Raw genomic sequence first — 143,301 nt, 5'->3', positions numbered from 1 at the left:
CAGAGACTCTGTCATCTACGTTACATCCATGTGAGATGATTCAGCGTTCCTCAACGAAAGGATGTTTAGGCCTCCTTTAGCAATGAAAAGAAATTTCAGATGTAAAAACTGGCATTCCTAAGCACAAAGCATATCCTTCTGCTCTGGATCCTTATAGCATATGAACGGTGAGCAGAGTTGAACTTGGGGTGTAAGCAGAAACGTTGGCTTGTTCATCTCACACGCTGTTCAGCCACAGTGAGTGGTTGAGAGGAGAGAACGCAGAGAAAGCGCGGGTCTCATTTTCCTGTTTCCAACAGACATTTTCCACGCAGCTGATGATTTCTTGCTGTGGCGGAATTCTACGGCCCGCTAACACCAATCCTGCAAACAGGAAGGCAAGCATCTGCTCGGCATTTATTCTCAGCCAACCGTGCCTCTGTGCAAAGACAGCACCATCGAATTAAAAATAGAGTAGTCTTAAGGTGCTGTGTGAGCACCAGACTCTGGAGGAAATGATGTTTATTTCGAGGCCTGGAGAAACTGGCCGGAGTCCCCTTCCAGGAAGCTGGTGGATTTCCAAATAGAAGGAAATGCAATGCCCTTGGGCCGGAGCCAGGAAAGCACAATGCAGCAGGTCCTCCTTCAGTGTGAACGGCGTGCTTAGGGATGTGACGTGCGTGCCCAGGGATTGCTGGCATGTTCGAGGCAGGAACTGCAGATCCGGGCTCCTGTGGGTTTGCAGGCCACAGGAGGCCGCAGGGACTCGCTGACGGTCTCCCCTGCGGGTGCGCTGTTGACACCAGGGTGTCTTCCAGAGCAAACGTGGGTGCATGTGCCCATCGGCAGATTCGGAGCCCTTGGGCTATAAGAACACTTCCTCTCCGGTAAAGCAGAGCAGAATAGGCACACTGCAAGCGATGGGCATCCTCAGCCCAGTTCTCTGCCAGCGCCAGCGACCAAGCATGTTGACAACTTCAGTGAGTTGGTGTTGACACCGATGAAGGTCTAGCTTTGCTGTGTTTTCTACCATCAAACCTCAGGCATCTGGCACGGCCCTCCTGCAACTCCTCAGCGGGGTGAGTTGTAACACAAAAATGTGTAGGCAGTGTTCCCGCAGACCTCCCGCATCGATGCCGATGTTGTTGCACATTTCGGGCCACGTCCCTTGAAACGTGCGACTCCGCTGATGTTGGGGGCTCCCGTGTCCCCATGGGAGCGCCACATACAGCAGAGATTAATCATTTCCAGGAGGCTTTTGCACCAAGCGATTTCCGGTGGGAAAAAGGAGCATTGGCAATATGGACACGGACGGGGCCATGGACGATTTGCAGGAAAGATTCACTGGGGTACCAGCCGCTGTGCACGAGAGCCTTTCACGCTGCAGGCAGCTGAGGAATGACACGCAGCTAGGAAGTGTGCCTGGTGCCTCATCGCCTGGGGGAGGACGTAGCACTGTCTTCCCCTGGACGGGCCCAGGGGAGCGGGACTGCGCTGGGTGAGCACACGCACACGCAGCTGAGATGCAGGGGGTCAGAGAGCGCGGTTTCTGCAGCTGGTGCGGGGCTGTGGGAGCGCCCTGTGCCGTCCACGTGGCCCCACAGCAAGGCAAGGCACAGAAGTCAAGCAGATGAAACGCTGTTGTATCCAGTTCATCTGCTTTAGTTGGGTTTCAGGTTTTGGGGGTTTTTTTTTAAAGACAATTCTGTAATCTTTACAAGTTCAAAAATAATTTAGTCTGTGGGTTTGCCAAGGTTAAGCACGCTGCTGTGTCCACTGGAAAAAGAGGGAGAATATTCTCTTGGATACTGCAAAGTCCACGGCTTCTCGTGAGAGTGGCCTCGTGTCGGAGGGAGGGTTCGACATCCCAACTTTTAAAACCATTTTCAGGGTCAAATGGAACAAAGATGAGCGTCCCTTTCATTTTCTTTTTTTAAATGACCGCGAAGCAGAAACAAAACCTTCGTGTTCTAAATGAATGAGAAGCGAAACTACAGCTCAGGTCATAGACGCTGGTTTCCGGACTTCCAGGTCCTGCTTTGCAGGATGAGGCCCCGAGCACGCGCGAGAACGACGCGTTCCACGCACGTACCGGGGCGGGAAGCGTGCCTGGGCGGGGCCCGAACGGCTTTGGGGGCGATGTAACTCTGTGCGACACCGGTGGGGGGGGGGCACGTGTTCGAACCGCAGACAGAACGTGCAGCGCCCCATGAGCCCTCACGACAGCTGTGGACTCGGGGTGACAGTGACTAGAGTTATGTTACTCTATGTTAATTAGCTCATGTGACACCTACTAGGTTACCTGACTTTAATTAGGTTGCATTATGTTTCGTCGATCAGGTTACCTTACTTTATGTTCTGTTACATTGCGTTAATTAGATTACGTGTTACTTTACGTTATCTTACCTAGATTACATCGGTAAGGTGCCCTTACCTTACGTTAATTAGATTACGTTACATCACCTTACGTTAAGGTTAGTTGCGTTACGTTACGTTACGTTCCTTTACGTCTACAGATTACGTTCCAGTTAGGTTGCATTACATTCCATTGTCTCACGTATGTGACGTCACGGTCCAGGAAGGAGATTGGGATGGCACAGTCCGGATGAGTAGATGCCGGAGTGCATGGATGCGCGAAGGCGTAGATGCGGGAATGAATGGACGCGAGGACGGGTAGATGCAGCAATGCACCTGACTGTATTTTTTCTAAGAGCGAATCGGGATGCGTCCCTTTGCAGGAACCTACGAGTGCGCCACGTGAACATCGCTGAGCACGTAGAAGAGCTGGGTAAGGACGAAGTCAGCGACGGGAGAGGCTCCCAGCGCTCTTGCACGAAACAGACGCCGGGAGAGGAGAGCCTCCCTTTAGTACCACTCAGAGCCGCAGGGCTCGCTGCGTTCCTAACCTTGCAGGCGACGCGTCCCAGCGCAGCAGAAAGGGGGCGCATTCCCTTCCACCAAAGCGCTCCCACCGCCCGGTGAGACCGCCACGCACTAAAACCGAAGACAGCGCTGAGGCTGAAGAACGGGAAGCGTCCGCGGGACTGGGGGCAGCGACTGTCGCGCAGACGGCGGGCTGCTGGGGGAAGGGCCCTGCGCTCCGGAGGAATTCAGAATCAGTGCAAACAGCCGCAGCCACCTTCCCTGTGCTGACTTCTTCAGTTCAACCGGAGGGAAGGAACCGCGGAAAATACCGAAGGCGAGGTAATCCACACCGTCAGAAATAGGGAGGCATGTGATGTTGTTACACACTCTTCGTGGGCGCGCAGCTTAAAATAGCGTCGGTGCAGGGCCACGGGGGACCATATAAATTTTAAATTTGCATATCGGGGACTAAGCCATGTAATTACTATTTTTCGTAGCTCTCACCGCAATTGCACAAGATCCATGTAGAAGACATTCTTTTCAGCCTTGTTTTGTAAAAGTTTAGTAGTAAATGCCCAAGAGACCGAGATCAGAAACTGGTTAAAGAAATCATATATCAGCATGAACAGACGCTAAGTCAAACTTCCAAGAAGGTGATATATCTTCACTGCTTATAGAAAGTGGTATGTTTTCACAGTTAAAAAAGCAGATACTACAGAAAATATGTGTATTTAATGCGGTCACATATATTTTAAACTGCTCCTAAGCACAGCCAAAATAACGCGCGTGATTTATTTTGAGGGAGACAGAGAACCGGGGAGGGGAAAGTGCAGGCCAACCTTTTCTGCGCTGTGTGTAATTCCTAGTCAGTCATTGGACTTGCGGAGTAATGAAAAATATCAATAATATGTCGTCTTCGGTGCTTTTCTGCGGAGCACAGAACTGTACTCTCCGTAGTTCTCTGGTTCACCTTGTCTCCTCTGTGAAAGTATGAAAAAGACAGCCCATGCCACGGAACGTTCGAGAGCAGCCCACCACGCGATCCAGCAGTGGCTTTTCATCTTCCACCCTGCCGCGCAAACACCACTCCGTGTGACTGTAAGTGTCACTCCTCACGACTGTTCACCCACCCCGCACAGGCTTCCACTGAATCACAGAAACCTCCTGACCCCTCAAAACATTGGGAAGACACATTGTAAGCCCCCCGTTTTGGAGACGAGAACCAAAGTCCTCACCAAGGTACCCAGTTTCACACACGACTGAGCCTCTTAGGTAGGCATCGCTTGTCAGCAACATCAAATTAACCTTGATCTATTTCCTGGTGGTGGTTTTTGGTTTTTATTTGTTTTTATTTTGTTTTGCCACAGGAAAGAGTGCACGCCCACGTGTCCCCCTGTGGTCTGATAGGCAGACGGCATTAGGTCGTCCTCGTTTCTCTGGGATGGCTCACGTGGACAGACTGTGGTTTGGGGATCCATCACTCAGGTGGTAGCAACAAGCTCAGCCGCAATTCCATTACCAGGGCCCGCGGGCGTCGTTCATACGCATCGCCTGCCTGGCCCACTCGCCACAGGCGGACCCTTTCCTACAGTTATGTGATGGACCCACCGCCGAGGGAGGCGAACTTAGTCCCCCTGGCTTATGGCTGGTTTTGGGGGAACTTGCCAAAACCTGTTCAGTCACTGTTACCTTCATACTTGTGGTGGCATTTACGTCCTTGTGCAGGCTTGTCAAGCTCAATGCAAACGTCTCCTTTAGACAGTAAGTGATCACAGTGCATTTCACACGGAGCTAGAGGATGACGCTCAAGGGCGGTCCGTCTGAGCTCTGAGAGCGGAGGTCAGGAGAAGTTCCTGCGCACCCCGAACATCTAAACGGATGCTGCAGAGTCGGACATGGCCTGGTCTTGTGTGTTATTCAATGCAATGCATGGAGGGACGCTGTGTTGTAAAATTAATACCTATTACTTTCAAGCAATTTCAACAATGTATAGTTGGCTAGTTGTCAACAATCATGATCTTGTACTTGGCCTTTCCAAATTTGCTAATTTTATTGCTTTGTCTTTCGGGGGGGGGGGGGGGTGTCAAAGTCTGTTAACCCACTTTTCATTTTATGTGATCATAGGCATGCCAAACCTTGAAATAATTGCATAATGTTGTGTCTTTTCTTTTTTCAGACATGTTTTCTCCTGCCAGATGATTTTTCTACGTTTGGTTAACTTTTAGTATTTTGACCGAGACTCTGAGAGCTGTTTGATATCTGTGGACCTTAATGTTTGGCATTAGGACAGGTTTCTATGTTGCATATCCTTAAGATACATTTCCAGACGTGAAATTGCCAAATGGAGAGCAAGCCCTGACTTGGGGTCCTGGACACATGTTGCCAGGAAGCTCACCAAATGGCACCCTACCTCCAGGGCGCACACTCAGACACCACACTGTGAGCCTCTGAAAAGTTTTCCCCATTGAGCCAGTGAAAGGGCTGGTGCTTATTCTTTTTATGCAGCGTGAGCGTCTCTCCGTAGCAAGGCCAACTACTTTCTCATGCACCGTTCAGCCCCTTGGTGGAGCTGTGATTGGCATGTAAAGGACAGAGCCCGTTTGGCGCGGACACCTCGAGGACTTCGCTGAGAAGCAGGAAACCGTCCAGGCCACAGATGTTCATCGCCTCGCGAGGTTTCCTCCCGCCAGCATTATCATCGTTGTTATTGTTGCTGTTGTTGTATGTGGTGAGAACACTTAGCAGCAGATGTATCCTCTTAGCAATGCTGCTCCCCAGGTGTTCTGTGCTGTAACACTGGACCCCAGGACTCCCGCAGCTTGCGTAACTGAAACTTTACACCCAGGAGCGGCGACGCCCCACCCCTTCCTCGCCCCGGTCCCGCCCACCCCTCCTAGCCCCACCCCCCCTGCTCACCCCAGTCCCTGGCCCCATCCCTGCCACTTTCTGGGTCTGCAACTCTGACGATTTTAGGTTCCCCATCTAAACGAGAACATAATGTATTCTAAACCGTGTCTATTTCTCAGTTTGGGCGACGCCTGTTTCGGCAAGCAGAGCCAGCTGTCTTGCTTGTAGCTGTCTCTTCAAAGAGACGCTGAATGCATTTGCTGCCCTGTGCTAGACATTTTGCAAAAACCATTACTGAAGAAGCAGAAAATTGATCACGATGAGATATTATTATCCTCCACTGTAATAGACAGCAAGCTAATGAAACAGAGTGCGTCGTACATGCAAGAAAGTGACAATTCGCTGGACCCCGGCAGGAGCGAGCAGGGTGTTCAGTGTGTTGTGTAATTACTTCACAGCTGCTCGGATGATCCAACATGTCCTGGGAATCTTGTCTTAGAATTTTCTTCACGAATTAAAACACATTCTTTTCAGTAAGCATTTGCAAACAAATCTTATACAGATGCGTTTGGAATTCTGAAAAACGTCATATGTTCTCTGGAAACAATTCCGTTAGGGGAAAAGGGTGGGAAATAGGACCCAAAAATAATGAGTCTTTCACATGAAGAAATAGAGCTGTGTTTGCCGTCACGTGGGCCATCGGTGGTCGGGCCATCGTATTTGCACGGTCATCGCTGCCATGCCCCGTCAGCACAGCCGGCCCACGGGGACAATGCCTGCATGTTCGGAGCCCCTCTGGAACCGGGGTACCCTAGACAGTCAGAACCGGGAGGAGCCACAGAGGTGGTGGTGTCCAGGCCCCTTGTTTTAGACGAGGAGACGGAAGCCTGGGGAAGCCACATGGCCTTGCAGGGCACGCATGAATCGGGCTGCACTTCTGAGGAGGAGCTGCAATCTCCCATCCCCCTACTCGGTGCTGCAGGAAACTGCAGGAGCCAAAGGCCGCGCTGCTCCCGATATCTGCTATGTGGGACCATCCGCTCACCGCCCAGTCGTAGCTAAGAAACGGGCGCAGACTGGCGCTTGGGGTGTTTCCATAGGTTAGCTCTCGTCAGTAACGGCGCAGGGAACGCAGGGCCGCGGATAGCCTTTCAGTTGCTGTTCCGTGTGTGTTTGGGTGTATTCCAGAAGTGGGATCGCTGGGTCATAAGGCATTCCCGTTTTTAATGTTTTTGAGGAAACCCCATTTGGTTCTCCACGGTGGCTGTGCCCGTCTGCATTCCCACCCACCCACAGGGCCTGAGAATTCCCCTTTCCCCCTTTCCCCGGGTCCTGGCCAGCACTTGCTGCTTGCGGATTCACTGGCAGCTGCGTAATGGTTTCACAAAGCACCTGTAAATGATTGGGATGAGTAGCTTCATAGTTATTCTGCACCAAAAGTAGCAAATGCGGTCAGCGCGGGCACCGCGTGGGGCAGCAGAGGCTGCGTGCGCGCCGGAAAGGGTACTTGAAGTTCCGGTTCCAATTTCCCATCCCAGCCAAGTCCTGTGCACCAGCATGAGCTGCTCCGTAGGGGCCACTTCCATTCAACACTGTTTGACTTCCAACTGGGAAAGATCACCTTGGAGCCAAGTCAGTGAGGAGAGACCCTTCCCGATTCCCAGGTGAGCCTGATGCACTTGGAATCCTCTTGGCTCCGGTCACATGCATGAAGGACGGTCCCCCTGCAATGAGAACTCGGTCGGCATGGAAGCTCGTGGTCCGAAGCTCGGGATGCCTGGACGCGTGTGGCATGGGCCCCGGTATCGACGGGCGCAGCCCACAGACCCCTTGCCCACGTCTCATGTCACCCGGGGCTCCTTGGGGCTGCTGCAATGGTCTGCATTCCAAAACCAGCGAGTCCAACGCTGTTTCCCGGCCACAGCTGCCCCGTGATTGCACTCACAGAAAACAGGTGCAGCTGCGCCCCTCAGTTGCGGAGAGGACCATGCCTTTGCTTTCTGCCTCTCTCACGAAAGTCTGCCAAGGTTTGTTAAGCATCCAAGACCTCGCTCTTGAGGCATAACCTCTGCACCCCATGAAATCCACAGCAGGAGAGCCAAACACCACCCCCTCCCAAAAAAACCCCAGTGCACCTGCTTAAACGTTCTGCAGAGCCCAAACAGAATAAATTTCCCTTGCACTTTATTTATGCAACAGAATTCCCTTGGGTGAAGCTGGATTCTTCAATCAACACATCCGTGGGACGTGGCCAGCTCTTCCCCAGCGAACCTGCAGTGTTGGTGCCCACGCACACTGACACCCGTGAGAACCTGGCACCGATGAGCTCATCTCGGGAACGGGGAATCCAGAGCATCCGGCCGCAGGGTAACTGGCAGGCAGAACTGTGAGACGTGAGCCCAGTACTCGCATAAAGTTGCTGCTCTCCTCAATTTTCATCTGTGACGTAGGTCCATTTGGAGAGGGACACCCTGGCGATACGCTACCTGGGCGATTTGTTTAAGGATCTAAAAACAACATTCATGCCTACGGTCGAGAATGCGAGCGTGCACTCGCGCCCTGCGTAACTGCTTTTAGGGATGAACCAACCTTCCCGAGCCGTCCATTTGCAAAGTCAGAGGGTCCTGAAGTGCAGACGTGGACAACTCAGCTCCGGGGAGCACGCTGTCCCACCTGGGATGTCTTTCTGTGCTTATCTGGATTCTGAAGGAGAGAAGGGGGCCTTTCCTCACATCCTCAGCCTTGAGCTCACTCTCCCTTATTTCCTCACCGCTGACCTCTCGTCTCACTTCACTGACACCAGTCCTGCACGTCTTCCTGCCCCTCCGCGAGCGTCCGCTTGAAGAAGTGGGTTTCGTATGGCCCAGGGTAAGAATGCTTTTCACGTGTTTAAAAGAAAAAAAGAGGCAAGCAAGAGAGAAGGAAAAGAAGAAAGACAGAAAAACAGGAAAAGGAATGAAAACAAGGCTGCTGCAGATTTCAGGCAGCCCACGAAACCTAGACCGAACGCTGGCCCTGTATGGAGGAGCGGCCTGTGCTCCCCACTTTCCGCCCTCCCCCCAACAAAAGCAAAGTGTCAGAACCACCGTTAGCAATGAACGTCAAATGGAAATGTGCAGCAAGGGAAGGATTTCAAATGTGTTAAAAACTTATCCTCTTTAATACAAGAATAAACAACCAAAAAAGCCTGTTACTTACATTAGCTTTGGTATTACCGGTAGGCAGTCTTTGAGAATATGTCCATTCTAAGTGCCCATCAGCAAACGAGTGGATCAAAAAACTATCGTACACTTACACAATGGAATTCTATGCAGCAGAGGAAAGAAGGAGCTTATACCCTTTGCAACAGCATGGATGGAGCTGGAGAGCATTATGCTAAAGTGAAATAAGCCAGACGGTGAGGGACATTTTTAATATAACTCTTAATAATAATGCATATTCTGAATGTGATTGTAGCAAGAGTTACATGTGATTGACCATATTTTCTCTTATTAAAAAAAAAGGGTTTTCTACACACACTCAATAGCCACAAATCGATCACTTAAAAAATCCATTTGCAAAAAAAAAAAAAAAAATCCGTTTGCCAGAAGTGAAATAAAAGGTCTCAACAATCTGGGTCGTGCAGATCAAAAACAGGTGACTACTTAGATCGCTAACTCCGATTGGCCGGTGGTTTTGGTGACCTGAGGCGGCAAGGTGCGGGCCCACGGAAGCCGGCAGCAGGCTCGGGAGAAAGCCGAGGACTCCAACTCTGCCCTCCTGTCCCGCTGAGGGGCTTAGGTTAGAAGAGGACACAGGTGGGCACTCAGGGGAAACGTGTGGCTGGGAGATGCTGGTGGGGGGCACGCTGAGGGCCACCCAAAGGGGGGTGCCTACCCGGGTGTTGAAAATCATCACCAGTGAATTCCTGGTATTATTGAAAATGTCTCTTCACACCTCTGTTTCTACTCTGCAGCTACCAGGGGACCGGACATCTGGCATCTGTGGGCAAACGTGTGCCAGCCTGGGCTACCGCCTGCTTCTCACGCAGCAGCACATTTGCCCCTGTCTGCCACAGCTCGCCACAGCCCATCCTGCACTGTCCCCGCCCCCTCTGCGTGGTGACCCAGGGCCTCCAGTTTGCCCCGGTGTCCGGCCATGTGGGCGTCCTCACATTTCTTTGACGGGGGAAATAGATCGATTGAGTTTAAAAACATTAAGAACACCCTGGCCCAGTTGCTGAGTTGCTTGGAGCATCGGCCCATGCAGCAAAAGGTTGCAGGTTCAATCCCCAGTCAGGGTGCGTATGGGAAGCAACCAGTCATGTTTCTCTCTCTCTCTCCCCCCCCTTCCTCTCTCTCTCTCAAATCTATACAGACGTATCCTGGGATGAGGGTTTAAGAAAATAATTGGTAACCTTTTTTTTTTACTGGGTTTCACTTCCCTCACTTCCCGTTCTGTGTGGGTTTCGCGCCCTGTACTTGCGAAACACCTAAATTATGTTCCATCACCTTTGTACATCGGAGGCCTGTATTACACAGCAGTTTAGTGTCTACGTGTGCATGTGGCTGATGCATATTAATTAAGGAAAGTACATGCGCACCCAATCAACACACGCACGGCTGCGAAAGAGTCCTCCAGGTGATACAAATCCAATCCTCCTTCCGGGGACAGAACGCTTAATTTTGTTTGCTAATTGGTAGTGTGTCTTCTTTTTGCTGTTCTCCTCCTCCTTTCCTTTTTAAAATCAGCTTCTGAGGGGAAAGGCCGTGGCCTTGAACCTGAGGGAGCAGCGCCCATTCAGTTGGACGTCTGCCATGCGACCAGGCGTGCACGACGCAGGTGGACCCCGCCCGTGGAGTACGGGCTCATGAACTGGACACTGATTTCCACAGCACAGAGAGCCTGTCTCAGCCTTTTGTTTTGAAAATAAAGAGGCCGGCGCTCTGGTTTATTTATTTATCTGACCCAGGTCAAGGCAGCGCCCTGCGGCCATGGGGCATGGAGGTCAAGCCCTGTTGCCTGAAGTTCACCTGAGCTCATTCGGCATTGCCGCTGGTTTGCTGCCTCCTTCCACCGACTCTCAGCCTTGGCCGCTTCCCTGAGATCCAACCTACCCACGGCACGGTGATTTCTCCGTTCTATGGCAAACGTGAAAGTTTCCTCCTTTACCCTGACATCTCATTCTCTTACGACTTGCAGGTTTGGGGCCCTGGCTCAGTTGCTTGGAGTTTCGTTCCCACAGGCCGAGGCTGTGGGTTTGATCCTCGGTCAGGGCACATACAAGAATCAGCCAATGAATGCGTAAGTGAGTGGAACAAATTGATGTTTCTCCCTCCCTCTCCCTCTGTCTCTCTCTCTCTCCCTTCCTCTGTCTCTCAAATCAATCATCAAACAATAAAAAAAAGACTCCCAAGTTGCTATGTATGCACACACATATTAATGCTTAATCTGGACATTTTGACGTGTTCTCACCGATGAGAATATAAAGTCTTAGAACAACAAGACATGCTGTTCGTAATGGGTCAAAAAGACAACGTAAGTGGACATACTTTGTACACTAACAGACACATGCAAATATGTTACTAGAATTGAAACATAAAATAATAGTAAGGAATAGGGCCTTGATGACTGCAAGGGATGCGTCCTGAGGTCTTTGCAAATGAGTGAGCCGCTCTAGAGAAACCCATAGAGAAGGTGAAGATACTGCCCCTGTCTTTTACCAGAATCTGGGTAGTCGAGTTAATTAAAGATGCTCCCTGCAGTGAGGAGTGGAGAATGAAAAAAAAAAAAAAAAAGCCACAGCACCCTGAGGAGGGAGGCCCGGGTTTCAGCCAGCATCAGATTCATGCAGAATCGAATCAAATCGATGCCTCAGCCAAGTTCACAGTCAGGGCCGGTGGTGGAGTTCTCAGGTCTCTTGTGAACGGTCCCCAGGGCTGTGAGCTCACTGTGCCCCATGCGCTGGGAAGTGGGAGAGAGCCCAGCTCCCTGACACCCCACCAGGGCCAGTGTAAGAACCACAAACAGGGAGCTGGTAGAGAGTGGAATTCACGGACGCAGCAAGTCTGTGGGGAATTAAGATAGCATTTCTCCCTGCTTTTACACGGCTTCATCCCGGGAACGTGCATAAACACAGCATGTTCCGTGGGGAAACGGTCATCGGCCCCGGTCAGTTTCCCGTTGATGCGGCAGACAGGTCGCTGCGCAGAACTTCCAAGAATGCGTCCCCTGTGGGTGGATTAGCGGTGGGTGTCCGAATGCCCTTCTAGGCTTTACCGTCAAGGGCCTTGGAGATGAACGGCAAACATTCAACCGTTTCTCGACTGGGTGCGCGCTGGGGAGCATCAGTGTATTGCTGCGGAGCTTCTGACCGACACCATCGCGCCGGCGAGCCCTCCCTCCACGGACAGCCCTGTCCGCCTGCACCTTCGCGGAAAGCCTGCGAGACGCGGACCCCACAGTGCCGGGGAAAGGCTTTCAGGTGGCCAAGGGAAAGGGGTCCTCACTTCCTATCATACCGAGGCTACATGCATTGTTTAAATATTGCATTCTACTGCCATTTAAATGCAGAACATTGTTCCGAAAGATGACTCGGGCATGTCGAGCACTAGTAATGGACTGACAGTAATAAAATACATATTATCTCGGATAGAAATGCATCTGCGGAAATTCAGCATTAGGGTTTGCTCAGCTACCTCAAAACTCCCTGTGTCTGTAAATTTTAATTAAACAAGACATCATTGCCTAATGGTTTATATTCAGCTTACATCCAGTATGTTTGCTATCTTCATATCACGCTTGATTCATTGCATTTAAAATATTAAAATTAAATATAATGTTTTAAATATACGGAAATTAATTGTATTTTAGTAGTGTGTTACCTATCGTTTCTATTGAAAAAATTAAAATCTTTGTTTTTATTTTTTAAGACCTTCGGTTACATTGCCAAATAATTGATAAAATTTAGGGATTTTATTTACTTATTTTAATTTTTTAAAAACATTATTTATTTATTTACTTACTTACTTTTAGAGAGGTGGATAGGGAGGGAGATGTAGAGGGAGAGAAACATCAATCTGTGGCTGCCTCTCATGCGCCCCCTACTGGGGACCTGGCCCACAACCCAGGCATGTGCCCCGACTGGGAATGGAACCCGAGACCCTTTGGTTCGTAGGTCAGCACTCGGTCCACTGAGCCACCATCCAGAGCCCAGTGTTAGTTTCTTAATGGTGACTATGGAGTACAGGGAGCACCTGAGGGAGGGGAAAGCATGGAGGGTGGAGCAGGGAGCGGCTGGGGGGAAGGGAGAAGCAGGCACTGGACTACAGGGAGCAGCTGGAGAAGGGAAAAGCATGGAGTGTGTAGTACAGGGAGCACCTGAGGGAGGGGAAAGCATGGAGGGTGGAGCAGGGAGCGGCTGGGGGAGGGGAGTAGCAGGCACTGGAGTACAGGGAGCAGCTGGAGAAGGGAAAAGCATGGAGTGTGGAGTACCAGGAGCGGCTCCGGGAGTGGAAAGGATGGACTGTGGAGTACAGGGAGCAGCTGGAGGAGGGGAGTAGCAGGCACTGGAGTACAGGGAGCAGCTGCAGAAGGGAAAAGCATGGAGTGTGGAGTACAGGGAGCAGTTGGGGAAGGCGAAAGCACAACTATGGAGTACAGGGAGCACCTAAGGGAGGGGAAAGCATGGAGGGTGGAGTAGGGAGTGGCTGGGGGAGGGGAGAAGCACCGACTGGAGTACAGGGAGCAGCTGGAGAAGGGAAAAGCATGGAGTGTGGAGTACCAGGAGCGGCTCCGGGAGTGGAAAGGATGGACTGTGGAGTACAGGGAGCAGCTGGGGGATGGGAAAACATGGAGTGTGGAATACAGGGAGCAGCTGGCGAAGCACAGACTGGAGTACAGGGAGCAGCTGGGGGAGGGGAAAACACGGAGTGTGGAATACACCGACAGCCTGTGGCAACATCGGATTCACCACACACACACTTTTTAAAGGCGGGAAGACTAACACCTGTATCTTTACTTGTTGTCATGCTAGGAAAACAGGGCTAAGAATGCCGCTTCCGTGCCCCTGGGGCTTCCGTGCAGCCCGGCGTGGACGTGGCCAGCCCCCTGACTGGCCCTCAGCATGCACTGAAATGGGGGTTCCTCACCCGTGGAGGACCCTGTGATGCACCGGGCACGGCGGCATTGTCGGTGGGAACTGCAATGAGCAGGAAACGTGGGTGTGGGGGCTGGGCTCCTCCCCGCAGAGGGATCCTGAGGGGGCACCGTGCCCGGCGTGGCTCACCTCAGCTCGGCTCGGCCCTGCACCGTGGGTGCCGCTGGCGGGCATCTCGACGGCAGCGTGGCGTGGGTGATGCCCTAGTGTTCTTGTGGAGCCCGGGGTCCCCCAGAAACCGAGCACAATGTCCCAGGGTAAACAGCGGCCAGGCTTCAGATTTGCAAAGCAGTGCCCGTTTGGAAAGTCGTGTTGCGTGCCAGAGCTCCCGGCCCGCCGCCCCGGGTTTCTCCATGGCGATGTGAGACAGAGCCTGGCAGCTACAATAGACGACCTTTGCAAACGAGGAAAGAGAAGAAGGCGAGGCTTTCCTTTAGTGTTTCCCCAGGGTGCTGCGTTCAGGGAGGGCGTTGCATTTTATGGGGAGGACAGGCTGTTTCCAAACCCATGGGGATCTGGGAGTCTGCCGTGGGCCACATCTCCTCGGAAACACGCGGCGAGCACAGCAGCCCTGCAGCCTGAGAGGTGTCCTCGTCTCTCATGCCGTCACGCTCGGCGTCGTGGTCTGGAAGCAGCGACACCGCAGCCAGATCCTGGTGACCTGGACCGTGCTCTCCGGGCAGCGAAACCTCATGCCACTGTGCACATTTCTCTCTAACGATCAATGAACCATATTGGCGGCACAAAAGAGTTAAAATGTGTGTGTGCGTTCCTCCTTGGCTTCATTAGCTTATATTAATTAGTAATAAAAGCTGGACAAGGAAGACCTTGTCGGAAGGGAACTGACAGGAAGACATGTTGCGAAACGTATAGAGTCCGTGTACAATGTTACAGTGTACAGTGTACAGTGTACAATGTTACGCCTGGAGAAAGAAGAACACTATTAATAACAACAACACTCATATAATATTAATAATGGCTTTGCAGTCAGGCCGGGCTATGTTGCTTGGTGCCACTTGGCATGGATTGGTCCCCATCTTCCCGCTGCCGTCACCCAATTATCTCTGTAAATGTGGTTTCCCGGGATGGATGAGGATGTTACCTGTTTTGCTGTGTTGTAGGGGAGCGCTGGGCGTTTACCACCAGGGGAAGATTCCCCTGTGGCTCAGTCGGTTGGGCGTCGTCCTGAAAAGCGGAAGGTCGCCGGTTCGATTCCGGTCGGGGCCCTTCCCCGGGTTGCTGGCTCCGTCCCCAGGGCGCATGTGTACGAGAGGCAAGCAATCACCGTTTCTCTCTGACATCGATGTCTCTCTCCCTCTCGTCCTCCTTCCCTCCCCCTCTCTCTAAAAATAAATAAATAAACTCTTTGAAAAAAATCTGCCACGTAAAAAAAATAACCTGCCTGACACGTTTATTTCTCTAGCAAACATAATTATAGTCATAACATTAACTCCAACGTAGTCAACACTTGCTACAGCTCATCTGCTTTGTAGTTACAGAACTCCTAGCAACGACGGTAAAATTTGCGTATCTTTTTATCCCTCTGTTGCCGTGAGAAAAATAACTTTTGAGAGCGGAAGTCCTCTGTCCCTTCTGTCAGCTACAGGTGCTTCAGGTGCAATAGCGATGCAAGCACACCCAAACCGTTCCTTCTCCCTCTGGGTGTGGCGGCGGCTGAGCCCCCCAGGCCTCCATGGTGCAGATCCAAAGGCCCGAACTTCCTGCAGGTGGACGGGCCGATGCCTTTGCACGCTGGTCCGATCCTGTCTCTCGGGAGACACTTGCATGAGGTGACCCCGTTCACAGTAGCCGACTGATGAGGGCTGTGTGGGTGGGCCCTGGGGTCCCCACACCTCCCTGGGGCCCCCAGAGCATTGGAAGATGTCTCCACGCTTCCACCCGCAGCCCCATCTCTACTCTTCACAAACATTTCCTATACACACGTGTTTCCTTTTGGAGGAAGTGATTGCTTCCAGCAAGAACTCCAGATGAGGAAAGGTGCCTGACTCTATCCCGCAGCTTCTCGTGCTTTCGGATAACGACCTCCACCTGCCCACCCACGGGTGAGGTGCGGCAACATCCCTCCATCCCGCCTCTTGCTATTACGAGGCTCGTCCCCCTTCAAGGGGGAGGCATTGGCCTCACTGGGCCATCTCTCCCTCCAGGGTTAAGGAAATAAATAACCTGAATGTTTGTCTTCGCGGCAGAGATTTGCCTCTTCACATTTAAAGGCAAAATTTAGAAATAAAAAAAAATACATTCTCAAGGGCCGATATCTTGAAAAAAAAATGTTTTACTTTCAACACCAGTATTTCTGCTATGAACTGAGTTCTACTTGGCTACCCAGAGCCCCAAATTTGCCCTTGATCCTCTGATATTTTTCGGTGCTCATCCCCTCTGGTTGGGGGCGAGGGCGGGTGGCAACTGGCTTCAGACCCAGGCTGCAGAAAATGAGGAAGCGCCAGGAAGAAAATGTGCACCAGAAAGCATTTCAAAAAGCTGACAACTGGGGGCATTCAGATGGCTAGAACCAAGAAACAGACTCGAACAAGATGCTTTTGGGTGTGATTATCCAGAAAACCAGCAGCTGACACATATTTTTCTGTACATTTCTTGCTGAGAGGTTGAATCAAGAAGCTGTGCTTTTTGGAAATAGTTTGATTTCTGTAACTTTTTCTGAATTCAAAAAGAGAAGGGATTATCTGACAGCAAATATCACCAAAGTTGTATGGAACTCCTTCCTTCATTTCATGAGTCTGTTCAAACATTTTGGAAGTGTGGAGATGACAAATCAAAGTTTGGTTTGGTTTGGTTTGGATTGCCATTCTGTGTTAGTAAGATTTTCTTCGTTGGATATAATTAGGGATGAATCCCTTTATTTCCTGTCCTTTTGAATTGTTGCTACAGGAAAGTTTCATTTTTTAAAAAGTGTTTCTAGTCATTCTTATAATCCCAAGCTACGTAAATTGATATAACTTATATCAATAACATACACGTCGACCGTTCATTTGTCTCCAAAAAGGCACTTTTAACCAAAGGTGTCAGGGACAGGAAACAGGGATGGCTTTCCGCCACGGGAAGGAAAATCACGCGCATCCTTGAATTCGCGCTGGCGGGTTCGCAGGGCGTTTGTTTAACGCGAGGCTGTTGCGCCGCGCCGCCCGGCAGGCAGCGGGTCTGCTGTGACTTGTAACAGCCAGCGAGAGCCCTGGCACAGAGCTGTGTGACGGAGCAAACACACCCAGAAACACCGGGCTCTCGTGACACGTCCACACACGGCTTTTCAACTTGCCCGAGACTGGCGGCTGCGGGGTGCAAAAACAGGAACGCCAGTGTCATCGCCGCAGTGACTTGGGTGAGAAAACGCCGAGTGAGCTGGCGTGCAGGCCGGCGCCAGGGTGCTGGCTTGCACGTTAATGAGCTCACCTTCACCTCCGGCAGGTGTGCAAACCACTCAGGGCAGCCCATCCCCCCGCCGTCTTCCCGGGAGACCTGCAGCTGATGTCACCACTGCAGCAAGCAGCCCACAGACAAAACCTGCCCACGTAGGAGGACGCGCTCTCCTCTAGGAATTCTCGGGGTCTTTACGCACCAGGAAAGCGTGTCCTCGCCATTTTCAGTGTGAGGCAACAATGGCTGTGTCCTCGTGCGTGTGACCTCAAGAATACAACATTCTCAGTGCTTCTGTTTTAGTAAAATACATGCAATTAGCCCTGGCTGGTGTGGCTCAGTGGATTGAGCGCAGGCCTGCGAATCAAAGGGCCGCTGGTTCTATTCCCAGTCAGGCCACATGCCTGGGTTGTGGGCCAGGTCCCCAGTAGGGGGCGCACAAGAGGCAACCACACACTGATGTTTCTCTCCCTCTCTTCCTCCCTCCCTTCCCCTCTCTCTAAAAATAAATAAATCTTAAAAAAAAAGAAAGAAAATACATGCCATGAAGTGAAGAACAAATCATGTAGTTCTCCGTTTCTCCATTGAAGCATTATTCCTGTTTTAGTTGAAAAAGTTTCTGGTAGCAGAAAGAGGCAGGATGCAAAGAACATGGTGGGCAGCGTGTCTGGTTTTCAGTGAACACAGCACCAATAGGTTAGTGGTCTCGTTCTGATCGCTGTGGGAGACGTGAAGACTGTTACATCCATATCCCACGGGAACTTCCACCTGTGTGCAAGGTCCTTCTCGTGTCCAACCGTCTGAGTGTGAATTTAGGTGGCAAGAACGCTGCTTGAATGCAGTTAAGACTGCCTTGGGTAAATGAGGTTCTGAACTGAAACAATGTATCCCATGCCCTGTTACTTTCCCACATTCGGCCCTGCTTCCCCGAGCAGGGCAGGGGGTGGGGACGGAGATGAGGGACTGGGGCCAGGTGGCGCAGTGAAAACGGAAGGCATCAGTGCCGATCGATTGCTGTGACTTCCCGGACCCCTGTGGTTCCAGTTCTTTCCAAGAGAGTGCTGCCGTTGATTATTACTGTCTGCCAGGACCGCGGGGGGAGGGTGCTTGTCGCCTGCCCCCAATCCTGGGCAGGGAAACAGTGCTCAGGGTATGGTTAGGTGAGGTCTGACCAGGCCAGCGTGCTTGACATTAGATGGGAAATGCAATGATTCTCCTAGTGATACCCGCGTGGTGCACAGACCGAGGGAGGGGTCTCTGGAAATGCCAGAGCCAACAGGCGTGAGGCCACACGGCTAGCGCGGTGCGTGATGACAGATTTCCCCACACCCGTAGGGAAAACAGAGGTGGCGGAGGAAGCCTTGCAGGGAGCCTGCACGAGGCTATAGAGAGTGATGGACAAGTGAGAAAAGCCCTTCTACCCTCTTCCAGCCCCTGACTGACAGGGGAACCAGAGGGAGTGGGCAACTGTACCTTAAATATGAACATGGTGGCCGGGGCAGGGGCTGCGCTGGAGTGAGGCCCGCCAGGCTAGCCTGCAAGAAGGACGGCATTGGCTGGGAGAGCTGGACCGTTCCAGAGTGCACAGAAATTTGCACCCAGAGAGTTCCCCAGAGGAAAGACCGAGGCTCGCCCCTCTTTCTGTCTGGGATCGGCAGCACAGGGGTGCGGCCCAGAGCACTCCTGGGCCTGCAGGCCCTGGGAGCCACGTGACTGGGAAGCGGGCCCTGGGCCCCGGAATGGAGTAGCAACGGCAGCACCAGGGCCACACGCAGCCTGCAGGGAACACGAGGCCTGAGAGCTGTCCACCCAGCAGCCTCCTGCTCTGAAGCACAGATAAGGATGCAGTGGGCTTTCTGGGCATGGTTTGGGCTTTCAGTCTGTTTGGGGGGAACAGATGGGTTTTTCTCTGTGTTTTGTGGAAGAGATTGGCCTGGAGTCAGGGAGTCTCCCGCTCCCCCAAGTTGTGCAACATTTAAACGAAGACCCCTTTTCTTTTCCACCAACCCTCGTCTTCACAGTATGCCTGCGTTCGGATGGGCCTCCTATAGGAACTGCAGCTGTGAACTGCGTTCACACTGTGCCTCCGTGCGTTGCACGCCCACCCAAGCCCACACCTGTTCTTGATGTATAACTGGCTCAGACACGTGGTCGGGGGACGAGCTACAGTTCACTGGGCGCAATGAAATGGGGCGGCTTCTGTACTTTCAACCCCTTCAGGCCTGCAAGCAGGAGTCGCCACGTATCACGCCGCATCCTTCCCCAGTCTGGAGGACTGGCTCGCACACTGGGCACATGTCCGAGTTCTCTGGGGAGTCTTTACAGCTCCGTCCCCATCTGCAGGAGGCTGAAGTCACCGCTGCTCCTGAGAGCTCCCCCGGGCACCACCCCCATCTGCAGGAGGCTGAAGTCACCGCTGCTCCTGAGAGGCAGCCAGTGTTGACAGCGTCTGACCCAGGGTCAGGCCAATAATCAGAGGCGACGGTACGGGAGTCACTCTGAATGTGTCGCATCCACCTGAGAGTCCAAATCACTCTCCGGCTTTGGGCAGTGCGTGGCTTTCCTAGCACCGACGGATTTTCTGTTCTCGCTTTCTTCCTCGAGTCCGCCTCCCAGCATAAAATTGCACTGGCATTTCTCTCCGCTGGGGAAGTGACTTTTCAATTCTACCAATTTTCGTTAGCACATAAAGTCCATTTTGTTGGACAAGTGGGATTTTTCTAGGCAGACTCGTGAGGCACACAGCGGTCCTACGAAAAGTTACCCCCCGAGTGCATGAGACAGTATCGACTGCATATTGAGTTGATCACTTCTGTAACATGAAAGTTAAAACCAGCATAAAACAGCCCTGGCCGGTGTGGCTCAGTGGATTGAGTGCTGGCCTGCGAACAAAAGAGTCACTGGTTCGATTCCCAGTCAGAGCACTTGCCTGGGTTGTGGGTCGGGTCCCAGGTGCGGCCTGTGCAAGAGGCAACCACACATGGATGTTTCTCTCCCTCTCTTTCTCCCTCCCCTTCCCCTCTCTCTAAAAATGAATAAAATCTTTAAAAAAAAAAACAGTATAAAACAAATGCATTCAGGTGTAGGAAATGTGCAAAACTATGCAACACTTCCTTGAAGCGCATTTCAGTAATTGTGTGTCTTTGCAATGGTCTGCTTGCACACAGAGGCGCACACATGTGATAAAACTGCATACAAATAAACACAGAGGGACATGCAAAGTGCATATGTGTCAACCCAGCAAGAGGGGAATGAGCTCCAGCCGGGCACTGAGGCCAGTTTCCCCCTGGTTTTGCGTATTGGAGACGGAAGCCTTCCGCAGACTGCGCAGTGTTGGGAAAACAGAGACACCGACGACCGCTTGTGAGCAGTGCTAACATGTAGCATTCTATGGATACATCCCCGGGGACGGGAACTCAAGGTTGCAGACTATTGATACCAAATCCGCCACCGATCCATCAGCACCAAGAGTCGCAGACGTGGTGCAGGCAGCCTGACCTCTGTCAGGTCCGACTTCGGCACCCTTTCCGCAGCGCCGTGCGCCGTCCAACGTAGCCCAGGCCCTCCGTGCCGCTCCCCCTGGCCCGCACGGTTAGGCTGTCGGAATCCCCCGGGGGGCCCAGGAAACGGTTCCTTTTTCTTCTTCAGTGAATCATACATGGTTTTTTTTTTTCAGGCACTAAATGAGCAAAGCGCAGGCTTAAGGAGACTTTATTACTGAGTCCGTATGTACAAACTCTAACAGGAGAATCACGAGTCACAGAATCTCAGCTATGTACAACAATCTTTTTTTTACAAGATTACATCTCTAAATAACATGTCAGATACACACACAGAAATCAAACTTTTATTACATACATAAATAAATATGGACTTTAAATGGCCTCTAGGATGGACGTGACGTCTACAGGCCACGGGGATGCGAACGTAGCCGTTTGTTGTGCTAGCTCTATACTAGAATTACGTAACTAAAAATAGTTACCTTACATGGAGACCTCTGTTAATCACGTGTGTAAGTTGCCAAAATCTCCCGGAGAGGCGCCACACTCAGTCTGCCGTGCAACGGGGGAGGCGCCCCATCTCTGCGTACCTCCCTGTGCTCCGACGAATTGTAAAGCACACGCGGTAGGTACGTAGCGTGTGCGTCCTGGTGTCCACGTGAGAGTCTGCGAGAGGACGCCTGGGGTCGAGGCAGGGGGCCTGGGCACAGGTGTGCGGAAGGGCGGGGACCCGCCAGTCATTCTTGCAGAGGACAACGGCAGATGCCCGGGGCATTCCTCCTGCCCTCACCCGGTGCCCGCCCACACAGGGAAAAAATTCAGCCTCGTGGGCGGGTGTGTCCGCGCACAGAAAAGACACAGTTTGGGGCTTTGAAGTCACAGGTGATAAGCTCCCGGCTGTTCCCGCTGCCCGGGAGTCCTCCTGCAGGGCAAATTCTCGTCTCACCGCTGCGAGGCTGTGGTTGCAAACCAGGGGTGACTGTACCCCTGCCCCGGTGGGGCGAGGGAGAGGGGGTTGGCAAGGCCTGCAGGTGTTTTGGCCGTCACACCTTGGGGGGCGTGCTTCCTGCCTCTGATGGGTGGAGACCAGGGATGGTGCTTACGCCTTGCCACGCACAACACCATCCCCGCAACGCCCAGGACCATCCCTGCAATGCCCAGGACTGTCCCTGCAAAGCCCAGTCCTCTCCCTGCGGTGCAACCAGCCCCATCAATCAGCCCCACCCCCGTGTCAGTAGAGCCGTGGACAGAACCCTCGCCTGGGGACTTGGTCGCAGGTTCTGTTAGGTGTCTAGGATGGAGACGTCCTGGGACACTTTGAATTCTGCTGGGTAAACATTTGAGTAAGGGACCTGTCCTCGCTGTATTTGCTCTAACAGACCACAGGAAAACCCTCAAGGAGTAGAAAGTGTGTGCGTAGGATTGGGGAAATCGCTCCACGCGGGGGCACTTGGGAAGAGAGGGACTCGATTTCTTTAAGGAGCAAAGCCACTCGTGAAGATACGGGGCGGGCAAAAGGAGGTTTACAGGTGTGAGGACAGAAAACCCAGTTCCTCCGCGTATCATTTCCCACACGAGCTGTAAACCTGTTGTTGCCTCACGCTGTGCTTTCTCATGTGAGAAATGTGTCCAATGTCAATAAAATGTATTGCAGATTTAGCCACAAAAGCTATGTTTTTATAAAAACAGATTTTTATCCCTTCACGGGGGCACCCAAATTTTTATCATTCAAAACACTGCAATTATATTTTTTTCTCATTTGAATGCTATTGATGATTATGGAAATTCATGAAAGAAGCTTATGTTTCTTTTGTTGCATAATTAATAGCATTTTTCTTCCAGTAATAGTAATACCATTTAAATTATTGACTACTAGAGCAACATTAGATGCTTGAGATTGCCTCAGGAAGATAAAAGCTTCGAACCTTCATTAGAACTAAACATATGTTTGCTCAGTGTCTATTACCCAGACAAAAGACACATAATTAAATTTTATACAATTAAACTTATATAATAACGATATTTTGTATATCTGTATACATGCCTGCATTTTTGACTATATAACTATACAAGAGTTTGCTGGCACCCATTCTGGGATTTGTTCCTGACAAGTTCATCAGGGAGAGATGAACTTGGAGCTGATGGTGACAAGTCTTCATTTCTGAAATCCTAGCGACTAGAAATTGGGATGCTGGTCGTGACGGTAGAATAAACTGTCGCTGTAGAGGCGCTCTGTGCTGTGCACGCGAGCTGGGGTGGGGAGGGGGCAGCATTTAAACGAAGGCCTGCCCTGTGCTCTCCAGCGAAAATGGGTCACTCTCGGACCGGCTGATGTCGCGCCCCTTGTGATAAGCACATCCCAGACCACGCCGTGCTCAGAACCAGAACCGGCGCCCACTAACGTTCTGAGGTCTCCCTTTGTGTCGCCCCTGCAGGGCGGCGGCTCTGTGCGAATTTGAACACGCAGGGGGTGGTTCTCTGCCTGCTCTCAGGCCACCAGCCCCTGGGCTGCTTTCTGAAGACAACAAGGATGGACCGGTGGACACGCCTCTCTCTGCTGCGCTTTGCACCTGCTAGGAGACATGGGCTGCAGGCGCTCTGCACAGGCGTTGAGAGGCGGGGGCCGCGCCCCACACACACCCAGGGACACCACCACCAATGAGGGCCACTCCTTACTGCAGAACCTAACGAGAACGTTCCTGAAAGTGTCCTCGCTTCTGGTGGCTGGACCAGGAAATGAGGAAGCCCTGCCTTCAAAACGTGTCCTTGTGATAAACGGCTCTTTTCCCCTAGAATTGACTCGGATGGGGAAAATATGCTATGTGCTGGGCCTGCAGGAGACCTGTGTCTTTCTGCACCGCTGGGGAGCTGCGGAAACAGCCTCCTCAAGGTGCACGTGGCGTATCTACACGTGTGTGTGTGTGCACACAGAGACACACATGTGTAACTCTATGGGCACACACGTGTGCTTATGTCAAAGCACATATGTGAGCATCACCGTAAGAAACAAGGATGCAACCGAACCTTTCTGAGGTGCAGGCGGCCCCGCACACAGACAGCATCCCTGTACACTGATAACATGCTACAACACGACTTCCTACGGTCACGGGGTAGGCGGCAGCCTGGGACACTTCCAAACGGTGACATGTAGCGGGTTTGAAGAGGCGAGGGCCGGTGAAAGGGAAAGAGCTGTGCGCTCACGATGGAAGCCACTGCCCGAGTTCATGCCACCGAGACCCCAAAGAGCTGCCTGGCACCCACCCAAGGCAGGGCTCGCTAAAGACCGGAACACGGCCCGTCGCAGGGACACTTCCAGTTTCAGCAGGAGGCTGAGTACCTGTTTACAGCCGTGATGTCGTGAGCAAGGCATAGCAGAGCTGTTTCCATGAAGGGAAAGGGAAATATAAATAAGAGGGCACACCCAGAAAATCCCTCGGGCAACAGGAGGAAATATTAGAAAGCGACCCAGAAAAGCATTCTCACTTCTGCAAGGTAACACTGGGGCGCCGGGTTCGCTCACTGGGCCACGCCTGCAGCAGACAGGGCTCATCGATCATCATCGACAGATCGACGTCTCACTTGTCTTTGAATGAAAGAACGCGCACAGGCTTTAAAGGGCGAAACACTTTTAGATGGACGTGAACTTGGTACATTTCGGGTTAAAATTTTCACTTAAAACCCACATGTAATACCCATCATCTTAGGCAGCCCTTGAATAAATAGAGCCTGAAAACTGTATCGTCTCAGTTGGCTTTGCACATCAAATCCATCATTTAATCAAACGCTTTCGTTGATTCAGGCCATGCTGCGTTGGAGTGTGCCTTGTGCACTGGTGAGATGGATTTGGTTTGAGAATTTGCCGCTCGCTCGCAACGCAGGGAAACGGCAGCTCTGTGTTAGTTCCATACAGATTAGCAAAGGCGAACGTGGAGAGGGAACCCGCAGGTGGCTGGGCCTCGTCTTCGTTTCCTGCACAGGCGTCAGGGAAGGAGACAGTTACCTGGGAGAGGGCGGAGCTGCGGGGAGCAACACCTGTGCTTTTCTAAGTCTGAGGCGAGGCCCCAAGTTCGGCCAGGGGGCGCTGCGGGCTCACACACGTCTTCGAGCAGGTTAGTGTCTTTCTGGAGGGGACTTGTAATGGTGGGGATGGCGGTGCTTCAGCAGGGGCCCTGCGGACAGACAGGAGACACTGATCCATCATTTTGCCTCCTGAACCGGAAAGGACGCCCCCAGGGCAGGTCACTCTGCCTTCCCCCAGTGTCTCTCCCTGTCCCCTCCTTTGTTGGGTAAGACCATTAACCCCAAGAAGAAAAAAGACTGCTCCTTCCCTTAAGCTCGCAGCTTACATAAGCAACCCGACATTCCCTTACTCACTCCGGGACAGCCTGAAAACTAAGGAAGACGCTCATTAAACACTTCTCACGGAGGGTATCAGCACCGCCTCCCTCAGCCCGTCCACAGGGGAAGGCCCGTGACCCTCGGCCGCAGGGAGAACTGCCGAGTTTCTTCAAATTCTCCTCAACATAAAACGGCATCAGGGCCGACTTCCTCTGTCGCTTTTTTTTTTTATCAGAAGTTAAACTAGCATGACTTCTCAATTATTTTATCAACACACAAACCTCTAGAGGTGGCTTTTTTCAATTTATTTATGTATCCTCAGCCAAGGACATGCTTAGAGGGGAGAAGGGCGGCAGAGGAGGAGGGAGAGAAACACCCATCCGCTGCTTCTCTCACACAGCCGACTGGGGATGGAACCCGCGACCTGGGTACGTGCCCTGACCGGGAGTGGAACCCACGGCCTTTTGGTTTACTGCATGATGCTCGGACCAGCTGGGCCACCCCAGCCCGGGCCGGAGACATGGCGTTCTAAATTTAAGCTGGATAAAAATAAACAAAATACATCTCTAAAGTCAGCCAGATGCTAAGAGTTTTTGTACAGCAGGTGACATTTTTGTTCAAGAAAATTTTCCTGGGTTTAACCATATCGCCTGGGGTCACAGTTGGAAGAGAACTGATGGGCTGTCTTCCTGGAAGATGTATGTCTCATAAGAAAATAAGTTGTCCAGCAAAAGATTGTGTCCTGCATTGCCATACTTGACAATGTGGATTGGGGGGGAAATTCTGATTGATGTGATTATAGATTTGTTCCACATGCACTTATGGTTTGAAAGAGAAAGAAACGGCATGCATTCTAGACAAAATAAATGGAAGGAGAAAGGAAAGAAAGGGAGGAAGAGAAGGAGGCAGGGGTGGAGGGAGGAAGAGAAGGAGGCAGGGGTGGAGGGAGGAAGAGAAGGAGGCGGGGTGGAGGGAGGAAGAGAAGGAGGCAGGGGTGGAGGGAGGAAGAGAAGGAGGCAAGGGTGGAGGGAGGAAGAGAAGGAGGCAGGGGTGGAGGGAGGAAGAGAAGGAGGCAGGGGTGGAGGGAGGAAGAGAAGGAGGCAGGGGTGGAGGGAGAGAAGGAGGGAGGGGTGGAGGGAGGAAGAGAAGGAGGCAGGGGTGGAGGGAGGAAGAGAAGGAGGCAGCGGTGGAGGGAGAGAAGGAGGGAGGGAGGAAGGAGCAATGAGAATGAGCTGCACAACTCCTGCCAAACGGAAGTCGCACAGGGAGATGGAAATGGGGAGGAAGAGCAGCTCTCAGACCGAGGGGACCCCACGCCCCAGGAGCCTGTGCGGATTTGGGTGACTTTCCGCCCCGCCTGCTCTCGGCCAGTGGGGAAGACAGGGCGCGCTCTTACTGTGCGCGGGCGGCGGCAGGTCGGGCGTCCGGAAGGCCCTGATGGTGGCGGGCCCCTCCCCGCCTGTGGTCAGCACCTGCACCTCCAGCCGGTACAGGGTGGACGGCCTGAGGTTGGGCACGGTGAGCACGTCACGGTCCTGAAGGGACACAAGATGAGGCTGGTCAGACCCTCGCCGAGACCGCACACACAGGGATGGCCCGTGCAAGGTGGCAGTTCTCGGGGCTCACGGCACGATTCACTGCTTTCACGAGTCTTCCCCACGGGCGCCCGTCTCCATCAGCATGTGCTCCAACGTGAGTCGATCACCCCGATTTCCGTGCACAAGCCAACTGTCTTCCTTCGGAGGCAGGGTATCTGCCAGGGCCCAGGGGGGCACGTGCGTACTTCTCGGCCATCGCATTCTGCCGAAGGCCCAATAAAACCCAACCCAACCCACCGGGGCAACAACTCCTTTCTCACTCCATGGAATCTTTCCGTCTGGGGTTGACGCTCTCTTGGTTTTGTTTGTTTTTTTTTTTCCTTTTATGAGGCAAGACGAGGATACTGTACGGGCATTTGTAAAGAGGGTATAAGCCTCACGTGGGGACTTTTATTTCTGGGCCAAGGAGTGAAGTGACCTGGAAGACAGGCCTCACTGGAACAGGGCAAATGAGGGGAGGCAACAAGCTTGCTTTTAGCTATTTTCTCCACAATTATTAACACTTCTCACCAGGTGTGTCCCCTTGGGCCAGAGGGACAGGGGACGAACACAGGCCGGGGAAATGGGGGAAGCGATTTGTCTCCAGTGTCGACGGGACCTGGTCTGTATAATCCAGAGGGAAGTTTATTCTATGCACAGTGAGGGTCTTGTCTGCTCACTTGCAAAACAAAGCGTTCTCAAGGAGAGAAGGCGGAACTCAATAATACGGCACAACGTGACAGAGAGAGTCGGCCCTGCTGGTCACTGGGCATGAGCAGTGACCACCAGCAGCGGCGTGGACGGGGAAGCAGAGGGCACCTACCGCGGGCAGGATCTGGGACTGGGAGATGATGCTGTTGGGCAAGCTGTTCTGCCTGCTCTCCGTCGTCACCTCCGCCCACGTCACCTGGAAGCCGGTTCTGGGATGAGAGAGGCTGGCCTTGGCCATCTTCCAAGAGAAGTGGCCCGTGACGTTTGCGTCCTGGATGGCGAAGGAAGCGGAAAGGTTCTCCGGCCTGGCCAGCACTTTGGGGAGCATGTAACCTGGGGGAATTGGAGGAGGAAAAGCAGGGTCAGGGTCCTGGGGACGGAGCGGCAGGGGCCCCTGCCTGACGCTCCGGGCAGCAGCGCTGGGCAGCCTGTCCGCAGAGCAGCCAGAAGCGACGTGACCTCGGTGGCCTCTCAGAGCGGCCTTGGGCGCTCCGCTCGGTCCTGGGCAGATAGTGTGTGAGCAGGACCCGCCCCCACTGCGCAGCCTCCTGCCACGTGCTGCTAACGCTTTGGGGCTTGTTTTTAGAATCCGGCTGTGCGGGTGGGAGACAGAGAAGGAATTCCGAAGTCTGGTGAGACTTGGCCGTTTCCTACAGGACAGACGTGACCGCAATGGAGAGGGGAGACACTGAAGTTATTACGAGTTACTAGGGGAGCGGAGGGGACTGAGTGCATTGCAGAGGCCCGGGGCGGGTGTCCTTGCTGCAGACAAGGGCTTTCTCAGGATGACGGGATGGAGCAGAAGGTACGGGGTGTGGACAGTGTGGATGGGTAACCTCCACAGCAAGGAGTGGGACGAAAATGGAATCACTCCCATAAAGCACACCCAAACACAAGCTGTCTGCCGGCGTTAGCCTTGGCGCCCAGAGGGACCATGTGGCCCGCAAAGGGTGTCTTTGCAACACTGTAACCATTATGGACTAATGTGTAACATATATGTATGCAGTACTCCATAATGGTTACAGTGTTGTAACCATTTACATATGTTACATTTATATATACGTAAAACCTCCACATTGGCCATTCAGACACCGGGTACGTTCTGTCCGGGGGGGGGGGGGGGGGCAAAGCGCATGGGCCACGTTTGCCACGTGGCCAACTCCGTGGCCGTGCGCTCAGAAGCCCGGGTCCGACGTACCTGTGTGTCCCTGTCCAGGGCAGCTGGCGTGCGTGCGGCTTTTCCCCTTCAGCGCAGAGCAGGGCGGCGTCCTGAAAAACACCGTGTGTGCCTTCAAGCGCCCCTTCGGCCCTGCTGGCTGCACGGTGACCTTATACTTGCAGGAAAACGATAGATCTTGCAGAATTATGTAGTTTTCCTAGAGCAGGAGAGAGGAATGTGGTGTCATTCCTTTATCCCCAGTAAGTGTCACTGGGGATAAAGGGAACACTGGCAGGAGATGACATTGGTTCCTGAACAAGGACATCTGCCTACACATGGAGTGGCGGCAGGCAGTGTGGCTTTTACGACAAGGACGAAGGAGCCTCTGTCCACACTTTGATGAGCTACCCCTGGGAAGCTACCTCCCTGGCTGGACCCGCTGGGCAGAATGAAACAGAATCGAGGGAATCGGCATCAGAGCAGCAGCGGGAACCCTCGCCAGCAGCATGGGCGGAGTTGGGAAGCCCTGAGAGCCACTCTCCGTGTCTCCAACAGCAAAGAGCCACCTCCAGCTTCTGTGAGACACGGCTTTGCTCCTCGCCAGGTTTTTTTTCTTTTGGGAAAATGAAGACATGCCATCACACCAAGTCTTCCCCCTTTCGGGAGGGCCGTCACTGCGCAGGAAGCACGGAGGCGTGCCCAGGGGAGGGACTGGCCCACTACCCACGGGTGATGCAGGTGAGGTGAACGGAACGCAGTCAGCAGCCAAGAGGGACCAGGAGCAATTGCACCTGCCGCATCTCTGCAGGGGTCTGCCCTGCTTTTCTTGGGGACTGAGCCTGCACTTCATACGGGGACACACAGGAACCCCGAGTGAGCTGCTGAGGATTCTGCTCTGCGGACCCCTCCAGTCTGTTTTCGAGGGGCGTAAGAGGGGACAGCTGTAGCAACAGGTACGCAAGCCAACAGGCCATTGCAGCCCAGATGTCACTGAACTGGCCCCACCAGCCACTTAAAATGCAAACAGACATGTCTGGAGCCTTTGGCAAAAAAAAAAAGTTCCTAGGCCTTTGATTCCTCTTGCCTACCACATACGCTGTATCCGATGCTCAGTAAATAGTTATTATTATCTCCGGAGTTTGTAACAGTGTTGTAGTTCAATACCATGTATCAATCAATTGTTCCCAAGGGGCCGCGCCTCGGGGATGTGAAAGCGTCCTCCTGTGTCACAGACAAGTGCCTGCCATCACCCCATGCACTCAGCACCCTCCCGAGCCTGTTCTGTGGTTCGCTGATTCGGCCCTGTAGCGCATGCTTCTGCCCCCAGGCATTGGGAACGATACACTGAGTACCTTTGACAGACTTCCCACCACCCTGCAGTTTCATGGGCTCTGAAAGTTGGGAAAGAAAACATGGCCACACAGTGCGGGGGCGGGTGGTGTGTGTTATTCCTAGGGGAGCTGGTGGCAGCTGGGCACGCGGCAAAAGGAGGCCCTAAATCATAGGATCACATAGAATTTCACTGGGAAATAATGCCTTTAGGTTGTGGTGCCGACCAAATTTCAGGGAATAATTGGAAGCTTTTGTCCAATTAGGATGAAGCTCAAAGACCTGGGCGCTCCACTCCCTCACCCCTAGGCCCCTGACAGCTGCGCTCGGGCCTGCCTCGTGTTGACACAGAATACGCTGTCCCCGAACTTGGGTGACGGGGTGAAGGAAGGGTGATCAGGGGACCGTCATGTTTACAGTGTCCATCTAGTCACCGGTCATCCAGCGACTCTGAGAGGTGGATGCACCCACGGGACACACCATTCACACACACCCCCTGGAGCCGCTTTACCAACGGAGCGGTGTGACCTCAGCCTCACCTGCGTGGTGGCCGACGAGGACGCTGGTCCGGCGGTCCCGTTGTGCGCACAGAGTTCGGGGAGCCACTGCACGTGGTAACGACTCACGCTGGGGTCTGCAAGGTGAGAACACAGCACAGAAACAACGGTCTGGAGTCCCATTCCACGGGCTGCCAGGCTCTTAACGCAGGACAGCATGAATGGCGGGGAGGAAACGGAACTCTCCAGGTGGTCCCAAAGTGCTCCCACAAACCAGAGGGGGCACGCGGGGGTCCCACCGCCTGGGAATGGTTTCATTATTAAGACTGAAGTCAGCAAAAAGGGTAATCCATTGAGCCCAAAGAAACCTTTGGAAATACGAGAACTAGCTAGAAAAAGTTATTAGTCAGTCACAGCAAACTAACCCCAATGGCATGTCTGTTTTTTAATGCTGCCCCAAGGACTTGCTGATTGCTTTGAGAGAGAGAAAGAGAGAGAGAGAGAGAGAGAGAGAGAGAGAGAGAGAGAGAGACATTAACTTCAGAGACGAAGATCAATTGGTTGCTTCCTATTTCCACCGTGACCAGGGACCAAACCCGCAACCCAGGCACGTGCCCTGACCAGGAATCAATCAAACCCACAGCCTTTGGGTTTACGAGACAGCACTCCCACAGCCGAGCCACAGCAGCCAGGGCTCCAGAGAAGTCTTGAGAGTAACCGAGGCGTGGGGTCTGGGGTAAGTACATTCATTCCTACAAGAGCAGGCGGCACTCACAAGCCCTCATCGTCATTCCCACGAGAGAGTCCGCACCACGAGACCCGGAACCTGGCAGTTTTCTGATGAAGGCGATAGAGGGGCTCCTGAACGTGCCCCCTGCCCCTGCTTGACCAGGGAGCCCCAGCCGTCCCCTGGGAACCCCCCACCCCATCACCGCTGTGCAAGTCCCCTTGTTGGAGGAGGCTGGGTGCACGGCTCCCGCCCCCACTACCCGGTGTCCTTGCCCTTCTCGGTCACAGCTGTGCACGGGTCTGCTGGCCTCACCCCGCCTCAACTAGACCATTGCCTGCCCGTGGAAATGGCATCAAGGTGGACACAGAATGTTCTAGACACTCTTCTGTGACACATCTTCACACACAGCCACAGCAGCCCGTGCTTCCCGGGGCCAGCCCGGGAAACGGCACGCGTTGTGCATGGATGTGTAGGCAAGCGGCCATCACTCTCACAGCGGTGACAGGTATGAAATCGCTGTGGAGACGGAAGTAGCAGACCCTGGGGCAGGCGCAGGGTGGGGTTCCTGTGAGTCTCCGGTCACATTTTTGTCGGTCAGTCAATACGTCACCGTGTTTGGTGTGGGCTCCGGCCGTAGAAATCTTTATACGATATCTACTTCTCATCGATTCATGCACCCATTCACCCGGAGTGGCACATGCAGCCCTTCCCAAAGGAGGCCGCTGAAATGCTGTTTCCGGGAAATGATGTGGGCAACTGCCTCGTGTTCTGATTTCGAAATTATTTCAGTTGTGGGTGTTTTTCAAAACAGACACCTCGCTAAGAACAGCAATTGCCGTGCCAAATAATGAACACTTTGCCTGCTGTGGACACAAGATCAGCCTCCTAGGGAAGAAGAGAGGAGAGCTCAGGAGCCCTGAATGCTAACATTTCAGCCGCGACGGCTGCTGCTCTCAAAGGGCGATAGAGACTCCCGGGTGTGAGAACCCACTGGCACTTCAGAAGAGCAAGGTGTTTGTTTTAGTTTGTTTTATTTTATTTTATTTTAATGTTTTCATCACTCGAGGATGTTTTTTATTGTTTTATGAGCAAAGGGAGCAAAGAGAATATTATTTCATCCTCATTTTATTATATGAGAATGAGCAAAGAGAGAGAGAGAGAGGACACAGAGAGAAACATCGATGTGAGAGAGAGACATCCGCTGGCTGCTTCTGTGTGTACCCCCCGCCCCGGGGGACAGAACCCACAACCCAGGGACGTGTCCTGACCGGGGTTCAAACCTGCAGCCTGTTGATGTGCAGATGATACCCCGACCAATGGAGCCACCTGGCCCAGGGCAGAACAGCCAGGTATTCGACAAAAGCCAGTGTTCTGGGCAGCTGCTGTCCCCCACTCCGTGCTGTGGCTCCGCACCAGCTTCCCCGAGGGCGGTCCCACCCCTGGGAGAGTGAAGGCCCGTGGCAAACAGACCTGGCAAACGTACCTTCGGTCTTCTTCCAGTACACCTTGACCTGCAGCTGGCTGTCCTGGTAGAAGGGCGCGCCGATCTCCAGCAGGCGAGGAGGGCGGCGTCCCTGAAGGGCGGCCTGTGTCCGTGGCAGGCCTTTCCTACTCTTCCTGGGGTGTTCTTCTGCAACAAAGCACAGCGCTCTGGTTTACTCGTGGAGACAATCGCGGGCCCTGCCATGGGTCTCAGGGAACGTACCTTCCCAGGTACTCCCTTCTACTCACTGACTACATCCTAAAGGGACATGTAAGGCCCCCGCAGACTCTGCCCTGGCAACGCCCTCACCTGCAAAATAGGCTGCATGACCTACAGTTGTAACAGATGCGACCCCCCCCCACCGGAGTTTCCGAGGGTCCTCAGTGTATCACGGTGCCTGAAAGAGGCCGTCCCTTAAACAAGAGGCACAGACAGGGTTTCTCGGGGTACGCTTTTTGCGGTTGGGGAGGCAGGCGACCCAGTGATATTAAACGCCACTTCACGGAAACGGTGTGGAGAGTTCCTCGTACAAGCAGCATCAGCAGCCGCCCGTCCCGCGTGCCCAGCCCTCAATGCAGACGGTTCAAGTTTGTGACGTTAGCAGTGAAGGTAGGAATCCATCAACCCAGTGGGGTTGGCTTGACGCCTCAGCAGCCAAGCTCTGTGCCAGTCAAACAGCGACGGACGTCCACACTTGCACTGGTCTTAACATGAACTATGAAGTCATGCGAGGAGATGCTCAGCATCACCAGCCAGCAGAGATGCACATTAAAACCGCAGTGAGATACCACCTCACACCAGTGAGAATGGCCATCCAAACAAATCCACAAACAATAAGGGCTGGCGAGGCTGTGGGGAAAAGGGAAGCCTCGGGCACTGTGGCTGGGAATGCAGACTGGGGCAGCCACCGTGGAAAGCAGTGTGGAATTGCCTCAGAAATTAAAAATAGCACGGCCTTTTTGACCCAGCGCTTCCACTGCTGGGAAGACATCTGAAAAAACCCAAAACGCCAACCCAAAAGAACATGTGCATCCCTGCATTTATTGCAGCGTTACTTACAAGAGGGAAGATTTGAAAGCCACTCAACGTCCATCAGTAGACAGACAAGTGGACAAAATCCTCAGCCAGGAAGTGAAACGCCACGGTAACCATAGGTGAGATCCAGGAAGGAATACAGGGCTCCTTCATCCATTCGTAAATATTTAGTGAGTGCATGCTAGGTGCCAGGTGCGGAGCTGGGGGCTGGCGGCATGATGCTTCGGACCCCAGGGCTCTTGAGACAGCAGAGTTGCTGCGTGAGGAGCCAGTGAGGACCGGACCGTCCTGAAGGGACCACACAGGCTCTGGGAGCAGCGCCGGGAGCGAAGGAACTGCCCGCGTCTCAGGGGCCAGTTCCCCACCCTTCGGAAATGAGGAGCAAGCGTCCCCCTCAGTCAGGGCTGTTGCAGCAAGAGCTGGCATACATTAGGAAAGATGAGAACAGCTGGGCATGACGACCAGTTTCCAGGTGGATTTTTTTGTACAGTCTGTCTAATCTCTCCCGTTTGTGACATTCTCCATTGCTGAGATCACTGGGCCTCTGGAGAATGCCATTTCCTATCCCTTTGGCTCACGGTGTTCAGCGCTGCTTCCGGGGGCTGGAGCACTCTCTGTCCTGCCAAACTTCTGGGACGCCGTCCCCGCTGACAGTCCAAGGTCAAGGGAAGGAAAGCCGTCTGCAGCACTTGTATGTCTCCCCAGTTTGAAATTACTGTCTTCCCCTTTAATTTGTCCTTCCAACGACGCAGGAGAGGATTTATTTCTATCTGCCTAGGATGCCCACTGCCTTGCTCAGGGACACCCGCAGAGCAGTGGCTTGATACGTTACCTACGGCATGAAATAACGAAGACATCCGCGGAGGGATGTGTCTAAAGCCGTCACCAAATACTTGCCTGGGCTGTTGAGTGATTTGCACGCTAATCCCTTGCCTCGGGTGCCGGCGTGGTTGTCTGCTGCGGTGCCTTTTCCTTGGTTGCAGCGGAGGTCATAACGCTGCTGCTCTCTGGGTGTGCTCCTGCTGGTCTTTGATGTGTACCCGGGGCTCTGCCCGCATCGCCTGCAAACTCACGCAGTCGTTGGAAGAACACAGAGCGGGGCTCCGCACACTGCTCGGGGACGGCTGGAGCACACACGTTTTAGGCTGTGTGGTCGCACAGTCTCTGCCAACGCCCCAACTGTCGGGACAGCCCAAAAGCAGCCACCAGTGAGGGTGCCGTGTGCCACTCACATTTTATTTACAAAAGTAGAAGGAGGAGCTGGATGTAGCCTGTAGGCTGCTATTTGCGGATGCTGGAAATAGAGGAATTAGCATGCCCATGTTCAAGAGCCAACAACACTGAGACTCGTGTCCAGAGTCACAAAGCAGGGACAGCATCCCAGGGCCAGCTCGTGCCCCGGGCCAGCTCTGTTCCTCTGTCACCGCATGCTGCGTCCTGTTAGAAGCCAGGTGGCGGTGTGTAGGGTCAGTGTTAAGGATAGGAACACAGGCCCCCTGGTCTCAAACCGCTGCCTTCCCCACGGCCTGGTGTTGCAATTGCGTGCTTAGAAAGCCTTCCCTGGGGCGTAACACCCTTGTGCTTCCGGAATTCCCGGCGGCCCTTGGAGAGAGAGCTGGGTAAACTGGGCTGGTGGGGTACACTGATAAGAAATGGGTTATGGAAACTTTTCTGATGCAGCCGAGCGGTTCCCCTTTGGGATGCGGGGAGGGAGAGGGACACATGAGGACGGATGGGGGTGAGGACGATGCCCAAGCGGGTGTGAGGCAGCATCCCTCTGGGGAAACTGAGGCCCGGGGCAAAACTGCATCAGCCACCTGCTCTTCCTTCCAGGGACACTTCCTTCAACCCCCCATCCGGGATCTCACTGAAAGCAAGTGGATGCCTCCATTCGTCAGGTTCACGTTTAGAATACGGTAGGTTACCTAGTTCACATGGATGTTTGCGTAACTGAGAAACATTTGTTAGGGTGGAGGGTTCTTTGCCCAAATGAAGTGTGCCTCAGGGGTCTGGCCCACACGGCCGCGCGAGTCCCCGGCACCAGCTGGGACTCCAGGGGTTCCCCTCACCCGTTGCTGCTGCTGCAGGGACAGCAGGCATCCTGGGGAAAAGCTCCACCCCCAAGGCTGCCTCCCCCGCCCCACGCCCTTGAGACAACACTTCCCAGTCCAGGCTACAGCTGGGACGGTGACAGACAGGCCACGTAGATCACAGGTCCCCGGGCCCTTCCTCGGGCTCTAGCAATGCACTGGACCACCTCACAGAGCTCAGAGAAACACGTATCTTTATTACACAGCAGAGAGCTCAGGAGTGGCCAGGTGGAAGAGGCGCATGGGGCAAGGAGTGTGGGAAGGGGCAGATGGGTGGCAAAGCCCCGTGCCCACCTCGGGCACCCCACTCGCCCCAAATCTCATGTGCTCACCAGCCCCGACCCTGTCCTGTCCTTCTCATGGGGACTTCAAGACATAGGTATTATTAACCTTGGTCCTTGGAGATTCCACCCAACATCCAGCCCCTCTTGGCTCCCCAGAATGTAGTAGGGGGCAGGGACTGAAAGTGCCAACCCTCTAACCCCACGGCGGGGCCACCCGCTCCCATCTTTCTTGCCTCACGATGTCACCTCATTCACACAACAGAAGGCACCTTTGTCCCTGTCCAACAGGAAATTCTGAGTGTTTTTGGAGCTTGTGGTCCAAAAGCACAGCAAAGGTCACACACATATGAATGATTCTGAATCACAATATTTCCAGCTACCCCTCAGGACAGGCAGCGTGTCCCACCTGTAAGGAGCCCGCGCACTGGCCGGACGCAGAGCAGGGTGCTGGCGTGGACGCTGGACGCTTTAATAGTCCGAAGAGTTCACGGAATCGAGTTACTCTGCTATTTTTTCAGATGTCAGAATTTTGATAACATTTACAGATCGAGAGACGCACGCTATTTTCTGTCCTGGCCGTTTTTACTTGGCAGAGGTAGAAGAACATTCTGGTTACATGGGGCAACTGTGAAACCCTTGACACCTGTGAACTGTGGGAATACCCCTCTCGCCTCCCAAAAAGCAAGGTGCGTTTCTGCAAAGACAGTGCTGGGCGTTTCTTCCCTCGAGGCACCGTTTCGTAAAAGCACCTGGACGCCCAGCCTTTGCCACACAGCACTATTTACTAGTAAAACATCTACCCGCGGCCGGCACACCTGGAGGGGCGTAATTCAAACAGTCATTTCTACGCTGGCATTTACGGCTCTGCCTCCTATAACGTATAATTTCCCTTGCTCAGGCCATAAAGTTGTAATTACTCCTCATTTCCAGTTGGTTCCTCATGAAGTACAGAGCGTCCTTGTCCAAGTCGTATCCTTCCGTTTATGAGACTGTGTGTCACCACGCGGCTGTAAAACCCTGACGCGTGCCCAGCTCCATCCGGCGTGCCGCTGTGCAAAGGGGGCCCCTTCCGCAGGCCCCCCGAGGCCCGAGCGGTGTGTGTTCTGACAGGGACTGGGTGCCACGGCTCCGGTTTTTAGTTTCCTTTCATCCGTGCACATGATGGGTTGAGGTGAGGGCGAAAGGTCCCTAATCGCAGCTGACAGGATGGGAGGAGAAGGGTTCAGTGAGCCAAGCTCATGGGGCTGTGTGTGCTCACTGAGCTTTGGAGAAAGAGTGGGGACGGAGCTACCGGTTCAGAGGGTATTCCAGTTTTATTAAGAAAGAGGGGACGGTGGCCTGAAAGGGACAGGACAGGGCAGGTCCCACACAGAACGTGAACTGAGGCACCAAGAACGGGATTTAGGAGAAAAAGGAAGGACAAGGTGGCGAATGGCCCTTGCATTTGGCGGCAGCAGAAGGGCTCACGGCGGAGCCACGTGGGGCGGGGGCACCTGGGGCAGGAACTGGTGGGGGAGAGAAGGAAGAGTTTGGGGTATGGCATGCTCTGGTCCCTGTGGAATCGTGTTCACAAGTCCGTCTCCCAGGTTCAAGGTCAGGGACTTTGAAGGCGCAGATGGATATAAGTTTAGTGCTGGCATGCTGGAGTGTGTGTGTGTGTGTGTGTGTGCGTGTGTGTGTGTGTTTGCACGCAGGTGCGCACTCAGGGTGAGAGGATCGGCTGCGTGAAGCTTCCACATAAAGCACCCCCTCTCCCGAACTGCCCACTGCCCCGTGGCTGGCTACGTGGAAACGGGTGAACCGGAAGGCACTTACCGGTGCGCGCCGCGTGTGTGGGGGTGAAGCGCAGGGCGACCTTGGCACTCTTGAGGCGCGTCTGGCCCCAGTAGGCGATGGCCTGCAGCTCCGCCGTGTACTCGCAGTCCGGCTGCAGCCTGTCCAGGACCACCGAGCTCTGAGTCTGCAAAGGGAGGACAGACACCCCACCCTTCAGCAGTCACCCCCAGGCACCCCGGCTCCTCTCCCTGCTGGCTTCTCCTTCTCTAAGCTCACCCGTGGCTTGTGCTGAAGAACTGAAAACCCCGTTTAGCTCCGGCTCAAAATAAGTTTCACGGGAAGACCACACCATGGTTTTTGCAAATTGTGTTTCCAACCCTCTCGAGTGGCACAGGCAGTGACTCATTCGGAGGGTGCCCGTTTCCAGGGCCCACCTCACAGAGAACAGGGGCCTGTCTGAAATGAACTCACAGAGGCTCGGCTTGGCCCCTTCCTGGGAACGTTACAAATGGGATTCAGTGTAAAACTTTGGTATTAACTTCAAATCTCCTACAAGTAAACGTCCACCAAGTGTTGAAGGAAAGCATCAGCCCGACAACATGTTTTAATGCTTGCCTGCCGTGATCTCTGCTCACACCAGCACGCACCCGATTTTCTTTGTGTTTTAAGCTCCGGCACCCCCCGTGAATGGGGCCAACCCCCACCCCCTTCGGCTGAGGTTTCTGGTTGGATGGTGTATCCCTCTCTGTGAACTGCACCCTTCAAACGAGCAAACTAAAACCCACTTTAGAAACAGCATTTCCTGGAAAACTGTCCCCGTGGTCACCAAGGATATCAGGATGATATCTTAGGAAACGAGAAGCCATTGATGCCCAGGAAGAAAATGCCATCATTCCTCAAATTCTTTGGCGTTTTTCCCATTTCTAACCCCAATTCTCAGTTAGCGAAACGTCAGTGTTGGGAACGTCAGTGATTCCCGCGACCTGTAGCAGCCTGCCTGTTCTGGGTCGCAACATAGGTCCTCCGTGAGGTAGTGGTCGATGGTTTATGCTCCTCTGCACCGTTACCAAATCAATTCAAGTTAAATTTGCTGTTCGTTCTTATCTCATTGGAATATCATAGCCATAGACTGCAAACTTCCCCACTGATTTCTTGATCTTGCTTGGTTAGTAATACACGTGCAATGTGGCAGTATTTCATCATGTTGTATCTTTAAATTCCTTTGATGGTGGCCCTGGCCGGGCAGCTCAGTGGGCTAGCGTGTCATCCCAATACACCAAGGTGGCAGGTTCAATTCCCAGTCAGCAGGGCACATACAAGAATCAACCGGTAAATGCATACGTGAGACAACAAATCTCTCTCTCTCAAATCAATGAATATATAGACTCTTGTGATGGCAGGAAGGAATCTCTTTCGAGACCAGCGTATGTTACCAACTGTTATGTGCGGCAAAGTCCATCAAAGATACAACTGCGTGTGAGTTTCTTAAAAATAAAACCCAAACAGGATCACAGCTAAATATCAATGACGCCTTTTGGAGACGTAGTTTATAATTCTGAAAGGCACAGTCATGGAATCTTCAGTTCCAAAAAAAAAAAATTGTTTTGGCTATCCTTTTTTGAAACATTTTCCAACATTTACTTACTTACAAAGTTGAACTTCAGAAATTCGGGGAGAAGGTGTATTAGGTCAGTTCTAGCACAACACGATAGAAGAGTGTGTACCGAGAGGAATCCAATTCACCCCTCACACGCCGAGCGTTCCGTAGGACACCAAATGTTCGCTACCCTGACATCTCCCTGCAGAAAGGGCTGCCGCGGAGATTTTATTCCTCAGCCCCTGGGGAAGACAGCTTTGCACGTTCTTTTCATCGGTGAGAGAAACATGTTTTCGAACGCGCATTTCCTACGCTCTTTCCTGACCTGCTCATTAGTTACAATGAAAACACCCGCAACAGAGAAACCAGGCAGGTCCGCTCGTCGATTTCAAGGGCTCTCCCATAAACGAAATCAACAGACCTACATGTGAGGGATACTGTGTATCCTTCTCTGTGACCAGGCACATGAGATGAAGGTAAGTTTTATTCCTTTTGTTTCTGGAGTCGAGACTGCCTTTCGGACGTGAGTAGGTCAAAGGACCCCATTCAGTGGGTTTCAAAGGCCAAACAAACAGTTGGCACAGTGCTCCGTCCTGGACCTTCCTGGCTCCAAATGAGAAGGGTGGGCCCTGCCTGCCATCCACCCCCTGTCTTAGCTCCGCAGACGCCCCAGCTCGGACCCTCTGCCTGGAGGTCGAGGGCCCCCCTCTCCTGCAAGAAGACACCCCCCTTCCTCCCAGCTCTCACTTACCCCATCCGTAGTCTTCCTCCGCTTCTTTTTCGTCGGGACGAGGGACTTGCTGCTGACGGTCCAGCTCCAGAACACTTTGTAGTGATGCACGGGGACGTCTGCTTCCTCAGGCACGTCCCACACCAGGGTCACGGTCACGGTCCCATCGCTGTGGGTGCTGGCGTTGGCGAGCCGCAGGTTGGCCGGAGCTGGAGGGGCGGACGGGTCTGCAGTCCCAGGGGGGAGAGAAATGTGTGAGGACCCAGGGCGTCTCTCGCAGGGTGCCCGCGTGGAGCGCTGCCCTTCCCGGGTTCCACGGCTGCAGGCAAGCGGGAAGTAAGATCCCCCTTTCAGCCTCCAGTGAATATACAGAAGACCCTTCTAGGCATTTCCACACCGCGACGACCCAGCCAATTAGCCTGGTGCCGAAACGGACACCTTTCTATAAAACATAGTAAAATCGGAGTTCAGTTGGTTGGTATTCAACAGGCGGGCAGGGTAGCCTCGCCTTTGGAAACTGTGCAGAGGAAAAGAGATGCCGGTTACGTAAGGAACTGTTTTATGTTAGTGGGTGGGAGTGGCAGACAGCAGCAGAAGCAAGCCCTGTTTTGTCCGTGGTGCACATCGGATGACGCACGGGTACCGTCCATTTTTGCAACCTCACCATTTCCAGCCTGCTGCGTAAACCGAAGCCTCCTCGGCTGTCGAGAGAGAGAGATTAGGTCCTGGGATTATTACGCCGCCCATCTCCTCTTAAGTACACGTACAAAGATGAGTAGCTGTGAGTAGAGCTGGAGGGTCTTTGCGTCATGTTTGTGCACTGGTGGAGCAGGTGTGGGTGCTGCTCACCACAAGGGGTTCCCAATGGTTGCGAGGCCCCAGGAAAACGCCATCACTGACTCCAATGGTAGTGCCACCGGCAGCAGAGACGCAGCCGAGCCACAGCTCCCTGGGCACACGTGACACAGACTGAAGGGAAAATGCCCACATTTTCACACTCAGGGCACTTGCGTTTTTGGAATGAGGGAAACATGAATTCTTTTCCAAAGTCTCTTGCTTTTGTCTAAGATACAATGAGCTCTGTCCGGAAGGAAGTCCACTCATTGTTAATATAAGGAGAACGGTGTGCGTGACATCGGTGTAACCTGGCAGCCAAGGAGAGTGGACTGGAACACACATGTGTGAACAGTGATGACTTCACTGTACTAGTCAGTGGGGGCGGTAGATGCCACTGAGTGAGCATGTGTACTGTGTGGCCGTCTCGTTCAAAATGACTGAGCGAGCAGAGCAACACATCTGCATCCAACTTTGCGTTAAGCTTGAACGTTCCTCTAAAAAAAATATTCAGATGGTTCAGAAGGCCGCAGCTATGGGCAAGTGGTGATTGGCAGCTTCATCACGACAACATGCCCGCTCATGCATTACATCTCGTGCAGAGAATTTGGGTGAAACATCAAATCACCCACGTAACTCAGCCCCACTACAGACCAGATTTGGGGCCCTGTGACTTCTGCCTTTTCCCGAAACTAAAATCTCCTTTGAAAGGGAAGAGATTTCAGACCATCCATGAGATTCAGGAAAATATGACGGGGCAGCTGATGGCGATCGGGAGACCTGTGTGAGGTCCCAAGGTGCCTCCTTCGATGGGGTCTGAGGCATCATTGTCCTACGTACAATGTCTCTTGTATCTTCTTCAAAAATGTATTTTTCATGGCACGTGGCTGGATAATTTCTGGACACACCTCCTGTAAGGAGTGGAGGGTGGGGTGGGCTGGCTGCTTAAGGTTTAAAAACGAGAACATCTCATAGTTGCTCTTCCCGTTAAGTGGCTAATCCAGGCGCGTGACGTGACAAGAGATTCTTAGTCAACGTTTGGAACCTTCCGGTGGCGACCAAGACGTACAGGGGACATGGCTATGCACGCCATGGTCGCTGCTGTAGCTCCTCCCTCCGCTGCTGGGGCTCAGGAGCAGCCCTAGACACACGACCGTGCCTGTGTGCCAATAAAACTTTATCGGTGATAACAGACAGCAGGCAAAATGTGGAACACGGCCGTCAGTCGTCAACCCCAGACGCAGAGTCTTTGAAAAGCGGTGATGCTATGAGCTTTTTGAAACTTGGCGGGGCTCTGTTACTTTCTGACTTTAAAAACGGACAGTCGGCGTGGGGGATTACATCAGCATTCTGTTCCCATTTTACCAATCGGGAGGTCGAGGTTCCTCGGATGATTCACGGTGCAAGAGTGTGGGGTGTGAGGGTCAGATTGACATCCCACAACCTATGGTCTCCCCACCGCTCCATCCGCGGCTGAAACCCCAGCCTTTGTCTCCGTTTGGCTGCACTGGCTCCCTGTTCACGAGGTTTGCCATTATTTGCAGAAACACACTTCGGAAAACAAGCGCACTTTCCATGGTGACGGACGCAGGAAGGCTGCCTTAGCTCCCACTCAGATTCCGTCTGCGTGATGTCCGGTGCAAGACACCAAAGATCGGCACACGCATCCACGCTAGCCTTGCACGAGAGTAGTGGCCTCGAGGCATCATCGTCTGCTGTGCTTTCGGCCAAGGAAGACGGAACGTTGAGGTTTCTGACAGACTGAACGCTCTGTCCCTGAAGCTTTTGTGGTCGATGCCGTGAGTGACAAAGGCAGGTTCGGCAGGATGGAATGACTTGCAGCCCAGGGTGAGTCAGGTGACCAGCGAGAGCACTTGTCCCCCTGGGAGAAGGGCGGGACCTACACCTGCACTGGGGGGAAGTCTCACGGGAAAGGGGCGCCCCTGCCCATCCCGGAGCACCCCTGCCTATCCCGTGCAGGCAGAAATCCCCACGCTGACTGGCAGGCGGGCCCCTGCAGGCTGGCAGACAACTGTGCCTGTTGACCACGGAAACCACCCCTGCCCCTGGACGGAGCTGAGTAGTGAGCAAGGAACGAGGCGGACAGCAACCGTTATAAAGAAGAGAAAAGGATACAGTGCATGCAAATCATTTAAATGGCATTTAAATTGGAATTTTTTCATTACCCTTTAGCCCCCTTTTGCCCCACGCCCTCCTGCAGTCACCACACTATTGTCCATGCCCCCGAGTTCTCTGTCCTTTTTGCTCCATCCCTCCACCCCCGCCCTCCACGCTGTCGCCTGCATGGGCTTTGGGGTCTGTCGTGAGGGGGCAACTCCACATGCCCACATCCTTGCAAATACAGACAGCTCTACGCTGTGTGTTCCAATGCTGCCGAGGGCCTGCCCCACCTGTGTGGAACAGGGCCATGAGGCCTCGGGACCTGGCAGGCTGTGTGGCTCGGAGAGCCCTTCTCCCAGGAGAACCCGGGGACGGTGATTGAGCACGAGGGACCATTGCTTCCCTTTGTGCGTAAGGGGGCAATGAGTAGAAAGGAACATTTCTACATTCGTCCGTGACAGGACTGGTCATTTCAATTCCTTAACGCTGAAGCCAATTTTCCTTCTCCAGCACAGGGTCAAAGGCAATATAGAGAATGTAAGTAAGTGAGTGTTGAAATTATCCCAACCTCTGGCCTTTTCACTGCCAGCAAAAATAACTGATTTTCTCCATTCTACAATCATGCGGTTTTTTTCCCCTGGGGTGAGGTAAGGGTTAGCAATAAAAATATATCCAAAAATGGTATTCATCTCGAAAAGAAAAAGCATGAAAGTGAGCTACCAATCTACGAACAACTCACCAGTTTCTCTAAAAATAAGTCTTTGAAGGTGTTAGGATTAAGTTTTGAAAAAGTAAAGGTGTTAAAAGGAAATTAACTGACTTAGTAGCCAATCCATTCTGGCCAACCACAGGCTAATTTTGTATTTATACATCACCATGAAGAAGAGAATTACAAGAATTTTGGGTTTTCCTTGAAAATCAAGACGATAGCCCATGAATACCAGGCAGCGAGCCTAAACTTAATGAAACCCATTTCGCCGAGTGCTTTTTCTTTTTCTACTTAATTTTAGGTTTATTTTCAGAGGTGTTCATGGTAGGTGGAAAAACCCCCTTCCCCTTTTTGGACTCCGTCTTTGGTGATGGAAGCAGGTCCCCTACCCAACTCAAATACACAGATAATTGCCTACCCCTTGGGCAGAGAATTACTTTCGAAGCGCTAACTCTTTCTTAAAGCAATTTGAAACCACCAGGAGCCTTAGAACTGCTATCGATGTGCTTCTGGCGCACAGCAGGAATAAATGGGCTTTTATTAGATAAAAATGTGCCGTGTTTGGAAGCACGGCAGGTACCAGTAAGAGGTTAGGAAACGGTTGGTCTACTTCCTGCTTTCACCAGCCCTGGCTTTGGGAGGGGCCCCCTGCCTTCCTCCCCCACACTGGTGCTGACCAAAACTTCTGCCGGGAATGCACAGCTGATACCACCCTGTTTGTAGCCGACTCTACCCCCAGCCCGGGCCAGGGCTGAGCAGGCATTTTTGGTTGGCAAGAAGCACGAGAATGAAAGTCTGGGAGTCTCCGTGTCGGACAGATGTGTAAAAGCAGAAAGTAGAACATTTTAATGGTGACCACGAAGTTTCAGAAAATGGTGCGTTTTCATTCAGTCAAAGCCCATGTAACATCGCAGGTGGCAGCTCTTGTTCTAGAAGGTGCTCAGATATAACAGGAAGGATGGAGCCAGCATGGCCTGGCCGCTTCCCCGGAACGGAGGCCTTGCAGGCAGTGAGCCGCTGCAACATGAGCCCTGGGCATGATCTGCGAGCTTCGGCCCAATCCCACCCGACCGTTGGAGGTGTCCCCATCTGCTGCAGAGGCCACGCACTACGGTTACCCGAGGGCTGAATGCTCAGCCTTGACCCGAGGGCGCGGACCACACCCTGCAGGCACTGCAGATGGCAACCCTTCTGACGACAGTGCGCCTGGGTCGTGCGTAAACCGTGAAGCTGGAGGTGAAGGGCTCTCAAGCCTTGCAGATCCCAGCCCCCGAACCGCTGTTAATTATTTCTTTCGCGTGCCTCTCCAAATCGTCACGCCACCTGCAGAGGTCGTCTTGAAACAAGGCCGGACGCCTTTATTTGTAATTTCATCTTAGAGCGTGCTCAATGTATTGGCCCGGGCAGGGGAGTAGGTGCCTTTCCTTTGTCCTTTGTCAAAAAGAGTTAAAAATCCACTATATACTCTGCAGTAGAGCCCAGCTACTACATTATTCTGATTGCGGTTTGTCTGCCTGAGACATACGGCTACGCAGAGAAAGGGGTGGCAATGTCGCGCAGTGAGAAATGGATCGACGGGCTGGACCACACCCATTCTTCCAATCACAGCATACACATGGCCACTCAGAGCAGCCGGCTGAAACCCTCCACAACCACAGACATAGGGCTGATGTTGTTCTCACTGTGTTCACTAATATCGCGATGCATTTTGTTTCCAACAAAGCTGAGTCAGCGTCCGGGCGAGAGGCTAGCTGCCGACGAGAGAGTGAACACGTGCATTCATCTACGTCTCCGAAACCCCGTCTTCATGGTTAGCTGAGCAGGGGGATGGCGCGTGCAGAGGGCTCACGGTCATCTGACACAAGGGGAGAAGTAAACCTGGAGGCACCATTACGATCACAGGCTAATGGAACAGACATTTATCAGATTCCACGGAGGTTTAAAGTACCAAGGGAGTGGGAACTAACCAAAGTAATAGCTATAACGTGGCCCCGGGGGGCTCCAGTTCTGGATGCAATGACATAGCAGAGATTAATTCACACGCAATGGAACCATCATTTCGAGAAAAGCTGCATAGCATAATGTCCCATAGCCCGAACTAAACCTTTCTCTCCCAAAATGAGTGGAAGAGTGCTTGACACAGACTACCTTGAGGCAAAGACTCGGCAGGAGTTGACAGTGGAAAACCACCATGGCAAAGCTGACAAGACCCCTTCCTATCATCTTCTGCAACATCCTTGAGCATAAATTCCCGTGGCGCCTTCCAACACATCTGGTCGCATTTGCTAGGAACAGCAAAGCCCCAGGCGGGCCAACCGTAACTAAGGACACAGGGGCAGGATGAGTCTGTTCCGCAGGTGCCGGCAGGGAGGGGAGGGCGGGCAGGACTAGAGACTGACCTCTGGAGGAGCGGAAGTGTTTGCTCGGCGCCGTGAAGCCCCGGGTGCCGTGCACGTTGACCGCAGCCAGCCGGAACTGGTACCACCTGCTGGGCCGGATGTCAGTCAGCTGCACCCGCTCATCCGTGGTCTGGGGGAATGACACGAAGCACAGAGAACCCTTTTATCCGGACCCATCAGTGGCATCAGTTTGAAAAATACATTCGCTCATCAGCCAAGGCAAATGAGCCTTGACCTCCCCCTTCCAGAGGAGGGGCCCCATGCTCAGTGTGAGGACAGCCATGAGCACTCAGAGAACTTCTGGGGAAAGTTTCAGTCGCCCTGTTCTGTCCACAGACATTGCACCCCGAAGCGTGGAAGACGCAGGGATCCCTGCAAGTCAAACCCTTTTGACAAAAGCTCAGGCTATTTTCAAATCTGGAGCCTACACACAGCCTTTGAGGGACTGAATCAGTCACTTCTGTGAATTGACTGTGAATATCAGTCAATATTCACAGGAGCGAATGAATATACATGTGAGCTCGCCATGGCATTCGAGACAAGGAAATAGACCCAGGGAAAGTGCTTCTGTAGCTGGAATGGCTAATATAACTCGGGACACAGGCACGAGCAGCCAGGCACTTCAACGCTAACGCTTGCTGGGACTGCATTGCAACCCAACCATTTTTTTTAAATTTGAGTATGTCATGTAAGAAAGGCAAGGTGTGTCCATATATCTTTGTCCAATAAAAAGTCCAAAGATGGAAGTGGATGATCGATGGGTTTTGCTCTCTTTGCTGCTCAGTGATGCCAGTGCTGAACTCAGCGGATGAAAATGAGGAGTGGAATCGAGTTACACCCTCTCTCAGCGTGCGGTAACTTACCGAAAGGGATCAACGTCCCATTGGCTTTCATATGTAAAGGAAGCTAAACACTTCCAGGACCAAAGAGAGAATATGAACCCTTAAACGCGGCCTTCCGCCTCATTCAGAGTTTCAGCCTCAAGTTTAAAGACTACAGTCAGCATGATATCCACAGCATTTAGCCGCCAAAGGAAGAAAGTATGACATGTGCTAATTATGAAAAAAGAAAAGGATAACGTAATACTTTCGGATTTTCTTCCTCTCTCTAAAAACACAAGGGATGAAAGAGATACCATCAGTTACTTTCATAAGTCTTAAAATAATTTAGAAATGTACAGATGATATTGTACCATTGCTTAAGGGAGTATACCACGAAAATCAAATAGAACTTTAGGCTGAATTCTGAGCATCTCTGTTTTACTAAAGCAATTTTTTTCTTTTACTTATAGTACATATAGAATTACTAAGTTTATTTGACCTGTTTTTTTTTCCTCCTAACTGAATGTTTCTTTTACACCCAACTTCTCATTTATCTTGGGGTCTTTAAATTATTTTAGTGTTTATCCTTTTGGGGGGATAGTCTTATTCATAAAAGGACCCAATTCCTATCCTAAATAGCTGAATACTAAAATTTATTTTCTATTTCCTGAGAAACAGGCATGGGGATGTAATCCTCGGAGGAAAAGGGTGTGGGACATTTCCGGGCAGAGGCCCATGTGGAGAAAGTATTTGCGTTGTTGAGAAGCATTAAGCAGCTTCGTGCGGAGAATTTATTGTTTCCCGGTCTCCTGTGGTTCCCTTGCAGCTGGTAGTCCACTTAACAGCTCTTTAAAAGAAAGACAATATTTTGCTTTTCTCCCCACCGAACAGAGAGGAAGCGGCGCCGGTGGGGTGACGGTGGGGTGCTGCGGATCAGGTTGCCAGCTGACCGAGACCCAAGGGAAGCCTTTGGCAGAGGTGTGTGAGCTGCCGGCTCCTTCCCACTAACTCGTTTGTGACATGAATCTCACCCATGCCACTCACGTCCTTGCGTGGAATCAGGGCTCACCTTAGGAGGAAGGGAGGCAGTCCTTTCCATGATCAAATACCCCACTAACTAGGCCTAAGTGGGCTGCATTTCCTTATCTCCAGCTCTTGGCCGAAATAAATGCAAAGGCTCAGATTAGGAAATTATCTCCGTTTGAGCAAGCACGCCGATAGGCGAGTCTCTAGATGTATTGGGTTCTGTCTACAGGGGTGGTGCTGTCTTCCGCAGACACACGAGAGGCCCACACGGGCGTTATTCCAGGCCACTCTGGCTGACGTGCCGCTCTCTAGGTTCCTGTCTGCGGGTGTACGGTGCACAGGACCTCCCAGAACCGTGGACAAGGCACTCACCTGCGCCACCGTCTGCCAGGGCGTAGCGTCGTCTTCGCTGGGATGGATCCCGTAATTCCACCGCCTCTGTACCACGTAGGTCACAGGCTCGATGGAAATATTGAACTTTGAGGACCACTTAATCTCCAGCTCTCCGGTCTGCAGCTCTGTAAACCGTAACTCCTTCCTGGGCTTCAGGGGCACACCTGCAAGAGGACCGCTGGCATGACAGCCACCTGCGTGGGACACACGCTGAGGTGCAAGGGCGGGAGGAGGAACTATCACCAGGTCTCACCTGATGACCAGGATGCACAACTTGCTTTCCTAAAAGTGGCTCCTCCGTGACAACCTTTGCCATTTGAAATCATCTGACACCGAGCTCAGACCATCACATTTCAAAAGAGTCTCCGCCCTTTCTCTATTAGCTTTCTCACTATTTAAAGAGGGTCTAACTTGACTCCTGAGTCAGACCCTGGCTGGGTAGCTCAGTGGGTTAGAGCCTCGTCCTCATATGCCAAGGTTGTGGGTTCGATCCCCAGTCGGGGCATGTGTGAGAAGCAACCAGTGAATGCATAAATAAGTAGAACAACAAATTGACATCTCTCTCTGTCTCTGAAAAATCAATAAACTGATAGAAAATATAAATTGATGCCTGATTCTGAACAAGGTTCCCCCCCCCCCCAGTGATCTCAAAGGCAATTTCCTTACGTGCATTCGTTACCAGGCTACATGTCTTGAGGTTAACATGGCATTCCCACGAGGCAGCACTCCTAACGAGTTTTCCCATTGAGTAACTCCGTTGTATGAACTATTCTAAGGTCATTCACACATGGTTCCCAGGCTGCTCTCCTTGATTTCCCCGGGAGTTTTCTTGATTTCCCCGGGAGTTTTCCTTGCAAGGAAAACATGATGAAGCTCCACCCTGTCCTATAGCACTAACAGGAAACGTAAAACTAGCTGAATCACATAGTCCACTCAATGGCATCAAAGCCAACATCACAGCTGCATCTCACAGCATCTTCTGGAGAGAAGGAGCACCAGCCTGAAGCAGTGGCCATGCCTTTGCAAAGTCCGTCCAGAATGCTCTCTCGCTTGCGTGGGAACAGAGGGTGAGTGCAGGGGTGTGCAGACGCAAACTGGAAATAAGCTCTCACACCCGTCGGTGACGCGGCTGAACTGCAGCCCCCTGCCTTTGGGTCTGAATTCAGCCTAACTGTTGCTTTGGGAAACTGGAACAGCAGGAAGCATTTCAACGGATGGGGTGGGAGAATTTTGAAATGGCGTATTTATAACTGCTGCAAAGGTCACTGATTTCGGGAAACGATTCTCTAGAGGACGCGTCCACTGTACCTCAGCCTTGTCCGTGTTGATGGGCCGGTGAGGGACGTCTGCATAGTGCCTTTACTTTGCCATGAACTGTCTCGCCTGGTTCTTCCTGTGGCTACAGTTTGAACATCAGAGTATTGAGTCTGAGGAAGAGTAAGGTGCCCGGAGGTATGGGGTGACGTCGGGTTTCTCTCTGAATTCCTCCGTTTCTGCCCATGTTTTGAATTAGGAAAAGCACTTGCAACAGGAGAAAAAACAGGTGGTTTTCTCTTGGACTGTCTGAGCCTAACGTCTTGACGTTCCTAGTTGGCCGGGTGGGGCACCTTCCAGTCCGTCTGGGCTCCAGTTGCCACATGACACAGAGGTTCTTCAAGCTCGAGCTGTGTTTGTCTTCTCGTTGGTTGAGGTTGTGCCAGGGATTCCGCTGACTTTCGAGACTAGAACATTTCTGCCGAGCAGTGACTCACAGATGGACCCCAGCCCTTCTCCGGGTTGCACCCCCCACCCATCCACCTGCACAGGCCCCACCTCAAGAGCCTGTCCCCAAATATGTCCCTCGTCTGTGACATTTGTCTGCATGACAGTTCTATGCTTTGGGATATCTGCTGGTCTTGGAACCTCTGCGACTTGCTCATGCACCTGTGAACGCCTGGGGGGGCTACTGCAGAGCAAGTTCCGCAGATGCACACACCACTCCGTCTCCGTGGTGACCACCCTCTCGGAGCCCTCCCCTCTCCTGTCCGGACCTCCCAGGGGCCTTCTGTCCCATGTCCCTGCATGTGCATCCCTTTTTTCTAACTCCCTTTTTACAATACTTTGTGGTTCTTCCCTACAGTAGAGTCTCCCCTTCACCTTCTGAAACTCTTCAATCGCACCCCATTTTCTGTGAAGAGAAACTTCTCTGTCTCATTCAGCATGCCCGTCTCTACGATGCATGGCCCTTATCTGCCAGTGACCTCCGCTCACGTGGCACACACTTGTCACTCAGCCTGCATCGAAGCCCCGAATTTCCACAAACACGTGGCCTCCCGTCGCCATGGTCTCCTCACGGCATTTTCCCCCTGAAATGTCTGTCCTTCTGTGTCCTACCCACAGGCCCATGAATACTTCCAGGCTCAGTCCACATGCCGCCCTCTGAGCCAGGGTCCCAACGCCTCCCAGTTGGAAACAGAGGCTCCATTCTTCCACCCTGTGTGCAACATTTAGCCTATAACTATCAAGGCGGGCGCTTGGTGGCCTCTCACTGCAGCCGCCCGTGGAATGAAGACACTGTCTTCCCCGCACGGACCCAGGGTCCCTCCTTCCTGTTCCTCACTGTGTCCCGGGAGCCATGTTCTGCAGGAGCAAACGCTCGGTGGACATTGGATGAGGAAATGGGCTAAGCCACTCACTCACTGGCCGTTCAAGAAAACACCCGGGAATTCAGCAGGTACCGGGACACGTGGGGCAGGGGGAGACCCAGCACCAGATTTCTGCGCTGCCACGGCTACCCTGTGTTCTTCCAGGGAACTCACAGCTCTGCTTTCCAGCCAAGCCCTGTTACTCAAACATTCCTTCCCTCCTACTTTTTAAAGAGGTAAATGCTAAATGCTGAATAGATGAACATGAATAAGTTTGTCCGACAGAACAGTTTTATTGATCGACAGTAGAACCTCCCCCCGTGGAAAAACAATTATTGGTGAGAATTCCAGATTTGATAAAAATCCCAAAGGTAATGGAAGATCGGTCTTAATCTAGACGTAGCGCTCTATTCTTTTCAGGGCGGGGGAGGGGGAACTGCTCAGAGGACTGGAATACCGGCCTGGACAACACGATATTCTGTGTCGTTCTTGCACTGTAGGTGGGCAGGCCGGCACTAGACAAACAGGTATGCAAATCGGGGTGGGGGGGCGGCCTATGCTCAGTGCCTGGGTCGCCTGGTCCCTGTGGGCACAGTAAAAGGTGACTGCTTACCGCTGCCACCTCACCCAGCACGCTCCCCGAGCCGGCACCGCGTCTTTCTCATCCGCGGCCCGGTGAAGCATCCTCCAGCGTAAACACAAGCCCCGCACACGCCCCAGCTGCCGAGGTAGCCTGAGCGCGGCAGAAGCAAACCCACACATCTGAATCCCGCCGCCCGGGGGCTTTAATCTGGAATCTCAGTCAACCCCCAAGAGCCTTAATTGACGGTAACAAGCACCAGGGCGATGTCAGTTCAAATTTCTTCATCTAGAAACCCCTTTAATTACGACGTGCAACACCCTTGTGATGCGCATGTGCAGAAAACGGCCCATCTGCTTTGCGTTAGGGTCGGCTGGCCCCCTTGATTGTGAGTAACTCCAGCACTTGGCTGGAGTCACGTGCAGCGAGGGCCCGGTCCCCCCAGGACCCCCCCTCCAGGCCCCCAGGCCCCCAGGCGCAGCCCCGCGCAGTGTGTGCTGGTTCGACCGGCCGCCGGATTACATAACCAGACGTGCAAGGCGGAGCGCTCCGCAGCTGCTTGCTATTAGGTTGCTGACCCGAACTGTTCTTCTTTATTGCTTCTGAGCAAATTAGTCATCCGCAATCTAAGCTCTTCTGTGCAAAATGCAAAGCTACTCTTGTATAGCATCCCACAGTATGTGATGATACAGATGCAGTTTTTTCCTTGAGAGTGTGACATGCGTCTTGCTGCAATCCATGGAATAGAAGCCCAATGCCTTCAAAAATGTTGAAGATACACTGATAGAAGAGTGGAGGTGACAGGCAACCAGCAGTTTGCCTTTATTTGTATGAAAACATCTCTTATGACTTTAAATGGTGTGAAACTGTAGCAAAATAGAGTGTTGCAAAGGCTCAACAATTAACGGTTACCTAGTATTTCTCATAAACATAGCCATTACTCCAGGAATTTGGGTTCTCATCACACAAAGGCATTTTGCGCGATCGTATTAAAAAAAGTTAAACATTAACTTGTGAAACGTGGTATGAGTCTACCTCTCAAGGCCTGAAGTTTGAATATTTCCCGTATTACGATATCACGGGGGCATTAAATCAACTCCACTCTAGGGTCTTTTTGACAAGAAACGTGTCAACACGTGATTCATCCTTGGCGTGTGCACCGCAAAGGGAACGTGTAGATAAGAGAAAGCCACACGCTGACGTGAATCTGCACGCTTGGGACACGATTTCAACTCTCCTGCTCCCCTCCCCAAACACGGTGCCGCAGCTGGGCCTCAGGAGAGGCTGTCGTCCGGGCAATAAAATAGTAAAAACGTATCGTTTTCTGGACGCCGGAGAGTCTTAAGCTATAAATCAGAAGGCAGATGGGACAGGGGAGCATGAAAGGGAGACTAAGTCGGCCAAGGTGCAGTTGTTCGTGTTTTACCTGTGCTGTTTTACCCAGGCTTTGCACTTGGCCACGCTAGCTACATGCTGGTGTCGCCGACGATGCTGCTGCTAACTGTGTGTGTTGGCAGAGTAAAGAAAAGGCTCCCGGTGGCTTTCCTTTCCTGCAGGCTGTAACACCAGCCTATAAAATGAGCTTATATAAAGGCATCCACTGAAAACATTTATCACTGCAGAAACCCAGCCAACGCCCCGATATCATGGAGCATTCTGTCGGTCCTCTTTCCCAAACACGCCTGGTTTTCTCAAACTCCCGTTTCCAGCGTAGAGAGCTGTTGAAGTGATCCAGTCTGCAGGCCCCCCGCTCCCCTGCGGGAAACACAGGCGACCAGCCAGAAGGCTTGCCTGCATTGCTATCTCGAGGTATTTTATTGGAGACAACGACCAGGAAGAGGAACGGCAGGGCAGGCGTTGGTGCGTGGCAATGGACTGCACACGTTTAAAGCAATTTTGTCCCCGTAAGTGAGGGCTGTGGGTTCGACCCCCCCATGAGGAGCGAGTGCACTGCATGGGGGGTGAGGTCCCATTAGCTCTGCACCCCCATTTACTCATCTCAAACCAGCCATACTTCCGTGATGTTAGTAGACTCAAGTATGCAGTCTTGATACCTCTTTTAATTGACCTGTACTAGGTATACCAGCCAATGACGTCCGAGGCAACTGGCAGTTTTGGGTCCTATTTGCACCAATCCGACTACCACGAACAATAAAACTCCAGGAGAGCTGGCTCAGGGTGGCCCAGAGGTGAGATGTGGCCCTGCCTCCAGCTCCCAGGTCCCCTGAGGGGCCGTGTGCAGTCTCAGCTCCGCCCTGGTGAGCCGAGAGCAGGGCCTGCACAGTGAACCGATGACCAAGCTCCCCTTCCTGCAGAGGTGCGCTGCGCAGACCTGGCACGAGCACTGTGGAAGGTGAGCAGAGGGCACACAGGTCCTTTGGGTCACTGGAAGGTGGCAGGGACAGTGACGGCTGGAACAGGCTACGCACAGGGTTTTGCTGCCAAGCCAAGCACTGGGTCAGAAAGGACCCTTTCCCAGAGAGCCGGGGAGCCAGACGTTCACAGAGTGAGCAAGCCATGGGGCTCCTGGTTAGAACTGCGGTCGGGGCCTCCTAGCGGCTCAGCAGCTACGCCCGTCATTGCTGCCTCCCAGCAGCCTCTGGGTCAAGCACACACACCGATTGTGCGGAGGGTGTGAAACCTGTCCAACTGCACTGGCTACTGTCCAGTCACAGTGTGTGTGTGTGTGTGTGTGTGTAAAATAACAACCAATCTTCCTTATGCTCTTTATGCAGAAAGCACGCTCCCACCAACAGACTCTGCCTACTCTGTGGTCCCTTCTCCATGCCTTTGCCTCTCTCTGCGAAGCATCGGCCTCCCCTGGGGACACGCAGGCTTACACGGAAGTATCTGTCCTGAGGAACCACGGGTGTGGCTGGCCCTTTGCGCCGGAGCTCACGTAGGCTCCGTGAACCTGGCATATGTGCAATGCATTTTGCAGAAAAAGCCTGTTTTATGTGTATTCCCTCATCAACGCACCCTCCTTTTAAATCCCTGAAGGCTTTGCAACCACGGTCTCAGCAATCACCCTAAGAGCATTCCAGTTTTATGGCAAATGCTCATGCTTGAGCAGCCCCCGACCTGCAATAACCAAAAAGGTCTCACCGTAATAGACGTACCCATTAAACGGTGGGAGATTTTGCACAAGTGGCTTCCTGCAGTTTGTACCATGAGGCAGGGAAACAATGTAACTTGAAATCCTTTAAAGGAACGTCAGTGGGTGAGAGGGGAAAGCAGCGATGATTTTGAATGTGATACACGGTACTGAGGCTGAGTTTTTACGAGAAACTGCAGGGATTCCATCGAGTGCAGGGAGGAGGGTTTCCAGGCAAGACCGAGACGGACATGGGACGGCCCCTGACTTCCGCGGGGTGCGAAGGGTTAGGCTGGGAGATGCCCTTACATACACAGTTCTTTATAAAAGCTCACCTATGTTTGGAAGGAATACATACTGGTGTTTGTGAATGAATGGGAGAGAGAACAGAGGCAGAGATATAACATTCTACTGGTAACAAATAAATACATAGCTCGTGATGGAGTCTCTCTTTCACTCTGCACATTAGTAGCAACAAGAAGCAAAGCGTTACATGTCTCCTCCTGAGCTTTGCTGCCGACCAAAACGGCACGGGGTCCAACAGCAGCTTGGCATAAAAGGACGCAGCCGCTCTGCAGACAGGAGCGGGTGAACACTCAGCACAGAGGGTAAAGGGGTTCAGAAACAGCCTGAGTTGGGGAGCTACCCCATCAGCTCCACCGTCCAGTAAACTGAGTCCCGTCTCCTGGAGGAGCGCAATTCCTGCGTCGGGGGTCTCCTGATTCTAATCAAAATATTCAACACTCACATGATGTCACTCGCATTCTCGGCCTACGCCAAGAGGAAAACCACCAGGTCGCGGCATGGAGTAGGCGTATTCCAGCGTGCCTCAGCCCAGCCTGTTTCCCAAGGACCAAATGTATTTATCCCCCTGTACCAGTGAAACATAACAGACTCTTTCTTGCCACAGAAGCCCATTTAAAATTTCCCTGATGAAATCCTCTCCTTCCTTCATATTAAATTTGACCGTATTAATATGAACAGTTTGCTCTGCTCCAATATGAGTTCATTGCTCCAATATGATTTCTGTGGTCTGTTAAACATATTTTGAAAGATGGTACTTATTGACTTTTAGAGAGAAGGGAAGGGAAGGAGAGAGGGACAGAGACATCAATGTGAGAGAGAAACATCAACTGGTTGCCTCTTATACAAACCCCAACTGGGGACCAAACCTGCAACCCACGCTTGTGCTCTGACTGGGAATCAAACCGGTGACCCCTCGCCTTATAGGATGACAGCCAACCCACTGAGCCACAGAGGCAGGGCTGGTCTGCCCACAGGAACCCTGGGGAGTGTCAGGGTACCCCCCAGGCTCGGCAGGCTCTCACCTTTGTACAGCGTCTTGGGCACCTGACAGGTGTGCCCACATCCATTCGAGCAACACTTCTTCACCCCCGAGCACTCGGTGTCCACTTCGCAGCTCTCCACGCAGGCGGCCGCAAAGCCGCTGGCCTTCTCGGGCGCGGGGCAGTCGCCCTGCTTGACGGCCAGGACGTACTTGAGGAACTCGCAGCTCGTCAGGCACTCGTAGTTCTTCTTGGGGAACAGGGGCTGCGGGAGACCAGAGACAGTTCTGCTCAAGACAGCAGAGAGCAGGCTCAGCGTCTGCATTCCGTCCATGGCCCCCTGGAACAGCTCCCAGAATAAATGTATCTGCTTTCCATCCCACAAAAGCACCATAGTTCGTGCTAATATCCTAAAGGATGACGGCCCAGCGGTTACAATGTTGCATGCAATACACACATGTCATTCACACACACAGCATTCACAGCTTGTTACATTCTACCCGAGTTCACAGTGGTGTCGTATAACCGATGCTCAACAGCCGTAAACAGGCTGGGCGCGGTTGAGTAGAATCCCCACCACTGCATTCTCTAGTGGGTTGGTTTTTCTGGATGCCGAACACCGCAGCATCACCCGTAACCCTGCAGAAGCTGTGTGTTACTCAAAGCCACCCACATGGGACATTTTGTAACCAAGTGGCGTCAGCCTCGGTGAACTGAACACCATGGAATAACACCCAGCTTTGAGACGCACTGGGCACACGGGATCTCTGATTGAGATGGAACTGCTGAGGAGCTGTGCCGGGAAGGCATGGGAAGGCCTTTAAGAGTCCCAGCTCAGGCGCTCCCCGAGACACAGCTGGGCACGGTACAGCAGCCAGCTGACGACATTTCGGTGCAGCTGTGAACCAGCTACACATTAGTGAGAATGGGTATTCCTCGACTTGTGAGGAGCGCTTTATTGGAAACATGTGGCTAATGGATGCAATTACTTATCCAAGGCACCAGCCTGTGGTCATCGCAGGGACGTGTGTGTGGCAGGCAGAGGACATGGGGCGGCGGCTGTCACTGCCGGGGGTGGGGGAAGGTGCCGGGGCTCCCGGGCAAAGGGGGGAAGTGCTGTCTCCATGTGACGGTCCTCATGGAGACGGTGGCCCGATGTTTCCCCTAAGCCTCTTTGCCTCTTTGAAGAGCAGGGCCCAGATAGCTGCCCTCCCCCAGTCACGCCCCTCTGAGCCCACTCGAACCTGCCACACACCTGTGCAGCCAGGGAAAGCCCCCGCCCCCAGGTTGCGCCCCAGCTCGGGTGGCAAGGTGTCACTGGTGGGCAGTATGGTGCTGCTGTGTGGCCCGGCCCGTGGGCAGTGGGGGTGGGTGAGGCCACAGCCCCAGGCAGGAGGGCAGAGCTGCAGCAGCAAAGGACGGGGGGTGGGGGGTGGGCCATGACAGAGACAGGAGAGCACCGCCGGCAGCCTGCCTGAACTGCTCCGTGTGCAGAGTGAGCCCCACGGGGTGACGCACGCAGGCTCAGCTGTTCGCTGGCTCGGTGCCGTCTACTGAGGCTGACATCGGAGGGGTCCCACGAACAAACACCTGCTGTGGCTTCTTGACAATGGGACTCGGAGATGGACGGGGAGGGTGCTTTCTCTTGACTGGATGTCCAGTCGAGTTGGTGATATCAGAAAGACATGGGGTGGCACTGCTGAACACAAGCCCAGGGAGAGAATAAGAGTATCGTGTGGCTGGAGGCCAGCAGGCTGCCTGCAGCTCCATACTGGTGAGTACGAACACCTGCAGACACCTGCACATACCTGCACACACCAGCGAACACCTGCGGACACCTGCAGACACCTGCAGACACCTGCAGACACTGGAATCACACCTGGGAACACTTGTCAGTAGCCTGCTTGCAGCTTCTCACTGATGGCTGAAGTGGCTCTCGAACACCTGGTACTACCTGGGTCCCACCTGCTAACACCTGCTACTACCTGTGGAACACCTGAGCAGCACCTGGTACGACCTGCCCATGTCCTGCCTGCTGCTCCCAATGATGACAGGGTATGACCCTCCACCACCTGGGGACACCTGGTAACACCTGCCCGCACGCCGCCTGCTCCTCCTCTCTGGTCATGGATCATGGATTGTAGGACCCCCTGACCAGATGGTAACACCTACGTAACCTGGCAGGAGACAGGGTCGGGGAAGGGTTAGGACCATCACCCAGAGAGTAGTTCACACAGGGCTAGAGATGTGACCATTTTAAAGAAGGAAAATAAGCACGTCCCCATGATCAAAGTCCCTGCCGTGGGAGGCGGGGAGGAGGGAAAATGAGAAAGGTCTCTCTCTCTCTATCCAGACAGAGGGCGAACTGCAGCTCACTATTTCTCCAGCTGACGATGGCCGCAAAAGCCACGGGAAAGTCGGAACTGGAAGGCGTCAGCAGGGGCGCATCCCAGTGAGCGTGGGAACCCCGGTGACCCGCGGAAACCCCAACACTAGCGTAAAGTATCCTCCCGGCTCCTGTGGTTCTTTCCCCCACACCGTGCTGAATTAAAACCCTGCCTGCGCGTTAGCATGGAAAACGTTATCTTGTGCGTTTTGACCTCCGATGTTTAAGGAGCTACGCAAGCGCTGGAAACAGCTCTATTCCCCAGGCTGTGTTCCGCCCCAAAAAGTGCTCTCTTACCACACCCACAAGAGTCCCTCTGACGTCGTAAATTCAGTGTGGGTCTTGGTGGCTACGCTCGATAACTTTGTACTGTTAGACTAATTAACAATAGGGGGGAACGTCGAAAAGCTACGTGGAGAGACTGTAGTCCCCAGGTGTGCCTTAGAGTTGTGGACGTCAAATAAAACTGATGGCTCGTAACCGTGTATAAAATTTGAAAATGGCGTCCACTCACTGGGTTAGAATAGTGTGTCGATGTAAGGGTTTTGCAGGTAGAACGTAGAAGCAAGGCTGCGGATTCTGTACTGAATTACCTCAAATGTGCAGCTCGTTAATTTTTTTTTAATCTGTATAAACATCGAAAGCATCATCCAAGGCGTTTCTCTTGTGCTCAATTTCACAGTTCCTGTTTCTGTTAGCTTTGGAAGTCCTCACCTCAGGTTGAAACCTCCGTTAGCAATCAGAGAGGTATGCAGCGGGATCGGTAAGCAAGCGCTGGCCGGCTTCCCTCGTGCAACAAAACGTGTACCTCATGCGTATTGGAAAGAGCACTTGGTTCCCAGAACCACCGGCCTCTGACACTGGGCTGAGGTTTCCAAGTAAATCATCGGATGAAACCTGGCAAGTGTATACTGCTCGCTGACTTGGAAATCACAGGGACTGAGGGCGCCCCCAGGCATAATCACAGCAACTCGGTCCAAAACTTCTTCACTGGAAACAGGGCATGACTCGAGACCCACAGACAGCAGTGTGGGCTCTCTGTTCTCGTTATTCTAACTACGGGCGTACCTGCCAAGCGCCTCGCCCTTCCACGGAGGCACGGGGAGGCAGAGAAGGTATCTCCTCATCTTAATACCTGGCTGAGCTAATGGGGCCAAATGAAGAAGAAACAAAACAAGCAGAAACTGGCTTAGGGTGGCAACATTTGTTCCCAGAGAGCGCAAAAGAATGATCGTAATTAGCACACTAACACACATCTTCCACACAATCTGAAAGTTGTTTGCCGTCTTGATTCACTGTTTTCCTGTTTGGCATGGGTTCACACATGGGGTATTATTTGTCGTGATTCTGAGGACCGTGGAAAGAAAAATGTTCATCTGTGCGCTGGAGCTTTCTAGAATGATGCCCGAGCGTGAAAGGATATTTTTAAAAACCCATTATGAACGTTCCATGAGCTCAGGCATACAAAGAACTCCGCGCTGCTGTGCAACTTGGCCCACGACAGCTCCTCGACGAGAGTGGAGCGAGCGGCCTCTTTTCCCTGCACTGCTACAAGTTTACCACTGAACGTGTCTCAGTTCCTCTGTTATTCTGACAAAGCGTGACAGGGCCCAAAGACAGAAAGTTGGCTCTGCTTTGTCCACGGTTACCATCCACAACTTCCCAGCCTGCTGCAAATAAGCATTAAAGTGCGCACAGAGGGAAGCGTACCCTGGTAGAATTCATAAGGAAAAAAATCGTCCAAGTTTTTTAAGTTAGTACAACAACTTTACAGAGGAGTTCTCCTTAACTGTACCCTTGTTTCCACCTACTGGAGGCAAACTTGGGCGCCTCCTACCATAGTCTTGGGTAATTATCGTGAGTTGGGTTGAAGAAATATCAGTGGTTTGGGTGTAATTGGAAAACATATGATATCTATACATGGGTCTCTCACCATGCCTTTAATTAAAGCTTCACGAGCATTTTCCAGCTGAATGGAATACGAGCACAAATGCATACAGGTCAGAGAAAATGAGGAAATAGTAATAATATTCTAGACATAGACAAAATGTGTGGAGGGGTCCCTTAATGGCCAGTTGGAAGTTCTGTGAACTAAAGGTCATGTGGGCATCAGAGGAAAATCGTGAGCACCAAGGACGTGTGCTTCCTGAGCCACGACAAGGTACGTACCACGGACCTGTCGAGAGCGAGGCAGATGTTCTGGGAAGTTGAGAGTTCTCGAACTCGTCGTGAGAACGATGCCCGTCCACTCCGTGCTACATAAAACTCCCCGTGGCAACACAGATGTATCTGTACACTATTAAGTATCTTGTTTAAACAACCATGTCCAATCTATTACAGCAAGTTATTCATTATAAGATTAATGTAACTGTAATTTCTTCATAAAACTATTCATATGGACAATCCCACAAATCACGTCCATGGCAACTTTTGCCAGCTCATTGGCTCCGATTTAAAATGTGGAAGCGTCACGGCTACCGTGATCATTAATTTGTGCTTTTTCTGCCCTTGCTGTATGTAACACGCAGAATGGGATAGACTTCAAAGATCACGTGTTTTTCTAGTGTAGTTAGTATGTAACGGATGTCATTTTGCATCAGAAAAGTCAATAAAACTAAGTGGTGAAAAAAAATACCCTTGAGCGCATTAGATGAAGTGAAAATCCTTCCTACTTTCATCGACATTATGTTTAATATTGAAGAGCGCTTATAAATCTCTTCTGCATCTCATCTCTTAGCTAAAATCTAAAGTGTTCTTTTAGTGGCTTATCTGAGCTATATGCTAATTCAACTGACCTGTGGCCAGTGATAAAAATAAAATAAAATACTAACAGTAGTAGGTAATAGTTTTTGAATGCTTTTTTAAAAGATACTACTATCTTCATTTTGATTAGTGTAAATGAGAGGTATTGTGCCATAAAATAATTTCTGCAGAAATCATGGCACAATGAATATAAAAACATCAAAATCAGTAAATCATCTTAACATGTTAGAAATTATGGAAAGATGATTGAAGAAAAGACTGCACTGGGTATTCAGTTCAATTCAACATAAGTGTGCCATGTGCCAAATCTCAAACAGAGCAGCCTTTGCTATGAGCCAGGGTCTGGGTGGGTTCTCTTCCTGCTCCAGCCTATATACCCAAGTGCAGCATTGAGTATAACACCCCTGAAAGGAGGTTTCCATCACCATCACCGTCATCACCATTGTCACCATCACCATCATCACCACCATCATCACCATCACCATCACCACCATCACCATCACCACCACCATCACCACCATCACCATCATTTACACCATCATCACCATCACCACCATCACCGCCATCAACATCATCACCATCATCACCACCACCATCATCACCACCATCATCAGCATCACCGCCATCATCACCATCACCATCATCACCATCACCACCATCATCAGCACAGCATAGCAGAGCACTTAATCCCAACAGGGGTTGCAGGTCTCCCATCCCACACCCCCTACTAGGTGCTTTACTTGCTCATCTCACGTATTCCTCCCGGGTCCCACAGCCATTATTACCTGCATTTTAGAAAGGAGGAAACAGAAGCTCAGGGACATCATAACATCCCCAAAATCACAGACAAGTAAGACCGTGGGCCAGTAGTGTAGCCAGTGTTTTTCCAAGGACCACCCATATGTCAGGGTAGAGTAAAAGCACCACGGAGCCTGTGGCTCTCAACGTCCCTCCTTCTTAGGATCATCAGAGAGATGCTGCGTTCCTGATGTAGCGAGTTACATGTGCATATCAAAAGGGCAGGAATATTCCAGGAATGTTGATAAAAACAAGAAACACTGAAACAGAGATTATGCTACGGAACTTCAAGGATATAAACAAAATTTTTTACGCATCCAGGTAGGAAAGGCAAGTTGATTACGACTGAGAATATATATAGTTTCCCTCAAATTTGTTTCTCTCTACAAAATTTAATGTGTGAAGCCAATAGAGCAATGGCTATGTAATAAGAAGAAAAATGAAGAACATAGATAAATACAGAAAATCGGCTAAGGTGTTCTTCAAAACTATGTGACAGAAATAATCTCAAAGACATAAAGACAGAGAAAATGCATGGTATATATGAATATAATATATACTAACATATATAGAGTAAATATATGTGAGAATCAGAGAAGTCGTTGTTGAAATACATGTTTGATAGAAATATTCTCAAGCACATGAAGACTCAGAGAACAGAAGTGCTCATGAGCATTTCTGGCACCACCGTGCAACGGCACAACCCAGCCATTCCCGACACAAACAGAAAGCAAGAATAGGTGGGCCGATACCTTATTAGTACCCAATGAAAATAAAGCATGTATGTTGGGAAGCGCCCTGCCTGCTTTCAGAAGCTGGAACCCCCCACGGCTAAGGCTGAGTAAAGGACCTCGGGACCATAAGACCCTAAGGACACAAAACTTATCTCCCTGGCAGGGGCGCCACCTCTGCCCCCTTTTACTTCACCCTGCTTGGCCCCGGGTGGATGACTGGTTAGCCAATGACGGGTAAGATTCCTCAAGGGAGGGACAACCTAAGACAGGCACCGTCATGAAGGGGCCCTCAGGGAAGGATTTGGGGGGCTATAGAAAAAGGGGGTGATGGACCCTCGCCCCTCAGCTTTGACACAGCCTGAGTCCTCATTCTGTCTGCAAGAAGTCTCCTAATCTCTTGGCTGCCTTACTTTCCCTACCCAACTTAAGCCTGAAACAATGCCAGAGGGCGGTGAAGCCCTGGGTGGGAATGGGCAGTTCCCCAGGGGATCAGGCCTAAGAAAGAATACATAAAACCCTGTGAAACCTGCTTTGCTAAGAATGCCCTCAGTTTTCTCATAAGGGTCCAAGCATAAAATGAGTTTGCTTCCCAAAGTTTTATAACCCTTTAGCTAACTGACCCTGACTCAGAATAAGCCCTGAGTTCTTTGTATGTTACCTATTGTTTGATCCTTACTGCCTGACAATGGTTGATGAGCTTTACCTGTATTCCTGTGCAAACTGAACCCAATAAAAGCCCATTGAGGAAAAGGCTCTTGGCCCTTCTCCTTTGAGAGATTGGCCACCTTTCCTCCCCAAGCAGATCGGGCAGAGCCCCCACCCCCACACGTATACATCTATGAGAAAAAAAAATTCTGTGCTATCCACTTGGACTTTGGGTATAACCGCAAAGTTTGTCACGGACAATTTCAAAGAAAATGATATTTCTGGACTCCTTTCAAAAACAAAGATATGATCAAATTTCAAAAGCCAAGTACAAAGAAATTGGCATAAGTTATTAATCACTTTACCATTCACAGAAATAAAGGCTGAAATTGAATAACGTAGGAATTACGGAAGGAGACATCGGTAGGTAGGAGGAGTGGCAGAAGAAACACATTGGAGGGACTGACTTTGAACTTAATTTGAGGACATCAGTAACTAATAAAACAAATACGAAATTTCAAACATAATTATTTCAACCTCATAATATTTTCCATAACCTTCTCCCCCTAAAATTTGGGGGTTTCTCTTCATCTGTTACATTCCTGTGATGTTAAACTTCCGGCACGATTCAACCCAGCTTGTGCAGAGAAACATTTGCTGAACGGCAAGTACCCTGGGGTCCCTGAGAACGCCCCCCGGTTCAGTAATGTCCTAGCAGGACTCACAGAGCCGAACAGGCAGCTGTGCTCACAGCCGTCATTTCCTGCAGCAAAGGGGTGCCAAGGACAACCAGGAGGGACAAGGTGTGTGGGGAGACGTCCCAGGGAAGCCCAGGGCAGCCTCTGAGAGTCGGCGCCTGGTGGAGCCCCTAGGTGTGCCGGGTTCTTCCAGCCACGAGCGGGGATGACTTGGGAAATGCCGTCCACCGGGAGGCCCAGGAGACACACAGGTGTTCAGCGAACACACTGTCAGGAATGTTGGGATCCTCCCGAAACCTGACTTTCTGGGCGGCAGCCGAGGGGGGCCCGCCTTAGAGGAGGAACTTCCAGGCACGGCAGCCTTAGAATTGCGATGATCTCGTGCCCAGTAACCGTGGCTACTCTGGCTCCGGAATTCGAAGTAACAGTTGGCTTTTACTCTCCTGGGTTGTTTGTTATACTAAAGTTTTTAAATGTGTATATATAATTCCTACACAAATAAAGCCATTACACTATGTTAAATAAATCAAAATTGCCAGCTGTATCATTCAGAGGAGGCATCTAAATGCTAAGTATGCATGAAATTGGGAAAAGCATTCTCAGTTCAAATGTTTCCAACGTATGCTTGGAAATGCAATTATAATTTGCTTGGAAACTCAGTGACACATACTAGTTTATTAGATGCGATTACAGTTAGCTTGCTTCCCAGGCAAATTGTAGGCCTTTTTTTTTAAGATGAGGGCCCAGTGAGGGGGAAAAAGAGGGAGAAAAACATCACAATGATAGAGAAGCATTCATCTGCAGCCTCCTGTATGCACCCCAAGTGGGGAGTGAACCCGCAACCCAGGAATGTGCCGTGACTGGGAATTGAACCGGCGACCTTCCACTTTGCAGGACGATGCCCAACCCACTGAGCCACAACGCCCAGGGCCAACACTCACTTTTGAGACCCATTTCCATCTCTTTACTTTCCATCATTATCAGAATTGCCTATTTTCTGTCCATAGAGTATCATGAAAGAAAGCCCAAGCACGTCACAGAGTTAGGAGGCAACTGACAGTGAGGCCCTGATGGGGAACCCAATGCCAAAGGGGGGCACCCACAGACTGCTGTGTCAAGAGTGGTCTCTGGCCCCCTACCACCCACATGTCCCCATTGGACATGCAGATGGGTGCCCACACCGACTGAGTCTGAATATGCATTTCAGCAGGATCCCAGCTGATTTGTGCGCAGGACGAACCCGAACAGAGCTACTTGGATGCCACGTTGCCTCTGCAGAAGCAAGAGTCCCCCCACCTGTGCCCTGAAAAGGCCTCATCCCCAGAAATCTGGGCTTTTTACGCAATGCAGCTCCCTCCTCACACTGTGGACGAGATTCTCTGCCCCTGTGGCAGACAAGCCGTCCCAGGAAAGAAGGATGCAAACATCATTTCCTCAGAATGGGAGCCCCTGACCACAGCGCTTCTCTGCCTGCTTTCCCACTCATGCGAGCTTAGAGAGGGAACTCAACCTTCTAGAAAGAGCCGTGTGCATTCGATTTAAAAGTCTTCCCTTAGAGTTTACATATGGGGTCCAATGGCTCCATAGAAGCCACTAGAAGTCCGACACAGGCTGCTAGTCACGTCCGCACTACAAAATTCTCCGGGACCCTCTAAGTACAGGTCCCACGGACCGGTCACAGAATTCCCGCGTGGCGGCCTCGATCGAAACACTCCCATTTCCCTAATGTCTGCTGTGACTGAGGGGCGTCTTGGTTTCTCACTTAAATGCAGTAATATTGCATTTTCCACAATATGCCCTGAACTCCTTTCAGAGAAGATAGCTCTTTAATCATCCCGCCTCAGCCACTTATAAATTTCCCAACCTCATCCATTGTCCCCCAGCTGAGTCTCTTACAAGACGAGACTCCTCGGTGCCACATAAAAATTCAGTGAAAATGGAGCCTCACTATTAAAGAAAGAAGAAAGAAAAGCCAGCATTCCATCGAGAACATTTTCTACCTGGTCAATAAATTACTGGACAGCCGTACAAAGTCCTTCGATGCTCTTGATATATTGCGGAACTGTCATCTCCAACACTGTAAAATTTGATACAGGGACATAAAATTCGGTATCATGAGGATAATTTCCTCTGTAAGATGACTGGTAAAGGAAATCTCCTACCAACTATAAACATTCATGAGCATCCCTTGAAGCCTTTCCATTCCGTGGGTGCCATAAACCCTGAGTTAAAAAGGAAATTTGGATAAGTGGGCACTCTGCACCGATGCCCAAGCATCCCCGTTACCACGGGCAAGCTCAGCTTCGCGGCCATGCGAACCTTACATGCGTTCTTAATCTATAAAGCGATGACCGATCGTATTAGGTCTGTCTCGGGGGATGACACGCCCTGAAAATGCTCAAATGGGGATCGGATTTTTGAGGGTCCCGTTTATTTCCACAGGATGGCCAGACATGTACCTCGAAACAAAAGAGAAGCCCACCAAACAAAAACACCCATTGTAACAAACCAGACAGGGTCCAGACGACCTGACTTTGATTGCAGAGAGAGCGGCCGAGGTCTCCTTTGCAATTTCCAGGGAGAAGGGTTTCCCTTCAACCCTTCAATGACCTTCAGCCAGAGCTCCCTTGTCAGGGAGCAGAATAACTGTATCAACCCACAGTCACTGATATTTAGTACCAATAATGGGTCTCTAAAGGAAACACCGTAGCCCTTCCTGCTCCCTAAGACTCTGTAATGGCATGTGTTAGTTCACGTAGATGCACGGTTTGTGCAAGAACTAGAACACAGCCCTGGCCGGGTAGCTCCATTGGCTAGACCGTTGTTCTGATGCACCGAGGCTGTGGGTTCAATCCCCGGTCAGGGCACGTACAATGAATGCATGCACCAATGAGTGGAACAAGTCCCTGTTTCTCTCCTCTCTCTCTCTTTCTCTCCCTGTGTCATCAATAAATTAAAAGATCTTTAAGAACAGAAAACAGAAAAGAACAGAACGCACAGTATTCTGCCCTTACAGGAGTGTGCTTTACCAACCGTGGACAAGAAGGGGAGGGCCTCACTTCCCTGCCTCTGCCCTGGTTCGTCTACCCTGTGAGCCTCTGCTCCATGGTACGTGTTCAGGGCCTGATTCAGTTCTTCTCGTTTGCTGTCTGCAGTACAGGCGCCCTGAGTGAGCCCCTCGGAGTCACGCCCTGGTGTGGTCACCTCCCTGTGAGCGTCTGTGTGTTGGTGAGGCAGGGGGAAGGGGTGGCCTGCTTCCAACCGAGGTGATAGGCTTTTCTGTGTCTGTGTGAACAGCCACGGATGGCCCAGGCATCGTTTTCCTTTGCATGTGCATTCACACACACACACACACACACAGGAAATGCCCAGGCTGCAGAATCACTCCAGGCCCGCTGCATCCTGGTCAGCGGTAGTCACGCAGCCGGACACCGAGCGGCCCGGCGCTGCTTACCTCGCAGAAGCTCTGGCACGGCTCCTTCCGCAGGTCCCGGGACTCCTTGCAGGGCTCCAGGCACTGGGGGAGGACAGCAAAGGTGAGTAAGACAACAGGCATGAGAGACCACCCGATAGGCAACAGCCCACTGCGCCCTCACTTCCGTGTGCCTCTTTCTCCCAGGCGCGGGCGGGGCTCCGCTCAGCTGTGCACGGTGCGGTGCGGGGCAGCCGCTGCGCTCGCGGCAGGGCAGGTGCCGAAATGTGCATTGCAACCAGCGGAGGAGTCGCACACTGTGGAGGGGACCCAGAGGACAAGGGGTGACAGCCACTCTCAGGCACAACAGGTTGCAGCACAAATACTTCTTAAAGGTGGTCATGACACATGGCTTTGCTTTCGTGATAGGTAACCGCTAACACTAGCTTTCTGTTTGCAACATAGAGATGCTAACTTGTACACGGGCCTGTAACTAACTGAGTGAAGATACATTGTATAAATACATATATATACATATATGTCGCCTCGCACACATTGTTGCTAACTTACGTCCTTAGCTCAGTAAATCGAACAGCATTAATAGTTACCCACTGCAATTAGTCTGTTAAAATATATCGAATAAAGCTGGCGTGACCTGCACACAAAAGTTTGAATAGTTCTAGGCATCACCATTGATATATACATTTTAATAAGAAATAACACATAAGGTCCACTGTTCAGTAACAAATAATGTTGTTGAAACAATAAAGTATATGTAAGTACATGTATAATACAAGTTTCTTCCTATCTGTAGTACTACAGATCACATTATATAAACAGAACAAAATAAAAATATACAGTCACAAATAGGAGACGGCAGGTAGGCCTCATACTTGAAATGAAAATGTTGCGTTCATATGAAAGGAGATTCGATTTTCAAAATTGGATTTTAACGCAAGTTCGAGTTGGTAAAATTAATAGTCACGCCTAGTTCAATGTCAGTCATTAAATACTGGCCCAGCCTGGCACCTGTAAGCTCATCACTACCTAATCCACATGCTTTTTATTTCCCTCTTTGTCAGTGTCTCCATGAGCACCCAATACCCAGTAAAATCCCACACAGCCGTAATGTAGAATTCAGGATATACACTGATACGACTTTGTCAGTCTACTTTCGAACAACATCCCTTTTTAAAAATAAAGACGGAGTTTAGCGATAGACTGGAAAATCTAGGATAAGGTTTAATTTTCCAATATCTCTTGCCATTTTCAGTTAAAACGAATACGCGCAAACAGACCACCGCACCTGTATGACAACCCATCCGTTATGGCCATGCCAGTGCAGGTGTGATGGACGGCCGGTAGCAGGGGCATTCCCCTGGAGGTCACAAGAAATGCCAATGTGGGGCCCGCTTCTAGCTGAACAGAGTCAGGGTGTCCGAGATTGGGGCCCAGAAATCTTTTTTTGTTGAAGATTTTATTTATGTATGTATTATTAGAGAGAGGGGAAGGGAGGGATAAAGAGAGGGAGAGAAACAGCCATGTGTGGTTGCCTCTCACACGCCCCCTACTGGGGATCTGGCCCACAACCCAGGCATGTGCCCCGACTGGGAATCGAACCGGGGACCTTTTGGTTCGAAGTATGGTGCTCAATCCGCTGAGCCACAGCAGCCAGGGCGAGGCCCATAAGTCTTTTAGCAAGTCTTCCTAGAAGCTGCGATTATTACTAAAGTTGAAAAGCAGCCACCTCACAGTGGTAAACATTGTACAATACGTGTGTGTGTAGAATCACCACATTGCACCCCTGACACTTCTACAATGGTAAATGTCAATTACACCCCACCAAAACTGGGACAAAAATGAAAGAATCTGATGAAAACGGAGTCTGGAGCACCTTTTTTATTTCCTATAAGTTTCACGAAGAAACGACCTAGGTCCTGTGCGGGTATTTTAGGTTTCACATTATTTAATATTGCATGTGAACAATTCCTTTGTAGTTCATTGAATTTTTAAAAAACTTGAGCTCATCACTGAGACTTTCCCAAGACCTATCCGAGCTCATGCCAGGTTTCTTGATGCTCCCCTCTCTTAAGCATGTTGCAAAACAAATGTACAATTTTTCACTAAAAGGACAATTCTAAAAGAATACGCTTTTTTCTAATAGCAGTGAAAGAGTTTAAACACTTGTCTACCGGACCTATTTTATGAGGTCCTTAAAGAGTTCCTTCTTTTTTTGTAGGAACCTGTCAATGCCTGGTCTACGGCCACACCACCCTGAACGCGCCCGATCTCGTCTGAAATAAGCCCATGCCTTATCCTCAGGGCTCTCATGAGGATGTGGAGACGCTGGCTCCTGGCCCCTGAAGTTTAGCGGCGTTTCACAAGCGTGCCTGACCCAATTCCTCCTCGAGCGCATTTGAAGTGAACATAGGGCACGTTCTAAGACGCCCTGCGGTCCTGCTCCGCTGGAGAAGTGAGCTTTGAGGCGTCGGGACCGCCCCACAGGAGCTGGGGGCGACTCCTGGACACGGATCCAGCCCCTTGCCAGGTAAGTCTGTCATTTCATTCTGGAAAGAGGCAGCACGTACGTAGTCCATGACAAAGCTGAGCAGTGCAGGGTGGCTCAGCAAGTCATCGTATCACTCCGACTTTCTGTCCGCGCTCAAGCTGTCGATGACGAACACTCACTGGTTCCCGTGTAGAAGGTTGCATTTTCACATGTACACACATCCCGTGCGTGGAGAAGGCCGGGCCTGCGGGAGCTCCACAGTGGCAGGTGGCCACCCCGACTCCTGAGAGCATGGAGGGCAAATACCTGACTCAGGACAAGAATGCCTTAGAAACCCGGGTGTATTTCTGAACTGCAATTTCTGCAGTTCATTGCATTTCTGCAGTTCAAGCTATGCATGGCGTACCTGTCTGGTTAATCCGCAAGCCGCCTTCCAAAGTTAGCACCGGCAGATGCAATCCATTTACAGCCCTACGTTAACGGCTTGCTCGCCTCACGTCCAATAGCTGCTCATCAGCGGTGTCTACGCCCCTTCTCTAAATGCAACGAATGACGGTGTAAAATTTTCCTTCGATCATCCCCTGTGCAAGCTGCCTGCCACGAGGGCCAAAGGTCCTTTTCTCCAATAGTAATAATTATTTTTAAAAAATGTTTTGCCAAAAGAGACAGCTGGAAACTTCCGTAAGAGAAGGGAGTATAAGAGAAATAGCACAACCAGAGAGAACTGCATTAGAATTTATGATGTATCACGGCTGTATGCGTCCTGCTCATATACTGCCTCAAGCCACAAAAAAACAGTAACTAAAGGTAGTCCTAGGAAGTGTTTTGTTTTTATGTATTTTTTTGTCCTCAGCTGAGGATATGTGCATTGATTTTAGAGAGACGTAAGGAGAAAGAGGGAGAGAAATATGCACGTGAGAGAGAAGTATTGATCGGCTGCCTCCCGTACACACCTGGACCAGAGATCTAACCTGCAACCCAGCTACGTGCCCTGACCGGGAATCGAACTCACAGCCTTTTGGTGTGCATGGGACCATGCGCCCACCAACTGAGCCACGCAGGCAGGGCGACACCAGCAAGTGTTTAAGGCTTTCAGGGTTTAGAATGACCCACTGTTTCAAACCACTTCCTCCCAACCTACTGTTTCAAACGCCATGAAGAAAACCTTCACATTTCAGATGAATTTTTTTAAAAACCAGATTGAGAGAGCCAATCACATAAATTATCATTTGGAAAATAGATGCCAATTATTTACTTAACGTAGACAAAAATCGACAATATCGCTTGTTTAGCTGATAACTTTATACTAACCTTACATTTTAAGAGGCAGAGTAAAATAAAGCTGTTCATACAAGATTCCACGAGCACGTCGGACACGGAGACCTGGGGGCTTTCGCTGCCACAGAGCCGCACACAGCAGCAACTGATTAAACACCGGTGGGCTGCGTTTATAGATACACTGACATCGGCGTGGGACACGCACCTGGGGCTGGCACACTCAGAGGCTTCCGGGGACAAGGCAAACGTGCACGGACGTGAAGGGTGGGGTTGTGTTAAGAAACAGGAACAAGGGCAAACCGGAGCTGTCCCGACGTCCAGGAAACTGTGCTGCTGGTGGTCACCGGAGCTGCCCGGCACAGCAAACCTCACTGCACAGCCAGTGACACGGATTTCACGCACACCTTTCCGTTTTCCACTGTGTTACACACCCGGTACCGGTCTCTGTTTATCGTGGTTGATGGACAGCCTGAGGCAGGAGGCAGATTATTTCAATTGCCTGCTGGTTCTGAATGGACAGATGCACTCGGCGGACATCAGGCAAGGAGTGGAGATGTTTGACGTGTGATAACTAAGGAGCGAGGCGCTGGCGTCTCGTAGGTAGGGGTCAGGGACGGTGCTTCAACCTCCCGCAATGCCCAGCACAGCTGCCTCCTGCCCCCGATACCAACTTATCGGGCTGCAGCAAGTGTTGATGGTGCTGAGGTTGAGAATTTGTGGACAAAGCACAACAGAGATGCAGCTCATTGCTCATAATAACAGAGTTGGGGTGGAGAAAACCACGTCCACAAGGAAGACCAGGAAAGGCTACTCAGCTGTGGCCTCCGATCACGGAGCGATTTTATCTATTTTGGTTGCTTTCATCCTTCTCCGGCACAGGTTTGCTAGTGTGAGTTCCCTGGTAAAATTAGCCAACAATTATCACATCAAGCCCCAGCAGATGGGTTTCCATGGACAACCTCTGGGCGATGAGCAAATCTAGCCTAACGGGCTTCCTCCACCTCACACGCATTGCTTCGAAGCACCACCCTCCTACCGCTGGCCCCTTCCCCTGTTTCTTCCTTCACGGCCCCTGTTCTGTCCCTCCACCTAGCTGCACAGCTGCTCACACTGTCTGTTTCTGAGTACTGCAGCCCACACATCACCCAGCGCTTTCTCCTCCCTGCAAGCATGTAGCATCATTCACAGTCCCCCGTGAGCTGCCACACTTTCTTTGTGACGGGCGTGTGGAGCCCCAGCATCCCATGGAAGCCACACTCTCTCCAACTGACTGCAGACTCCTTGTGGGAGGGAACACGTCTGCTCGCCACCCTGGGGTCCTTGGTGGGGCGGACGGGATTGAGCGTGTGAAGGGGAGAATAGACTCTGAGGAGCCCCCCACGTTCACGCTGGATGAGTGCTAGCTCATAGAGCAGGAAGAGAAAGCATTGGGTTCTCGCCCTAGCTGCCGTGTGTCTAATCTACAACTGGGAAAATCACTCAGCCTGTTGGCAAATTCAAACAGGAGCGCACCATCGTTCGTGGTAACTTGCTAAACCACCACCAGACAGGAGCGGCAGAGAGCTGGAAGCAGTGCAGGCACGAGAGAACCTTTAGAATGCCGTGCCTAGGGACCCCCAGAACAAACCCACGGGGGTGTGTCAGGCTACGCACTGTTGTTCTTCCCCGACAGGGAGAGCAAGCGGCCATTTAGGGAGCTCAGGACACAAAGCCTGTGGCTCCAGTGAGCCTGCGGAGTGGGACTGGGCTGTGCTTTGGCCCAGCCAGGGGACTCATTTCCATCACAAAGCCCTGCCCTACTTCTGCCACAAGCCTACAAGGGCTTAGTGAGGTGGTGCATGTGAAGGGGATTTGGAAACCAGAAAGGACTTTGCAAATCCACGAGATTACTAAATATTATGATCCCAGAGAGGGCTCGGTTCCAGAGTTCCCAGGTGCTGCGGATTCCAAGTATTCGGGTCGTCACAACCGATGAGACTGATATTCTGCATCAAAGGCGTACAATTCTATGAGGCAAAGGGCGGACATGGAAGGAAATGATTGATAATTGCTTCACTGAGCCACCACTGGGATAAACGTCCGCACTTTCATAAAGGAACAGCACAAAAGTTGTATTGCCTACATAGCAATCAGAATCAATGCTGAAGCCAAAAAGGGTCCTTCAAAATTCAAGTGTTTACCTATGTCCACTATTGAAGGAATTGGAAGCAAAATTACATTTTGTGAAGAGAATAGAAAACACATTAAACCAAAGCAACCAGCATTCCCTATATTTTAGCCTGTTGAAATTAACCTCTGCTAAATCAACAAATATGGATCGGTACTTTGGACGTGCACAGTCCTGACTTAGTCACCAAGGCGAGGGGGAAGGATGCGTTCTGCTGAGGTGGTTTATAATCTCCACAGGAGAGATGTATCTCAATAAGCGAGTTGACAGCAATGAAGCAGAGAATAAGGGGTGGAAGAAAATGTCCCAGGAGAAACAAGGATGTGATACGTGTTTCCGCACGGGGTCCCTGGAGAGAATGTCAGAGCCGAGGATTCATGATTTAGCTCAGAAGGATGGTTAGAACTTGGACAATCATTGTTCCTACATCTGGGGCCTGGGCAATATTACAGATCCACGGGGCCGTGCGGACTGCGCTGTGAAGGCAAAGGGAAAGGGCGAGCACAGTAAAACACACGGTGACGAGACGGCCCTTGGAATTCGAGGAGGAGCCACTGACCCTCTTAGAGCAAGAGCTGCCGGCCCCAATTTCTGTTTAAAATAGCAGAGCAGCACAATTGGCAATAGCCAAGTGCTGGCAGCAACCTAAGTGCCCATCAGCAAACGAGTGGATCAGAAAACTATGGTACATTTACATAATGGAATTCTACGCAGCAGAGAGAAAGAAGGAGCTTATACCCTTTGCAACAACACAGATGGAACTGGAGAGCATTATGCTAAGTGAAATAAGCCAGGTGGTGAGGGACAAATACCATATGATCTCACCTTTAACAGGAACCTAATCAACAGAAGAAAAAGCAAACAAAATATAACCAGAGACATTGAAGTTAAGAACAATCTAACAATAGCTAGAGGGGAGGGGGAAGGGAATAATGGGGGGAAGGGTTTTCAGGAACCACTATAAAGGACACATGGACAAAACCAAGGAGAAGGGTGGAAGCAAGGGAGGGAGGTGGGTTTGGCTGGGGTGGGGTAGAGGGGTGGGGAGAAAATGCAGACAACTGTAATTGAACAACAATAAAATAATTTTTTTAAATGGCATGCGCATTCCGACGGGAGATGGCCCAGAGACAGGAGGTCTGCCGCAGATGAAACCAGAGCTAAAGGTTTTACAGCGTCTTCCGAATCTTCTCTCCACCACGGTGCTGGTGTGGTGTTTGGATGGTGGGAGACGAGGGGACACAGGAACCAGGACCGTGAACCTGTGAAAGCCCGTGTGGGCTAGAAGCCCATACACGTGGATACTGGTTAGCTTGGAAAGATGGGACCGGGGGAGAAATGAGACCGAGAAAACAGCAAAATTTCTGACCCCAGTGTGCAAGGGCCTGATGGTGTCCGTAAGATGGAATGTGTGCGAGGAACACGCTCGGGGCAAGGTGGGGAAGTGCGTTTGAGCCGATGGCTTTGAGGCGTGTAGTGGATTTAGAGGAAGGAGGGCCCAGCGGCCTGCGGAACTGAGCATCTGGAGTTGTGGAGGAAGGTCAGTGCATCACTCACTCATCCACTCGTCCTTTATAACCACGTGCTGAGTTCTATTAGCACGCTGTCATAACAAGTGATGGGCTCCCCTCACCTACACACTGCACACACAAAAGCCCGTCCTCGACTTCGGCACAGTCTAGAAAGGTCCAAAAGGCAGGTTCGCTTATAAGCAGAAGTCCAGAATTCCGAAGGGGTCCGCCAAACGACATGGATGCATCGGTCCCAGTTACAGACAACTGTGTGCTCATGCTCACAGGAAGGAGGGCCAAGAGCTGGGTGGCGCCAGGCAAAGGCGGAAAAGGCAACGGGGCATCTGCAACAGTGTCCACGGTAAAAAATAAAGGAGAAAAGTCCGGAATCCATGTCGAAGAGGAAGTGGAGAGACCGCCAAGATGGGAGTGTGGAGAATGTAGGGAGCTTGCGTATACCAGACAGACGACAGCGAGACTGACGAGATCAGAGTTCAGCGGGACGATTTGGGGGTCTGTTTCGTTCCTTCTGTGTGTAACCGTAGAGGAGAACACTAGGACATGAGGTGGCCGGAACATGATCCAGCTGGAACATGCCGGCAGGCAGAGAGACAGCTCGCAACACAGAAAGGCTAAATTTTAAGAGGCGCAAGGAATCTTTGATGGCATCTCACCCCACCTACATCTTTGAGATGCGCGGATGCGAAGGCCTTCGGACAAGCCATGGCTGGGTCGCAGGCCTCAGGCCCACAGCTTCATCTGCGATTGGACACCGGCCATCGACTCCACGGTTTGGCTCAGGGGAGGCAGGGATTTGGATGCACAGACACAGGACAATGGGCGTGAGTAACCAGCTCCGGTTTCCATGGCAGGGAAGCGCCGACGCTGAGGTGGGTGTGTGCCCCTCTACGTGCAATTCCGGTGGCAGAGCCCGAAGGTGTTGAGCAGATAGAAGACTCGGATGAGGGACCCGCAGATGGAAGCTTCGAGCAACGGGAGGGGCAGGCACCCTCGGAGTCGGACAGACCTAGCACACAATCCCTCACCCAGCACTCGCTAGATTTTTTTTTTTTTTGCCATTTAAGCTTTATTTAAACCTCTCTGAAGCACACATTTCTGAGACCTAAAAGAGTGCAGTAGTATTTGCCCAAGAGGATTCTTTTGAAATGAAAGGTTTAATGATAGCATTTAAAATGCCTGTGTAGTAGGTGAGCAGTGAATTCGCTTCCCTTTCCTTTTCTTTTTTTTTTTTTGTTTTTTCCTATTTCCCCGATATCTACCCTTTTTCTTTTAATCGAATGGGGAAGTCAAGTTTCTTTTAATTCCAGTTTCACCAAGCACAATGCAACAATTGTCTGAAAAGTGCTGAAGTTTTTGAGACAATTCCAACAACTACGGTTGAGTAGGGTAGCCTTGCTCTTGTGTGTGTGGCCACGAGGTGCGATCACGAGAGAAAATCTCAGACCCTCCACGTGTAGGGCACACAGTAACCTTGTACGCAGCTGGGGGCTGTTCAATCACAAAGAGCAAACAACGGCTTATATTTAAATTTTGTCTGCGTTGCCACCTAGATGTAAAGAATGAGCTTTGGATTCCACAACATAATCCCAGTTTTTATTTCATAGAGGTATATATTCAAAGCATATAGTAATGTTTTCTAAGTTAACAGCAGCAAGTGTCTGTGGGAAAATGTAGATCTGTTTGGTTTTGTGTTTGTTTTTTTTTAAGATGGACATGGTTGTTTTGCTTCAGTATATTTCCTAAAACACGTGATTCCCCCCCACTGCCTTTAGAAAGAGGCATGGACTCTGTGCAGCTGTAAATTGGTGTGGAAATCATTACAGTCCTGTGTGCGGAGAAGAGCACTGTGCCTTGGCAAAGCCAGGAACGGTGTTGGCAGACAGCCCGCCGGAGGAGTGCAGTCGGGAGCAGGAACCAAACCTGCAACCTTTTGCTCCGTGGGACAGGTCTCTAACCAACTGAGCCACCTGGCCAGGGCAGAAAACCATACTCTACGCGTCATTCTTCCTCACTTAACACACACCACTGTGCGCGTCATTAGCGCCCTAGAAATAGGCGTGTCATGGAATGCTGTCGCCCGGCAGACGGAGAACGCACCCTGAGCAACCGGTGTCTGCTATGGCATTGCAGCGTAGCGCCAAAGTCTCCAATATACTCGCGGGGTGGCATCTCGGGTTAAAAAGATGTTAACCACACGGGGAAGCTCACAGCTGTGTGGCGGACAGAGCCGGCAGGGACCACGGCACGCAGTGATGACGAGAACATCTCCGGGAACGGGAATGCCCGTCCCAGTGCCCCCGTGGGAGGCCCTGGGCAGACCCGGAACCAAGCTATGAGGAAGCATGATGATGGACCACACCTGGCATCGGCCGACCCAACGCCCGAAAGGACACCGTGGCCACAGTGAATGGAGTTTCCGCATGGACTACCCAGGCGATCGCAGCATCGCTCCCGTGTGGTGCCCGTCTCTCACAGCACAGGAGAGTGGCATGCTGGCGCGCTGAAGGGTACAGGGTCAGGATGACTGCAACTTGACTGTACATGGTGGGGGGACAATAAACAGTGACCCCTGAAAGGCATGACTCCATGGTTGGGCATCACCCTGCCAAGCAAAAGATTCCAGGTTTGGTCACCAGTCAGGGCACACCCCTGAGTGGCTGGTTCTTTCCCCGGTCGGGGCGCGCAGGAGGCAGCCAATCAGTGGTCTGTGTCGAACCGATGTTTCTCTCCCTCTCTCTCCCTCCTCTCGCACTAAAAATAAATCAACAAATTCTTTAAAAAATAAATAAAATAAAATAAACAATCATGACTATGTAACAATACTATAACTATATAATACGATTGTATATAAGCATATATAATTGTTATTATAGTTGTTATGATGTCAATTGTTATATATAATTGTGTATATACGCTTATATACAATTGTCATTATAGTTATATTGTTATCATATCATTGTTTATATCTATCTAATATATTGTTATTATGTTAGTATATAACTAAGTGTATATATTTCATACAAACACACGAGAGAGAGACACAGAGTAGATTAGGGTCGGCAAGTACAAAGGGGAGGCAAGTCTGCCACGCCATCTGCTTCAGCAAATACAGTACACAGGGACCCAGAGCCGAGCACTGGTGACAGCCACAGGTCACTCGCTCGTCCGTGACAGGAAGTTGGCTCGGCCCCAGCTAAGTCAAAAGTCGTCTGGAAGTTCCACGCCCTTTCCCCCAAACGTTTCTGAAGGGCTTGAAACCAAGTTAAAAATTAAACATACACAAAGTAATCGGAAAGTCCCTTCAAAGAGCGGCGTGTCTCCCGGCAGACATCATTACCACACGACTGTGGTCACGTCCCCACGGGCAGACGATGACAAAATGGAAGCAAGCAGCTGTCGATGGGCTTGTGAGAAGCAGCGGAGGCTCAGAGACAAGGGCCTCACACGTGCGCCCTCGCGCTGAGTGGGTCTGTCCACAGAGCAGTTTAACGAGACTCTGCTGGGCCCTGTAAAGCCGCGTCTCGTCCGTTAGGTGAGCAGGCGGCTGGGCACAGCTCGGGAGTGCCACGGTTCGGGGCCAGCGCCGTCCCAGCCGGCCTGAATGTGTCCAGTGAGTCCCCTGTGGCTGTATCATTGCCCCCAGTACGCTGCCTCCCTGTCCTGGCCACACGCTGTTCAACAGAGGACATGCAACCCCCAGACCTGGGCCCCCACGTGCCCCTCCCCGTGGGCACCCAATAGACGCTTTTGATGGCATCCAAGCTGAAAATAGGAAATGAGTGTGCCCTGCCCACTGCGCAGTTAGAAGGCACTCAATAGCATGTCCTGAATGGGGACTAGGCTCCAGCCGTGTCTGCACGCCCCGCCGAAGTCCCCGCCCCATCGTCTGCATGCTGAGTCCAGGGAGGGAGAAGGGAGCGTGCCTGCCCATCCCGTCCGTGGGCTTCTGCCCGTGAATGTACGTTCCCAATCCTCCGTAAGGATGCCCTTGCTCACATCCTGCCATGAAGCCTTAGGAACCAAGAGCAACCCCGCCCGTCCTCGGGGAAAGTAAACAGTGTGTCTGCCACCGGAGTGCTGCATAAAACCCACCGTGGCTAGAGAAACGCCCTCTCTCTGTGTCATCTGAAACGCAGAAAGTGTCACACACACGCACACACACACGCACGCACACAGCACGTTTTACTATCGTTCCGTTACAGGCATATGAGCTTTGGCAGACTGTCAAATCAGCCCGTCAGGGACCCCCAGGGACTCAAAACAGCTCAACACAGCTGTCACAGCCATGGTCAGATTGTGCCAGAGGGCCATTGTGTGTCCCCAGAATCCCGCACTCTCCTGAGAGCGGATTTTGCACAGCTCAGCGGGGATCGCTGCCTGGCCGGCCGCAGCGTCCGGCGGCCTTCCACACAGCCCAGCCCCCATCCGCAGGGGAACACCAGCGTGTCCCGGGCCCAGCGGGCTGCCGACACGGCCGCGCCCCCAGGTTAAAGAACACCTAGACACGCTGCATGCTGAATGGGGATCAGCACTTGCCTCATTTCATGCTCCGCTGGATCGCTTGTGCAGGTCTGGCGCCGACCCTTGTCTCTGAATGTATTTTTTTTTTCCCTACCCATTTTCTCAGCAATGCACACTTCCTGAGAAATCATGTCATGGGGAGAGCCGGGGGACCATGTCACCCGTGCTGGCCAGCTGGGTGGCCGGCTGCTCTTTTTCCTGCCGTCCAGTACGGGCCTTGTTCCCTCAGCGGCACACAGAGCCACGTCACAGCAGGCCTTGCAGTTTGCAATGGGCCCCCGTCCGAAATCTCAGAGCTCCTCTTCGGCCTGTCCCTTTGATAATACGACGGTTTCTCTGAGCAACGTACAAGAACGCCACAGGTAGACATACACTGTTTGCTTCCTATTCCCGGAAATTCCATCTATTTCTCTGATGGCAGCCAGTCCTGAGACAGGTCCGAAAGAGGGAAGCGAGTCGTTACCATTGGACACACCAGCAAGCGTGTGACGGCTAAGCCTCCTCGGAGCTGCGGCTTCTGGTAGCAGTCACAGCTTCGTCGCCGTCTGGGTGGCTCGCGTAGGCACCCCTCGCCCAAGGGGCACATGGGGTGCTCTTGAAAGCACCGCGGGCCCCGGCCTGGCAGAGCTTTCATGTTTGCTGTCCGCCCGGCCTGCTCAGCCCAGCCAGCTTTGTCGACAATAAGGCCCTTCTCATGCATTAGCGCACCCTTGAACGACCCCATTCATCTCGGCCTCGGCGGTAGGTCTGCTCGAAATCCACGCGTGCGTGTCATATTCATAACTCCCCGGGCGCGGGGGAGGAACGCTGGGCTGCGGGGGGGTGGGGGGGGGAGTGATGGGTGGGACACTATTTCCCTAGAGGCAACACGGCCTTTAACCCCAACTCGGAACTTACGCAGTGTCGCGGGGATACTTAATATTAAACTGCTGTCCTTTTGCCCCGAAAGGATGGACATGGAGCGTCTCGGGTCCAGCGGAATTCTGTGGCAATCAGCTAAGCCCTGAAGCCCGTTGAGAACCCATCGAGAGCAGGGGCAAGTACAAACTGAGCGACTCTGAACATGCACACAGGTACGTTGGAGGGTCCCAGTCGTTGACGGGGTCTCACAGAGCCTTGTTCATTCTGGGGAGCGAACATGTGGCCTTTTTTGTGCTCAGTGTTCCTCGGAAGCTCCCGGACCTGAAATACCTCATGGAGGTTGCAGCCCAAGAAGTTTGGTCTTGTCGCTTTTAACCACCCAGCTCGTTCCACACGGCTGGCTTCACTCTGCTCTTCCCCTCTCGACAGCTTTACCCACTTGTTGCTCAGTTTCCCTCCTGAAGCAAAAATAAAAATAAAAATGCAGAAAGAAGAAAAACAGGTCCATTGATGTGGCTCAGCGCCGCCCGATGCAGCACCAAGTGGAAATGCCCTCTGTGTTCCAGTGTGGCGGCCGCCAGCCCCAGGGGGCTGCCGAGTGAGCTCACCGGGAGCCGGGAAGGCTGAACAGCTGAGTGTTGAATTTCACTCCATTCTAACTCACGGGAACCTGTGCAGCCCCACGTGGCTGGGGGCCACTGTACTAGGGAGGACCCCAAGGTGTGCCTGACACGCATTCCGCCCTCCTTCCGGTCGCAGGGAAACAAAGATTACATATCCCCGAAGGCCTCGCCACACGATTCCGAATGCAGGTTCCCGGTGCGAAGCTGCGCTTACGCAGCAGGGGCAGGCGGGAACGAGGCAGGGGCATTTTCCCGCCTGCCCCTGTGTACAGGTTTCCCATCCAGGACCACGGTGGACAAGGGGGAGGTTTTCTGCTCAGCCCCCCCGAGTCTGCGTTCCTCAGCTTCCACAGGCTTCACCGGAAAGATGCTTAGCTGGGAGGCCATTGTGGTGGCAAGGGGGCAGCTCAGGTTGTACCACAGGCGTTTCTGGAGGCTGAGTGTGGCCCATCCCTTCAATGCTCCCAATCACGGCAGAAGCACCCATACCCCCGTATGAAACAAATACCCGGCCGTGTCCGTGCCTGGTGACTGCGAGCACACCTGTGCCCCAGGATGCAACCCCGCACCTTCAGAAAGGCAGAGAGGGCCCACGCCGCGTCTCCACGCTCGGCTGTGTCCCCGTGTGCGTTGTAGCCTTTCCTACCACTGACTTCGGAGACAACACAGGAAGTGCAAGGGGCACTCCTCTGCTGCACCTGGGTGCCCTGCCTTCCTCACTCCCTTCCCTGCACACCTGCTTCCTGAGCTGCGTCTACGTGTCCAGCACTCTGAGGGACACTGGCCGGATGGGGACACCTGGGACAGCCTGCCTGCTTTCGCTCTGACTGCCGTGAAGGACAAAGCTAATGAAGCCCTTCCAACAAGGGAGTGATGTGAAGGAAGAAGAGTGTGGAGAAGCCCAGAAGGGGACCAGCTAGCCCAGCCTGGAGCCAGGCGGAGCTTTCTGGGTGAAAAAATAACTGCACAGAAAACAGAACACCGAGGATGCCCAGAGCACATGGCAAATGGGATGGAAGGAGGCCGGGTGTGTGTCGGATGGGATCTGCCACAGCAGGAACAGCACGCTGGGCATCCGAAAGGGGAGACACAGTGTGAGACTCGGTGTGTAACACGCAGGTTCGACCTCAGCTTCCGGGCGAACGGGAGCCGGGCTCGCAGCCCCTTGCGGAGGACCTGCTGGCTGGGTGCGTTTCCAGACGCAGGGCAGGCAGGAAGTCCAAGTGCAGAACCGTCGCGGGAAAAGGACTCTGTTATGGCAGAAATGTACGTTCCTTTGTCAGAGACGAACGCGCTAGCTTCCGTGTCTCCAAACAGCCAGCGGTGCTACGACGTCACCACCCTGCAGTGACGTCGTAGAGAAGCATGGCCGGTCCGCGTTAGGAAGCGGTGGACCCCCTCCGGAAGGTTGCCGGCAGCGGGACACAGAGACGTGACTACATCCCGCGTTCTAAGACCTGCGTGATATCACGCTCTCCATGACCGCTTTCTCGCAATAGGAAGGAGCCTAAAAAGGCTCGCTCACACAGGACACCCACTTGGACATTCTAGAAAAGAGATTCACACCCCACAACCTCCAGAGACGGCTTACTGTAACCGAGGACGGTTACAACGAACCGTATCACTCGGCAAGGACGTGCAGAATGAAACGTAAAGAGTATTTATTCCCCACGTTATTATTATTCTGTTCCCAGTTCACGACGCTTGTGGTCCACATGTCAGCTCATGAGAGGGACCGGAAGCCCCTCACGTCCGCCGGATAGCGCGGTGCTGACACCCCACCCCGACAGTGGAGACGGCCGGGGATGTGGCCACATCCCCGCGAGCCCACGTGGTCGGCCTCATTGCCGACGGCCCTGCATCCATGAGGAGTACTTTCCTGCTATCTCTCCAACGTACCACACGCGTGTCTAGGTGTTCGCAGAGAACATGAGAAACTGTGCCCACGCAACTCCCTTCGCGCAGGGCCGCACTGACTCGCCTGCAAAGACCTGACAGCAAAGAGAGGGCCCCGCAGAGCACATCGCACTGGCGTCTGCTGTCTGAGAGGGGCTGCGAAGTATTTTTAGATGGGAGACTGGTCGCATGAGGCAAGTCCCCCCGGCCCGTGCAGGGAGGAGCTTCTGTCGTTGACATGTCCCACACATCAGTGGCTGTTGCTGCGTGTTAGGGAGCAGGCGCGGTGACCCCTGTAGTGCCGGTGACAGCCCCCGCCCCTCTCCAGCGCGTCCGCACCTAGAAGACACTGGAGCGGTGACTGCAGAAGGCTGCGGTGCCCCAGGTCGAGGACTCCTGGGACTTGTAGAGACCACCTCGCCATCAGAGCCGTGGAAAGGGGCGCTCCGTGCCTGCTGCTGCTTAGTCTGTCCCCTGGGGCCCCCGCCTCCCTCTCTGCCATCACCGCCGCCCGCCCACCCGCATGGCTAAGCAGCCACAGTTGGGGCCTTTTCCCTGCGATTTCACGGTGTGATAAAATGCAGCGGCTGTTTCCCTGGGTACCTCAAAGCCCTCCTTTGTCAGCCCTGGGGAGGGTCAGGTTAAGGCTTGCGTTTTGGCAGCCTGTGTCTGTTTCTCTTCACGCCGCAGAGGTCTGCTAACAGGAGGGGGCCAGAGGAAGGGGACCCCAAAAGGAGCCAGAGTCAGAAAGCGCTGTTCGCTCTTTACGGGGCCAGACACCCTCCTAGCATGGTGCGGCCACGTAAACGGGATGCCCACAACCCGAGTGCCCCACCAAACCCTTTGCAAGAAGCCCGAGAGACCCAGCCTCAACTTCCTTGGAGGCTGGGGTCTCACTTGGTGCTCTAACAAAAAAATTTAAAAAAAAAAAAAGCAGACTCTTTTGCTCAGACGTTTTAATCAGAAAGAAAAGAAAAACCAAAAAAAAGCTCTGCAAACAAATGGTATTGGAAATACTGAGGATATATTTCTTGGGACTTTTTGTTTGTTTGTTTTGTTTTGGGTTAGAAATAACACCTTACAGCTCAGAAATTAACCCTTCTCAGGGCAGGTAACGTGTTGCGTTTTTAGAAGACATTTGCCATTCGAGACTAATCAGAGCTCATTCTACCCAGAGACAGCCTCTCTGAAGACACGCTTTGCGGGAGAAGATTTTTATCAATTACCCCTGCAAGCATAGCAGAATTTCTACTCCAGAGAGAAGGCGGTGGGGACAGATGGCCCCTAAACACTGACGTCGTGGAGTAGGACGCAAATTAGTTGTTCAAAACCAGAGTGGGCCCTGGCTGGTGTGGCTCAGTGGATTGAGTGTGGGCTGCGAAACAAAGGGTCGCCGGTTCGATTCCCAGTCGGGGCACATGCCTGGGTCACGGGCCAGGTCCCCAGTGGGAGCCACGTGAGAGGCAACCACACATTGAAATTTCTCTCCCTCTCTTTCTCCCTCCCTTCTCCTCTCTCTAAAAATAGATAAAGTCTTTTTTAAAAAAGCAGAGTGGGTTTTGCAGTGGAATTACAGTTGGCACAGCAACGCTTTCTCATTGTTATGAGGTGACACCTCCTTCTCTGATACGATTCTCTAAGATTAGGAGTTTGCCTCAGTAGCTCAGCCTCGAGGTGGAAGACGAAGCCTATTGCAAATACACGGCCCAGCAGAAATAACACCCCTGGTTTATTACAAACTCTTTGACCACAAAATCATAAGCCTGTAATTGTATAACACGACAATATCACACGCAAGCACACCCTAGGACATTTTAGGTGGCATGTTCAAATTAAAACTACAAAGTATCGCACCCATATTATTACCCGACCACCCACACTCCAGCAGGCCTTCCTGCTGCGGGAGCCTGCATGTGGGGACTCAGGCAGGGGAGGTCCTGTTCTGTTCAAGATTTAGGACGAAGAGAGCAGAACCCAGAAGAGGAACCTCCCCAACACCTGTGTGTGAAAGTCAGCGGGAACTCAGTCCAGGTGAGACAGCAGGCTGGCTGCTGGAGCCCCAGGAGTCCCCTTAAAGGGCCTGAGCACAAACAGCTCAGCTCCAGAGAAGGAACAGCAGGTTGAAAGGCACCAGGGACACACGGGGAGGAGTCCAATGTCCAGCACCAGGGCAAGAGCCGGGGCGGGGAGCTCTCTCCCAGACAGAACTGTGGGCAGAGACCATTGCTCCTTTGCTGAGCCCTCCCCCTACACACACACACCGTGCACAGACACCGACTCAGAGTGCCCATCAGCCTGGCTGGCCTGCTCATCCCACCCTGGCGATTCCCGGAGACCCCGCCCCACCCCACCTTTCCCTGGGCCTGACCCTGTCTCAGGGCTGTTTCTCAGAAGCTGCCAGTCTCAGCCCACACTGTGCACTTCCATTCCATGTGCCACAGGTCCCCAAAGATCCACAGGTCCACAGGTCCACAATCCCCAAACAAGCAGCAGCTGGCCTCGCTGTGCGGGACGCCCTTGGTTAAGCAGCCCCGGCCCTGGCACCAGCCAGCCTGCCTTCAGAGCATCGCCCTTCCCAAGTGCCTCCCAGCCCCGGAAGGGCAGCCGGCAACCACAGATGGCTTTGTACATCCTAGCAGGTGGCTCCAGGCTGGGCACACTCAGCGGCTGGCCTGGCCCTGCACCAGAGGCCCTCCCACGAGGCCCCAGAAGCCACAGACCTTCAGTCCACACCAGCTCACGACCAACCACCTCCACCAGGGACACACCCCAACTGGGGACTTGGCAGGCACCGGTGACATCGAATCCTGTGCCAAAGGACAGCCCCCACACCATGTCTCCTATATCGGAGTCACGGCCAGTCCTCACAGGTGGCCGGCCAGGGGATCAGACCCACCCCCTGACATGCCAATGGCAACCAGACTCAGCCTCAACAGGAGGGCACGCAGCCCACCCAGGGGACAGCCAAGGAGCGCCTGGCTCAGGGGACGAAGGAGCCTGTGCCACTGGGCCCCACGGGACACCTACGACATAAGGCCACCCTACCCAGAGCAGGAGACACAGCACCTCTATGAATACACAGAAACCAGCACAGGGAGGCTGCCAAAATGAGGCGACAAAGAAGCATGGCCCGAAGAAAGAACAGAACAAAACTCGGGAAGAAGAGCTGAAGGAAGGGGAGGCCACAAATCTACCAGAGAAAGGCGCCCATGGCACGCCTGTGTCCCGCTCACATCCCTGTGGCCGCCACCTGGGGTGAGCCCTGGGACTGCGGAGGACAGGGTTTCCGTGTTTGCTGCAGACACACCCCAAGGGCACTCCGCACAGGCAGGGCTACTCGACGGACGAGCACAGCGACCCAAGGCCCTCCGCCTGCACTCGTGGGAGTCCTGCCGACTCGAACCGCCCACCCACAGAAGGGGGCGCCCCAGGGTGTGCAGACACAGCACCGGCCGCCTCTGAGCTCCGGCTGGGCCCTGCATCCTTCGGGGGCAACGGCCGGCATCCCGGGAACTGCCCAAGCACCTCTGTTTCTCCACTAGACGACAGCATGATGAGAACGTTTTTTTAAATCCTCATCTGAGAATGGGTTTGTTTTTTTAATTGATTTGAGAGAGAAAGAGAGACAGAGGGAGAAACATTGGCATGAGACCGGAACATCGATGGGTTGCCTCCTCTACGGGCCCCAACCAGGGATCAAACTGGCCACCTGGGTGCGTGCCCTGACTGGGGATCGAACCCACGACCTTTTGCTGCACAGGACAATGTGCCCACCCACTGAGCCACCGGCCAGGGCAGCGCTGAGAGGGCTTGGACACAGCTGCATGCGGGGGCAAACGGAAAAAGTGCCGCCTTGGGAACAGAGAGCGCAGGACAGAGAGGAGGGCAGGTGGACCACTATGAGCAGAGCTGAAACCGGCCCGGGCTGCGGGGGACCAGGGGGACCCTGAGGAGGGGTCCTTCAGCCACGCTGCCCAATCAGAGGGTCAGCAGAGGTGTGGGGAGGGACCCAGTTTGCACTCTCCGAAGGCGCACTGGGAGCACACCCTGAGAAAGGAGCCCCGCCTGGCTGAACAGAACTTGTTTATCCATGAGAGACGTTTGAAAGCCTTGGGGAGCCCTGCTCACTGCCATTGCTAATTAATCGTTCCACGGATTCTCATGCAAATGCGCCCAGGGGCTGTGACGGGCTGACACCCGAGAGAAAGCTGCACTGTCTGCAGACTGCACTGAGACGGGAAGAAATGGCGCGCCAAGGACACAGAGGACACAGAGACCTGGCGCTGGCACCCTGAGAACTGCGGGGCGGTCCTGGGCCCACAGCAGCGCTGGCTCCAGCCCACCCGAGGGACCCCAGCTGGCCCTGTCTCAGGGCGAAGGCCCCCAGGGGCCATGCAGGTCAGGCAGCCGCGACAGCAATGGGTTGTCCTCGGCAATGATTCCCAATGTCGCACACATTCATAAGACAGACACACGACCTCCCTCAGAAGGGAATGGGGACACATGGCAGGAGGGGAGGACGTGCAGTAACAAGGGACACAGGAACAGACGCTCCCCAGGGGCCTCAGCGGGCCCTGAACGCCGGTCCCAGCTGCCGGCCGCAGCTCCTACGAGCCGCCAGGAAGAGAACTGGATCACTCCACCCAAGTCAGGTGTGCGTCAGGGAAAAGCAAGCGGGGGGCTGGGGGAACAATTATTCCTGGTGCGTGTGCCACAGACCGTTTTCCTCTCAGGTTCCGAAATACCCCGTCCTACTAATAAAACATACTCAAGAGTATGTCACATCACGGACGTGACGTGGCAGAGTTCCAGAGAGATCTTTCTCACACCCTGACCCTGACCGTGACCGGACGCCTGCCTGTCTCCCCGAAGAAAGCGGATGTCCTCACTTCTGTAGGGCCCGAGTCACTGTGTGCACAGCCAGGCTGTGTCTCTGCCATTCAGAATCCGGGGCACAGTCCACAGCACACACACTAAGATTGGTGCCGCCCATTCGCGCCCCACTCGTCTTTGCAGCTGTCCCAGGTTTGGTGGTGTCGGGGCGCAGGAGAGAAGGGACAGAGGGTGGCTGACACCCACCAGGGGCAGGGCCACAGCACGCCCCGTCATTTTGTGGGGCGCTGTCCCGGACGGAAGTGAAGGGTGTGCACAGGGCATCCTAACCCCCAGCCCTGGGGAGAGCAGTGACCCGCGTCCTTGGGTCGCCCTCTACAGCTCACTGTCTCTCACGTCCCCGGCTCATCCTCAGGCGGGTGCTGGCGGCTCACACTGCCAAACACCTCCCTCACGTCCTCCAGGAGCCAGCTCTCTTACACGCAGGTGCACAAGCCCCTCAGGGCCCCCTTTGGCAGAACAAACCCTCTCCCCACGAATGCCACCTCCCCTGCACACGGCTTCGTTTTTCAGCCTTGCTCTCCTCGTGTTTCCCAGGCATCGCCCACACAAGGAGGGAGCTCCGCGAGGGTACGCAGGGTGTCTACCTTTCTGTTCGGGCACCTCAGTCTTGGGCGCACAGTAGGCATGCAAGAAACATTCAGAGCGTGAGTGAGGGCACCTCAGTCTTGGGCGCACAGTAGGCAGGCGTACAATAAACGTTCAGAGCGTGTGTGAGGGCACCTCAGTCTTGGGCGCACAGTAGGCGTGCAAGAAATATTCAGAGCGTGAGTGAGGGCACCTCAGTCTTGGGCGCACAGTAGGTAGGCGTACAATAAACGTTCAGAGCGTGTGTGAGGAAGGAGCGGCATAACAAGAATGTGTGTGTACAGATAGGCCGCTGCTGTCTCTGTTGTCCAGTGCGCTTACGTGGAATGCCCAGTGTGGTGCCAGGGCCGGGAGTGTCATCGTCCACCAAAATAGACCTGGCGGTGGCCCTCGGACGATTACCCAGCTGAATCCCTGGGCCTCGGCCACGGCCGGAATGACACTGACAGCGGTGAGCTCCAGGTTCAGCCTCAGGCCGTGTGGGCCCTGTCTTCCAAGTCCAAGGCTCCCAGCCCAGGGCAGCAGCTGGCCAGGCTTTGCCCAGCCCACACCCCCAGTCCTTGAACTTGACCCGGCGCCCTGTGTCCTGCTAGTGCAGCAGGGGGCCTTACTCTCCCGGCAGAGGATTAGCAAACCATGTGTGTCTCCAAACAGCAGTGAGTAACACAGAGAGCAGCCCCCGCCCCCGGGGAAATAAATCTGTGCCTGGCTACCAGGGAATACAACACCGTAAAACAAAACCCGACTGCAGCGTGCCTGAGAGCCTCTGCGTGACCCGCTCACCCGAGGAGGGACTGCTCGCGGCACAAACAGTACTTCTCATCTTTGGCTGAACACTCACCCCGATGGGGACCCAAAAGAGTCCCTTTCTCCGCAAACAGAGGGTTTGAGATCCCTGCATTCCTGCTTTACCTCCAGTTAATGCACCCGGTTAGGAAGAGGAGCAGGTTTTTGAGACTCAAGCATGAAAAGCGGTCAGCGTGTGTGTGACAGAGAAGTGACCCGGGGCCTGCTCTGGGATGCACCTCCCTTGGTGGCAGCTGTCACAACCCACGTGCCATTGTGAGTCACGCAGCTGTCTCCCTCTAGAGCAGCCGAGGAGCCCCTTACAGCAAGCAGCCCTGTGCGTGTCCCGAGGTCATGGGGGATGGCCAGTGGGGAGACAAGCCAGTGTGACAACTCTCCTTGTGGAGCCCATCACTGAACCACAAGTTTACATTGTGAAATGGCTGGAAAAACCTAGAAGCAATATGACATGGCCGCAGCAAGTGACAACCGCATGAAAATGAAATGTGGGTGTCCAAAAACAAGGTTCTGTCAGGGCACAGAGCCACTCGTGGACAAACAGACCACACCGCGCGGAGGTGATGGGCGGGTCGAGTTGGATGGAAACGGGGACAGGACGTCTCGCAAGGCCGCGAGCCCTGGTCAGCTGGCCCTTTGGAGAAATGCTTGCCAGCCCGTACTCCGCCTCATCGACCCCTCCCCAAAATAGAGCAGGCGGCTGGAACCGGGTGGGCGCTCGCCACACGTTCACGAGAAGGAACTGAAAAGGTCCGCCGAATTCAGACCTTTGCCAAGAGCCCGGGACCTCAGACTGGTTTTCTTTGATCGCATAAAGCACTTCGGATCGCTTCAGCAGAACAGAGCTCCGGCAGCGGCGGTGAGAAAGCACGTTATCTTGGTAGGAAGGTCGCCACTGAGACAGAGCAGAGAGGCGGGTGTTATCAGAAGGGGTGCCTTCCGTCTGACCCCCAGGAGTGTCGGGAGTAAGCAGAGCTGTGAAAGAGGCCCTTTGAGGCCCGGAAGGCGGGAATCGATAGCATGTTATCGCAGACGCCGGCCCGGGGCTCGCCAGCAGCAGGACTCACGGAGCAAGTGCAGGAAACAGGAGCGATCAGTGAGAAGGCTGGGAGCAGCCTGCGGGGTTTGTGCCTGCACCCTGGACCCAGCCCGTTCGCACGTTCCAGCACCTTCAGCAGACGCCCCGTGGCATCCCCGCCGACACACCGCACACTGGGAGGAAATCCCTCCTACAGTGCCGGGGAGGAGGCGAACCTTGCCCCCTCTGCTCCTGGGACTCAGCACCAGTGAGTGCTTCGGGTCCCCGGCTGCCGGGTGACACTGTCTCATTGAGAAATGCCACGTGAATGTGGCCAGTTGTTTGCTTCTCGGTTGTCCCTGCTTTCGTGACGGTCGCTTCCTTTCACCACCTTGGGAAGACTAACGTAAACACGTAACTGAGTTCTTCCTGCCGAAAAACGCGAAGAAGCAAACACGGCAGGAAACAGCCAGTGGCCCCCACCAGAGCAGACCGTCCCGGAGCTGGGATTGCAGGGGGGCTATTCCCAGCATCCCGGTGCCTCGGGCCCCAGCGAGACATTCCAGCACCCCAGACCCCGCTGCTCCTGGAGGAGTATGTTGAAAGGAGACACGCCCAAGGAGAACATCGGAGTGCACGGTGGAACTGAGGGGCGCCATGCTTCTCTCTGTTTCCTTCCCCGCGGACCTGGAATGCATGTGTGTTGCCTTCACCTGAAGCCGGGCGTCTCATACTCTGCACTCACCGAGGCAACAGCTGCGGTCTGAAGCATCAAACTATGGCCTCCCTAGGACTGCTCAGGACGGGTGTGTCCATTTCAGGGTCTGAAATGGTGGGACCCCCATTCACGTCAACATTTTGAAATATTCTCCGCTCACATAAGTCACTAGTATTGGAAAGTGAAGTGCTCAGCGAACTTGACCTTCAAAATAGTCAAGCAAGTAATTGGGGAAATGCTGACGGTGTCTCATTCTGGCACAGTGACCAAGTTTTGGTGACATTCGGTAACTGTGAAATTTGCAACACTGCGGTGTCTTCCAGCGGTAACTTCTCACGGCCGGGAGCAGTGTGGCAGCTTGTCGCCATGACCCCGAGGAATTTAGGGATGTGGGAAATGCTGCCATGGAACGGGCTCTGGGCCTCCGTGAGCATCTCAAGAGGGAACACTCAACATTCTCCCAAGTCCAAGAAGCAAACTGGACCGACGGGTTTGGCACTGGATGACCGGTGGCGTCTGTCCAGAAGGCGGACATGTACACCGCCCGTGATAAGAGGCCGGTATTTCCTGCCAGCCGGCAGACTGCTTGATAGCTGGAAAACTCAACTCTCACCTGGCCCGGTTCACGTGACGTGCCCTGAGATGAGTTCCAGCAACACCCGATAGCTGACGGCATCACCCACGCCGGCAATGAGCCCTCCCGCCTCCCACCCCAAACTGGCGGGCAACCAGCAGCGGCAGGAGTACCCGAGGGAAGACAGAGCCCGCTCCCGGCAGGGAGGTGTGGAAAGGGGAGAAATCCAGCCGTCACCGGGCCTTGGGATGCACAGTGGGAAGCCCTACACTTTAGAAGTTGCAAAGTCTGTCCCTAGTCTCTCCCCGAGCCCTACCCCAACGGGGTGCTCGGAGTGGCCGAAATTTCCCCTAAAATTCTAGCACGTACCACTGGTTCTGGTCCAGGTGAGGGCGTAGGGAAATGCTGTGCTTGCCTCCCTCCCACATCCAACCACATCAAAGCCACAGCTAAATTGTAGAACACTCACCCTGGACCACGAGCTGAAGACTAGCTAGATGTCACTCCTGTAACTAAGGACATGAAGAAGAAGCCATGGGCAGACCAGCCAGAGGGGCGGAGACATGGAACCCACTGGGGGTTAAGCATCGGGAAGGCTGTCTGGGCTGCAGGGGGCCCCCCTAAGCAAAGAGGGGTCCCCGCCCCACACTGGGCCCCGAGCCTGGAGCACCAGGGCCAGGAAGAGGAGACCCCCAGCATCTGGCTGTGACGTCAGTGGGGTGTCCATCTGCTGGATGCTCAGGCGACCCCGAAAGAGGCCATAGACAGACTCCCTTCCTCTGTCTCTACAAACCCGATTCCCCCCAAAGACAACCTCTGTGCTTACCTGCTCTCGCACAGGAAGAGCTTGGCATAGAACTGGTGGAAAAGGAATACTTTTAAATGATTCGAAGAATAAGCGAATGAATTATTTTAAAGAAAAAAGGAAGCTATGTTCGCAAAGCTGTCAGAATTCATTCCTTCGCTAAATATTTGCCGCCTCCGCCTTATTTTGTCACAAGAAGGGGAAGAGGCCTTCTCACGACATTTAACACTTATCCTTCATCACATGTTGTGAAGGCACCTGTGACATACGGGAGAACCTCACCTCCAGAAGACACCGTTTCAATGTGGGTTCTCACGAATATCTCCATTTCTCACGTTATGAGGTATTTATGACCGGTCACACAATTGACTTTAAGGAAGGGCATTTTCATGCTGACGAAGGCAAACTGTTTGATTTCAGTATTTGACACGGAAATATATTTTTCCAGAAAAGTGGGTCAGGGTGTGTAAAAATCGATTGTGTGTAGGTGAAAATTACATTTCCTGTACGGTTGTTTCTGACTGAGAGCATGCTAAATTCATCTTCTGAAGAGTCATTTTAAGCTGATTTAAAAAAGAAAAAAGCCCTGGCTGGTGTGGCTCAGTGGATTGAGTGCCGGCCTGTGAGCCAAAGGGTTGCTGGTTCGATTCCCAGTCAGGGTACATGCCTGGGTTGTGGGCCAGGTCCCCAGTAGGGGGAGCATGAAAGGCAACCACACACTGATGTTTCTCTCCCTCTCTTTTTCCACTCCTGCCCCTCTCTCTAAAAATGAATGAATGCAGTCTTTTAAATGAATGAATGAATGAATGAATAAAAGGTATAGGATACATTAAAAAAGAAAGAAAGAAATGAAAAGAACATTCCTGTGAGTGCTGAGCTGGGGTGGAAGCTTGAGCCAATGCCCAGGCCCACCGGGAGGCACACGGGTTTGTGTCTCAGGCAATACTTCCGCGCGGTGATAAAAACCAACCTCGTGCCAAAGAAAGCAACATTTGTATGTATTTTATGTCTCGATGCCACATAGTGTGTGTGTTTAGAAGACCATTCACGAAAGTATCCAATGACAGAAATGTTCTTAAGTTTCAATGGAAGAGTCAGGTCCCCAAAGAAATCACAGACACAGACTGGTTGACACTTCTGAGCCCATCCCGCTGTGCCAATGAGTTTACACACTTACTTTTGTAGCATGAAAACTTCAGTTCTCGGGGCTCACCACAGGGAAACTGTGTACAGAGCTCTCCAGGGGACACCCCCACTCCCCGTGCCGTATGTGGGCAAGGGAACCCCTCATCTGGCCGCCCGTCCTTGTGAACAGGCTGCTGAGGCTCAGCGGCGGGAGCCTCTGAGAGCTCAGAGGCTCTGAGTGGGAAGCTCAGCCTGGAGCGTTGGGAAGTTGACCCACAGCAGCAAGTGCCCCGTGTGGTGACCACAGGTGGCCGTTATAATCCCTGTGGGGGCCAGCGGTGCCTTTGCTCCCAGCATTTGGGAGTCATTCATTGCCAGCCCTGTCTGGTGGGCCTTAGCCCAGAACGCTGGCCCCAGGGGCTGCGTGGGTGCCGTCTGTGACCACGGCCTCGGCGCTGAGGCCGAGCCCCTGACTCACGCTGCTGCCGTTCCCCATCAGCTGCGCTCAGGCCAATGCTTCCCAGTGGGGCCGCCCCGAGCATCCTAGGGTGCTTCGCCACATCCCTGGTCTCTACCTGCTCCAGGCCAGGAGCACCCTCTCTCCCGATGTGTAACAACCACAGCGTTACAACTGCCCCCAAAGAGCAACTTCTCTCCCCAGTGTTGCTCACCGCCTCTCACGCCAAGGGCAGAGGAAGTGCATTTAAATTAGGGCCCCGTGGCGAAGCGTTTCCACAGGGCCATACATCGGAAAGGACCGGCAAGCAGGGGGTTGATTCGGAGTTTGAGGTGCAGCCGGCAGTGGTGTTTATCTGTGCAGGTGGAAGACGCCAGGAGGGAAGGAGGGGAAGGAGAGGCATTCCAAAAGCGGAGCCCTCGGTCTGCCTGCCCGATCGCAGAGGGCAAATGCCAGCGTCTTGTTTCTGTTAGAGTTTGGTGATTGAGAGAGAGAGCCTGCCGGCGTGTACTCTAAGCCCCATAAGCCTCTGTTTATGCTGCTGTCGGTGCCTCATCGATACAACCTTTCATGTCCACGGGCAAGGCGGGCCGTCGGGGCCTCAGGCCCGATGGACATGCAGTGCGTGACAGCCAGCATTTCCACACTGGGGTCTCGGCACCATCTCGTGGCCCACGGGCCTGGACGTGGGACTGCCAACCTCGGTTCCTTTCTCTGGCACATGTGTGGAACCAGGACTGGGCAGACGACAAGTGAGCGTTGAGAGAAGCCACGCCCTCTATGTCATTTAAGATTCCCTCGGCGTTCACGCCCCCTATAATATTCTCCATTTCCAGTGGGACAGAAACGGGGCAAAGGCGCCTCATGGTCCTTGTGTCTCCGTACAAGACACACTCACGCACACAGTGCAACAAGGAGAGAGGCAGGGTGTGGAGGACAAAAGGGGACATTGGGGAGCAGAGCCCGGCGCACTCCTGGGCTGCCAAACACAGCCAATGAGTGCACGCACTGTGAATCCACCCTGCGTCTTCAAAGTCCGGCCTGGGTCTAAGAAGACGGAGCCACAGGCTTGTTGGGGACCGGAACACCTCCCCGCCCACGCCGCCTCATGCAACGCGCTCGAGATGGCCCAGATTTACAGTTGACTGGGCCACACAGTCCCGTGGCTTTGTCCCAGATTCTCGGAAGGGATTACCACGGCGCCCGGAGAGCCTTGAAGAATAGGGAGGGCTGCTCAGGCTTCATGTGAATCCCAGGACTCCGTACACTGTGCTCATTGAGGCAGATAAAGCCAAGTTCAAGGCTCATTTAGTGCCTCGGAATGCAGCCCGAGTAAGTATCTTTCTGCGGCAGGATTGAGGAGGAGGGGAGGGTTATCCTCAGTACAGGCATTCTTTGCTGGCACAAAAAGGGAAAATAGGCATACATTGGGATGTCAAAGCCCACGCTGGCCTGCCCCGGGCCCCTGCCCGAGGACAACTCGCCGAACACGCCCTCCCCGGGGCCGAGGCATGAATCTTCCCGGCATCCTCGCCCCCCGGCCTTTGTGCAGTTTCTCTTGGGAAAGGGCGCATTCATCAGCAACCACCCAAGTTCAAGCTCTCAGCTGTGAGAACAGGGCTGCACGCCGGCCAAAGCCCACCCTTCATCAGCCAGCCTGCAGAGGCCCGCAACACAGAGGGCGAGCCAGGCAGCGCCCCCATTTCCTGCCAACAAGGCCCCCACCCTGGCACGGGAGAGAAGCCTGCAGAGGCGGCCATGCCCCTGAAACAGTCCTTCCTGGCGGGGCACAAGGCTGCTGCCGGCCCCATGGCGTCCACACTCCTGGTAAATGGCTCCCCGTGTGGAGGCTGACCCCGACTCAGTCCCCTGGGCTTCCTCACAGCACACGCGGTTGACTGAGGGGATGCGGCGGGATGCCACTTCCCCACCCACCAGCAAGCTGCCCCTGCCCGAGTCTGCCTTGGCCTCCCACTGACTGCAAAGGTGAAGACGCAGGTCCGCGTGACCGGAGCCCTCGGTCTAAGGACAAGCTCACTGCTGTTCCCTCCATGTCACTGGAGGGGGCGGTGACCGGGCTGCCACCCCGGCTCACACACATCTCTTTCTGCAGGCTTACATTTTCAGGACAGACTCCCAAGGCAGACGGACAAGGTCCTGTGTAGAAACAACATAAACCTTTGCTGCTAATCATAATCATAACAAGACAGGGGGAGACAGAGAGACAGAGAGAGAGACAGAGACAGAGAGAGAGAGAGAGAGACAGGTCTTTACAAAGGGTAGCCTTTACTCATTCCTTCCCTGTCACACATGGAAAATGAACTCACCCACACTGGCCCTGAAAAGGCCCCGATGAGAGAATTCCTTTCTTTATTGTCTACTTTTAAAGACTATTCTCTGACCCCTGCTATTTATGACTTAAGAGCTGTGAAGCCCGGGCCAAACCCCTTTGGCTCCGAATGGTGGGCACGAACAAAAGCTATTCACCTTCGTCCCACTTACCTCATTTCCCGGCCGGACCAGTTCGCCCCGCTCTGCCTGCTCTGCCCGGTTTAAGCCACAGTCTCTTGTTGGCTGGCCGGCGTGTGGTCATGCCGCGGCCCTCACTCTGCAGCTGGACAAGGGCTGCTGTGAATACAGATGTCTCATGGCCGCATCTCGGCTGAGCATGAAATTGTGCATGAAATGCTTCGGGAAGCTAAACAACCCATCGGGGCTGATGTATGGCCTGTCTCCCTCGTCAAGGGAGTCAAGGCAGTTTACAAAGATTCCTATGATACGGCCGCAAAGCAAAGCTTCAGTGGGCGAGGGAAATGGGATAAAGGGAAATCAACCTAAAAAAAAAAAAACCTGGGACAATGCACCAATACAGGGAGTCAGGCGTAAAGCTAGTTTCCCTTGTTGAGAATCGGTTGTTTTATCTTTGACCTTTATAACAGCCTATTCTAAGGGGGAAACGCGATTATTGGTAATGAGCATCTTCCCACGTTTCCCCCGAAATGTGGCCCAGCACGGCACAACGGAGCAACACCCCAGCAAGTGCCTGAGAGCCTGGGTGTGTGCAGCACTTTCTGAGAGTATCGCCCACGTTACCGCAACACGGGATTTCCTCCTGGGGGGTGACGTTCACTTGGTAACAGTACATAGTTGAGTCTTGTAATCCAGGCACAGATCTGGGAGGGTGTGGAAACTATGTGTCCATCAGGCACGTAACAATATTGTTTCTCTCTGGGGGCCATAGTTGAGTCTTGTAATCCAGGCACAGATCTGAGAGCGTCTGGAAACTATGTGTCCATCAGGCACGTAACAATATTGTTTCTCTCGGGACTTCGATGCTGGCGTCCAAGGCAAGTGTCCCAGTGCCACGGCTGTGTGGCCAGGTCGCCGTCACTTCACAGCCAGTAGGGCTGTCGGTAGCTCTGCCACCCACCGTGAAAACGAAGATCCTAAGGAGGACGTGTGTCTATAGAAAGGGTCCTGTGAGCTCCACGCAGACACGCAGCAGAGGCGAAGGCTATAGTTGGTGAGGGTCCACCATAGAAAGAGCCGTGTTCTCTTCCAACCGGAAGAAAACGGAAGACACAACCTCAGTGGTAGAGCCCATGTACTCGGCGGCAATAATTCAGGGGGGGAAATCACTTACCACAAATGCTCAGTTCAGACATCACCCCCCCCCCCCACACACACACACACACTCTCTCTCTCTCTCTCTTCACCTCACCCCGAGAGCATCATGCTGCAGGCATCAGATCTTACAAGGATCTTCTCTGACCCAGACTAGTTGCAAAAACACCAGGGTAGCTGAATGTAACTATGTAAAGGGGAGAGAGGTTCTTCTGATTAAAATGGGTAAAAGGTAACGATCTTGACAAAGGAAAAGTTATTTTAGCTCACAATAATGACCTATATTCCTTTTATCAGGAAAGTTACATAGCAACCAGGGAAAGCAGAGCTAGAATTGGAACCTAGCTGGGCTTTTCCTGGAAGGACTGCTCCCTACATAGAGAAACAATGTTTCCAATTGCTCTCCTTACAACATAGAGAAACAATGTTTGGGAGGTGAGTCCTCGCCATCCCAAAGAGGTTTGTCAGAGGGCTCCTGTGTAGGATTAGGTATGCCAGCTGGGCTTCACCCCCAGGTCAAGGATTGCCCACAGGACAGAGTCGAAATGATGAAAACAGAAAGGCAAGTGGGGACCCCCTGTGTTCCGGGGAGCGTTTTCACCCCGGGAGAGAATCTTTTGACAGGGACCTTCCTTGGGTAAGGTCGGGCAACACAGTACAACCTCATGTTCAATGTCTCCAAATTCTGCCACCCCCAGCTGTTGACACCCCAGTCTGCCTCCTGCAGAGCACACAGCCCTCCACCTTCGGTGGACCTTGGTGTCTTGGGCCAGCCACCACCCCAGGCACTCCGCACCCATGCACGCTCCGCGGCCTCCTGACGAGCACCTTACAACTTCCAAACGTCTGTCAGGGCGTCATCGGCAAGTAATGCGTCCTGACCGAGATGTTTTCACACGCGCAAACCGAGTTCCGTGTCTAAAGCCGAACTTCAGGAGCCCTTCTTCGACTGTGAACTTCAGAAGTGTCTTCGTTTGCCTGTGCTTTCGCCTGATGCAAAGACAGGTTGATAGGGAGAGATCCGGGAAGGGTGAGGACAGAGACCTGCAGGGGGGTGCGGCGTCCCTCCCGCCACAAGCCTGTGCTCTGGACTTTACAGCAGCTGGAAGTCTTTCACACCCGTAAAAATGAATGTGGAAAATGAGAAACACATTGGCCTTTTAATCCGTCACAGGTTGGGTTTAAACCTAAATAAGAATCTGTGCTTTCCCTTAAACAGCGATTGTGTGGGAAGCCTGCCTGTTTGACCAGCAAGCAGCTCGGCTAGTTTCTGGCCGAAAAGCGCCCCGGGGATGTTCCAGCCACCGCATGCTGACGATCACCCCAAAGCCCGTGACAGCTCTGGTCAAAGTTCGCAGCGGGTGGGCAGAGGATGGCTACTGTACGGAGGACAGCAGAACAAGGGCAGATCTGTGAGGGTATTTGGGCTGCGTGCGGCCTGCGCCCCTGGCTGGGATTAGAACCGGGGCCCGCTGCATTCCAGGGCCCCTGACAGATGGGGAGGGTGCGGGGCGGCAAGCCCCTGACTGCTGCAATCATTCACTCATCCATCCACCTGCCAGAAGGGGCCCTGCTGGGAGCCCTCAGCGCGCAGTCCTTCCTCCCTCCCCACTCCGCAAATGAGGCTCGGAAACCAGGTGTTGGTTTTGCATCTCACTTGAACATTCTTTGCTGTGTATCTCAAATCCCGCTCTCCGGTGCTCCCCACCCCTTCATACAACAGATGCTGGGCCTGCAAACTTCCCCGCACCGTGACAAGGGCCAGAGTCCTTGACAAGCATGTCGCACCCCTACGTCCTCCCTCAAGCTTGCTGGCCGCTGGACTTTCAATCACATATAGACAGACGGCCAACAAGTTCAAGTGCTCGGCTCCCTGAAGAGAGACGTCATCTCTTGGTGAGCACAAAGGAGTAAAGGCTGTCTGGGCAGTTGGAACGGTGGTACGTAGAGACATGGGGTTACAGGCTCGTCAGGCAGAGGTGCATCTTATTCAGCACACCACTGTCAGTTTGCACCCACAAGTACTTTTCCAAGTCACTGGCTGTTCTGCCTCTGCAATTCCTGCCCATGGCCCCAGCACGTCCGTGTGGCGGACAGTAAACACCCTCGGTAAGCATCAGCTTTGTCCTTGACATTGATGACGTAGCGTCAGGGACAATCGTCCCAGCATCAGAAGGGTTTACAACAGGCTTTCCGTGTCTTCAAACATGTAAAGCATCTGTTGCTGCTTCGAACTGGAGAGAAGTAAAGGGTGTCCGACACAGCCCATTTCCACGGGTTTTCACTTTTCCTCCTGAAGACAGGTTTTCTTTGGCGTCTAAGGGTGGATTTCCCCTTGTCGCCACATACATCAGAGAGCGTTTAGCCCAACACAAAAGCCGTCACGACCAGTCCCATTTGATTGTGTTTCGGAGATCCGAGCCTGACCCCGTAAATCTCGCAGCTGTCCGGGGAAGCCGGCCAGATGTGCGGGCAGGAGCCGCCCCGGCCCTCCTCACCTCTTACAGCCGGCTCCGGAAGAACCTGGGAACGGACTAGGACTTTGGAGCTAGAGGCCTTGCAGGCACCAAACTGCCACCGAGATCAAAGCCCCTCGCCCTGGGTCACCGAGTGATGGCTCTGCAACACGTACCCTCCAAACCAAATGGGAGACAAGCCAGTGACAGAGTGAGTACCCCCAAAGGGGGCAGATGGGCGTGCGTGCTCCCCAGGGTGCCACCAGGGTGCCATGAGGAGGTGCCAGGTTCAGAGGTCACGGAGCGAGCGCATCAAAGGATGAGGCGTTTTTATGAAGTAAATGCACGGCTCCCCTGCAAACACAAGCAGGCGTGGCTCAGAGATCCAGTTTAACTCAGGGCGTACAGCAAGGAGCAGGCAGGCGCTTCCATTTGGGTCAAAGGAGAGAGCCAGGGAGTATAAACGGGGGCCCGTTCCAAGGCTGGAACAGGTGGACAGACAGTGGAGAAGGGTCTGTGCATGGGGCGAGCATCTCGGCTCGGGACACAACTCGTCTGCATTTGCAGGGACAAGAGCAGACCCCATCACCATCTGCTTTCCACCACCGCCGAGCAGGAGAAGGGCTCGAAGGCCACCAACACCCTGGCTGGTGTGGCTCCGTAGATGGGGGTGCAGGAGGCCACAGGTACCCGGGCAGGAAGGTGATGTCAGAAGGCACGTCGGGGAAGTGCTGTCCCTGAGCAGACAGGAGGTCCCGAGGTGTAGGGTGCAGGCAGCAGGGCTCAGCCTAGGGGACAGCAGGCTCTTTCCAGCAGCCACGTGGGCGGCCTCGGAGGGTGGGAGACGCAGCAGCCTCAGGGACTCGGCCGGGGGAGAGATGAGGGCAGAGTGCTCCGGGAGGCGGCAGTTAGGGGGGGAAATGAGATCACATTCCAGAGGGAGGTTGCAGCTGTCAGGCTTCCCAGGGAGGAGCCAAAAGTGGGCAGAAAGTGTGCGGTTTCTGTAACATACTCCATAAACCTTATCTTTTAACATGTATGCAGAAAGCCGTACCGGCGACGTCATTTCTGGGTGTTTTTGTTTGTTTTTGTTCTGGTTCTTTCTGTTTTTGTTTTTTAATCTTCTGTCCCCATATTGGTTCAAAATAGTTTCCCAGGTTGTTGATTTCTCTGCGGTGCCGTGTAGGGAGCGGCGTGCCTCTACCCATTTGCTGAGTGAGCCCAGGACCACCACCCACTCTGTTTGTGCCTAAATGTCCTCGCCCAGGAAATGAGCTGAGCACCACTGCCCGCTGAGCCCTTTATCCTCCAGACCCGGAGGGAAAGCCCACCCGTGCTTCATGAAGCTCAGAACAAATACACATCGTCCTTCCGTGCAAAGGTGCGCAGTGATGTCCTTCCCAAGGGTGCGGACTAAACACACCCAGATTTTATTTTTAAATAGGCTTTGCAGCCTATTCCAAAGTTTCTGTTGCGCTTAGCTGTGGGTTATTGATGCGCGGTTGCTTTCGGGCCAAAGGAATTGATTTTTTTCTGCAAAACTCAGTCTCCAGGGTGAGCCTCGATCAGCCAGTTACAAATGTGGTTTAACCATCCGCAGTCCCCAGAGCTGCAACGTGCTTAATGGGTTTTTTTTTAACGCAGTTCATCGAGGGGCTGAAGGCATCGGGGGAGAGAGCTAGAGACCCAGGCAGGGAAGAAAACTAAACAAATCAAGTGAAATTAGTTCCCATGAGCCTCTTGCTGTCAAATGGCAAGTGGCTAAAAAAGGATCAATTCATTTTTGGACGGGATGAGGAGAAAGGGGGTGTTTGAATGAGAAATGATAGTGACACAACCAATTATTGTCTGCATAGCACCCAACGAAGACAAAACTGAAACACACGGCTTAGAGAATCTAGTCAGCCTGAAGGCTCTCTCTCTATACATAATGTATAAATTCAGCACAGTGAGAGATTAGCAACAATAACTGACCATAACATGCAACAGTGTAACAACTGACTGGAATAGGTGATGTGAATTCGGGCTCTGTCTCCGCCCGATCCCCATGCTGACCGCCCACATGGCTAGTGAGGGACAAATGGGCAGGGACTGTGGACCAGGGACACTGGGTATCCCAGGAGGAGGGAGTGGGACAGCTGGGAATTCCACCAGGACACTGAGACCAGCATGACACTTCCCACAATCATACAACAGTTCCGCTCTACTTTTAATAACATGTGTGTGTATTAAATGACAGAAGGCACGCATGAATGTGGGCATGGATCATTATAGTAACGTGTTACGCTTAGGAATATTATTCTATGCTCATTTACCTGGAGGCAATGCGTTTGACAGACCTTTCAAAATAATAATGTTCTTCATAGTTATGCCCCTGTAACACTGAGTCTTGCTCAGATCAAATCTGGGCTATGACATACAGGCATGCTTCGGTTTTAGGTGTAAAAGTCATATATACAAGGAAATGCCACCAAACACGATTGTGGCCCCAAACTGCTCCACTGTCTTTAGCAAATTTAAACCTCATTCATTTATATAACGAAATGTAATGAAAACCTGCTTCTTGAGTGCCACCAGAGAGCCTCCATGTTGGGAGGTTTCGGGAGTGAGGTACAAAGTTGATGCTATTAAAAATATACATGTGTATTATGACGACAAGTGTGGATGATATCTGTGCAACGTGACCTAGTCCCAATGGCAAAGAGACTGTCCACTTGAAGAATCAAATCATTTGACCGGCAGTTCTTACACACCAGGAAACTATATGCAAAATGACTTAGGCCTACGTGAAATATATTACATCTTCTGGTCTAGCCAGAAGGTGCTTTCTCCTTAAACGTTTTCAGGAAAAACATCACAGAGTAAAGAGAGAAATGAGGCGGTAGGCGCCCTGGCGGCAGGGGTGGGCACGCTAACGGACATGGAGCCTACACGTGTGATCCCACGCCACAGAGGAACAGACACGTGGCAGCCACGGCTGGGGACCGGGTGAGGAATACACGCCATTTGTCTGTACTGCAATTTTGCAGTTGCTGGTGACTCTATAATTATTCCAAAATTTAAAAGGTTTTAAAAAAATTAGTCATAAGAGTCATGAAGAACATACCTTCGAACACTGCTTGTGATTCTGGCACCAAACCAGGGAACCATTGTTCTGCGAAAAGAAACAGAAATATCGACACGTGAAACTTCTTTCTCAGGAAAAACTGCAAAGACATTTACGGGCGTGACTAGACTTTTTTAATATTCGCCTTAACCGGAGACCACTGTTGCTGTCCCGAGCGCCTCTGTTACAAAATGTGTTGCTAATAGAAGTCCGGCGTTACCCTAGACCGCACGCACGATGTACCCAACAAAGAGATGTAAATGAACAGTGATTCCCAGCGGTGCATGAGGAAGAGCGAGCCGTCGCTGCTGGCTCGCTCGGCAAGGGCAGGGAAGGGCACGCTCACCCCTTCCTGTCAGAGCAGTTTTGGCGAGTGCTCGGCACGCACCCAGCCGGCTGGGAGCTACCCACATCCCAGCAGGGGCAGCCTGAGCTTGGGACTCCGCTGCCCCCGGAAAAGCCTTCTCCTTCCCTTTTACTGGGCGAGTGACAGGAACGAGGCACTCACTATGCCCGTGCCTCGGTGTATCCGCCTGTAGAGCAAAGGGAGAAATCTCTCGCGTTACAAAAAAAAAAAATTAAAATAATAGCATGTTTAAAACGTATTTGTAATAACTTTATTGAGATAAAGCTCACATGCATACAAATCACTTATTTAAAGGGTACAATTCAGTGGCTTTTAGAATATTCAAAAGACCACGTGATGCTCTGCCAGTCGTTTTTAACCTTCCCGTCAAGCCGGACAGAAAGTGGTGCGCACGAGCTCTTGCTGCCTATTCCGTCCCCCACCCTCCCGCCCCCGGCAGCCACAGGTCTGCTTTGCAGCTCCTTAGCCTCACCTCCCCTGGGCCTTTCACACAAAGCAATCACACCATACGTGCCCTTCGGTGCCTGGCTGCTTTCACCTCCTAACATTCTGCATTACGCTACGTGGTGGGGTGTTTTTGCTTCATCACTATCGCCGCAAGTGCTGGTAGATCATTCCTGTTTGTTGTCTGATTCCGCAGCGTGGCGATGCCTCGTATTAGTCTTCCTCTTCCAATAATGTACCTTACTAAGCCCCATCCCTAATAATATGGCTTAATGACACAGGATTCCCAAAACCCCTGGATGGGTCTCAACCGGGCAGGGTTAGCAGCTGTCTTCTGCAGGGGAAGACCGCGAGCCTGAGTTCTGTCAGGCCCATGGGAAAGCTGAGGTATCCAACCTCTCCACCATGTGGTCCCCATGCCTCTGTACAGCCTTAACTCCCCCGAATGGCTGCACGTACCTACGCATCCAGGCGTACTTAACGAGTTCAGCTCCCCTGGTGCCAACCTACTCACCCGACCGAGCTGCCCTCTCTGGACATAGCATGTGCCTCCGGCAGATAGGGCAGGCCTGAGGCCGGGGGAGATCAGGGCGAGTCGGGGACGAGGGGAAGTGGGATTTGGGGCAGGTCTGCCTCTGAGGTGGAATTCGGCCGGGTTCGGGCCACAGCTGGATAGGACGTGGATGTGCCTCCATCATCGGCAGACCTGAAGTGTCGGTGGCAAGGGGGTATAACGCACAGCTGCGCAGTTCATAAAAGGAGCCCTTGGCTTGGAGCAAAGGGCAGGTTCTCGGGGGGCTGGGGCAGACAGACGGGGACAGTGGCACGGAGCAGGGGCCACACATGGGGACGCTGGGAGCGGCCGGCAGCTCCGCAGCACTTGGTAGTGACAGCCACCCTCCCGCTCTCTGCACGCGGGGTGTCTGTGCGTGCCCTGTGCGTGCCGGCTCCTGCTGGGGTGTCCCGGGAGCACGTCTGTCAGAGCACACCCTGCCTCCACGGGCGTGTTGCGTGCTCAGGGCCTCCCTGTTGCAAGCAAGGCGCACGGTCCTGCTGCGTGCTCTGAGAACCAGCCGTGGGGCCAGCTTCCCCGCCCTTTCCCTTCCAGGCTTTCTTCCCCTGGACAGACGACCAGGGCCTCTGCGGGGAACGAGGGGCCTTCATTGCCCCTGCGTTGGCTGCTTTGCTGTCCACGGGTATATCACACCCTCTGCTGCCCCGGGCTGTGCTGCCTTTGACCTAACTCTGAGCTCCCCCACTGCAGTGCCGCCCAGGAGGTAGGGGGCCCTGTTTCCGCTCTGCCTGAACGTTCCACACTGGCCGCCGACTGGTTCCTGCTGGCGCCAGACTCAGATGTCCTTCAAAGCCGGGCCATGTGACTGGGCTGTAGAAGTAGGCACTGCAGGCCCCAAGGGCGTGATGGCCAAAAAATACTACCGAGGGGTAGCGTGCCTCCGATAGTGTGGTTACCAAAACGTGCTGTTGCACTACTGGGCGCTCCCCTCCCTGGCGCTGGCGCTGGCCTCTGGCATAGGCACCCCCATCAGCATCTTCCATCCGGCCCAGGGTGCGGTTCCCCATCTCCAGGTAACACACAGGGGGTCGACCGACCGGCCGACTGAAGCGTGCACAGTCACAAAGCCAGTGGCTGCAGCCAGCCGCAGGGGACAGGGTGTGTCTCCGGGGGCGTCTCCAGGGGCTCTGGGCCAGCCCCAGCCTCTAGCCTTGCAGGGACAGGTGAGAGGCGGGCCCCCAATCCCGCATCTCAGGACATCCGTGTGGGTGGGTGCAGAGAATAGGAATGGAGGCTGGGGACATGGGTAGAAGGCAGGTGGCAGTGGGTGATGACTTATCACTGGAAAAAAGTTCTTTTAGTTCACGTGAGAGGTTTAAAAATCAGAGAGAGCTGTGGGAAGTTCTCTGCAGGGCTCACCTGGGTAACACCCTTCTGCTCCCCCAGACAGTGGGTGAAAGGGCCGAGCCCCAAGAACAAACACGGAGAGAAGGCAGCAGTGAAGACTGCCGGCAGGGACCCCGTGGGAAACTAGGGCGCCCCCACCCATGGGCTCAGACACCTTCCAAACCCACAAAGAAACCCGCGTCCGCGGGACCTGCCAAAGCTGCTTTGAGTTACCGAGAGTGAATATCAGTGCAGACCCACACCCACGTATGCTCACTGTCAGCCAAACATCCCACCAATCGTGGGACAGAAAGCCCCGTCCTTCGAAAGAAACATTTGCGGCAACAGCAAGCCATCCCAAAACATGACTCACTATGATGGCACCGACTGTTAAGACTGAAGACAGCATGTCCAAGGGTGCTCGGGGAGATTAAAATGATAATCCAGGCAAAGCATTTAGCAGAACACAGAGGGCGTGTCAGGGGAGGGGGAAAGTCCATTGCTTTGCAATTATTACTGCTTTTATCCACGGGGGGAGCCGTCCCGCATTGCAAATGTCCCGGTCGGATGCACAACACGCATCCACTCTCGGTAACCTGGCAGCGAGGCTGAGAAGGGCCCATCGCATGTTCCTCCCTGGGGGGAGCAAGCCTTTCCCTGTTTGCCCAGGTGAGTGAAGAGTGGGCAACACAGTTTTTCCATGCACAAGTTTTCTATACACACACACACACACACACACACACCCGCCCCAGAACATGTCCATCTTTGCGTTTCAGGCTTCCTGTTTTCCTTAAAACAACCCCTCCCCTTGTTAAGCTTTTGCAGCTATTCACGCTTTTGCCTTAATCTATCATCATCCTACCCCCTATTCCTCCCCACAAAGGATTTCTAAGAAGCCTGGCTAATGCCATCCCGGATGTCTGTAAACCCCCAGCCGCCGCGTTCCGGCCAGGTGTGCGCCCTCCGCTGAGACTGCCTACCTGCAATGCTCTCTGAGCAGGTGAGCAGCACCAAAACATCAGAGCCGTTTCAACATCCCCCGCCCTAGGGGAAGTTCTTGCTCACACGACAACAGCCTTCACCAGGTAAGCCAGTCGACAACGAAAATAAAACAGTATTTGCAATACCGTCCTGTTCTGGCGGCGACCCAACAAAATAAAGAGGCCAAGCAACAGCATTAGGCAGGGAAGCTGTTGCCTCTAGACTCGGGGATGGGACCGCCGGAAAGGATCAGACAGCGGGGCTTTTGAAAGTCCGTCAGGATGACATCGTGTAGTTTATTGGTTTTACCAGATCAAACGTGAGCACTCGTCAATTCCCCTTTCAAAGAGTTTATACAAGTTCCATCACCTGCCCCCACGCTGTCTCCGTGACATGTTCAAAGTTCCTCCAAAAAGCCTTTTGATTTTTTTTCTCCAGAAAGCAAAAATAATTCTTCAAAAGCTCTGAATGGAGAAAATGCTTCATTCAGTCACACGCCACCCCGGAGGAGAGGACAGAGATGAAGGAAAAGTGGTTATCTAGACACGGCGATCTGAAAAGACGGCAGAGGAGTAAAACAGGTCCCCCTTTTCTTTGAAGCTGCCCAGGTGTGGGTGGGGAGACGTCACACGGGTCATCGATTTGCAGTTTTGGAAAAACACCAAAGTCTTGTCCAGCGCAGGACCGGAGGTTCGACCCCGAAACCACTCCCGAAAACCCATGACAGACCACACCTTTCCCACTCAGCCCCGGAAAACCACAAAGAATTAGCTATTCCTCTCTACGGACTACGTTGTTCTCATGCCAATGTAAGTCTTACAAAATAAAAGCAGGCATTAAAATGTAAATTAATTCAGAATATTTTCCTCGCATCTTGGAAGCGTGGAACAATATATTTGATTTCATTTCCTGTTACCAGGATGTTCTTTTCTGTTGTCCGTACACTCGGAAGTTTCTCGTTTGTTCAACAGCAGCTAAACGACACAGGAAGCCAAGGGGCTAATGTTGAAGCTACCCCTTTCCACGGCTCAAAAGATGCTTTAAAAAAAAAATCTTTGCTCGTAACCATCTCAACTGTAAACTGCATTGAAAATTTGCCGGGAGCCTTAAACGCAGATGACTTAAGAGAGAGAGGCCAACCTGAAAAGGCTCCAGGTGGTAGGGTTCCAGCTCTGTGATGTTCCCGAAAAGGAAAAACTATGGGGACAATAAAGGGAAGAGCGGTGGCCGGAGTTTGGGGAGGGGGGCATGAACAGATGGAGCACAGAGGCTGTTCGGGGCAGTGAGTGCTCTGTGCAATGCGACACAGGTGAGTACCTGTCGGCATGCATCTGTCCAGACCCACAGAACGGACCACAGCAAGAGGGACCCTCTGTGACCTATGGACCCTGGTGATAAGGATGTGCCCGAGCAGGTCCATCATGGTGACAAATGTGCCTTTGCAGGGGACACGCTGATAGTGGGGACCTTATGCGTGTGAGGGCGGTCCGGGGAGTGTGGGGACTCCTGGTATGTCTGCTACATGTCTCTGTGAACCTCTGTTTTTCCTGCTCCAAAGCAAAGGCTCCTTCGAAGGGGGCAAAGTGAGGTGTGTGTATTTTTGTCTCCTGAGTAAGATTTCTTCCCAGTGTTCTGCCTCATTCTCAGTAAAAGGCCTGGACTGTGAGCACATCCATAGGCTTCCCCCGCCCCCGCCACACTGGAATGCGGCCTCGCACACCCCTGGCGGCTTCACTTCTTCACACCTGGCAACTTGCGTGGGAATAAAGACCCTTGGCCAGTGTTGTCCCTGCACCCAGCCCTTCTGCCTCTACCAGCTCAACTCTCACGCACTGCAAATGCCCCTTCCTCCAGGAAGCCTTCCCTGACCACCACGGGTGCCCTTGTTGCACACTCTTGCAGCTCCCACTTCCCTTCCAAAGCATTCTATCACGGCTGACGAGAAATACTGCCTTTTTATTGTTGTTACCTGGTGATCATCTGTCTCCCAGCCTGTGATCACCTTGGACACTGACACAAGTCTACTTGTATCTCTCCTGCTCACCACTGGCTCCCCCTTGAACTTAACGCACACGAGGGATCAAAAAACCCATACATGGAATAGGGAGTCACACACGGGAATTTTAACTTCCATCTTGAGGTCGTGAGGAGCTGAAAAGAAGGAAATACACCGAGGGAGGTGGCCAAATTCTTCATCTCCGGGCGGAGCTTGCAGGGAGTTAGGTCCACTGTTTGTACGGTATAGCAGCGGTCCCCAAGCTTCTTGGCATCGCAGGCTGGTTTTGTGGAAGATGTGGCTTGAGGGGAGGAGGGGGAGACAGCAGGAGGAGCTCAGGTGAGCTTCACTCCCCCCGCTGTGGGTAGGGAGATGGGGAGGCAGAAGGCAGAGCTCAGGTGAGGTCTGCTTGCAGCCTGGTTCGTAAGGGTAGCAGTCTGTGCCCTAGAGGTTGGGGGAGAACCCTATCTTACAAACGTCCGAGAGACCTGGCCCACCAACACTGAAACCGAACAAAACCCTGCATTCTGAATTGAATACAAATTGTTTAAGACACAAACATGCTGACTATATTTTATAGACGTATATAACCAGAGTCACCCAAGGAAATGTGCCACATAGGGAACCGTTTGCCTGTGAGTTTGGACCAGGAGCGTGCTAGTGCCTTCTCCTTGTGGGAAAGCATCTGACAAGGGTGGGTTTTTTTCCCCACCTGCTGCCCCTTTAGAACTGCGGGCCCCACCACGGACCCGGGGGTCCTGGCATCTCCTAGGCTTTCCAACTGCCACCTCCCCCGCAGGGCCTGCCAGGTCCTCCTCCTCTCCTGCCGCAGCTAAGAGTTCAGACGTTTTCTCTGAGCCACGTTCTATTTTAAAATTCATAGTACCAGGAGAAAATGCTAGGACGTCACACCCTCTCCACAAGATCACGTAAAACCCGACATTCCAAGACAGAAGAAGTGAGTCGTGTGGGAGAAAGAATCCCACCTTAGGCAGGTTAGAGCATTGCATGGAGTAACGAAGGTCTCCTAAGTGGCTGCTACTACAAAGGATGGGGGGGGGGGGACGAGGGGCGGGAGCCATAGGGGGCCTGCTATGCACAGCACCACTGCGGCCTTGCTCCTGGGCAAGCTGGGACCTGCACAAGTGTCCATAGAGACCGAGGGGACCCAGGCCGATGCAGGCTGAGACCCCGTCACTGTGGCATTGGTCCTTCACTTGCAAATTGGGCACGCGTTCCCACCACTGCAGGAGCCTGGCCCCAGCCCCCACACCCACTTGTCTGGGAGGTGACGCTGTCCTGATGAAGGACAGAAAGGGAGAGGTCGGGCAGAGCGCAGGTGTTGCCGGAAGGGCCACGGTAGCCGTGAATGACCGTGAGCATCCAAGTGAGCGGCTTGTGTGTCCGTGGGTCCTCACCGACCACACCCACTCCCAGTTCTGTCCCTTCCTGTGGGGCTTCCCTGCCTTTCCCTTCAATCCTGCAAAATGCAAATGACAGGAGAAGAAAACACTAAACCTCCCTCCCGGACCACAGGATGGGCACTGTGCAAACAGGCACAGCACGGCTGTGAGCAGATGAATGATGCCCTTTCTCCTCGGAAGACCGCCCTTCAGCCATTATCCTCATTTTGCCATTTTTAAAAAATGCCTTAGGGCTGCATAACCGTGGATGTTCTCGCCATGGCTTCTTAGACCCATGAAACCTCACAGCAAGGCACGCTGGCTCTCCACATACCCCCTTTCTGTCCCATACGGACACTCGTCATCCTTGTTTGGGGGACCGTCCCTGCCGCCCCACAGCTGCATGAAAATGAACTCACTCTGGGTGAGCGTCCCTCGCACAAATACTTTCTAGAAAGTGGGTCTCTGGTGAGAAGGTGCAGGGAAGCCCCCGGGGCACGTGGGGTTCCCTCCCCCACAAACACCCAAAGCAAACCCAGCATCCGATTCAGTGATCTCGACATGGCATGAGCAGAGAGAGTTTCTACTGACGTGCAGCTGGGCTGACGGGGTTTCTCGGGCCCTTCGTTCCCCGCCAGTGAAATCAGGACTGAGATGATTTTCCAAGAGACGCGAGTCCATGGGGAGGTAGTTGAACAGGACACAGAAGACCCGCTGGGGCTGTGGGTACAGTGCATGGCTGCCCAGCTCCGGTGCCCCACGCTCCATCCCCAATGCCCCCCTCGTGGTTGAGAACACTACCCAGGAGCAGTCCGAGCTCAGATCTCAAAACCCAGGAACACACGCCATGTGCCGTGCAGCCTGCGGAAACCGTTCGCTGGGCCTCGTGCTTCCAGGAGGAAGCTGCAATCAAGGAGAGTCCATGGAGGCACATTTCTTGTAAAAGCTGAGCGAGTTGACGAAATTAACCAAGCCTTGGCAGGGAGGGACAGCTGCGGGGAAGAGTCGCCCTGGCCAGTGGTGAAGGGGAAGGTGGAGTCTCCTCGTACAGCTTGGGGCGTCCACAGGTTTCAGCCCAGCCAGGAACACAGCTCCTCATTCCAAGTCCCCACAAGCTCTTCCTCCTCCACCAAGATGATTTAGAACCAGAGACAACCTCGCTTCAACGCGATACATTGTCCCTAAAAGTAACCACTGTTTCTTCCAAGGATACCCACCAAAAGAGGTTCGTTCACTATGTGTCAACTTGCATCTCTGCTATTTTTTTCATCGGTGCTTTTAAAAGCAACTTCAGTGTGAGGCTATGTCCCAAACAACTGAAATATTTTCTAAAAAAAAAAAAAAAAAATCATGCCGGGCCATCCCACAGTTTCCGTAAAGAATTAAAACCATTATCGAAGCAGACAAAAATGCGAGCGCGAGGCAGAAAAACAATTTAAACACGTAACTTGACACAGTTCTTAATGACACCCTGCACTAGAATTACGATGGGCTGCGGATGTAAAACTCGCTACAGTAACGCTTTGTGACTGGCGGTGTTGAGGCATCTCCTGCGGTCTTCCCTTTGCTTAATGGTTGCTGTGGCTGTTCCGTTTTCACTGGTCGATGTTCTGTGCAGGGACAAACTAGACTAATAATAATCAGGAGAAACTTTAGCAAACAGTAAAGGCAGATAGCCAGCCACTGAAAGGGTGACTTCATCAGACCCCATGGCTAACGTGGGGTTCAGTCGGTTCTACCTGGGCAGAGTAATGTGCTAAAGATGTTCACAGAGTAATTAAAAGCCACTTTCTTTATTATTATGTCAAAACGTAGTGACGGCTCTTAGAATTCGGACTTCTCCACAGTGACTCACGGCAGACACATAGGCCCATGTGGCCTTCTTCTAAATCCCCCCTGGTCACCTTCTGTGCCAACGGTTTGCATCCGCGGGCACTCCGTTAGCCCCTCTCTGTGAAGGCACCAGGTTCATTCCGGGAAAGGCCGGGCCTGTTCTCCTCCGCCAGGACGAGAGACGGGAAGCACAGTGTGACTCCGAATACCCACGCAGACTGTTTGTAAACTCCAGCATTCTGACGTGATGATACCATGTAATTACACATCAGCAAAGACCCTGGAGGGTCATTCAATCCCTCTTCTTGCTGAAAACAAGACCAATGTGACTCGCTAATGACATGTCATTGCCTTATGGTACAAGGAACTTTCCGAGGGAGAGAGGGTACCATCTCCCGGCACATGATATCTGTCTCCCTGGTCTTTCCCTCCCGGAATTGCTGCCCAAACCTCTCCGACCCAGGAAAGAATGAAGGCGGGGGAAGACTTATTAACTTTCAGACTTTCTGTCCGCTAACACTTTATGTTTTTATTAACGAAATCGTCTAAGAAGTCTCTCCAAAACAGTTGCAATGCCTAAGAAAAAGGTCAACAGCAAATGAGAAACGCAACACGCAGTCCATCCGGTATGAATATTAGGAAGGAAGGTGATTCGGTTCCGCAATACGCAAAGGCGGGACCAATATGATGATGTACACAACCCAGATGCTGGATGTGAACTTGACCTGGGGGACTTTTTGAAAAATGCTGAGCGGTGGTGGAGGGGAAGGGGAAGGGAAGAACGGGTGAGGAGGGAGGTTGTAAGAATCCAGGGAGATCAGGAAACCTCGGAATTACCCGGCCCAGAGCTGTGTGGCCACACCGGGTCCCTCAATGTCGTGGATTTGAGTACCATGTGAAAGCCACGGCCAATACTAGCAACATGAGATTCTGAGGAAAATTCTAGATCATGAGCATTCCGAGAGCTCGTTGTGGTTCAAGGGCAACATTCTGCCTTTGCCGACCAGGACAGCAGCGGCGCCCAGCAGAGAAGCACACTGCTGGTTCCAACAAGAAGAATGTTGGGAGAGAGAGCTCGTCCAGCTTGGGGGCCAAAGACCCTTCTTCACATTCCAGGTTACGTATCCACCATCGCGTGTGAGCCCTGGAAAAGTTAATGTCTTCCGTTCTCAGATGAGAAGAATGGGGTTTCCTAACTCTTCTCAGACAAGTTCCTGACGGCTACGTGGCTGCTGGGTCGTGTGAGGTCTTCCGAAAGGCGCAGTACCCATGAAGACACAACGTCAGTGCGGTTCCTCAACGCCGAGCTGTAGGAATTGAGTTGAGAGCCCATAAATCCCTATAGGAGACCAGGAAACTCCAGCAACAGCCTGGGCTCAGGCCCAACCTGGAGGGAGCCGCAGCCGGGAGGAGAGTGGAGGGGTTTAGAAAGAGGTCGCAGAGGGACTTGGGGTCCCTGTGGCCCCAAAGCCCTCTGAGGTGTCGGATACAAAGGGTTAGGATGTAGTCAAAGAGAAAACCCCGGCTCCCCAAATGGCCTCGCTTAGGCTAAAGCCCACGACACCCAAGCTAGACATAATGCCTGACGTAACTGCTGCTAACCGCAACGCACACTCCTTATGTCCAACTGTTCGTCCAGTTTGGGGTTGAAAAAGAAAATGGCCCCCTCAAGGAAGCATGGGAGAAGCAGACGGTGAGGATGAGATGGGCCGGCCGAGCTCAGTGCCCCCTTCCCCAGCGGCCAGCAATCCCTCCTTACTGTATGTGGCGTCCTCTCCAGCCTGCATCCACACCCTCAATGGCATGTCCTTGACCTTCCTCTCGTGGCTGCCTGTGAGCCTTAGTAAGCACTGCATAAGCTGGGGTGGGGGAAGGCTGGTCAGAGGAGGAAAGCTGGGGCCGGAACGCAGAGCACAGGACACGTCATGGCTAGAGCCGGCACATCTTACCAAGCAGAGGAGGCACCAGAGAGAAACCTAAAGCGTCCCTAACGCTCCAGCAGCACTCTCAACGTGGGCCGTGCAGCCAGGGCATCCCTGGAAGCTTGTGAGACATGCCATAGCTTGGGGGTGCCCCAGACACACACGTCTGGGTCCTTTCTCCTGCTTCCCGGGCATGTCCCAGGGCTCCAGGTATGGAAAAACATGATCCTCTTGGTCAAGTAATATGATAATCTTTGGTGGGGGTGTATGTCATTTTCAACCACGTCAAGTCCATGTCTGCTTCGGAACCTGCCAAGTCCACGCTCGGGAGCAGAGAGAGTTCAAGGTCACAGCATCCAGCGCAATCCAGGCCCCGCCCCCCGGGTCTCCAAGCAGCCTTGGCTTCACTCCAGCCTACATGCATCTTTGTAAAAAACCGCTGAAGGAAGGCGCTATTTATTGTTCTGGGAGGCAGTGAGGGGAAAAAGCAAGGTGGACTTTGAACGGCACTCCCAAAGCCCCCTGTGAGTTCTCAAAGTGGATTCCGGACAGCTGGGAACCTCGAGAGGTGCGATCCGTCATTCGTGATAAGCTGCCCCCGCCAGACTCGCCGAGGCCGGGATCCTGGCACGCGGACCAGCAGAGGTCAGAGATTAATGTGAAATCACGCAGCTAATGACTCACGCGCGTGAACAGTAGCTACGAAGCATAGAACTCCACACACCAGAAACCGGCCACTGTCTCTATTGCGACTACCGGCCACTGAAAAATGTTCTCCTTGAACCATGGACAAGGCCCCATAAATGAAAACTTTTATTTTTCCATCACACTGGTGCGGAATATTGTCATAGCACATTTTGGGACGCACTCAACAAATCCCATGTTAACGTCAGAGCAAAGTCTGCCACCTGCACAAAAGCTGGAAGAGCCAAGATTTAGCTGAGTTTCTTGTGTTTTGGGGGGAAATCTAAGCAGGTAAAAGAATTACTAGAACTGCATGGGGCTTTTTTCCATTGTAGCCGGCCTCACTGAGTGCTGGGTGCTTGTCACACTGTTTCCTTGTGGCACATGCTTTTTCACGGGGCTGATTTATGTGCTCCTCATTAGAGAGGGCAGAATAATTAATCACACTAAAACAGAGCACCTGAGAGTCTATTAAACCCTGGCGTATGTAGTATTCCAGCTCATCCATCATGCTTCTGAGGGGTTTCAGTATGAACTTCAAAACGGAGCCTGTTTTAATGAGAGATCGCTTGAGAAAACATGATGAATTCAATGTGATAGCAGACAAAGAGCAATAACCCTGGGAAAAACTGCTCTGCAAAAAAAAAAAAAAGAAAAGAAAAGAAAAAGAAAGTCAGTTCCCAGAAAAAGGTGTTACCTGCAGGATTAGAAGCACCCAGCACCTGGAACTCAGGGGTGTGTTCACACACGAACACAGGACCTAGAATTCAACACCTAGAATTCCCTCCTCACACAGCGTCTGCCCAGGATTTCACATTTCAGTTAAAAATTCAGCTTCTCCTCTTTGCCCACATCAGAGGGGAACAGACCTCTCTGAGTGCGAAAAGCACATGCAAGATGTTAAAAGTTAACATCTACAAAACTAACCACTAGTAAAGAAACTTCGAAGGGTAAGTGTTTTTAAATTGAAAATTTCAGTTTCTAAAAAATGTTCTGTTTTAGACAAAAGATTTACAGCCGTATTAGCAAAATTGAGAGGAAGGTTCAGAGAGCCCCCACGTAAGCCCCCAAGCCGCCCGGCACAGCTGGCCCAGGACGAACATCCCCCGACGGTGCACCGGCTACAGGCATGAACGTACGTGAGACCTCGTTACCCCCCACGGTCCGGACTTGACATTAGGGGCTGCTCTTCCTGGGGTGGTAGATCCCACGGGTTCAGACAAACATGTAATGACTTATGCCCATTCTTACAGTATCCCGTGGAATAGTTTCCTGCCCCAGCACCCTCTACGTGCTCCCCCTTGACCCCTCCCCACCCCTGCACCCCAAGCACTGCTCTCTTTGCTGTCTCCTAGTCCTGCCTTTTCCAGAATGGCACAGAGCTGGAAGCGTACCACATGCAGCCTTTCCAGATCGGCCTCTTTCACTTAGTGGTAATGCACAGTGAAGGTTCCTCCACATCTTTCTGTGACTGGCTGGCTCGTCTGTGCCTGTCTGTGCTGAATCATATCCCATTGTCCAGATACTCTGGGTGAAGTGTCCTGTGGAGATCTTGGCCCACTGGTAAACTGGCTGCTTTCAGTGGCCTCTTCTTCGCTCCCACGCCAGACTGTGAAGTGTGGGAGCATCAAGGGGAGCACCCTATTCATTTCTGTACCCCATGATCTCGCATTCGTAACAACCGCTGCACAGTTGAACGGTGCGTGAGGTTCAGCTCCAGGTGAAAGGCGCGGCCCCTACCACAGTGAATGTGGCAAGATTCCCACCACCCCGCTTCACAGGTGAGGGAACCAAGACAAAGAGACCCTCAGCAGGCCAAAAGGAAGCTCAGAGACAACTCTTTTTAAAAGGAAAAACGCACTGTAGTTGCAAAGAACTTGTACGAGGAGCAGACTTTAGGGCTGGCTCGCCAAATTTATAAACAGCAAAACTGCAAACATTTAAGGAAAAGATGCAACATGGCCAGTTTTGCGATAGTCTGCTCATGGCTGAAAACCCACGGTTCTCATAAGCTTCTCCCACCCCCAGATGCCCTGCCATGGCTTCAGAACCAGCATGGCCAAAGACAGAGACGCAGGCGGTATTTGGAAGGGTCTCTGCCACAGAAGGAAGCAGAGCATCTGCTACCGAAATCCCCACGTTCCCAAATGCAGACTCAAAGGAGCATCTTCCCAAACTCCCATGCTATAAATGAAAGAGAAGATTCGCAATGCAATCAGTTGATCGGTTGGTATGGTGGAGCCTATTCTTTCAGAGAGGACACCTGAGTGTGTCATATCTCATAGATATGACGTTAAGATACAGGTACACCTACCCAAACACGAGCATTGAAATAGAGACACCTGGGCCCAGACAGCTGTAAAGTAGAAAGAGAGAGAACTAGACCTTGGGGTTTTCAACAGGCGATGTTGGCCCACAGCACACACAGCAACGTTTGGACAAATTTGTTTCTGGGGGTGGGAGGGATGCACCTGGAGCCTAGTGGGTGGGGACCGGGGACTCTGCTCAACACCCTACAAGGCACAGGACGGACCACAGCAAAGAGTCAAGGCTGAGAAGCCCCAAACTAGACTCATCTGGATGGCACGCATGCTGACTGTATACGGAGATAAAATTGTAGTCCTCATTTCCCGCGGTTGTTCAAAAACCAAACAACCCCCTCCTTTCTTCCCAAAATTGTGGAGCAATAAATGGTACCGAAGCATGGAAGTCTTGCCCTACAAAAAATATCTCGAATATATTCTACAAGCCCAGGCCTCCCGAAGAGCAGAAAGACAGAAACTCAGACAGACGCCTGTTCCGATGTAGCTTCAGCCCTAACTATGTTTTTCTGTTCCGTGGTCTACGAGAGACTTGGCCAGGGAACGCACTCTGTGCAGATTCCTTTCTCGTTTGCTTGCAGCTGTGAGGACATCATCTCCCAGATTCAAGAATGTGGAAACAACAGGAATGATGCTCCCCACTGTCTTTTAGACTCTGGCCCTGTGGGAAACCATGCTCCCAGATGTGGGCAGTTCCTGGAATGATCGGCAAGCGAGCTTGGCTGTGCTGCATCACAGTGAGACAGCCGGATGTCAGGATGACAAGGGAGGGAGGGCGGGGTGGGGGAGGGTGAGAGGGAGGACAAGGAGGTGGGGGTGAGGCCAAGGGGCGGGATGCGCTTCTATTCCAGGACATGCTTTGGAGAGCCTGCCAACCTCCGCTCAGGGTCTACTCGAGCTAAAGAAGCGGGGAAAGAAGTTTGAGTCAACCTTTCAGATTTTCAAGGCAACCTTCTCGTAGTAAACGGCTGTGCTAGCCCAGCACACAGAAGAGAAAACGGGGGGCAAAGTGTTCCCCTTCAAACAGGGACGCCTTCCACTGGGGGAAAGTCCACCCTTCCTCAGCACTGCAGAAATAGAAAAGAATCTCAGCGAGAAGCGTTGTCATGGCAACCAGCCTCCTACTTTCTTCTCCTCCTTTCAGAAGGTAGCCAGCACCTTCTGCATCGTCTTGGCTTTCTCGTCCTGCCTGCATCTTTCGGCTCTAGAAGGCAAGCCCCCGGTCCACGCTCTTGAAGCAGTCTGAGCTTGGCTTCTACTTGAATCACCTATAGAGCAGGACTCTTGGGCAGGCAGGGGTCGACCAGATGTCCAGACAGCACCTGCTGTCCATATGGCTGGGTGGTCTTCTGCTCCTTGTTTCCTAGTAGGTTCCTCATCTGCGGTGCACAAAACCCTGGTCTTCAGGGGACATGGCCCCCCAGCAATGGCGGGACATCAGTAAGCGGGACAAAGATAAGCGGCTTGCCATGGAGGAAGGCACAGGGAGTTGAGGGTCTCAGCAAATTGTCTGCACAGAGATTTCTCAGAAAACACTCCACATTTCCAAAAGTGCAGATGATGATGAAGAAGAGGAGGAGGAGGAGGGGGGTGATGATGATTTATTACTATTATTCTGTTCATCCATTGGAAAGCATGCTGGTGGCCCCGAAACACAAGGCTGCTTTGCATATTGGATGATTTTAATGGGAGCTGGCAGTCTGTCCAGGAAACCGGGGGACGTGTAAATATAACATGTGTGTCCTCTTCAAAATCTCTCGCAGTACTTTACCTTTGCAAGTCTTGGTCAATTGTCTCTGCAGGCCACAGCCTATGACCTGTAGTATGGAAAGAATGCTATTGCTTTTCGTGGAATAGGGACTTAAATACAGCAGGGAGCTGCCCTGGCCCACTTGGTGGGAATGTCATCCCATACACCAAAAGGTGGCAGGTTCGATCCCCAGTCAGGGCCCATTCCAAGGTTGTGGATTCCATCCACGGTGGTCAGAGAACATGCAGGAGGCAACCGATTGCTGTTCCTCTCTCACGTGATGTTTCTCTCTCTCTCTCTCTCTCTCCATAAAATCAATAAACATATCCTCAACTGAGGATTTAAAAAAAAAAAAACAGGAGGGAGCGGAGAGATGTATGTAAGTCTACCAAGTGTGTGTTACTGCTGTGTTAAACAAGAGTTGATGAACTCAAATCAGAAGAACCATTCCTATCAACCCAACAGGGACCCGTGAACAGGCGAGAGCACCGTGAATCTGAATGCTTCATTTCGGTTTGCACGTAGGCTTTCTCAGCTGTTCCAGCCTTTCTTGCAGAGAAGTTGTCAGTCGCTACCCGGCCAAGAAGGCGGCCCATCTGGATTGTCTTTAGATGAGCGCGGCGTTTGCTCTGGAGGAAGGAAGACGCCACCGATAGCGGGGTGGGTCTCAAACATAAAGTATTAACGCATTCGAATATCCTAGTGGGCTGCAGGGGAAGGTGCAGACTGAACGCAAAACACGGAGAAAACATCTCTAAACGGCACGGAAATTAATTCCCATCATCTCTCTCGTCCCGAGCACGGGGATGATAAATGGCAGCTTTGGAAGCTGATGAATTACTTGGCAAAATTAACATTTCTTGTTTCATTAAATGCACTCTCTACTTTATGTTTTCATTTCTGGACTTATGAAGTTGTCACTCATTTGGAAATTAGCTGCGGAATTTAAAATAGCATCAGCGATCATGGGAGATTATAGGGAGGAGAAACTGGCATTTTAAAACAATTTTCAATTACAGTTCACATTCAATATTATTCTATGTTAGTTTCAGAAGTGCAGCAATGTGCTTAGGCAATAATGTACCCTATAGAGTGGACCCCCCCACCCCACTCAAGCACCCAGCTGGCCCCCCACTTGCCTCAATCTGGGCACACGACGTCAGAAAACATACATCCCTGAAATTTCTGATGAACACACATTGTATGACGTCTCCAGTGCTGGCAAGGTCTGTGCCTTAGCTTTCAGAGAAAAAAGGTGACATGAAAAATAAAATTATATGTATATTTGTAGGTCCCTGCAACAGACTATTATTTTTTCAAGTTGGCGGAATATTTAATAAGTTGGAGAGCAAACATCGTATTAAATGGCAAAAGCTATAATTTAAAACAAAAGGATAAAGAGAGCTTGAATTAAGAATTTAAGTTCGGCCCTGGCTGGTGTGGCTCAGTGGATTGAGCACAGGCCTGTGAACCGAAGGGTCGCTGGTTCAATTCCCAGTCAGGGCACATGCCTGGGTGGTGGGCCAGGTCCCCAGTGGGGGGCGTGCAAGAGGCAACCAGACATTGATGTTTCTCTCCTTCTCTTTCTCTCTCCCTTCCCCTCTCTAAAAATAAATCAATGAATAAAATCTTCTAAAAAAAAAAAGAGTTTAAGTCCAATTTCCCTCCCTCTTGGTGGGCTATTGTTTCTCCTGTCCCTCTGAGGATAGATTTTAGCGCTTTCGGGATTAAAAAACCCCAGTTCATCACCATATTCTTCTCAAGTGCAGCCTTGAGAACTTTCTAAACTCTCCTCTTCTCGGAATCCCTCACTGGCCAACTTTTACATCGTGCGGATGCTGGAAAGAACCGTGAAGTGTAAGCACTCACACCCACGCTTCCAACCCCTAACTAAAGGAGAGCGTGTGCGGAAGGTCCCCGGAGCTCTTGGGGGTCACGGTCCCATGCACACGTTGTACAATGAGCCGCAGCAGAAGCCAAGAACAAAGGTCAAGGTGAAATAATTGCTATTTCCACACGACACACTCGTCCTCCGTGACGTCCAGGAGGCCAGCTGCTCCTGGGACACTCCTGCGAGGCCCCCGGTGAAACACTGCTCTTTTGTTAGACCAGTGCAGATGTGGCGGACTAAGTTTCAGTCGGCTGAAATTCGTAAGAGGAAACATAAGCCTTCCTAAAGAACTTGTGATAATGCGTCAACAGCTGATGACGTCTCAAGAGTTAAAAGATGGGTCGTGATTAAAATAGCTCCGTGAACAGGCGAGAGCACCGTGAATCTGAATGCTTCATTTCGGTTTGCACGTAGGCTTTCTCAGCTGTTCCAGCCTTTCTTGCAGAGAAGTTGTCAGTCGCTACCCGGCTAAGAAGGCGGCCCATCTGGATTGTCTTTAGATGAGCGCGGCGTTCGCTCTGGAGGAAGGAAGCAATGATCTCCTTAAATATCTGCCTCTCTGCGGGAGAAAACAGTTCTCTCTTAGGGCGGGAGGCCCATCGCTCACATCAGCAGGGCCCCCCAGCACCTGAGATGCCAGAGAGCAGACTGCGTTTGTGGGTTCCCACTGCTGGTGGGAAGGGGACTTGGGTGGGCGGACGGACAGGGGATTAATGTTAGTCCAGGGGACTGGTATTAGTTGATGGACTGATTCCGGGGCGGCTTTGGGCGTCGCAGCAGCCGCCTTGCTGCCCACAATGCCCGCAGTCTGTGAATTCGTGGGGCCCCCAGAGCCAGGGGTAGAAGGACAAACATGGGACTCTTTCACCCCGACCCCCTGGCCCCCAAAGATAACTGATTCTCAATGTTGCTACAGTTGACGTCTGCTCTCTGTCATCTCTGAGTGTAGGAAGCAGGGTCGTGTAGCGTAAACACTTGGGAGTGTAACAATTAGGGCTTGAGTTTCCTTTGACATTTTTCTTTATTGATTTTCAAGAGAGAGAGAGAGAGGAAGGAAGGGTGGGGGGGGAGGCAAGAGAGGGAAAGAGGAAAAAAACATCGATTTGTTGTCCCACTTACTGATGGCTTCTTTGTCTCATTCTAGCATATGCCCTGACCGGGGATCGAACCCACAACCTCAGTGCATCAGGGTGATGTTCTAACCAACTGAGCTACCCGGCCGGGGCAGGGCCTGAGTTTCTGCTATGCAGCACGGGTTCCCTCACTCGCAGACCTTCCGCCTTCCTATCTGTGAAAGAAAAATAGCATTCCCGACCTCACAGAGTTACTATGTAACTGAAACACATAATTCACGTCGGCACAAAGACATTGTAACATGCGGCGCTGAGTGCCGCGGCTCGGGAACTCGGAGAGGTCCTCGCTGTGGGTCCCCCTGCACTCCCTGAAGCTGGGGTCCACCGCACACCAAAGCCTGGGGCAGGGAGCTGAGGTGGGCAGCCCCCTGTTCCACAGCCACCTGGGCGCTTTCTGAGGGGTGCTGGCAAGGGTGCCCCTGAAGGCCACATGAAAAGCATCAGAGCACTTGGGGGTTAGCCTGAGGCTCACCCACCCTCGCCAGAGCCAGAGAATAACGGTCCTGTAGGCCAGGTGCAGGCAGTCTGGCTTCCTGGCCCAGGTGTGTGGGTATCTGAGGGGAGCAGTGTTCCCACAGCCCTGGAGGGGCCTGACAACCAGTGTTCTCACAGCCTGGAGACCGGGTCCGATACACTGTTCCCATAACAGGAAGTGGGCTCGCATGTGCAAAATTGTGTTATGTTAATGTTGCGTCAGTTTTCCAGCTTTTTCCCCTCTACACTTAAACAGGGAGGGACCCCCTGGTGGGGGCGATGATGATGAGGGGAGACACGCAGGGGACAGGTGCCATGATGGTGCCACGTGGGGGAGCAAGGGCCCTGACATGAGACATGCAGATAGACACGCAGCTTGCAGGGTGGGTGGCTCGCCCACCCGTGAATAAAGGCGTGCCCGACATCCCAACAGCTCCGTGAATACTTACTGTCTGCAAGAGTACCGTGAACCTGCCTGGCCTCCCCAGGTGGCAACACAGGTCCACACAGCGTCCTGCAGAACCAGGCCCTCAGCCCTGGGGCAGCTGCAACCAAGAAGCTCCCAGAGCCTGGCTGCTAGCTGAGGGGCTGCTGCTGTCCTGAGCCGCAGGGAGCCCCCCGCAGAGGGGCCGGCTCAGATGAGATGCTGCCTTTATCCCCGTGGGCTGGCCCAGGTTCCAGCAGCCCAGCTGTTCAGCTCACAGGTCATGTCCCTGGGACACTGCCCCTGCCGAGACACGCCCCCTGCTCGGACATGTCACACAGAGGGTCTGTCCCTCCCCCACCCCACTACCGCCACCGCCGCACGAAGGCTGTGGGTTGCCCTTGTAGCCCCTGCTGGGCTGGATGTCCCTCGGGAGCGGGTTCCACGGCCTCGGCTTTGAAACTGTAGACATCCATCAGCATTAGAGGCAATACATGGAAGTGATTAACACAGTGCCTTTAAAAAAAAAAAATCCACAGTTGGTGATTTACGGGAAAGTGAGCTCTAAACACTGTCGCGATACCCCTGCCTCTGCTCATTGGCTTCAGACCTTCTCCACCCTGGGGAGACGCCTCCCCTCCCCAGCCAGAAAGCACGTGGGAAGCCCTTTGAGGAGACAGAGGGGGTGCCAGGTCCTGGGGGGCAGGGCTCCCCAACCACCTGCTCAGGGAATACGAAGGTGGTGAACTCCTGCTATTCCCAGCTATTTCCAAGTATTTCCAACCACTTGGCACAGCTCACTGAGCAATGGACCATGAAGGACTGCAGTGGGCTTCCGTACTGGGGCTCCACATTTGAAGTCTTTGTACTGAATCCATTGGGACGTAGAAAGTAAATTCTGGTCGCAGAAAGCGTTCGGAGTCTGAGCTGGTTCCTTCGGGACGTGCTAACGTGTGTGTGCCCTCAGCTTCTTTTCAAAGGGATAGTGCCAGAGGCGTGAGCTCCGGTGGCGAAGGTTCTCTTCTTTTCCTTCTCGCTCTTCCCTGTGCTGCGTGGCCGCGTGTCTAAAAGCGTGGGGTTGTCCAATCTGCAATACAGCAGTGTCCGATGAGATCAGGCTCTCTGAAGGCAGCGGCTGAGGTGGCTTCCTAGCAGCACAGGCTGAAGGGGCGGCTGGGTATGCGACCTAGCAGGTGAAGGTCTGGGCACAAGGCAGGGAGGGCAGAGGGAGGAGCTGAGGGGAGCCTGGTCCCCTGAACAGTCTGCAGCATCCATTGAACCAACAACTCGGGCACAGCAGGGGCTGGCCGCCGCCTCTGTCCCCTCAGCGGTGAGCCCAGGCTCACGACCTGCCCTCCTCATGGCAGAAGACGCCTGGGCTGCCTGGCAAGGTGACGCCACGGGCAAAGATTCATCTCTGACGGGGAGCAGCTGTAAGCTATTACCAGCTGACACAGGAGCGGGGTGGGGTGAGTGGGGGGCCACCGGAGATCGGGACAGGAGGTCACCAAATGTATCCACTGGGAAGGAAATGGTGTCTTGGACCTCCTTTCAGTACTTCAGAGAATCCGCAAGACATCACACTTTTTCCTAAGACGCTGGCGCAAAGCTAACTCAACTGTCCAGAACATCGATCGGCTTCATCCCTGTACTCTGATGACAAGGGGACCGCATGCAGATCTGTGCCTGAAAAACTTATGGGGCCCAGGGGCTCGGACTGGGGACGCTGTGAGGGGGCCACTCCGGAATTCCGAAGGGCTGCGAGCACTGGCACTCTTGCCCCTTCCCTGGCCCTATTTCCGCCTGGCAACAGTCTGCGTAGTCGCGCCGTGCTTCCCGGGCAATTGCCGGGAGTCCCCACCCACCCTCACAGTTGTATGAGTCGGATTTGGGGAAAGCGAGGCCCAGCTGCCCAGGGAAACAGCCTGGTATTGAGGTGACAGCCACCGTGCCCCTCGCCACGCCCACACAGGTCTCTTCCCAGCCCTACGGTCCAGGCTCATGCCCCGAAAAACACAACGGGGGTGTACTCGGAAATCGGGTGACTCCCCGTGCAAGAACTACTAATGCCTCCTCATGTAGGGTGGCGTGCCCTAAAGCGTGAGCGCCGCGCCGAGAACATGAGCTTTTTTCAGTGTCGGCCTCCAAACACGCATGTGTCTCCTATGCACCGTATAAGGACACCTATGAACGTGTACAGGGTGTTAAAATACATACATGTAAATACATACAAAGCATTTCTCCTCTGAGGATGTGGGGCAGACGGGAGACAAGGACGTCCACAGGGGCTTTCTGGTGCATTTTTCAAATGTTCTGCAAGAGCCACAGTGAAATTACCTTTTACATCACGTTCAAGAAGAAACCCTGGATTCAAACCACCGCCACTGCCCATGAATAGCCTAATGTTTAGTTTGGGTCACGTTCAGAAATTCTTAGAAACACAGCCAGAGGTCCCGTGACGTGAGCCGGGGAACCTGAAGGCCAGACCTGGGGGTGGGTGGCCTTTGCTCCCAGTCACCCTCTGAACACCTGGCCTTCCCGGCCCAGAACCTGAAACTCACCGCAGGCCTGGGGACACATCCGGAGGGGACCCTCACCCATCGCTAAAGCTCTCCTCCACACATCCCGGAGCCTGGGGCAGAGGTGTGGCAGGCCAGGGGTTTTGATGTCTAAATGGTTTGTTTACTTTTTCTCCGAGGACAGGCTGATGCTCCCCGGAGAAGCAGCTAATCACCAGCTTAGGTCTCCCCTCTGCCAAAACAAACAGCTGGCAGTTACTGCGCAGGGAAAGCGTCTGATCTTGAACCGGCTCCCTCGGGGAGCCTATCAGCAGTGGCCTTACAGGGTGAATTATGTCCCATTAAGCAAGAATCTCTTAACACTAATAAAAGTCTACAACTCCAGGGCCAACGGAGGCTGCCAGCAACCTGCCACTTATCTTCCACCAAGATCCCGCCCTGTTCTTCCGCCAACCACTGGCACCAGGGCCTTCCTCTCCCAGTCCCCCTGCCCCCCTCCCTGGCCCCACCATCTGCGCCTCCTCCCTGAAAACACAGGTGGAAGGTAAGGTGTGCTCATCCGCAGGGCTTAGCTCCAGGATTCGGCTCCTGTTGCCACCGCGAAAGGAGTCCCCTGTGAATGTCCCAATGAGCCCCAGCGAGGACGTCACTCTCAAGCAAAGTAAGAGTCACAGAAAAACACACAGGGCTTTTTCCCAGCCATAATCTCCCCTCTTCTCCCTGCTCTCGAATCTTCTAGTGCGTTACCCAAGCAACTCAGGAGAGTTCCTTGCAGCGGGTCCAACCTCTCCCACGAGCTCTGCGCCCTTGACACGCACAGGCGCCCGCCGCCGGCTTCACGGGGCTGCGAGAGGCCCACACGCAACACAACCACTCCCTGCTCACACGGGCCCCAAATCCCTGTCACCTTCTGCCCCCGCAGGGTCCTGGGCGTGGGTGGGAGGAGGGGGTCGGGGTTGAGAAAGCACGCCCTGACCGTCCCACAGCTCAGTGGGGCTGTCCTTGGGCCATGCTGCTGGGTGGCCAGCCAGAGCGCACAGGTCCCCAGGGACAACCTGTCACCCACCCTTCATGCAGGTACGTAGCTGTGTCCGGTGAGGACACCGCAGGGCACTGGCTTGCCCGTGCGCTACGGGCTGACCAGCAGGAAGAGCTGCACAGCCTGGGGCTCTTCTAGGACGAAGGGCAACGCATCGCTGCGGCAGGAGCAGAGCAGGACACCGGGCTCGAGTCCTGCCTGAGCAAGAACATGCGCACACGAGGCCCCCAGCACCTACGGAGAACGGCCTCCACGCATCCTGCAAGCTCCCCTTCCCGGGCTCCCACTGGACACACCTCCCAGTGGGCACTTTGGGGGGTCCTGTCTTCCTCCTTCCCAGCCTGATGAGCCTGGCGTCCTTCCAGCCACGGCCGGGACCCCCCAGGGAAGAGCCAGGAAGCCCAAGCCGTGCAGAGCAGGTGCTGCTGCCTGCAGGTGAGTGTGCCGATGTGTGCATGGCACGCGGGCACCACACAGTTGCGGGGAACAGCAAAGGCTCCCCAACCACCCAGGCAGGCGGTCCTGTAGGAAACTGGCCCACTAAGCAATCAAACCCTAAACGTCAGAGCAGACCCCCAAGCAGCAGCGGCCCTCCCTGGGAAGCTGGCTACACTATTCCCCGCGTGACCAGTCCCCCTTCTCAGCACCACCTTCCCTTGCCAGCGACCGCAGGGTACAAACGGGCCTGCCTCCTACGGTTGTCGGGGGCACTGAGATACCTCTCATGACCCCTGGAGCAGCAGCAGGTCCTTAGGAATCTTCCAGTGGGCGTCAGCTCTGTGTTACCCTCCTTCCCGTGTCCCCAAGATGTTCAGGACCGCTGGTCAGCCATGGGCTCGCACTGGACCCAGGAGAGGCTGGCCGGTCAGGGTGGCGACCTGCCCATGCCGCCCCTCTGCAAGGGGCAGAGCCCGACGAGGAGCCCCTGCCTGGCTCCCCACCCGCCACCTCTGCTCCGCACCCCCAGGGCAGACCGTGGCCTCGTTCCCTGAGGCAGCACGGCCTCCCACCCCGCCCACTGGCAGCATTTCAACCACACGCGTGTGTGGTGTGAGAGAACCTCACACGGCGGCCTGCCCCATGCCGAGGCGGGCTGCTGGCAGCCTGTGAGATGCTACCTACCGTGTCCTTTCTGTTCGCATGTGACGGGAGCACACAGCAGTGAGCCGGTGCCGTTCAGAAGCTGTGTCCCTCTGCGTGGGAAATTGTAAGCACCTCCAGGCCCAGGGGCTGTGCCCAGTAATCCAGGGATCTGCTGCCACCCTTCCCAGCAGCACGCATCGGTCAGAGTGCCCTGTGCTTCCGGGCGTGGCCGACAGCCCCGTGCTTGGCGGGTGAAGCCAACCCAGCTCTGTGGACAGGAAGGCACCAGCTGCGCCCCGTCTGCCTAGAGACCTCTAGCTGCTGCAGGGCTGGCCGATGTGGGCGGGAGAAACTGGCGCTGACTGACTCTCTGTGCTCCACGCGTGCACAGGCTGGGTCCTCACCAGCCACGGCCCTGGCAGCTTCCCTGCGGGAGTGCACACCCTCAGCTGGCCTCACGCCTGGAGACCAGTGGGCTCCCAAGAAGACGCCGGAGGAGTTGGAAACAGGCAGCTGCCCCAGAAACAGCCTGAGCTTGGGCTGCGTTGCACGAGTGAGTGGGGTGGGGTGAGCCTGCTAACGGGGGATCTCCCCAAAGCGACCCGCGGCCCACTCATAAACACCGCACAGAGATGCCCCCACGCCCTCCCAATTACTTAAAAGGGGGGCGGGAAAGGAAAGCTTCATGATGAACAAGGACCTGTGAGCTGCTGTCTTTTCAAATCCCAAGAAAGCCTTCCTCCCTGCAATTTGGATACATCGGAGAGCCATTCCAAGGTAGGCCTACACCCCCCAGAGCGGCTGCGCCATTGATTGCAAAAGCGGCAGTTATTAAGTCCTAACTGAGTAATTTGCAGCTTCCTTCACCCCAGCTAATTAAAATGTAATCAGGGTTGTCTGCAATGCGCATTCTGTCAGCAGTTTTTCTTCCGCGGGGAAGTCGTGCCAACCGAGCACAAGAAAAGCCTTTCACGGGAATTGGCTCCGTTTGAACTGCGTCTTCAGCCGCTGAAACTGTAAAACAAATAAATCACAGCCACTGACAATTCAGTAAAAAGACAAGGACAGAAAGGAAAAGATACTCTTTCTCCCCAGGAATGGGCGGCTGTGTTTTCTGTTGTTGAAACAGTGTAGCATCTTCTCAGGAGGGGGCCGGGCCGGGCGGGCCGGGCGGAGGCGACGGGGCCAGGTGGCTGGGCGGGCGCCCCCTCCAGGCCGCCCGCGGAATGTCACCGCGGGAGAGGAGCCCTGCGTTTCCCCTCCGCCCAGACCCCGGAGCCCCCAAGTGCTGCCAAATTCCGCGAAACCAATTCACGCTGCTTCTTTGAGAACAAACAGACCCGCACACTCAGGCAAACTTCTGGAGCTGCTTCAACCTCCCAAAATCTCAGGATGACATGCCCACCCCACACCCCTCGCCCCCCGCCCCCGGAGATTTGCCCCAAACTCCACAGTCAGTACAATCGCCTCCTCTGGCGCGGCTTAATTCCCAGGCCCCTTGGGAGGCGCCCTCCCCGCAGTCCGGAGAATTTAAGGGCAGAGGACTCCTCTTCGAAACCCCCAAAGAGGTCCCCCTACCCCGTTTCCTTCTGGCCTCCGCAGTGTCCCCTGCGGCCAGAAGTGGGGATCTTACAACAGGTGAGCAGCGAACGGTGTTGGCGAGGTCGGGGAGAGAACCGAGGCAGAGGAGAGACTTAAGACGCAGGCGAGGAGGATTTCAGAGTGCGCGCGCTCAGCTCGGCTGCGGAGTCGGGGAGCAGCTCCCTTGCGCTCCCGCCCTCCCCACCGGATCCCTGCTCAGGTCCAGCGGGGGTCTCCGCCACGATGGACCCCCTCCACGGGCGCCAATCACGCTTTTCCCCAAACCTCCTACACACACCCTGGCCCACACACGCGCGTGCGCGCGCTCCAGCTGTGAGGGGTGGTCTGATAATGACCCCTGGCCTCTTCTCGGAGCATCCAAACACGACCCCTCTGGTCCTGTATCCCCTCCATCTCTTCCTTTACCCTCCACGCTATTCATTGGCAAAACCTTGACGCTGTGCAGCTCTGCACTGGGGCGCTCACAGCCACCACCGCGCCCTGCCCGGACACACACTCCGGAACACACGACTTGCCCCATCCAAGCGCCCTGCCCGGGGCTCGGAGGGTGGGCCGCGAGCTCCGGGCCCGCCTAGTGGGACAGCTTCGCTCCACAGAGACAAAAGTATCGGCCCGCGGGCACCTGCGGGGCTGGGCACGTCTCTCGGGTCCCGGGGCGCAGCCGGATGCGCCTCCCCACCTCGCTCGTTGTGCCTGCGGCGCCAAGGGTCCCGGAGCGCCTGGGAGTTCCCGGGAGTTCCCGGGACTCGCCACCAGCCCTAGTCCCGCGCGCCGCAGTCCCGGGAAACTACCGAGCGCACACACCCACCCTTGGAATCCACCAGCCTGCACTCCCTCCCGCAGTCCGCCGCCGGGGAGAAGGGAGTTCGGCAAACAGGCTGCAGCCTTCCTTTTCCTTTCGGGAGCAGGGAGAAGCCTGGAGAGGCGTGTTCGAGCACCGCGATTGTAAAGTCCACGCGGAAGAACAGCGGACCCGCCGGTCACCCTGGGCGAGAAGTTTGGGCGCCGAGGCCGGAGGCGCGCGCCCTAGTGCGTTCCCCGCGCGGCTCGCAGCTCCGGGAGCCCCGGGCGCGCGGCGGTTCGCGTACCTGGAAGTGCTGAAAGAAGGCGGAGATGCGCGTGATCTGCAGGCTGAGGCACCTGGAGGCGCAGCGGGCCCGCTGGACGCTCCCGGCCGACAGCGACTCGTCCAGCCGGCGAGCTGCCGCGGCGCCGGGGCCAGCCGCCAGGGAACTCTCGGCGGCCGCCAGCCAGAGGCAGAGGGTCAGGGCCGCGCCGGGTGCCCAGGGCACCATGGTTGCGGGTCGGGGGCGCGGGCGCCGGGCGCTGGCCGAGGCTCCCAGCTCCGCGCCGGGGCCGCACTGCCGGGGACCTCGCGGTCGCTGCAACTCGGCTGGAAAGTTCAATCATTCAACTCCAGCCCCCGCGCTCCCTGCCTACCTCCCACCCCGCGCGGCCTCCAGGGGTGGGGTGAGGGTGACAGGCGGCCGCGCCATTGGCTACAAGGAAAGTGAGTGACAGGGGGGCCGGGCCGAGAGCCGTGGGCAGGTCTTAGAGGCGGCTAGCCGGGGCGCTCCCAGGGACGGCGACAGCGACCGAGTCGCCACCATGCGCGCCTTTCCAGGTGGTCCGTCTGCCACGCAGGCGCCCCCACCGCCCGCATGCGCTCCTTCCGACCCCAGCTTCCAGGTCAACGTCAGGTGTGAGCGAACCCGGGCCTGGGGTGCCAGGGGCTGCGGCGGGAAGGAGGGTCTCGGTCCCCGGGGGCTTCAGAACGGAAGGCCTTCCTTCCCAGCTTCTTCCCCGGGTGCAAGCGGCGCTCACCCTTCGGCACGTCTGGATTTCTCTTTTCCCAGGTGGTAGGGAAGGGCTCAGTCACCGAACTGAAGAGAAAGTCAGAGGAGAGCAGCCAGGTGTGAACATTGGGCGTGTTCCTCCTCCCCTGGCTGCCATTCGGTCTGTCCTCCCTCCTTCCCTCCTGCTTCCTTCTTTTCCCTCCTTTCTTCCCTCACACCACCCCCCCCCCGCCCCCTTTCCTTCTTCCTCCCTCCTCCCGTGTCAGGGTTACCTGGGAAACGACCAGAGGACAGCCCCGCGACCTTTGTTAAAGAGACGCACGCCCCCGTGTTCCTCGGGTGTCCGTTTGTGGCAGGCACTGTGCTCCCGGTGTCACTCTTTCAAAACAGAAGTCTCTCCGGAACCCCCTGTCACCCCATGTCTGCCCCCAGCCTCCGGATTCACCTTTTGTGAGCAGTGACCTTGCTGCCCCATCATCTGCGGTCTTCTTTTCCAACGCTTGCTCACCGCGCTTGTTGTCCCTCCCCACACAGGGCCATGCCTGGGGAGGGGGCACCTACATCTAGAACACACCCCCTGTTCCTCAGTGCATCCTTCCCCTGCTCCAGGGGCAGGCAGGCGGGAGACCCCCCAAAGAGCAGGGGTGGGACCCAGGAAGCTGTGCATGGGGGGCTTGGGGATGTTACATAGCACCCCAAGTCGGGGAGACTCCTGTGCACCCACATTCGGATGCACGACAACTGACTCACAGCTGCACGGTCTCATACAGAGGGGCGCTTCCATCCCAAACCCTGTGACCTCCGGGAGCACGCAGCTAGGCCCAGCCAGGGCACACTAGCTGTCAGCCTGCTCGGGGGGTACGGTGCCAAGCTTCATGCCTCTTGGCGTTGCCTGCAGTCCTTTGCCCCATTCTGCTGCACACTCTCCACAGGGTGCATTGGAGACTGTCCTGCTAAGTTGTAAGGGGAACCGCTTGCTGCTATCCCGTGACACCTATGAGTCTTTCTCACCTACATCACCGCCTAGTACATCTTCACGCAGAAGAGCCAGCGAGGCCAACAGAGGTCACTGTTTGGTGTGTTCCTCGATGATTTTAACAAACAAGGTTCTCAGGGCAGAGAGAGTGTGACCCGAAGCATCCCCCAGAGCCCCACCTTCCAAGGATCCTCACTGGTCCAGGGCTGTCCCAGCACCTTATCACAGGGGTGAGCAACTCAAGAATCCGCTTGCGCCAGAAACGTAAGAACCTCAGGCCAGAGCTCACCTGAGCTCAATCGTGTGTTTGAAACGGTGCGCAGAATTGCAAAGGGAGACCTTTTAAAAGCGCGTTAAGGATACCCGATGTTGACGGAGAGTGAAGAAGCTGATGGGAGTGGCCCCAAGCGGGAAGGCGCATCAGTTAATAAAAACTCTCCAAAAAGCCCTAGGGGATCCTTGGTGCGCTTTTAAAAGCAGCTTTTCCATGTTCAAAGAGCTCCCTGTATATATGTGTATTTTTTTAAGCCATGTGTGTGGTACTTACACAGGCTCCGTCCCATATTCATTTCCGTGAAGAAATTCATTTTGTAATCAACCACACACACACACACACACACACACACCCAGTTGGCTGCACAGAAAGCCGGGCGTGAAGCACACGGGCCACTTCGTGACGGACGTGTTAAAACAATACCTGCATTTGCATTGCTTTCCTCCTTTGCAATTATCACGGCCTTCCTCTGCGATTAGCCTGGCCCTTGTCACGTGACTTATTTTCATTGCACTCAGAATGTAGTTGTGTGTGTGTGTTTTTTATTCTGCTCAGATGTGCTCAATTTCTCCGGCAGTTTTCCCTGCGAGTCGGCACAGGGACGTGCTGTGACTTCGGCAGGTCCGCACGCCGCACCCTGAGCTCGTGAAGACCAAGCACGGGGGACGGGAGCCTGGAGTGTGTAAAGGTTGCAGGTTCGATTCCCAGTCATACCCAGGTTGCGGATTTGATTCCCGGTTGGGATGCATATGGAAGACAGCTGATATCTCTCTCTCCCTCTCTCTCCCCCCTCCACCCTCTTTCCCCACCTCTCTCTCTCAAATCAGTAAACACACCCTTGGGTGAGGATTAAAGAAATATATACACCTGGGGTAGGACGCTGGAATCTGAATTTTTAAACGACACCAAGCAAGTGAACCAGGGACTGGTTGGAAAGACCACTGGTTTAGCAAACACATACCTCATCGAAGATGGAGCAAAAGGTTTGATTTCAGCAGCATCCATGACCCCGCTTTGGGGAAGGTCCTTTCTTAGGCGTGGGTGTTGGGAAGGACTGGACACGCCAACCTACTTCTGCCCAACCACACTTACATCTGTTTTCCACTACATTTTCCTGACACACTCTTGGACTCGTTTTGGGGGGGTGGGACAAGCGGCTTGTCTTTTTAAAGGCTTCCAGCTACATTTGCCATGGACGCAAGAGGAAGAAAGCAAACACCAGCTTCCCCTGACATGCCCACAAAAGCAAAGAGAGAACTTGCCCTAAAACCAGAAGGCCGACACTCTCATTTGATGGCGTTTAGGGGTCTCGAATGGAACATGGTCCGGTGCACTGGTCACAGGGCACCAGGAAGTGAGGGGCGGGGGCTCAATCGGGAGGTCCAGTTTCCGCTCCATGGCCTTCATTGGACAAGGCTGCCCCGCTGGCACCCTGCCCAGGCTCACCTCCATGTCTGCAGGACCGGTCACCGGGCTCCCAGGTTTCCTCTTTAAGTGATGGAGCTTTGGTCCTCCTCCTGACCCGATGCCCTCTGCTCAGCTCTGGGTCCCCTGGTCCAGGTACCACGTTAAGAGAGAAAAGGAAAGAGAGACATGGGGAACGGGAGATGCAATTAGCTGAGTGGATGACTCTCAGATTTGCATTTTTTTAAAGATTTTATTTATTTATTTTTAGAGCAAGGGGAACAGAGGGAGATAGAGAGGGAGAGAAACATCAATGTGTGGTTGCCTCTAGTGTGCCCCCTACTGGGGAGCTGACCCACAACCCAGGCATGTGCCCTGACTGGGAATCGAACGGGCGACCGTTTGGGTCACAGGCCAGCACTCAGTCCACTGAGCCACTCCAGCCAGGGCAGATTTGCATCTTTCATAATATGATTTCAGGAGAGAATGGGGCAAACCTCTATGGCACTGTACCGATCTGGTCTCTGGCAGCCCATTTAATCATTGTACAAATGAAAAAGTTAGCTTTTTGCGTAAGTCACTGAATGTATACTCTACATTTCAGAAAAGAGCGTCCGCGTCCATTTTTAATCATCTGCTTTCCTTTATTATCTGGCAATGTAGATACTGTATTCGGGGATAACTTTAGCGTAGACCATATTTTTCTCTGGAGCTAGCTCATAAAAATTTAGCTGCAATATATACCGGTACAGAAGTATTGTTTTTATTAACCATCTCGATATTTATTTACCTAGATTCTTCCAAGGAGTATTACAAATATGTTTGCTATTGCTTTTATGCACCAAAGAATATTTTAAGGAAATTTTAAAACTTTTTTTTTTTTTTTTTTTGCAAAATGTACCCTTTCAAACAATTGTCCAAAAGCATGTTTTCAGGCTACCACTTTTCAAGAATTCGCCTCCTTGCCCTTTTCCCTCCGCTCCCCCCAAGTCACCATTATCCCATCAATTAGTGGCAACTTTGTTCTGCTAAGAGCATCACTAAAGTTTTGTTCCCTCACTGCAATGCTGACTAAAATGAATGGCGAAAAGATAAAATGTATCCGAATTTGCATTTCCGGGTTGGCAGGGTCAGTTGTATGGCGAAGGTCCCCTGTCAAGGCCCTTGCTCGCCATGCCCCTGGTCCCAGGACTTTTGAGGAGAGCACACTGGGGGCCTCTGCTGACGTCTCTGTCCTGCTGAGCCCACCATAGTGGACCCCGCACAGAACCCTGGGCTTCTCAGGTCCATGCTTTTCCAAGGATGTTCAAGGCCAGTAGGTACTTGGTTTCACTCATCAGGCCACAACCCTGGAAATAACCGTAAAAGTCCTCTCCGGTAGCCAGGAAAATGCAGGAAACTATTGAAAATATAAAAAGTAACTGGCGTGTCTCCGGTTCTTGAACACGACCAAAATATTACCAGTCTGTCCCCAAACATGTTTTGAGAAGCATAAGGAAATTAAATTTAAATTATATAATTGTCACCCCTAACAATTCAATAAAAGAGTTTTAAATAGTACTTTTAAATACAAGTGAATGAAAAGGAAATTTTTTTGCCTGGGTTGTGGGAAAAAAATAAGACATTAAGTCAATTAAGTGCACATTTTCATCTAATTTCATAAAGAAAATAATATATTCTTGCTCCGGAAATATGGAAATTTCATATCTTTCCAGTTTTCTCTGTATAATTTGAGTGCTTTCCCAGAAATGCATTATGTCAGGTTTCCTTTAATAATCTTTGCATTCATATTAAAGCCATTTTTTTAAATAAATAAATGTAAATTATACAATTTTAATGAAATCTTACATGATAGAACTTTAAAAACTTATTTTTCACTTCTGAGTGGCCTACTTTTCATGGGAAATGACTGGACCTTTCCGTGCAATTTATATTTAATAGTTGGTAAAACGTAACGTGTAAAAAAGCTTCTTTAGAAAGGGAGCTGAAATCAACAATCACACTTTATTCTGATTTTCGTTCCTCCACGTGAAAAAAACCCACAGGTGCTCTCGGAAACATGAACAGTCAGTTCTGTTAAAACAGTTACAGTCGGCTTTAGTTTGGTGTTTTCAAGCCCAGCGAAGTTTACACGGAGTCCTGGGTAAAAACACCATGGATTTTGGGGGGGGAAGCTGCTGAAAATTTAAAAGGCAGCTTCTAACAGCAAACAGCGCCACATGCTGGTCATACAGAGGCAATGCGAAGGAAACAGCGAATTCTCCGTCTGTGATAACGTTTGTTTTAGGGCTGAATTGTCTCCTCTGCGGCAGGAACCTGACTGTGATCCTCACGCGACATTCTCAGTTCCTGCCGACTAGACTAAGCTCGTGTGACTCGAAGCACAGGAAGCCTTTCCTTGGCAAAGACACGCACGCGGAACTAAATGGAAGAAATGAGCACTGCCGTCTCCGAATGAGTTTTTCCTGGGTTTTTGAACGCCTTTCCCACTATTCACTACAAAGTGAAATGACAAAGGCAGCTGTGTGGGAATTATATTCCAAGAAGCTTCTGTTCAGGACACCTTCTGTTCAGCTCACGCACGGCTTGCTTCAGTTTTTAGAATATATGAGAATATGTGAATAAAATTCAACATGGGGAGAAACTAAAGCCAAGAGAGGTGATAGGCTTTGCCTGCAGAAAATGCTTTTCAATGCTCACAGGCCAGTTCCGGCAAGAGGAACCAACGGCCGAGAGATAAAGATAAACACATTTAATACCTTCAAGGATGCAGCGTGATACTAAGAGGCAAAGTAAACAGACCAAAGAAAGTATACTGAGATACAAATTAATACCTTTCTCTTCTGAACCCATAGGAGCATTTTTAAAAAAGCATTCCCTTGGATCAGAACAGGAGAAAAACGGGCCCCAAAATTGTGATTGACTTCCTGGGTTTTCTATCGTGACTGCGTGGAACCAGCTGGAGGCTATGCCACTCTCTGACTCAGTGTGGGTGTTTCAAAGAGTCGCAAATCAAAGCTTATTCCCCCCCTTCCCTCCTGCATTCCATTGCGTCTGGGCCTCCTGATGCATGCCCCTCATTCATACACGCACACTAAGTGTTGACTTCGAGTTGCAGGGAGTGAACTCCAAGAAGAGGAGCTCACTTGCAAGTTTTGGAAAGCTCGATAGGGGTCTATGGCCATACCACCCTGAACACGTCCAATCTCATCTGGAAAGCTTGCTATGTGGGCTTTACTGATACCTTAAGAGTTACTGAAATGATGGACGCCTGAAACAAATGGAAATGCACCAGACAATGCCTTGTCTCTGCTTCCCAGAATGCAGTTTGGCTTTGCATGCAGCAACCCCAGTGACAGCAGCCTGCAGGGGGCAGCAAAGTACTGGGGGCAGGAGTAGCACCAGCATTTGCCCCAGAGTCTGACAGCTGGAACTGAGTTTGGAACTCAAATCACTGCCTCCTTCCTCTATTTCTCACCTTTGCAGGATGCGGGGGGGGGGGGGGGGGGGGGGGTGCAGGTGGAGGGGTGGGTAGTTGGGGGTGTGGCCTCCAGAGCTTTGCCCTGCCACCCCACCTTGGCTATTTAGGTTGTGCATCACCTTCCCTACCTTCCTAAGTTCAATTGCTTCTGCTTTAGACACTCAGGGTACTTCCTGTTTTCCTGGTGGGTGTTACAATACACAATTGTATTTCTTCTGGTTTCCAGCCAGTGTCTGGGGAGGCGGGCCAGAGAAAGGGAAGGCGGGCCGTGGACATGGACACGCTGAGGACTCACCACAGAGTTAAACCAAGTAACTGAGCAGTGTCATAGGGCCAGCAGATAAGCTTTGGTTTTATAGGTTTTCTTCATTATCAAAGGACAGAAGCACATAAATCACCCGTTGGCGACAAGAGCTTGAACCTTGTGTACGGTGGAGTCACACTCACATGTGGCAAAGTCATTTATCATGCGGTTTTAATTACAGGAGGAGGCACATTGTATTTATCTCTGCGTCCTCACCCTCCAGCCCGGAATGTAAGAGTTAGCTGATAAATGCTCACCGAGTGATGAAATGAATGGGCTGAAAATATTAAAACGTGCCCGTGCAACGCATCCCACATTACAGTAGAAGACAGCGCAAGAATTCTGAGCTTGGGAGTGAAGAAAATTGCCCCTAGTTTGCAGCCACAACAAAAAAGGCGGAGGATGAATGTGTTGTGTAGACGTGTGTGACTCACTGGGGGAGGGACTTTTCTGGTGGGCTCTCAGGACATCTAGTCGACCGCCTTGGACCAAGCAACAGTGATTGACAGATACTCAGAGGGAGACAGAAACCCTCCGAGCTCAGATCTGTATGCGGAAGGTCACCCCTCTGAGCTTCCAGGCATGTTGGAGGGCACTGGTGTTCACTGGACAGGTGGTGACTCAGAGGGAGGACAGAGCAAGACACAGACGGACACAAAAGACAAAGGAACTCTTTTTTTTTTCAAGATTTTATTTATTTATTTATTAGAGAGAGGGAGGGAGGGAGAAAAACATCAATGTGTGGTTGCCTCTTGTGCGCCCCCTACTGGAGACCTGGCCCACAACCTAGGCATATGCCTTGACTGGGAATCGAACCAGGGACCGTTTGACTCACAGGCTGGTGCTCAACCACTGAGCCACAGGGCAGGAACTCTTTTATTCCATTGCCCAGGATGTTATCTCTGGACTTGACTGAGGAGCCAAGAGCGATCACAGAGACTCGATGCGTTCTTCCCTTCTGCTCTTGGGGAAGTCTCCCTTCCACTCTCGAAAGGACACACTGCCTCCAGCTTCCCAACTATGAAGGGTAGCGCAGTTGCGTGTGTAAGGAGTGCTTACCATCTACCAGAATTTCGAGCCTTGGTTTGGCGACTTGTTTTTCCCTCTGACTTGAAATTTCCGAAGTCGTGCTAACTTTGAGAACTTTAAGCTACTGCTCTCTTATGTGAGATGTTTGTATCTTGTGTCCAACGTGCTAGCCAGGCATTTCTTCATGGGCACGCTAAGGTTTACCGGTGCACTTGACCGCATCGCTGGAAAGATTCAAGATGTTTTCTATGGGATAACTTATTCCACGTGTACCCAACAGCCATGCATTCGGAGGGACTGACAGAGATGACTTAGAAAACCTGAGAAGCTCATGTGGCGAATGAGCAGCTGGCAGACAGAGAAAAATGGCGACTCGGTGCCTTCACGGCAACGGAAACTGTGTAGACGGGAAATTTATCAGTTGGACGAGAATCGATTTTCTCTCTCGATCCCTATAGCCAATCTTCTCCATCTGAAAGGCAGCAGCGTTTGCCCCGGAAGAGTGTTTGTTTATGTGTAACTAGTGCATCTCGAGAATTTCGCTAAGACATCCTTCTCGGCCTCGCATCTTACCTTGATCCTGGGCTGAGGGAGAAAGCCCCATGGGGCCTGTTGATGAAGGCACAGTGGGAGCCGGCAAGAGGCGAGGGAAGGAGACGCTCGCTGCGCATCAGCACACATCAGTGCGAGCGCTGTAGGCAGGTGGGATGGGTGACCTTCGCCCCTTGACATAGGGAGTTCGAGAGGCGTGAACTAGCTGAACTGTCTGCACGTCCTCCACTGGACTTTTTTTACATGCTCCAAGTCAAAAGAGATTCAACTCGTTCGTTAACAAAGGGTTTTCTGTTAATTCGTAGAAAATGGAAAGTCCGCACGGATTTCAAGGCAATGTTTAAACGAGGTGGACCAAGTTACCTCTCCTGTTTGTGTGAACCCAGAGAGTGAGGATGACTGTCTATTCAACGTTGATTCTTTCAACTGAGCTATGGCACGTTCGGTAAATGGTGATCGAGCAGCTCCACGAGCTGGGAGCATGCCAGGGCCCAGGGATGAAGCTGTGCAGGGGACAAAGGGTTTCCTCTCGGCGGTGACAGTTCCATGCACAGCCACCATATGTGGCTTTCACAGTCTCCTTTCTCATGAGCATGCCCAACTTTATAACATGTTAATAAAAACAGAAACAAAAAGTAAAGGCATTGCAACCGCTCGCCTGTTATTGGTGAAATGGTTTGTTGCAATTTTACGTCCTCACGTAGCACAGGCTAGAAGGAAGTATCTGAAGCATGAAATGTAAATAAAATGTTTAAAAAGCCATAAACATTGAGAAATACAAAAGCATGATCACATTTCAAGTTACACAGAACACAGAGAGCCTGGCCGCATAGTTTTAAGAACACGGCCCTTGAGAAAGCAGGAACTGGAAGTGAAGTGTTAACCATGGTGTGGTTTACAGCAGCGTGTCCCTCGGAGCAATTGTTTTAATCCCAGTCTCCACATCCTGCAGGTAACAAGAGTGGAAAATGTAACAGCGATGCCGGAAAGTGTCAGGAAGGGGAAAGCCCCGGGCTCTCTGCACTGGTCTTCCTGCACGTCTTACTGTTATTGGTGACGGAGCCCCGGGAGAAAGTGTGAGTTTCCCAACGCCCTCTGCACGTCTCTGCCTCGTGCTCCGTGCATCTCGGCAAAACTACGCAGTATTTCAAAACAACGTAAGCAGAGCAAAGCCTTTCAGGAAGAAAGCTGTTTACTCTGTGAAAATCGGTAACTGCACGCGTTCTCGGCTGTGACGGGAGACTTTGACAATCGAAACACGTTATCACTGAATTAAGCGATGTTCCAGTCACGTGGCTGTGGAAGGAAGTGGCATTGATACTGGGCCCCAGTTCCCATTTCTGTTTAAAATTCTCATCAGATCCTTTGTTGTAAAATTCTTTGAAGGGCCTCCTGGAGACGCTCCGACATGTCTCCTTTATCTCCAGATGGAAATCCATGACTTGAATTCTTCCGTTTTTATTGAGGTGTCATTTATACACCATAAATTTCACCACTTCACAGCGTACGGTTTTGTACGGTATTCCAAAGGTTGTGCCACCTTCACTTCTGTCGAATTCCAAGATGTTGTCTTCACCCCAAAAAGAAACCCCACCCCCATCAGCAGGCACACTCCCCATTTCTCCCTCCCCCGGCCCCTGGCAACCGAATCTGCTTTCTGTCTCCACGGATTTGCCAATTCTGGACGTTTCTTTCACATAATTAGAGTCACACTACACGCAGCCTGTGTGTCTGGCTCCTTTCCTTGGCCGTGATGTTTTCCAGGCTTGTTTCATGTCACAGTGCGAGTCAGTCATTATCGCGTCCCCCTGGCTGAGTGACGTTCCCCTGGGTGTGCAGACGACATTCTGTGTCTCTCTTCGCCAGTCGAAGCACAGCTACATTGTTGCCATGTTTGGCTCTCACAAACTTGCTACAAATATCCGGTCAAGTTTCTTTGTGAACGGGCGCTGGCAACTCCACAGGGTGTGGATCCAGGAGTGGCGTTTCTGGGAACTCCAGGGTTAAGGTTTTGAGGGGCAGCCTGTGTTTTTCCGAGTGGCCAGGCCAGTCCGCATTCCTGTCAGCCGTGTCTGAGGCTCTGAATTCTCCACAGCCTCACCTACGCGGCTTACGGGTCTGCTTTGGAATGCAGCATTGCCTAGGAATTAGGAATATGGAAGGCTGCCCCCGACCCCTGATTAACACAGGGTGCACTGTGCCCAGCTCTTTGCCTTCCTTCCAGGAGCCTGGGATTTTGGTACGTGCTAGGCAGAGGGTGCGCAGGCAAAGACCTCGCAGCTAGAACCCTGCGTGCTGGGTCTCTCATGAGCTTCCCTGGTGGACGTTTCACATGTGCCACAAACAAATACTGTGTTCTCTCTCTCTCCCTCTCACACACACGCTTCTCCACCCCAACAGACCCCGAACACACACACACACACATCCCTTTCATTTATAAGGGACTGAGGAAGTTGCATGTTTAGGAGTAATGGACAAGCCCTACTTAATTCTGAATGAATCAGAGACTTAAAAGACTGTGCAGTTTAAATGGATGGTAAAAATCTAGTCAACTTGTTGATGAGAAAGAACTGTTTAAACCACCATACGGTCTAACAGCCTGAAGCAATCAAATAATGTGTCTTCCATGCAGCCTAGAGGTTTCTCTTACTGTGAATTTCATTTCACTCGTAAACAATGTTTCCACAAACAGTAGTGATAATGTTGCCACCTCAGCAGCCAGCCCATTAAGATTCAGAAAGGTTTCTAATCTAGCTTTTGGACTGTAGCGCTAGCTGCTTAGCTCCACGCTGCAGACCCACAGCTCGGAGTGTTCCTCGGTAATCACTTCTCGTGAGAACCAACATCATAATCTTATTATTTCTCGGACGTGGAGATTAATGTGCCCTTGTTTACTCCATTACTCTTCCCAGCCCGGGAATAATTTTCAGGCAACAGTGCTGGATCACTTGCTCTTTGAGAGTTGATTTCATTAAGTCGGAAAATGAATGTTATGTTGTCTCCTGGCCCCGGGGAAAAGGTGACCTTCTGCAAACCGAGAAATGTCAGCTGGTAGCAAGAACGACAGCGTCCTCGGGCACCTCTCATGATTTCCATCACCAGCCTTCAGACCGGCAGTGACAAGCTCGCTTACATGGGTAAGAACAAAAAAACAAAAAAACAAACAAAAAAACACCTTGAAAAACCAATCTACACCCCACCCCACCCATTTTCCATGCCACGATCACATTGCATTTTTTGGTATTAGTTTTAAACATTTTCCCAGTTCTATAGATAGGAAGCCCCCCCCCCACAAATGCTATCGATGTGAAGGGAGAATAAGCTTTAAATCCTAGCATGACCAGGTGCCTGGTAAAACCGCCTTCAAACACCTGAAGACGTCCATCTTTACAGTCACTGTTTGTTTCCAAGCCTGACGAGACCACACGACTCTTGATAAAAAGGAAACGTCTCCGCCCAATTCGACACGCGCTTATGCACCAGAACCTGCAAACTCCGTTGACGTCCCTGGAAAAGCTAAAGCCAGGAGACAATGCAGGATGTCAAGAATCCACTTTGGCCGAACACGGGAAACCCACGTTGATAACAGAGGCTGGAAAGGCAAGTGAGCCCGAGATGGCCCTTTCCAACGTCCGAGCAGATAAGCGTCGGAGCGAGAAGGCCTGGCGTGAGTGCGGTTAACACATCGCGATCTTCTCCACTGGACGAGCCCCTGCAAGTCGTGCTGACGGTGATATTGACGGCTTCTATTCCTGGCTGAGGAAAAGACGCACAGATCACGGCATGGCCCCCAGTGAGCCCTACTACTGGCCTGTTTGGGGTTTCTCAGAGGCATGCAGAGGAGGCCTAAGAGGTCCATCTGGATAGCGAATGAGGGTGTCCCTCGGGGTCCTGGCGAGAGATGGCTGGGTGCAGAGATGGCGGTGTGAGAGTCATTTGGTTGAAGAGCCACCCGTGGAAAATGAAGACTGTGGTCAGTGCTGGTTTTGACTGTCTCTTCAAGGAACGTGGCTACGAATTCGTACGCAACACTCAGAAGCAGGCAATCCGCAGACACAGAGAGCAGAGCCCTGGCTGCCAGGACCTGGGCTGCGGGACAGAGCTGATAGTTGCAGGGTTTCCTTTGGGCCTGTTGGGAATGTTCTGGAATGGGACAGTGGTGACGGCTGCCACACATGACCACTGCCATAACCGCCACCCCACCGAACACTTTAAAATGGTTAAATGCTACTGCAAATGGTTGCCGTGGTGAATTTTACGTGTTCTGCCATATGCCGAAAATGAGGCTGCAGAAGGAAAGGAGAAGGAGATGGGTACACAGAGATGGGGGGAAGGAAGACATTCTTGTTCCTAGAAAGGAGTCGTTGCACGTTTCGGTAGGTGTTCGTGAGCAGACGCAAAGGGATGGGCAGAGAAGACAGCTGAGGGGGAGCACAGGATGCCGCAGGGAGGGCTCTGAGCTGGGCAGAGAGCTGGTCTTGATGAACGAGAAAGACAAGAGGGACGCTGGTAGCATAGTGATGCCGCTCGGTGACCAGCGGTGCTCACGTGGCTGCTTTTTCCCTCTAGGGTAAAGAGAACACTTGTTATCTGGGAATCCAGGGAAGCACAAATGGGAAAGGAGGCTTCCATGGGAAGTGGGATTGTGGCATAACTGTGTTGGGTTGATGTCGGAGGAAGCTGTGCGGAGAAAGTGAAATCACCTCTAAGAGGCCCCATGGGCCCGAGTGAACCTGGAAGCTACAGCTTCACCCCAATAGCACAGTCTTGGGGCAGGGTGGTAGATA

At 52.8% G+C, this 143,301-nt stretch overlaps 1 protein-coding gene across 1 annotated transcript; it reads right to left on the bottom strand.

Moving 5' to 3' along the window:
• Positions 1–24,315: 24,315 nt before the first annotated feature.
• On the bottom strand, positions 24,316–130,075 carry ANOS1 (anosmin 1). The gene is made up of 14 exons (XM_071220246.1): positions 129,787–130,075; positions 102,933–102,980; positions 67,420–67,482; positions 55,984–56,206; positions 48,337–48,521; positions 46,118–46,247; positions 40,076–40,281; positions 37,767–37,911; positions 32,543–32,689; positions 30,372–30,466; positions 28,543–28,720; positions 27,457–27,677; positions 26,453–26,591; positions 24,316–24,887 (listed from the first exon to the last, which is right to left on the bottom strand). Exons 1-14 carry the CDS (start codon positions 129,991–129,993, stop codon positions 24,829–24,831), a joined length of 2,046 nt encoding a protein of 681 aa, XP_071076347.1. The 5' UTR covers positions 129,994–130,075; the 3' UTR covers positions 24,316–24,828.
• Positions 130,076–143,301: the final 13,226 nt, after the last annotated feature.

Source organism: Desmodus rotundus, chromosome X (assembly GCF_022682495.2).
Source record: "Desmodus rotundus isolate HL8 chromosome X, HLdesRot8A.1, whole genome shotgun sequence".
NCBI lineage: Eukaryota > Metazoa > Chordata > Mammalia > Chiroptera > Phyllostomidae > Desmodus > Desmodus rotundus.
Note: the sequence above shows the minus strand (reverse complement) of the source record. Positions and strands in the feature narration are given on the sequence as shown.

Coding starts and splice junctions, on each gene's coding strand:
- ANOS1 (XM_071220246.1), bottom strand. CDS start 129,993: ATGGTGCCCTGGGCACCCGGCGCGGCCCTGACCCTCTGCCTCTGGCTG. Junction 48,522..55,983: donor GCCCAAGACGCTGTACAAAG/GTGAGAGCCTGC, acceptor GTCCTCTTGCAG/GTGTGCCCCTGAAGCCCAGG. Junction 37,912..40,075: donor GGAGGAAGACTACGGATGGG/GTAAGTGAGAGC, acceptor CTCCCTTTGCAG/ACTCAGAGCTCGGTGGTCCT.